A 135,903-nucleotide genomic window follows, 5' to 3' on the forward strand; every position below is an offset into this window, starting at 1 on the left:
CCCCCCCTTTGGTCGGCGCTCCTGGCGAGTGCCATCCTAGCCAATGGGTAGATACGCCCCTGATGTTAAATGGAGCTCCAAATATATATATATTTAATAAAAATACTAATAACCGGCGACATATTTTGTTTATATGGAGTAATATGAGGAGAAAGTGTATATGGCATATAACCTTTCCCTATATCTCCTCCTATTACTCCATATATTGGTCCCTTAATACTGCACCTCCTTTATAGCTGTTGTAAATGCCTTTTCACTGTGATAGTCCGTATACACCGAAATATCTGCAGTTGTCTTTGCTATAATGCCTCATACACAAAATCCCTATGATCCCGACCCTATAGAACAACTATGAAAACCATTTTACTGCGGTCACTGTCCACTCCAGCAGACACACAACAATTCATCCCTAATAATCCCTGCTAGGTGCTGGCCTGTGTGAGGCGCGCACATTGCGGGTGTACAGTCAGTAGTAGGAGGCAGAGAGGTGACTCACAGCTCACACTGCTGCTGCTGCTGCTATACCTGGACTTGGGATAGGGGGAGGGGACAGTGACAGCAGCCGTAGTACAGATGCCAGTGAGGGGGAGCGATAGCGGCAAGCAGGGGGACGCGAGAGGGTACACCTATGATAGAGGTGAGGTGGGCCAGGTATTGGGCGGTGATAGAGAAGACAGATTAGGGGGAGGGTGGCAAAATAAAAACAGGCAAGTGGAATAGGAATTATAGGGGGGCTAGGTAAATATCTCGCATTCCAAGATGGTGGCAAGGAGGTAAAAGGACTGGACACAATACATACAAATTGGGAAAAGGGTCTAGATGAATTCTAGGTAAATTAAAAAGAGTAAGCCTAGACAAATGGGGTAATGGGCGGCAAAGGGAAAGAGAGGGAGGCGGGGATGTGAATTACGTGTGAGGGGTGAAAGACTGCCAGGTGTGAGGCCGGTGTGCCCGGGGAGAGGGGCACCAGAGAGACAGGTAAATATTAGGGAAGGGGAGGGAGAGCTGAGGGCACAGGGAGAGGGGAGGGACAGACGCACATTGTACGCAGCAGCAGCCACTGTCCCTGCTGCTGCCTCCCCCACACATCGCTGCTGCTGCGCCGGGACCCTCCTCCCCTGTACAGGGAGACCCTCCTCACTCAGGAGCCTGCTGGCTACAGCACACACGCCCCCCGCACTGCTACACACACACACACGTACATTACATACATACTGTACACACATACATTCAACCACCTATTGCACATAGAAGGGGTGGATTACACAGACCGGCTTCTGTGCTGTCACTTTCACAGCTTTTAATTAAGCATCCCCCCTAACACCCCTCCCTCTGCCTCCCCTCCCTCCTCTGGGAAGCTAGAGAAGAGGCAAAGAAAAGCATTGGGGGAACAAAGGAGGAGGGGGGCAAGGGAATAGGGGCAGCGGCAGTAGAGAGGGAGAGTGAGGCTGTGGGAGAAGAGCTGACCCCTGGCAGGTTACACTGAGACAGACGGCAAAAAAGACCAAGCATCACCAGAGCAGGCTGCAGTGAGACAGCAGTAGCCAAATTAAGAGCGCTGTGTGTGCATGGACCTTGCGAACTGAGACAGCTGGACATACGGAAGAGACTGCAGCGGTGAAAGACAGGTGCTGTCTATCTTCTAGGGAGGAGAGCGTCTGGCACCTGCTCCCTCCGCCGTGACTGCAGACATGGGCAGCGTGTGAGGGGGCACTCACCATCTCCTGGTTACAGCGTGGCAGCCCGAGTCTCCCCCAGGGAGTAACACTGCTCCACATAACATAACAAATCTTTTTATATTTGTAATTATACATTTACTGTATTTTTACTGGTCTCATATATATTTTACTCTTTCTCATGGGCCCATTGCCTTGAGATTTGAAGGGTCCTGACCTTGCTCTGTTTTTGGAGAGAGGAGCTGGTATCTCCATCCTCACCATTTCTGTCAGATAAACATCTTCCAATAGTATCCCCCTTTTTTTCTATATATTTGATCATCTGATTATTTTGGTTTGACAGATTTTTTTTAAAACATTTTTGTGGGGTCTCAGGTTTTCAGTCATTTTTATTGAAATACATTCTCTAAAGACAGCATCTTATTTTTGAGCTACCTCATTGCATTTTTAAAAATACCACATTTTTATTTGTACTGTTTAAAATCTGTTAATGTTTTGTTTCATGGTTCCCTGTAAACGTTCTATCAACTAGTGTCTTACTCTTTGGGGGGGCTCAGCCCCCTTTTTCTTACCATTTTATTGCTCTCTCAAACCATGAAGCCCTTGGAGAAATTCTTAAAGAAACAGAGCTCCCATCTCTCCGGTCCCCGGCACCTACATCGGAGGCAAAGCGTTTCCAAAATTTTGCCCTCTTTTCTGAGGGATACCCCTGGAGACTCCTCTGGTGGGGAAAGATGTGAGGAAGACCCTTCTGGAGATCCCCAACCTTCTCATGACTGCTTGGAGCTACCAGATGGACTGCGCTCCCCTCTCTCCTTTTCATCTGATGAACTCTCCCCTTCAGAACCTCTCACACCACCACCAGGGTCTGGTGGATGGACGCTTACCCCTCCTGGGCCTCTGTTTGCACCTGATACGTCGGATGCCCTCCTGGGAAGGGTACTGGATCAGTTATTGACTGCCCCTAGACTGAGTGATGCAGCTGGTAAGTAAAGGGTTAAGGCTGGTGAAGTAGTATAATTATATTGCTGAAGGTGCCACTGCTGATGCCAAGGAATCAAAGGCTGCTATTGTTAAGGTTGGCAACAGCAATGATGCCTGTGCCATGAAAAATGTATTTTTCAGTATTGTAGCCTTAAACTTTCTTGACTCAAAATCTAGTGAGCAGGTAATCCAGAGGTGGAGTGATTGACATGTCCTGTACTTGTGATGTGACTAACTCTAATATGGTCGGTGCTATATGGACTTTTTTTAATTTAACCACAAGCTAACATGTAACTTGCGCCATGTAAAAAAATTGATGGGGCATGCATAAATGTGGTATTTGGCTGTGTTTTGCAACCATTATTGTTCATTTATTTTGGTAACATTTAGTATAAAGGGATGGTTCAAAAAATGCATAAGATATGTCTTCTACACACTTTACATACAAAATATAATGCATAAGGAAAACTGGGGATAAAGCATAATACTTTAAAAAAACTCAACAAAGGAACATTAGTTCATTTAATAAAATGTATAATAAATTGATCTGTTTCTGTTTTAACAGTTTTTAATTAAATCGTAGAAAAAACGACTGTACATAACCATACCTGTTTTTATTACCGACAAAGTAACTTAATGTGTTATGAGACTCAAGACAAGCAGATATATGAACAGTGAAAGGAAGTTTTGTTTCCATGATTGCTTATGTCAGTGATAGTCTGCATAGCATGTATATAACATGTGGACAGTTACATAATTAGCGGTGGGTGTTTGGTGAAACATTAATCATAGATAATCTTCTGAGCTGTAGATGGTAAAGATCCAGAGGATGGCATAGTGATGGAATTACAACTGGTTGCATTAGGTATTTTAGCCATGGTAAATACAAAAAGGTGCTGGAATAGTAACCAATGTACCAGTCCGTGGGGTAGGCTTGGTATGCATTAAATGCCAAGATGGGTACCGTCATGCCTGCTTGTGATAGGAATAGGGACTCACTATTCGCTAAGGATTGTGATGCTGATTCTGTTCCTATCATCTATAAATCCAATTTTACTAGGCCTAAGGTGTTTGTCATAGCTCAATCACAAACTACAGCGTGATATATGGTACAAACTGCTTGTAGCCATAGTTAGATTAGAACTGTCACACTTGACAGCCATACTACGCTGAGTCTGATACATGTATGACATGACTGGCTTAGTCAGAGATGCTGAGTCTGATAGATAATGTGATTGGCTAATCTAGGAATGCTGAGGCTGGTAAATATAATCGGCATGTCCTGAAACGGACATTTGCAGTTGGGGCCTCTTACTGTGGGGTGACATTGAGAAGGGAGTTGGGACCACGGAAAAATGTGGCCGTGGTAAGGGTAGTGGTGCGGTTTTGAGGGAGGGGAGACCCCTGGACCCAGCATTTGTCGGGAACAATATAGTAGTATATATATTTCACTGTCTAAGTATCTAAGGGGGTGAATCTTAGCAGCGATGGCCATGATGTGCTGTTCTGGAACAGCACATCGCAACCAGTAACATTGTTAGTTTTTTATCGCGACCCATAGAGATGCATAGGAAAACCAATGTAGCAATGTTATAGGTACCATATATTTCAGTCGATTATCATTGGTACATTTATGACTGAAGACAGGGATGCTGAATATGATACATGTATGACTGTCTAAATGACCTAAACGGAATCATCGTACATTTATTAAGGAGGCACCACAAGTTATGTGTGTAGAGAAGCGAGAGCTTACATTCTCGATTGCTGATATGTGCAATTATGACACAGTGAATGCTGAAGTAGGGGAAGTGGATATCAGGATCTAGAAGATGACAAGGTATGCAAGCATGAAGAGTTGAGTTACGGGGCAGCATCTGAAGCATTGTAACTTGGGGAGAGTCTGGTAGGGCGGGGCAAGTAGTTCCATAGGTGGGGCGCTGCACGGGAAACATCTCGGAAATGGTACCGGGAGGAGGTTATAAGAGGAGAATAGAGTTGAAGGTCAGAAAACAGTTCTTGAGCTGAGGTGTATCTTGTGACAAGGTTAGACATATATGGAGGGTAAACATGTTTAACAGACTAGTGGGGGGACTTAAATTAGACACAATAATTTACCGCGGGCTAATAGATGCACAGGGACTATTCAAATAGCCCCAAAGGCAGCATGCAGGCTGCAGTGAACGGGGATTTTTTATTTTTGAGCACGAGCTTGTTTTCGGGTGCCGTGACCATGTTAACACATAGGTCCAGGAATTAGCTTGGATTCTGTGTGTTAAGGCCCATTAACAGTTAACTTATCAGGCAAGGAAAAGGGGCTCTAATTTAATAGCCCTGGGCGTTAAAGCCCGAGGCTACCACTCTTTTTCGCACCCGGTAAATTATCGAGGCTAATTGAATTCTGACCTAGGGCTGCAGACAAGGAGGGCCTCATTCTGAGTTAGGAGTCTTCTGTCTGTGCAGGCTTCTGTCAAACAGGCTGGTGCTACTGGTTACATTGACTAACTCACACCTTGTAATGAAACTCGCAATTTACAATTTGTGAGTTTTCCCGCAGTAATAATAGCATTAAACTCGAAATTCAGATAAACTCGCAGGCTATTACATACTGCTAGTTTCGGAGCAAACTCCCATCATACGCCTTGCGTGACGACGCAAGTCCAATCATTACATAAAAACTCGTAACCTATTACATTTCCCCCACTGAGTCTGATACATTTATATGACTGGATTTGCCAGTGATGCCGAGTCTGATTACATATATGACTTACTTTGCATGGAATCCTGAGTCTGATACATATATGACTGTCTAAGCCTAGGTATGCTAAAGTTTATACATCAAAAAAAATGTCTACGTGAGGAATGCAAAGTCTGATACATGTGTGACTTGAAATTCAGGTATACTCAGTCTGATACACACAGGTATGTGTATATCTACCATATATTATAATATATTACACACACATTTCTGGTAAAAAGCTTTAGAACTTTTTCCCAGTTTTTATTGAAACTTGTGCTGTTTAATTTCAGAGTACATTGAGACATTAAAGTATAGAACAAATAAACAAAGTAATTCTACAATATCTTTTTTAACAAAATCTTATCAACCTTGTCTCATTAAAGTAGCCACATTTTGCACACATAACCGTTGAACATTTTTTCTACAATGGAAATCCAAATATTGTTCGTGAAGTTCTTCCCAATAGTGTTGGAGTAGTTCGCACGAATGTGTTGCACTTGTAGGTTACTTTGCTTTTACCTTTCTGTCCAGTTCATCCCAAACCAGTTCAAAGGGGTTAAAGTGTTGAGACTGTGCTGGTCATTCCAAGCCTACTGTCATTTCCTGTAGTTCTGACGTTTTCTGGAGGTATCTTTTGGGTCAATATTTTGACCAATTAGATGTAGACCTGAGGGTACTGATGGCGCTGCAAAATGCTGTGGTAGCTCTTTTGGTTCAGGTGCAAAGCATTGAATCGGGATCCAGCAAAAGAGCATCAGACCATCATGGTTCCTCCTCCATGTTTGCAGTTGGTGTCACAGGTTTATTTAATAAGTTGCAGATTGGAAAAATCCTCGTGCTTAACCCTGAAATTTAAAAGGGCAATGCTTTAAATAGCCAAACCTGGGGTGTTTCGCTATTAAAAGCATTATACTTTTCAATTTTGGGCTTAAACACGCCATCACTTAGGAAATAAAGCCCACACACTAAGGGGTCTATTCAGCAACGATTGTTTTTACATAAAAAACACAGAAACTTTGATTTCCGTATTTTTTATGTAAATCCAGCAATGGGATAATGGAGAAGATAACGCAATTATATTCTCCATTAATTCCCTGCTCACAGAGTACCGCACTGTAGGGATCAGCCATTGATCTCTACAGTGTTTTAACGCTTTTTGCTATTCAGCAAAGCAAAAAGTTAAATCACTGGAAAAATATTTACTTTATATAACGCCATCTCAGTATGGCATTATATGAGGAAAATACTTAAATATCCCAAAAACTGCAGGGACAGAGGATAATTTTCCCATAAGTCCCTGCAGCATCTTGTAAGTCCGTCCAGTCTCCGTCCCTAGTTTCCGGTGGTCGCCGATAGGAAAGTCCAACTAGAGCATGTTAAACCTGCCGAAAGTGATTGACATGTGTATACAGGCTTTACAATAGCCTGTATACATGTATATTTAACATTTATATATAAATATTAAATATAAAAGCACATAAATATACATGTATACAGGCTAGTATAAAGCCTGTATACACCTGTCAATCAATTTGGACAGGATGGAGATGCACTTACCACGTCGGCAGTCACGGCAAGCAGGGGCGGAGACTATTCCCGAGCGCATGACTGAGCATGTGCAGAGGAACAAACAAGGTATTGTTTTCGGAAACCCGAAAACAATGCCTTCTGTGACATCGCAGGGACAGCGTGTTACCGCAACCGCTGTCCCTGCACAAAATATTGCGGAATAGCAGCAATAAATCATAATTGACGATGTTGCCCGATAATATTCTGGGCAACATCGTCACTCTTGCTAAATAGACCCCTCAGTAACTATCCATTCGCCTACTCTATGACATACAAAAACCCTGCATGATACACCAAAGATTTAAAATTTTGATTCATTGGTTCATAAAACCTTATTCCAACCTTCAGTCATCCACTGGTGGTGCTTCATGTCCCAGTTAAGCCTCTTTTTCATGTTACAGAACAGCTATAAGTTGTTAACCCATTACTTGTCCCCTGAAATAGGCCTTTTTTATAGCTCTGAAATTAACATCAGTTTTTGCTAACCTAAACCTTTCTTTTTAACCTCTCGCAATTGATCACTTACTTTTGTATCTTTTCAAGTTATTCAATGGTCTTGAATTCCTTAAATTTCAATAAAAACTGGAAAAATGGGGGTGTTCTAAGGGGCCTATATATCAAAGCTGGGAGAGAGATAAAATTGTGAGAGATAAAGTACTAACCAATCAGCTTCCAATTTACATTTTGCAGGCTGTGTTTAAAAAAATGATAGGAGCTAATTGGTTGCTAATTTATGTGTTACAATTTTATCTATCTCCCAGCTTTGATACATAGGCCCCCAAATCTTTTAACTGTGTGTGTGCACTCCTCTATAGGTGCGTACACACTGGGCGATTAGGAAACACTGCATGATTACAACATCGTAATCGTACCGTCGTTCCTGATCACCAGTAGTGGCTGCACTGAACGATCAGTCGTTCAGTGCAGGCACTGTCCATCATTCCTGAACATGCCAATCTGTTGTTATCGGCAGATTGTGCTGCATGTTCAGGCGATGGACAATGTCGGAAACGACCAACGGGAGCGCGCATCGCTGGTCGTTCCGACATAAAAGTGCACGATTTGTGCACGATTACTGAACGGTTGCAATGTCGTAATCGTGCAATCGCTCCATAATATCGCCCAGTTGTACGCACCTTATGGCATTCCACTTATACCCATCTTTCCTCTTGTGCGAGTACCATGGTAATGTTTAGCTTTTTTTGCCATGCAGCCGGCTGGTCTGCCGATAAGGAAGCCTTTTGTGTTGCCCACTTGCCTTCCCGTATGACAACAATGGTTTAATAAATCACCTAGGCAAATTGAGCATGAAAGATGCACCTTAGTATGTATATAAACTTACACAATAATGGCTAAAATTCAAACAAATAATACACTTCTAAGTCTCAGCAGCATCTTTGTCCCAGTCAATCTTGGCCTCTGAACCACAAAGTTTACTTTCTACCCATGTAGTAGGAACTGCACTCAATATTTTCCCACTACTAGTGGATACACACATTAGTAAAGTCTATGAAGGCGTGACGATCCACTTGCAGTCTAACCTCATCCGGCCTTTCACCAGTCCCGTTATAATCATAATCCCATGTCAGCACTGTCCAAGAGAGATATCCCTTCGGTCTTCCGTCTGCATTTCTTTAAACCACACTAATGCTGCGTACACACGGTACGATTAAACAGGACGATATGAACGATAACGATATTACAATACATAATCAAAAGCATGTTTACACAATAGTAGCAGTGTGTGTGCATCCCCAAATGGCAACATTTTAGAATTATACAAGGGTCATAAGAGAATACATACATTTGTGAACACAGTATAATAAAGCAATGTTAAACAGGAAAAAAAACTATTTTCAAGGTTCTGACACTACACACTTCTACAATCCATCCTTAATGCAGCATGGACAGTGATGTTTTTCTCCCGCCACTCCTCATTCACCGCACTATTCTGTAAATACCTACACTTGCTCCCCACTTCCTCCAGGATTCAATTCTATCTGTACATCCTCACCTCCAAAGCGGCTCCCCAGTTATGATGGAACTCCCTGCCCCACCTGACCAGATTCTCTCCCAACCTCCAATCTTTCAAGTGTTCTCTCAAAACCCACCTTTGCGCTATAGCAGTGGTTCTCAAACTCAGCCCTCAGGACCCCCAAACAGTGCATGTTTTCCAGGTCACCCAGCAGGTGCACAGGTGCATTCATTTATCACTGACACATTTTAAAAGATGCACAGGTGGAGCTAATTATTTCATTTGTGATTCTGTGAGGCAACCTGGAAAACATGAACTGTTTGGGGTCTGAGGACCAAGTTTGAGAACCTGTTCACTATAACTTGTCCGACAAGCATATGAGACTACTCTCTCTACACCAGTGGATCTCAAACTCTGTATTCAGGACCACAAACAGTTGATGTTTTCCAGGTCTCCTAGCATATGCACAGGTGTATTCATTACTCACTGAACCATTTTAAAAGATCCAATGGTGGAACTAATTATGTCACTTGCGATTCTGTGAGGAGACCTGGAAAACATGCAATATTTGGGGTCCTGAGAACCGAGTTTGAGAACGTGCTCTACACAATCTATCTCTTTCATCTACTATTCACTGTTCTCTTATTGGGGGAGATGTACGAAGCACAGCAACGGTATCAGCGCACGTTATGTGCGCTGATACCGCTTCTCCCCGATGTATGATCGGGGGTCTGGGCGGTAAATGACAGGGGCGCTGTGCGAACGGTCATAACGCATGACCGTTCGGCCGGCTGTAGCTGTCGTTATCGACAGTTACAGCCTGGCGTTAGCCTATCCCCACAGCAGGGACAGCGCTGTCCCTGCTGTGGCGGCTGCCGGCTCCATGCGGGGATCTCGCGATACTTGCGAGATCCCGCGCATGCTCAGTGGAGCCGGCCGGGAGAGAGACACAGCGCATCAGCACTAGGCTGATGCGCTGCTGTCTCTAGCGGGTAGCGCCGGAGGGGGTTTATTACATGTTTATACATCTCATCGGTAGTGCTTCCTGCTTCGCCTCGGTAAAGAGGCGAAGCGTGAAGCGTTATAGTGCCGCTATAATACATCTACCCCATTATCTCTTCTATTTGGCTCACAGTTGGGAGCAAAGTAAAAAAAAAAAAAAAAAAAAGCAAGTAAGTCTGAACCTCGGTAAAACCATGCTGCACTGCAGGTGGGGGAGATGTAAAATGTGCAGAGAGATTTAGATTTGGGAGGGGTGTGTCCAAACTCAGATCTAAATTGCAGTGTACAAATTAAGGTGCCCACCATTTGTGGGTGTCATACAAAAACAGCCATTTTCCCTACGTGCAAAAAACAATTAATGTATTTACACCCCTTGTATTGCAACAGTTTGTCCAGATGCAAAGTTAATTGCCATTTTTGCTTTGCTCTCTAGAATCAGCTTCTCTATCTCTAGAATATTAGCTATCTCTAGAATATTAGCTCCCACATGGTGAGACCTCTCTTCACACTGTTTCATGTCCCTCATCTCCTTTGTCAATCTCATGTGTTTTTATTATGTTTGTTTATTACGTATTTAGATGAGTTGTAATGCAACTGTATTAGCTACTGGTTAGGTACTTGTTATGTTATGTTTTTATATGTACTATTTATGACGTGTAATGCTGACTGTCTGGCTCTCTCCATATCACCTTGTGTATAAACAATAATGATGATGGGACTGTATATGATGAAAATAACCTGAATATAGTGGTCTTGAAATAGTTCTGCTTGCATGAGCTATATATAATGGGCAATGGGATTGTGGGCCTGATTCAGAGGTGGACGCAAAGGCCACCAGTGTTGCGACTCCTTACACAGAGGATCTGAGAAGTTATGCAAATGGCGCTGTCTCCATCTTTTGGAAAGAGACGCCCACTGACAGCTTCTCCAATCCTCCGCAGCATTGGATGAACATTGGAAACATTGGTCGCACCATTAGACCTCTAAGTAACCCCAAGGTTGCTCTGAATGCCCGTCTCAAGTAAGATGCCAGGGCCAGTGACATTGCGTCGGAAAGCGCAGTTGCTCGCTGCGACATGCCCCTGAAACAGTTGCGACACGCCTGTGTTTTTCTTGCCACTCATCTATTACCTCCCCCTAGTGGTCGCTATCTGTACATCACCCTGCGTCCTAATCCACACTGCGACCTCTATCGCAATACTAACTAGATAAGACCAAATGTAAACTGGGCTTTGTGCAGCCGCACCGCTTGCACACCCCTAGTTACGACCCTGAACTGCAGCATTTTTCATAGCATTGTATTACAGGCCCCTGGCAGTACGCCAGGTTATATAGGCAGGCAGGCTGGTGGTGTGTGTTCCCCTATCTGCCCTTACAGGACGTGTCCAAACTTTGAGGCACCTCTGGAGTAAGGTGCCCTCTACCCCTGGTAATCCAACTCCTGTAGTGTCTGCAAACACGTGTGCACAAGTTGAGACTCTTGTTGTTAGTGCAGCTGGAGTCAGCCTTATGGGCGCTCACTGCTGAGGGGGTACCTACACTGCGGATAGCACCCTGGGCATTCACTGCTGAGGGGGCAGCCTACACTGGGGGCAGCATCCTGAGCACTCACTGCTGAGGGGGTAACTTGGTGTTAAGCCCCTGTACACATGAGGGCATGGACGGATTGGCGATAGCTTCACCAGTAATTCTCAGTGTGCTGCTTTGTGTTTATATTTTGCATATATTGTAAATAATAATTTTACGCTGCCTGGTTTTGTAACTCCCCTGTGTGTAGCCATGCACTGTCTGCACTTCCTGTGTACTGTGTAAATGTCTCTTCGCCCTCCAGGCACACCAGCTGAAGTTCTACCACTTGCCCTGCCCCCTTTGAAGAATTAAGCTGCCGAAACAGCCTTGCTTCTACTAACCATGGCTGACAGGCAGGGCTGCATTAAGGGCTACATGGTCCAATTGGCTGTATTGGGAAGGGTAGAATCTGTGACCAGTGCTGTGTGGGTGTGGCCACCCCCTACACTCTCAGCCCCACTTTCTACCTACATTAATAAATAGAAAAAGTGCAGAATTTTGTGGGGGGGAAAAAATAGAAACACCATTTTAATAGTTAAGATTTATGGGCAACTATTTGATGCAGCTGGTCACCATCATGCTACCATGATGATGTGCCTATTTATGTGGAGGGCTGGAGCTGTAGTTCCACACACTTCATTGTTAATCTGGCCCTGTTGACAAGAGGAGAACAACCGTCCCAAGCCCAGCAGCCGGGAAACTCCTTCACAGAGGGAAAGTCCTATCTACTCTGTTACCAGCCAGCTTGAGGATTCACCTCTGGGGATTATGATGATGATGATGTCCTCCACAACGTGTCCGTCGACGGCAACTCCCTGACATCATCTTCTAGTGTGCACTCTTATGTGACTAGCGAGGCCAAATTCGATCTTGAAATTTCGGTTGCAGGCAGCACAGTATAACTGTCCCCTAGGTTTGACTGTGTAGTTATAGGAGGGTTTTGAGCAGGTTTTCCAGATTTGGCGCTTGGTGTCAAGATCTTCTAAGCAGAAACTTTCAAAGTTGTCAGTTCCATTTTTGACAGCATTTCGCCACTCCGTTTTACCAAGTGCGAGTTATTCCCAGGTGTCCTGAGACAGGCCGATTGAAACCAGGTGACGCTTCAAGACATCTTTGTACCGCAGCTATTGACCACCAGTCTTACGTTTTCCACTCGAAACCTCAGAGTATAAAACCGACTTTGGCAACCTCGAGTCATTCATCCGGACTAAGGGCCTGATTCAGACCCACTCGCGAGCGGCTGTCCGCTCGCAAGTGGGTCGATGGTCTGCACTGAGCATGCGCACGACGGAGGGAGCTCCGTCGTGCGCATGCGCCTGACGCGACGAGCGAAGGACTTTCCTTCGCTCGTTGTGTCTGATCAAAGGGGGCGTGCTGTCGATGTTGATTGACAGCACGCCCCCTTTGGTGGGCGTGCCTCCCTGACCGGGGCGTTCCCAAGGGAACGCCTACCGTCAGAAGCCGGCCCACTGACATCACTAGTGATGCCAGTGGGAGTGATTTTGGCTCTAATAGAGCCAAAATCACTCCGGGTCTTGCGGTTGAAAAACTGAACCGCAGGCTCCGGCTTGCAGTGGCGATGGTCGCGATGGTCATGACCATCGCGGCCATCAAACTGCACGCTCGTATAGGCTGTGGGTGGTGACCCACAGCTATACGAGCGTCCAGGAGGACGCTCCATAATTATGGAGGGCGGCCCTCATTCAGAGCGTGCGCTCTGCTCAGAGCGTACGGCTCTGAATGAGGGCCTAAGTGTCCACACCATCTCAACTGACCCCCATCAGAAAACACTCCATGCCGTTCATCTTGGTCCGACGAAGAATCTCGGAGTTTGGGACACGATCCTGCAGATACATACGCAGAATTTCCCGGAAGCATTTTAGGTGGAGGCTGTCCAGTCTTCTAATGTCTTCCCCGTAAAGGCACCAGGGGGTATATTTACTAAAGTGAAAGTTTTTAGAAGTGGAGATGTTGTCCATAGCAACCAATCAGATTCTTGCTATTATCTTCTAGAAGTTGCTAGTTAAATGCTAAGTTGAATCTGATTGATTTGCTATGGGCAATCTCCACTTCTAAAAACTCTCAATTTAGTAACTATACACCCAGGTCTCAGAGGTGTACAGCAATAAGGGTAGCACGATTTCTTTATATGCAGCGAGTTTAGTCTGCAGCTGGAAATCGTGAGACTTCCATACTCTCTGATTTGAGTATGCCGAAAGCAGCAGCAGTTTTGCCAATATGTGTAGCAATTTCGTATTCTAGCCGGTTGTCATCGCATAGTATGCTTCCCAGGTACCGAAATGAGCGTACTACTTCCAGCTGTTTTCCACCTAGGTTGACAACAGCCTCATTCGCGGGTGTACCATTTACAGGCTGTTACAGTATCTGGGTTTTTGACACAAATTTGCGGCACGAAGCATCCATATGGCCCACGTATTGCGTTTTCCATGCTGTCAGCCATAAGGCAAACATCATCGGCATACTGAACTTCTAACACAGAGACTTGTCTGACCACTTCTGCCCTGAAGCAAGATGGGTCGAAGATGCTCTTATCAGTCCTTACATTTATTTGTATTTGTCCACTGCAGTTCTTCAGAGCATCATTTATCACATCAGAGAAGTAAATGGCGAAGAGTGTGGGAGCCAATACACAGCCTTGCTTGACACCGCTGGTGACTGGGAATCTGTCAGTAAAGTCATTTTCATGTTGTACTCTGGCCACCATGCCGTCATGTAATTGGCTTACTAAGTTAACCAACCTCGCAGGACATCCAATCTTCTCAAGCATAATCCAAAGAGCAGTCCTCAGTACCCTGTCAAAAGCTTTCCCATGGTCGACAAAGCACATATAGAGAGCCCAATGTTGTTCCAGACTTTTTTCTTGAAGTTGCTTAGCAACAAAGATTGTGTCAACCATGCCTCTATTAAGACGAAACCTGCATTGACTCTCCGGAAGAAGTCGCTTTGCCAGTGTGTTCAGGCGTTTGGTAATGATATGACTCAGAACTTTGTCAGCTGCACTAAGAAGAGCTATGCCCCTATACGATCCGCAATCCGACAAATCGCCCTTGCCTTTCTACAGTTTACATATGGAAGCGTCTTTCCAGTCTTGAGGTATGGCTACTGCCTCCCAGATATTCAGTATCAACTCTTATAGTCTGTTTTTTATATTTGTACCGCCATACTTATACTTAATGTACATCATACTTATACTTATGTACATTAATTTATAAGATTAAATCTGTATTTATATATGTTATTAGAGTTTTGTATATTACTTTGGAGCGCTGTATCTTTCTCTATCTTTTTTGCATACATTTGTGTGAGGGCCATCGTGCAAGAATGTCCTCAGGATCAGTAAGTTGCTTGGTTTTATCATGTGAGTAGACTGGAGCTGTCTGTTTACATCTGGTTTTGAAGACACTTTTTTTGAGCCCTTCAAAGAACTTTGCAGTCTGGTTGGTATCTGCAAAATGCTGTAGTTCCTCGCCCTTTGCAAGCCACCACTGATTTTTCAGTTCTCGCACCTTCAATTTGAGTTCCTGCTGGATGATTCTGCATTGCTTATTACATGTTGAATTCTTTAGGGCGCACCTTGATTCCTTAACGAGCTTTTGTATATCAGCATCAGATTCATCAAACCAAACCTGGTTTTTCTTTTGAGGTCTACCAATTACTCGCTGGCAAACTGTATGTAGGGATTTTGCATAACTGCGCCAGCCTTCATCAATTGATGCGCCATCTTCAGGTTTGAGTGTCGTCATATTGCCAAATTCAGTGTCCAGTTTATGCCGTGTCTCCTCGTAATGGACAAGTTTACCAAATGCCATTCCAGATGGAATTATGTTCTGCTCTGTGCAGTGGCTTTTCGTTCAGCCTCATTTTATATCATATAAGACAGTGGTCTGTCCAACCTTGTGCACCACGCATGGCTCTGGTTATCATCACACCCATGAGATCTTTTCATCAGACAATTACAAAATCAAGGAGGTGCCAGTGTTTACAGCGAGGGTGCATCCATGACATCTTGTATTTGTCAAGTCCCCGGAAATATGTGTTGGTGATACTAAGGTTGAATTCCGAGCACAAGGATAGCAATGCCATTCGAATTGCAGTTCCTAACGCCGCGCTGTCCTATAACATCAGTCCAGACATCATGCTTAGGGCCTGATTCAGAGCCGGACGCTCTGAACGAGCGCTCACTCTGAATCAGGGACGGCCTTCTGGTTTTTTCGAACGCCTCCTGGCCGCTCGCATAGCTGTGGGTGACCACCCACAGCTATAGCGAGCGGCCATGATGATGGTCGCGATGGTCAAGACCATCGTGACCATCGGGCTTGCGACGAGACCCTTGTGGTAGGGTCTCTTTGCCGCAAGCCCCAGAGAGCTTTCGGCTCTAACAGAGCCGAAAGCTCTCCCACTGACATCACTTGTGATGTCAGTGGGGCCGTCTGGGCAGCCACGCCCCCAGCCCGCCCACCAAAGGGGGCGTGCTGTCACTCAACATCGACAGCACGCCCCCTTTGGTACGAGACCCGGAGCGACGGTTTGCCCGTCGCTATCCGGGTCTCGCACATGCGCACGACGGAGCCGGTTCCGTTGTGTGCATGTGCACTGGGCCACCATCGACCCACTCGCGAGCGGGTCTGAATCAAGCCCTCAGTTCCAACACGTGCATTAAAGTCACCAAGCAGAGTCATTTTGTCACTGGAAGGGATGCTTTGCAAAACTTCACGTAGGTCATCATACAATTGGAGCTTATCTTCTGAAGAGGTCAGAGTGGGAGCCTAAACACTTATTAAGTGAAGGTATTTTTTTTAGGTTGTATGAAGATGCAATGTCTTGAGCCTGTCGTTGACTCCCTTGGGGAGCTCTGACAAAGATCCAGCGTTATTGTTCCTGATCACAAAACCAACACCGCTGGATGATCTCCCAGTTGCAGGTTTTCCAACCCAGTAGTAGGTATATCCACCCAGAACCTCACAGTGCTCCCCACTATCCGCAAGGTGTGTCTCACTAATTGCAGCAATGTCGATGTTATATCGGGACAGTTTTCTAGCAATTAAGACTGTTTTCCTTTTAGGACACAAGTTGCTGTCACTATCAAATAAAGGGCCTGATTCAAACTCGGTCGCAAGCGTTGAGCGCTCGCAAACGGGTCGATGGTGGCCCAGAGCGCATGCGCATGACGGAGCCGGCTCCGTCGTGCGCATGCGCGAAACCCGGATAGCGACGGGCAATCCGTAGCTCCGGGTCTCGCACCAAAGGGGGCCTGCTGTCGAAGTTGAGTGACAGCACGCCCTCTTTGGTGGGCGGGCCGGGGGGTGGCTGCCCAGACAGAGGGGTTCCGATGCGTGGCTGCCCAGACGGCCCCACTGACATCACAAGTGATGTCAGTGGGAGAGCTTTCGGCTTTGTTTGAGCCGAAAGCTCTCTGAGGCTTGCGGCCACGAGACCCTACCACAAGCGTCTCGTCGCAAGCCCGATGGTCGCAATGGTCTTGACCATCGTGATCATCATCATGGCCGCTCGCATTAGCTGTGGGTGGCAACCCACAGCAATGCGAGCGGCCAGGAGGCCGCTCCATAAAAAAAAAAAAAAGACGCCCTGATTCAGAGCGAGTGCTCTGTCAGAGCGTCCGGCTCTGAATCAGGGCCAAAGTACTTACGTTCCAGGTCGCTATTATAAAGGATTGAGCTTGTGCCTTCGACTGCGATAGGTTGCTGCCCAGATGACCACAGTTTGCCATCTGGGGAAAGATGGGATGGACTATGTCTAGGCTACCTTTTCTAGGCCCCTCCCCTGATTGGGGAAAGCATAGCGATCCTAAATAGGGCTGCTTTGTCATCAGACGTGCTGCAGAACCTGTCCTCCCACCTCTATCGATTCCTTGAGTGGCCACTCTCGTCTGACCTGTTCTTTGCAAGCCCTCTCTAATGGTTGGCCAAGTCACTCTGTTGTGGCTGGCCACACCCTCTCTGCTGGCTGGCTGCACTCCTTAAGGTTGGGCCCCTATAGCTGCATTCCCTGGTGGGCCCTTCATACCACAGTCCGACACTGACAAGTTATGAGGCAACTTACTCTATATAATAACTTAAACCAAAATACTGGCTAATTTTACTAAACTATAGGAAACATTTACTTAAAATACTGATGTAGACTAGAATAACTGTGCACCTAAACAGCAGGACGGATTGGTCGTAGGCTTTACTGGATAGCTGTATGTAATTTGTTTTGTCCAACATGTAACAGGAATTTCAGTAACGAGGGTCACTCCCATGCTGGTCTTCACACAGTCTGTTGGACATGGGCTATGGCCAAAATGCTGTTCCATGAGCTCATCATCCAGAAGTAGTCAAGCTAGGGATGGCCCTTGACCATCGATGATTAATAATCATCGATGGTTTATGGCTGATGTCGAATGCTTTTGCCACTGATGTGGGAGAACAAGATGGTTTCCCTCCATCGATGTCTAAGCATAACCAAATATTTTTTTTACAAGGTTCTGGAACACGAGCCAGTCAGTCAAATATAGAGATATCCATCAGGTAGTGAAACCATCGAAGGTCTTGCTATGCCCTGACCAATCGGGGACCCCATTTCAAAATTTCCGAAGTTCCCCACTGTGCAAATTATTTAGCATTTTATCCATTTTGATTCTAAATGATTAGTGCAAATATTATATCTGCCTACTTAGATGACATGCATGGTTAATTGAATGGTAATTAGCACATAGTAAGCATTAAAAATTAATATATCTCCCTAATCCTAAAGGTTAATGATACAACATGGTATATAAGAAGGCTATGGTTCACTAATAAATCAGTTAGTGAGGAGAGATGGAGGCAGAGACGGCTAGGCCAGTGACAGCAGATTCCCTGCAGAAACACTCAGAAAGCATCCTGGGCCCCATAGCAGCCCCATTCTCTGCACCTTCTGTCTGAGATCTGCTGCAAAAGTGGACAAGTGTGTAGGCATATATTGGGTGTTGAATCTGTGTCCAGGTCTCCAGTAGAATTGTATCAACAGTCTGGTTTGGAGTTGGATCCTCAGAGGATTGGACACGTGTGTATCCATCTTAAGTCATGCAATGTCATATCAAATGAATAATTTGCTTTATTCATTGTTTCTAAATTAAAAACTGCAGATAATATAGAGGGAGTTACCGTATATACTCGAGTATAAGTCGACCCGAATATAAGCCGAGGTACCTACTTTTACCCCAAAAAACTGGGAAAACTTACTGACTCGAGTATAAGCCTAGTGTGGGAAATGGCAACAGCTGGTAGTGCCCCCAGTAGTAATTCCCCCTGGTTGTGCCCCCAGTAGTAATCCGCCCCTGGTAGTGCCCCCAGTGGTAATCCCCCCTTTCAGTGCCTCCAGTAGTAATCCCCCCTGGTAGTACCCCCAGTAGTAATCCCGCCTTTTAGTGCCCCCTGTAGTAATCCCCCCTTTTAGTGCCCCCTGTAGTAATCCTCCCCTGTAGTAATCCCCCCCTGGTAGTTCCCCCAGTGGTATTCCCCCCTTTTAGTGCCCCCTGTAGTAATCGCCCCCTGATAATGCCCCCTGGTAGTGCCCCCTGTAGTCATCGCCCCCTGGTAGTGCCCCCTGTAGTCATAACCCCCTGGTAGTGCCCCCTGCAGTCATCGCCCCCTGGTAGTGCCCCCTGTAGTCCCCCCCCCCCTAGTAGAGAGAGACGTGATAACAATAAAAAAATAAATAAACACTTACCTGAAACTCCCGCTCCTGGTCCCGACGCTGTCCGCTCATGGTCCCGCCGCTGTCCGCTCCTGGTCCCGCCGCTGTCCGCTCCTCCGGCCGCTTTGCATGTTAGAGACGTCGTCATGACGACGTGTCTCCCATCACCCACTGCGGGAGCCGGAAGATGGCTCCCGCAGTGGGAGCAGCAGCAGCCGCTGAGAGTCTGACAGAGTCTGACAGACTCTCAGCGGCTGCTGATTACAGCAAACACATAGCTGCCGGCTCCGTCCGGTCAGCGCTACACTTGACTCGAGTGTAAGCCGAGGGGGACTTTTTCAGCACATTTTTTGTGCTGAAAAACTCGGCTTATACTCGAGTATATACGGTATCTGAAGGGGTAAGGGTGACAGGCCAGACAGGCCAAAATTTGTTATAAAGTCCTTACCTGAAGATGTTATTCAGATTATTTTTCTGAAGGTGTTGCTGTTCAGGACCTTATTGGAAGATATAATCCAAAGTTCATTATCCAAAGTTGCCTAAATAAAGCAAGAACTATTCAGAGAATATCAATGTAGGACAAAATGACTGCCAGTAGCTTGGCATCCTTTATATAGGGCTGTGACCTGCATTGTGACATCACAATGCATGTATGCAGCAGCTAGAGATGGCTGTAGCTAAGATCAGCTCTGGGCCCAGACGCCCAGCAGCAGCACTCTGGTGAGAATACAAAAGCTGGGGCTCAGGAGATGGCAGTATAACTCAGTGCAGGGAGAGGGTTGGACCCCAGAGGCACCCGCAGCCGCATTCTCCGCACCTACATTAGCTACACCCTTGACTCGGATGCTGTTTGTGCTGTATGGAAGGCACAAAGATGCTCTCTGTATTGTATGACTGTCAAGTTGGCTGTTTGCTAGCACCACTTATGTTTCTGTTGGGGCACGTACAGTTTAAATTTGAGGCTACTCTCAGAATTTTTTCCAGGGCCACTTTACGTTCCCAGTGCGCCCATGGTGATGACTGTGATTTATGTTGTACTATATATGAAGGACACAGAGCAACTAATGTGCCGGGAAATGTGTCGGTTGATCTACTGTGCATGTCATATATTTTCTAGCCCTAGCACAAGTGTTACTTTATTCACTTCATCATTATTATAATTATTTTGCAGTAATTATTTTTCGTTATCATGAAAAATCGTGTGATCATTTAAATAAGTGGGGAGTCCAGCAAAAGCTTGAACCATGATTAAATAATGGTGTTTTGAAAATGTTCATCACCTCTGTTCAAGTTGGGTTTCATGATAAATCACTAGAACCCTCAGCATGATTTCTCTCGATTGCTTAATGGACCCCATACATCTGCGATGGATTGCCATGATGCTGCAACCCGGCATTGTAGGATCGCAGAAATCAAACATGTTGGATTTTGGCGATTTGACGATCGCGATCAAAAAATTATCGCAATTGTCAAATTGGGGACATTTAACATGTCGAATGTCAGCGATCCGGCGACGGATCGCTGAACATCGATGGTTGGTGATCGGAAATTTCCGATGGGCGATCGGAAATTTCCAATCGCATCCCTGCATTGCGATGATCCGTCGCAGATGTATGGCCACCTTATGACACATCCACTCAGAGAGACCTTCTGATTACCATACACAACATTGCAGCACAATATAAACATTTGTACCATTTAGATACAGGTGCCTATATATTTTTTCATCTGTTCAGTAGCTGCTTTTATCTCCGAGAAGCACAAGTGTTAAGATGGGCAGTGTGTGGGAGCAAATGATAATCGATAATTTGCTCCCAAACTCAAAAAAACAACATAATAAACGGATGGCCATACTAGTTGGAAAAATCCAACATGTTTTTTTATCCAACTAGTTGCCCGATAATTGTTCTAAACTCCTGCAAGCTCCTGATGCAAGGGACCTCCACACACCGCTCCAATCGGGGTCTCATTCAGACTCGCTCGCGAGCGCAGGACGCTCGCAAGCGGGTCGATGGTACCCAAATGCACATGCGCATGACGGAGGGAGCTCCGTCGTGCGCATGCGCGAGACCCGGATAGCGACAGCCAAGCTGTCGCTCCGGGTCTCGCATCAAAGGGGGTGTGCTGTCGATGGTGATTGACAGCACGCCCCCTTTGGTGGGCGTGCCGGGGGCGTGGCTGCCAGACGGAGTCGTTCCATGGGAACGCCTACCGTCTGGGGCCGGCCCCACTGACATCACTAGTGACATCACTAGTGATGTCAGTGGGAGTGATTTTGGCTCTGATAGAGCCAAAATCACTCCAGGGCTTGCGGCAGCGAGACCCTACCGTCCATCATCATGGATACTCGCATAAGCTGTGGGTGGTAACCCACAGCTATGCGAGCGTCCAAAAGGCCGCTCCATATTTAAATAGGATGGCCCTGATTCAGAGCGAGCGCTCTGGTCAGAGCGTCCGGCTCTGAATCAGGGCCTCTGGGCCTGATTCAGAGCCGCTTGTAAGCGGCCGCTCGTTCGCTCCGAGCTATGTTCGCACAACTGCGCATGCGTATGGGTCGTAATGCACATGCGCCAACCAGTCATTGCGGTCGGAAATCGAGCGCTCGCAAAATAGCGAGTGCCTGCTAATTTGAGTGACAGAATGTGGCATTTGTGGGTGGTAACAGAGGAAGGTGCTTGAAAACGGGGAGTGGAGATCCGAACGCAGGCGTGCCAAACGGTCAAAACGGGCGTTTTAAGGGTGTGCATAATTAACAAAGCAGCGTCATAGACCACGTCACTTGGTTGTTTCTTAGCCTGAACTGTTCGCATGATTGCGGTACGAAAATCCAACCACAAGCACTGCGAGCAGTTCAGACGCCTTTCGATGTACTCGATTAATCAAATAAATAGCGGAGATGACGTAGGATGCAAGTGGCCAGGGGGCGTCTTTACAAAATAGCAAGCACATTTTTCGTTCGCTCGCTCAGACATAGAGGCGTCAACAGACCGCAAAGAGCGAGCGCTCAATTTAAATAGCCGGCCCCTTTTTCTGAACGAGCTAGCGCAAATAGCGTGCGGCTCTGAATCAGGCCCTCTGTACGGATCACCAGCAGCACTAACTCCCACACATAATTGCTGCTGTTCAAAAAAAAGGGAGGGGGGGTGCGGTGGTGGGAAGCCCTGGCTATTTTGTCAGTCCCTGGCCCCACCATTTCTGATGGCAACCCTGGGGACCTGTAGTTCACTATAAAAAAAAAAAAATTGAAAACCAGTTTTATTGAAATAGAAATGCAAAAGTTTAAAAAAAAAAAATGTATTCAAAACATGCAGAAGTAGGCAGACATCCGTCTATTTCTGTGACATCACAAGTTGGAGAGAGGTTGGCAAGTTGGATGGTTGGGGGAAAGTTGGTTTGGTGTTTGTCCAGCTTATAGCTGGCCATATACCTAAAGATTATCTTTCCATCCAGCTAGTTTCCTGATTGGAATGAAAATCTGGTAATGTATAGGAACAAATGACAATCAACCATTTCCCCTAAAACATTGGAAAATGCAGAAAATGGTCATTCAGACAAATTGGTTAAATCCATTTGAATTAGCCAATTTGACTGAACGTCTGTTTTCATCCATTTTTTCAGTTTTTGGGAGGAAATGGTCCATTGTTATTTGCTCCAATACGTTACCATATTTTCATTCCAGCCAGCCAATAAGTTAGATGGTTGGAAAAAAAATCTTTAGGTGTATGGCTATCTTAACTCTGGGTCCAGGATCCTTTATCCTGTAAGTATGGTTGCCAGATTATCCATTCAATACGAGATACATATGAATTAGGGTCTGTGGCTGATTAAAACCATGTGCAATGGAGACTTGAAGTCAGCCAGCCACGGAATCTGTGTAATTCATGTGTCCCAAATTAAAAGGATCATATGGAAAGTCTGCCCGTAAAGCTAGCTACATTTATTGGGCCAATTTGCGAATAATCGGGTGATTGGCCTGATTTATTGACTAGTGTGTATGTATGAACAATCGTTTCAGTGTTTCACCTATAAACCATTTGGAAATTATCGGCAAACGCATTCCTTCATTTATCTGATCTGTCGGTCAAGAACGAAAACCTCAGCCTCAAATTCCCGATATCGAGCAGTATGTGTGCATTTTCAATAATTTGCCCATATTTCCCTTGTTCTCCTGTCACTATGTCATCATCCTTGTGGGTGGACATATGCAAAATAAGTGTGGTGTGGTAAAAAATTGCTAGCTTCTATGGAAAAATTGCATAATGTGTAGCACAGATATTGGGGCTTTCAAATTTGTCCGAAAAATCGTCCTGTTCATTGTCCCGATCAAAAAAATCTGACAGTGTGTAGCTAGCTTAAGGCTCAGTAGCTGTCACATATCAGCTTTGTTTGAGATTTGCTTGGAATTCTTGATATTTACAGTAATGCATATTATTGTACCCCTAGTATAAACATACCATTGATGCAAAGTTTTAAACATCAATACTATGGGTTCTCAACTAAAGTCCTCGAGTACCACCAACATGTCATGTTTTGTGGATTTCTTTAATCATGCACAGGGGAGTTAATCTATATTGCTGGGTCATTAATAATTATCCCCCACCTGCTTTCATCTTCAAAATATGACCTGTTGAGAAAACTTGAGGTTGAGAACCACTGATCTATACATTTACTGGGTTTCAAAGAACGGATTGCACACCAGGTTGCAATAATACTTGAAGATGGAATGAACATTCCCTCTCCCAAAATCAAATCCCAGCACCTCATCAAACTGATTATTCTCTCAAACTATATCTGAGGGGTCATTGCTTCATGTTACAGTGAAGAGCTGAAACAGGGGGTTCTCAAGTGGCCAATTCCCCTTTAATACCAGTACGAATGAGTTATAGTGCAGGCATTTTTTAGTTTGTTTTCCAGAATAGAACTGTTTTTTTTTTTTTTATTGTACATGGATAATTATATGGTTTATCCCAATTTTCATGTTGACACTTGAAGTACTGAGCTATTATTATGGCCTTTACTGGTGCAGAAATGTAAGGCATAGTATTGTAGGTCTATCCTATTCTCTTACTAATAAGGTGCGTGGGCAGAAAGGACTGTCACTGTTTTCTCTCCCAGCAGCACATGGAAAAGATAGATATTTAACTTGTTCCTGTTAAAAGATCTGCAACATTTTGAAGACGTTCCTGGATCACTGTCTAAAGTACATATATTTTATTATAGTCATTTTTACAGAACAAAAATAACACATTCAATTGGGGGAATTCAAATGATTTTGCTTGCACCCTCCTGAGGTGGCGAGCTGAAATGTGTGAAAAGTCTGTGGTTTGGGCGCCCAAACAAGGACTTTAGATGGGTTTAGCTGCTTCACATGACTAAACCCTGTCTATTTGAGTGCGACATGCACGATAAAGCATGGGTGCCCAAAACAATTGAATACTGTCCCCTATCTTCTGTCACTTTAGACAGGAGATAGGGTGGGATAAATCATATGAATCGCCCCAAATATGTGGAGACCTAGTACAGTGTTCTCCTGACTGTAGCTTATCAGTACAGGATCAGACAGTGCTGGGTTTTTATATAATGTACAGAGGTTTCCTGGCTACAGATTTGCAGAACAGGAGCAGACAGTGCTGGGTATAATATACAGTGATCCCCAGACTGCAGATTATCAGGACAGAATCAGACAGTGCTGGGTATATATATATATATATATTTTTATATAATGTACAGGGTCTCCTGGCTACAGATTATTATGACATGATCAGATAGTGCTGGGTTTCTAGTACTAGGGATGGCCATCAACCATCAATGTTTTCAAAACAATGATGGTGGCCAAACGTGTTAACTAGTTTTGCCATCGATGGAAGAGAACCAATGGTTCTCCGCCATCGATGGATAAGAGGAAGCCGATTGTTTTTTTTTTTTCTTCTTCTCAAGATGGATCTTAGCCCCGCCTCCCAGTGGCCAATAAGCCCTGCTCCCATTTTTGATTGGCCAGCGGTCCGACATGCCACCAGCAGCAGCGGCCATCGAGGGGGTGAAAACCATCGATAGTTCACCATAGATGGTTTTTGTGCAATCAATGGTAATCACCAATGGGCCCATCGATGGACACCCAACCGATGGCCATCCCTAGTTTCTACATAATGTGCAGTGATCTCTTGACTGTAGATTATCAGGAAAGGATCAGACAGTACATGGTTTCTATATGATGTACGGAGGTCTCCTGGCTGCCGATTTTCAGGCATACTTGCCTACCTTCCCGATTTGGTCGGGAGCCTCCGGAAAATCGGGTGCCGCTCCCGACCTCCCGGGATGGCAGGCAAGTCTCCCGGCTGCTGCCGACCCCTCCTGTCCCACCGCAAGTCTCCCGGCAGCTAAGGGGGCGGTGACGCGATTCGCGTCATTTTGGCATCGCCCCCCGCTTCACACTGCCTGTAATATCGGCAGTGTGTAGTGAGGGCATGGCCAAAATGACGCGCTCGCGTGGCTCCGCCCCCGCCCGCAAAAACTTTTCATCTTGCCGGCCCCGCCCCCTTCTGTTGGCCACGCCCCCAAGTAATGCCGATCAGGCTGCTCCCTCCCGGTAGGGGCAGCCAGATAGTCGGCATGTATGTTTTCAGGACATGAGCAGACAGTGCTGGGTTTCTATGTAGTGTACAGTGATCCCCAGACTGCAGATTATCAAGACAGAATCAGACAGTGTTGGATATCTATATTATGTGCTGTGGTCTCCTGCTGCATATAATAAGAACAGGAGCAGACAGTGCTGGCTTTCTATATACTGTACAGTGATCTCCTGGCTGTAGATTATCAGGACAGTGCTGGCTTTCTATATATTGTATGAGGGTGGTTCAATAAGTAAGGTAACAAAACCTCTTACGTGTGTAATGTTCTCTGTTTCATTCTAATTTCCCGCCAAGCCAGAGCAGGTAGTCCACTGCTTCCCATCATGGCGTCTCATATGAGTCATACTGTCCCAACATCAATTGTAAGAACGTGGGGCTGGTGGAAACATTGTCAAACATTGAGATGTGTAGTGCGATCAGATTTCTGTGTCTTAAGGGCACATCAGCTCCTGAAATTCATCGCCAACTTGTTGAAAACAACCTGGGTTGCAGCGATAAGGCGTCGTATTGCTGCACGATAACGCTAGGCCACACTCAGTCACTCACTCTCGTGAGTTGTCACGGCACTACAATTGGGAAGTACTGGACCATGCTCCCTACAGCCCTGACCTGGCACCACTGGCATAACTACCGTAGGTGCAGGGTGCGGCTGCTATGGGGCCCAGACTGACCCGGGGCCTGGCCCTCCCCCTGCAACCATGGAGCCAGGCCAGCTGCTGCCGTGGTTGCGTCGTCCAGCAGTGTGCTGCGCAAGGCAGACCACATCTGCCCTCCCGGTCGGCTCCGCCTCCAGCTCTCCTCATTGACTGATACTGGGAGGAGGCGTGGCTACCTCCTCCCAGCATCAGTCAGTGAGGAGAGATGGAGCTGACCGGGAGCGGAGTGCTTGCCCTGTGCAGCACACTACTGGAGGACGCGACCACTAGAGGTAAGTCTGGGAGGGGGCTGCAGACCGAGGGGGAGGAAACAGGGACCAAGAGGGGCCCGTGAAAATTTTGTTATGGGGCCCTCCTAGGTCCAGTTATGCCCCTGCCTGGCACTGAGAGATTTCCAATCGAAGAAGAATATGGATGGAAGGCTATACGCAACCGACGGTGAAGTTCAGCCGTCATGTCCTGGCTTGACACTGATTTCTTCTATGCTGGGATAGATGCCTTGGTGTACCATTGGAACAAATGCTTAGACAGGTATGGGGACTATATGGAAATATAATCTGTACCAAGGCCATACTTTTGATTATAAGTATATGTACGAGTTGCATACATTTACGCAATGAGGTCTTGTTACCTTATTTACTGAACCATCCTGATCTTCTGACTGCAGACTATCAGGACAGAAGCAGGCAGCAGTGGAATTCTATATAATATACTGAGGTCTCCTGGCTGCAGATCATCAAACTGTGACTGATTTCTATATGATGTACAGAGGTCTCCTGGCTGCAGATTATCAGGACAGTATCAATAGTTATTATTGTCATATTATTTAGAAGACTCTGACCTTCTGCCTACAGGTGTTCATTTCCTATATTACACTGGGCCTGATTCAGAGTTGTACACTAATGCAAACGCATTCGCGAATTTTGACGATTAGCAATTGCTAAAATATGCTAATGCCTCAGCCGCCGGAATTTGTATTGAGATGCGCACAAGAGCCCTCATAGGTGCCTGCAACTGTGTACACAAGCGCAGCGTTGGACACAGATCCTGAAAACATTGATTCCTCCAGTGAGTCTATGGTCACTCAGAATGGATGTGGTAATTGAGACACTGGAACTTTGTTCTCTGCGTGGGCAATCGCAGATGCTGGCTAGTACACGCCCAGGAAATGGCCCCGACATGCCTGCGTTTTGGCCGGAGCTCCCTGTAACCACACACAAAATGGTCTTTTCCTGTCAATCAATTGTAAGTAAATCCTAACAGTGAGCTCGATCGCAATTAATTCGCCATGCTCGCGCAATTCGGCTGTGACGCATACGCAGACGATAATCGCTGAACTGCATGAGGATCGGCATAGCGTTCAACTCTGAATCAGACCCAATACATATACATATAATGTAACGCACAGTGCAGTGGCACCCAAACTGGATGCCGAAGGGCACTTGCAGAGGTGCCACTGGTTGGTGGCAGGGCCGTAACTAGGGTAGTGCGACCTGTGCCATAGCACAGGGCACCGCAGGGCAGGGGGTGCTGTATGGGCCTGTCAATTTTCCTGTTTATTATCATTCTCACTTGTAGCATCCTCTTCTTTTATCCTCAGCATCTCCTGGCCTCCCCTATCTCTTTCCTGACCCTTCCCCATGAGGCTATGGCCCTTTTTCAGGTGCACTATGTTATGTCCCTATTTAAAAAATGGGCGAGGGGGGGCGCCAATGCTCTCTCTGACACAGGGCACCAAAAAGTCTAGTTACGGATCTGGTTGGTGGTACAGTCCCAGAAAAAAATAATCATTTTTGTCAGTGTGATAGGCAATCAACAGGCAGCCAATCATAAAATATGTGGACAAAGTGAAGCGCAGCCCTATTCACCGGCACATAACAAAGCCTAAGAATGACAAGTAAACACAATTTACTTAATTTAATAAATTTTAGGGAGTCTCTCAATAGGAAACGTTTGGCCTAGGGGTGCCACGAAAGAAATGCTGATACTCTAGGGTACCGTATTTCAAAAAAGTTTGGGAACAACTGACATAGTGTATTACAGGTATAGGTAATTGGGTGTGCCCATTACACAGACATGCCAGGGCACACACCACAGATACATATTTTAGTGTTTCATATACGGCGGTTAGGCGTGATATGAGAAGCTGCCAAGGATTTGTACATTGATGTAATAGACTTTACCTTCTCTCTTTCTTCTTCCCTCTCCCTTCAGAGCTAGCGCTGGACAATTTTATACTCACCCACACTTTATTTCTACCTACGGAAGAACTCCTGGTGCAGTTACAACAGTAATATCCTTTCAGTGATCCCTCTATACGCTGCTATCCAGTACTGAAAAACATCATATATTGTCAGAAATATGCATAGCTTCTAGTATTTAAAATGTACATTTCTGCTGCAGAGCTAATAACGTGTATAAAGGGCTTAGATGTACTGTCGCCCAGGACCTTGGAGCACTACTATGCCCGTTGTGTCATGTTTATTGAATGTTATTTTTATGTTATTTTTTTGCATTTTAAATAGTCCTCCATAAATATTAAAATATCCTACTTTTTGGACCTACCCATGGAGATGCATGAGGGAAGATCCAATATAAGAATACATGGAAAAAACTATATCTACTATACAGTAAGAAACAATTAGTGTGAGCAACCTGTATGTACTAAAAATATATGGAAATATTGCTTATTGTTTGAAATACATTGAAATCCACTACATAAAATGTTAAATACTGTCCTCATTCATTGTGTAAAGTTAGCTGCATATGACTCTCCTAGTTTTCCTCTCATGTTTGCCATCATTTTCCTTAACGTGAACACCTTTTGCGGCTGCAGCCGTCATACTTCTCCCACATGGGAAGGAAGCGATGCTCTGCAGAAGAAGCAGGCTGTGCTCTGCGCTCTTCTACATCTACTAGACACGTACAAGGATTCTCTGCAAGAAGAGGAAAGGAGCTTCCAGTTAATCAAGGTTAGAGATGACCAGAATATTGTTGGAGGAGACACAGAGGACCATTGTACAAAGGGGAAACTCACTGCTGTACTTGAATGAAGATGCAAGGTTATATACTACATAATATAATGACACAGGGTCACACATTGCTGTAGTGTACACAAGGACAATGGGTCACACAAGTCAGACACTGGTGAAAGCTTACATATTCCTGTATAGAGGGACTCGCACTCTGCTATAAAATCATATATCCATAAGGTCATAAACTGCAAGCTTATGAGGCATATTTGAATGTCACAGAATGCTGGGTATATTATAGTGCACCTGTTGTCAGCACAGTGGAGACAGTCATTTTTTCAGGCTTAACCTATATTCTGTGATTTGCATGATTATTAGTTTAACCCACACAATGGCTGTCTCCATTGTTAGCTGCATACAGATACAGTTCATGCTCTGGGATCCCTGAGTTTGAGAAGGTGCTACTAATGTTTCGCTGGCTTCCTCAAATTACCTTGTTGCCTTGCAGGATTTCTATGTCTTGGTGATGCGGGACGCTCCAAACCTTCCACAGCTTGAGGGAAATGTCATTAGGTTACATCGCTTGGTGGAGACAGCTGAACTTAGGTAAAATATATACAGTTAAACCTCCATTTTACTTTCCCTGATTTTACATATTTTCCTTTTTTGTAACGGTAGCACATTCTCTTGATTTACACCATAAAATTTACCTAGATGCAGTAATTTGTTCAGTTAATACAGTAGTTGTTTTTAATACTATACAATATACAGGACAAGAACGCATGTGCACTTTTCAGACATTAAATTCATAACAATTATTTGTTATTAGGATAAGTATGTCCTCGGTGTCTAAAGTGTGGTCCTGCATTCGTGTCTTTCATTTTACAAAGTTAGTCACAGCAGTCATACAACTTTTTGTACTCTTGACAAATGTTGGTGCACAGTCTAAATCCCCCTTTATATATAGTACTGCATGCATCCCAATATTTGGGAGTTTGGAATCGAGACAGTAGCCGTGGCCAAATCATAGACGGCATGGTCATATACTGTATTGTTTATGATTTGTGTATTATAGGTTTTCAGATTTCTGCTATTTCTGAGAGGCCACACCTCCTGGCGTAATGCAGATGCATTGACTTCCCATATCTTGTGTATATGGTCAGTTCTGCAAGCCAACATTCACATATGTAGAATTACATAGAAATACCAGGACATAAACCTAATATATAATTTTCTTATCTGATAAAAACTACATCATCCCTCTGGAGTGCATGTGCACAGCACGCACCTACCGTAGTCCGTGTCTGGGTTTAAAAAAACAAAACTGTAAAACATTGTATAGTAATCCATTAATTTGGGAAAACTTCCACACCACACCCGCCATAAGGAACACATACACTCTCATGAATATATATGCCTCTTTCCCACCCCGACCTACCACTCCAGCTCTGGAAACACAGACAGGTAGCTCATGCCTGGTGTTTACTTACGATTTGTAATTTCCATCCAACTCTACACGACCCCTATATATCGTTTCCCCGAAGTGTCCTGAATCCCATTTCACAATGTCAGAATAATGCAGCCCAATACAAAATTGCACAATGACTTTGACATGAAATTCAAAGAATGTTCTTTCTTTTTCATTTTAACAGAAATTTTAAACAATAAAAATGTGATACTCCTAATATCAAACAGCATACAGAAAGATGGTAGTCACTGTTAGGTCTCATCACGACATGTCATCTTCTTCATTCAGACTTACAGATGGCAGTGCAGCTCCTTGCTCTAAACAGGTCAAGCCCCTCTTCCGCCATTTCCGACGGATTGACTCCTGCCTGCAGCCACGGGTAGCCTTCAGGGGTTCAGATGAAAGTAAGTTTCCTATTCTTTACACAATTTTGCCTAATTTTCTAAACAGTGACTGCATAATAGGAAAGCTGTAACTTCAACTCTGAACCATTGCCACTGTCACAGTGTCTGCCTATTGGTGTAAGGTGTTGTCAAATGCCACTTCATGCATATTCTCTGCATCCGTTATAACCATGCCACCCTTCGGTAAAAGCTGGCCTCTATTGCTGTACTTTGTCATTCTATAGTGGATTTTTGTTATTGTACTTCATTCAATTCTGACAGTGTCATCCATTTTATCTTGCTGTCAGTCTTCTGCAGGGTCTACATGCCCGACCATTCCTATGTTACCATTCGGAGTCGCCTCTCTGCATCAGTATCTGATATCCTCACCTCTGTCTCAGAAAAGCTGCAGTATTCGGAAGAGCAGGGACAGAGAGAGGAGCCTCTTATTTTGGTGGCTGTTACCAGTGCTGGTGGTGAGTGGAGTTGGCATTACTCCCCTTGTTATTATGATGAGGAGAAAGAGAGTATCTGTCTTATTTTATATACATGTGATATCCCAAATATATCATATAGAGACTTGCCTCTGTTACTATATAGACTGATTTTGGTACTATGTGATAGACAGGTGCATTGTGTATTTGATCGAGAGACTGTTATTATGTATGGTGAGGAGACTGATTCCTGTGCTATGTCGGGATGACACAATTGCTGTATGTGATGGGAAGCTGATACTGCTAATGTATGGTGAGGAGACTGATTCCTGTGCTATGTCGGGATGGCACAATTACTGTATGTGATGGGAAGCTGATACTGCTAATGTATGGTGAGGAGACTGATTCCTGTGCTATGTCGGGATGGCACAATTACTGTATGTGATGGGAAGCTGACACTGCTAATGTATGGTGAGGAGACTGATTCCTGTGCTATGTCGGGATGGCACAATTACTGTATGTGATGGGAAGCTGACACTGCTAATGTATGGTGAGGAGACTGATTCCTGTGCTATGTCAGGATGACACAATTGCTGTATGTGATGGGAAGCTGATACTGCTAATGTATGGTGAGGAGACTGATTCCTGTGCTATGTCGGGATGACACAATTGTTGTATGTGATGGGAAGCTGATACTGCTAATGTAGGGTGAGGAGACTGATTCTTGTGCTATACTAGGTTGGCACAATTACTGTAAGTGATGGGAAGCTGTTACTGCTAATGTATGGTGAGGAGACTGATTCCTGTGCTATGTCGGGATGGCACAATTACTGTATGTGATGGGAAGATGATACTGCTAATGTATGGTGAGGAGACTGATTCTTGTGCTATCCTAGGTTGGCACAATTACTGTAAGTGATGGGAAGCTGTTACTGCTAATGTATGGTGAGGAGACTGATTCCTGTGCTATGTCGGGATGGCACAATTACTGTATGTGATGGGAAGATGATACTGCTAATGTATGGTGAGGAGACTGATTCTTGTGCTATCCTAGGTTGGCACAATTACTGTAAGTGATGGGAAGCTGTTACTGCTAATGTATGGTGAGGAGACTGATTCCTGTGCTATGTCGGGATGGCACAATTACTGTATGTGATGGGAAGATGATACTGCTAATGTATGGTGAGGAGACTGATTCTTGTGCTATCCTAGGTTGGCACAATTACTGTAAGTGATGGGAAGCTGATACTGCTAATGTAAGGTGAGGAGACTGATTCTTGTGCTATGTCGGGATGGCACAATTACTGTATGTGATGGGAAGCTGATACTGCTAATGTATGGTGAGGAGACTGATTCTTGTGCTATGTCGGTATGGCACAATTACTGTAAGTGATGGGAAGCTGATACTGCTAATGTATGGTGAGGAGACTGATTCCTGTGCTATGTCGGGATGACAATTGTTGTATGTGATGGGAAGCTGATACTGCTAATGTCTGGTGAGGAGACTGATTCCTGTGCTATGTCGGGATGGCACAATTACTGTAAGTGATGGGAAGCTGATACTGCTAATGTAAGGTGAGGAGACTGATTCTTGTCCAATGTCGGGATGGCACAATTACTGTAAGTGATGGGAAGCTGATACTGCTAATGTATGGTGAGGAGACTGATTCCTGTGCTATGTCTGGATGGCACAATTACTGTATGTGATGGGAAGCTGATACTACTAATGTATGGTGAGGAGACTGATTCCTGTGCTATGTCGGGATGACACAATTGTTGTATGTGATGGGAAGCTGATACTGCTAATGTATGGTGTGGAGACTGATTCTTGTGCTATCCAGGGGTGGCACAATTACTGTATGTGATGGGAAGCTGATACTGCTAATGTATGGTGAGGAGACTGATTCTTGTGGCATGTCGGTATGGCACAATTACTGTAAGTGATGGGAAGCTGATACTGCTAATGTAAGGTGAGGAGACTGATTCTTGTGCTATCCTGGGGTGGCACAATTACTGTAAGTGATGGGAAGCTGGTACTGCTAATGTATGGTGAGGAGACTGATTCTTGTGCTATGTCGGTATGGCACAATTACTGTAAGTGATGGGAAGCTGATACTGTTAATGTAAGGTGAGGAGACTGATTCTTGTGCTATACTAGGTTGGCACAATTACTGTAAGTGATGGGAAGCTGTTACTGCTAATGTATGGTGAGGAGACTGATTCATGTGCTATGTCGGGATGGCACAATTACTGTATGTGATGGGAAGATGATACTGCTAATGTATGGTGAGGAGACTGATTCTTGTGCTATCCTAGGTTGGCACAATTACTGTAAGTGATGGGAAGCTGTTACTGCTAATGTATGGTGAGGAGACTGATTCCTGTGCTATGTCGGGATGGCACAATTACTGTATGTGATGGGAAGATGATACTGCTAATGTATGGTGAGGAGACTGATTCTTGTGCTATCCTAGGTTGGCACAATTACTGTAAGTGATGGGAAGCTGTTACTGCTAATGTATGGTGAGGAGACTGATTCCTGTGCTATGTCGGGATGGCACAATTACTGTATGTGATGGGAAGATGATACTGCTAATGTATGGTGAGGAGACTGATTCTTGTGCTATCCTAGGTTGGCACAATTACTGTAAGTGATGGGAAGCTGATACTGCTAATGTAAGGTGAGGAGACTGATTCTTGTGCTATGTCGGGATGGCACAATTACTGTATGTGATGGGAAGCTGATACTGCTAATGTATGGTGAGGAGACTGATTCTTGTGCTATGTCGGTATGGCACAATTACTGTAAGTGATGGGAAGCTGATACTGCTAATGTATGGTGAGGAGACTGATTCCTGTGCTATGTCGGGATGACAATTGTTGTATGTGATGGGAAGCTGATACTGCTAATGTCTGGTGAGGAGACTGATTCCTGTGCTATGTCGGGATGGCACAATTACTGTAAGTGATGGGAAGCTGATACTGCTAATGTAAGGTGAGGAGACTGATTCTTGTCCAATGTCGGGATGGCACAATTACTGTAAGTGATGGGAAGCTGATACTGCTAATGTATGGTGAGGAGACTGATTCCTGTGCTATGTCTGGATGGCACAATTACTGTATGTGATGGGAAGCTGATACTACTAATGTATGGTGAGGAGACTGATTCCTGTGCTATGTCGGGATGACACAATTGTTGTATGTGATGGGAAGCTGATACTGCTAATGTATGGTGTGGAGACTGATTCTTGTGCTATCCAGGGGTGGCACAATTACTGTATGTGATGGGAAGCTGATACTGCTAATGTATGGTGAGGAGACTGATTCTTGTGGCATGTCGGTATGGCACAATTACTGTAAGTGATGGGAAGCTGATACTGCTAATGTAAGGTGAGGAGACTGATTCTTGTGCTATCCTGGGGTGGCACAATTACTGTAAGTGATGGGAAGCTGGTACTGCTAATGTATGGTGAGGAGACTGATTCTTGTGCTATGTCGGTATGGCACAATTACTGTAAGTGATGGGAAGCTGATACTGTTAATGTAAGGTGAGGAGACTGATTCTTGTGCTATGTCGGTATGGCACAATTACTGTAAGTGATGGGAAGCTGATACTGCTAATGTATGGTGAGGAGACTGATTCTTGTGCTATGTCGGTATGGCACAATTACTGTAAGTGATGGAAAGCTGATACTGCTAATGTATGGTGATGAGACTGATTCTTGTGCTATCCAGGGGTGGCACAATTACTGTATGTGATGGGAAGCTGATACTGCTAATGTTTGGTGAGGAGACTGATTCTTGTGCTATGTCGGTATGGCACAATTACTGTAAGTGATGGGAAGCTGATACTGCTAATGTAAGGTGAGGAGACTGATTCTTGTGGTATGTCGGGATGGCACAATTACTGTATATGATGGGAAGCTGATACTGCTAATGTATGGTGAGGAGACTGATTCTTGTGCTATGTCGGTATGGCACAATTACTGTAAGTGATGGGAAGCTGATACTGCTAATGTATGGTGAGGAGACTGATTTTTGTGGTATGTCGGGATGGCACAATTACTGTAAGTGATGGGAAACTGATACTGCTAATGTAAGGTGAGGAGACTGATTCTTGTGGTATGTTGGGATGGCACAATTACTGTATGTGATGGGAAGCTGATACTGCTAATGTAAGGTGAGGAGACTGATTCCTGTGCTATGTCGGGATGGCACAATTACTGTAAGTGATGGGAAGCTGGTACTGCTAATGTATGGTGAGGAGACTGATTTTTGTGGTATGTCGGGATGGCACAATTACTGTAAGTGATGGGAAACTGATACTGCTAATGTAAGGTGAGGAGACTGATTCTTGTGGTATGTTGGGATGGCACAATTACTGTATGTGATGGGAAGCTGATACTGCTAATGTAAGGTGAGGAGACTGATTCCTGTGCTATGTCGGGATGGCACAATTACTGTAAGTGATGGGAAGCTGATACTGCTAATGTGTAGTGAGACTAAGGGTGGTATTAAATTAGTTTCGCACCCGCGATAAAGTTTCGCATGCTGGACTTTTCGCCTACATCGCGTATTTTAGCAGCGGAAACTTAACGTGCGCCTACCCGCGATTCACCCTATTCAATTCCAAAAGAACCGAAAACTGCGACACGCGAAGTCAGAACAGGCGGAAAGTGGTGTAAGAATCGGCGAAATCAGCCTGAACCTCCCAAAAAGATGCTGAAACATTGGGGATCAATGTAGTAGTGCCGATTAGTCCTAATAAAACTGTTTTTGGTACTTAAGTTGATACAATTGCCTCTAATTAGCGTCTGTGCACAAGTGGTGTAGAATGGCATAAAGCAGTATTTTTTGTTGAAAATAAATAGTCCTGGCACAATTGGGGAACCTGAAAATGGTTGCTAGCATATTTTAATGTCTCTAAAGTGAAGTATTAAAAAAAGTGAAATTCCACCCTTATAAAAGCACCTGCAATCCCAAAAACACTTGACCCTTTCTTAGAGCACCCCCAGAACCTTAATTCGATAGTTTGCTAATTTGTCCCCCCACTTTGTATTTTTTTGCCCCTAAATTCAATGTTCTTTTTTGGGGTGTTCTTTGCTTGTTTCCTGGAATTTTTGGAAACAGTTGTCCTTTGGGGGCTGTCCCAAGGGTTCTGAGTGGTTTCACCACCTTTGCACCCAAAATAAAAATGTTGCACTTCTTTTCTCCTGCTATTCAAAGGCAAATCTTTTTCGCCTATTACATTGTATTGACTTTCAGCGTACGCGAAAGGCGGGTTGAATTGACTACGGAAATAAGTTTCTGACAGGCGAAAATTCGCAATCGGCGATACTTTTTCTCGGATCTCTGCTTTTCGCTTCTAATTGAATACGGCCCAAAGTCTTGGTCTATACTGCAGTGGCATGATTACTGTATGTGATGGAGGGGTGTGGTGTTGAGGTAGCTGAGAAGGCTTGTATTAGCACTCTATGTCATGCAGAAGTGAGATGATTACTGTATCCCTAAATGCTCATCAGCCTGGTTTTGCCTCTAAAAAATTCTTCTTATATCTTGCGGCTAAATCACCAAAAATGTGCAGGCTATTACATTTGGCCCTATGTGTGGTAAGATATGCAGACTGATATTGTTGCCATATGTAATAAGGAGGCTGGCTCTTGTTTCTTTATTTGATGGACAATTTCATTTAGATGCCTTCTGACTAAATTGCCTTTCTTTGGCTCAATTCGGTGTCTGTGGCAGGGAACCTAGATTGTGAGCTCCACTGAGTTAAATGAAAAAGCCTTCTTTGATTGTACAGCACTGCACAGTGCACAAATATGTTGGCACAATATAAATAAAGCACACAGTAAATCTGGTGGTCTGACTAATTGAAAGGCTGCATTGGATTTGAATGATAGCAGTACCCATCCAATCAGACACTGTCTTTTATTTGGTATGTCAAATCTAAATTCAATGAAACAAAGGAAAATCAAATCAAGCAAATATGTAATGCAAAATAATGTGTACTGAAGATCAGAACCAGAGCTGCAGCATGATATTGGGGGTGGGTAGCATCTCTGGAGTAGGAGTCTGTCACTGCTAGTGAGGATCCGTCACTCTCTGTGCACGTGATTGAATGTGTGTGGAGTGATAGGAGGGAGGGGCTGTCACAGCATGAGCATACATCTGTGCCTGGATGTGTGCGCTGTGTAGGCGGGGGAGTGCGGATAATGCCTCTGTATCTGAGCGGCACCCTGTCAATGCTTGTGAGTGTCAATATATAGTAAAAGGCACTGGCCTAGTATGCTCTTGTGGGCTTTCTTCATAAAGTAAAGAGAATGCTAACATTATTATTTGTTTAGAAAGGGAGGAGGATGTGGCAGCTTCAGCTTTCCTCCATGGCTATATTACTTGATTGGATAAACCGTCTTCTCCTTGTGTCAGGTCCCCTGCAATTATAATTCAGAAATGCTACAGTTATTGCTAACAAATGACCTAATGTACCTTGTCATAGAACATTTTCCCCATCCCAGCTGGACTGTAGCGGGGGAAAGTGGAGGAAAGACAGCGCTGGTCAGTGGCTAATAAGTATACTGGGCATGGTCCTTACTGGAAGCTCTCTTAGATGTTTAAAGGGCAGCACTTTTTTTAAAACTATTTATTTAGTTAGTTAATTAACCAATGCTCCTCAGATAGCATGTCCTCTGTAATACTAGTAAGTGTCAGGTAAGCATTTTTATAATACCTTTTTGACCCTGGAACTTGGGCACCCTGGTCAGAAGAGGGAATTTCCTTATAGGCCTCTGTTTGTCCTCATGTTGACATGGCTCTGTGGATTAACTGGCATAGCCAATATATAACAGGATTCTGACACCTCTTTATGTGTGTGGTAGCCTGATGTCTCTGTTTCTTATCATGCTCAGTCTCCTACTCTCTCTGCTCTCAGACAAGGTTCTCCTGAAGCCGGATGATGGCTGTATCTTCACCACGCTGGGCATTAACAGTCACTTGTTTGCATGCAGTCGGGATGAGCTGCGTTCTTTGGTGAGAACACATTTTTCACTTTGCACATGCACAGGAGAGTATTTCGCCATTTTTGTGAGAAAATAATAATTATACAGTAAAGAATGGGCCGAATGCAGGGATTATGCCATGACCAGTTTTTATAATTGTACACATATTTTAGAAATAAAGATGTTGGACTAAAGATAGAGTATTGTAATGGTCTACATTTTCCAATGAGTAACTCACATTGGACATAATGATGACTATAAAAAAATATTTGTGTAAAGCTTAGGATAGACAAAAATACTATGTTTTGAAAAATCTGAGCCAGTCATGTTCTTAAAACTTAAATTTTTTTATGTTGATATATTGTATAATATCTTACAAAGATGCCATTTCTGCTCAGGTCCCCTTGCCAGAAGAGGTTCAGTTGCCCCCTGAGGATTCTCATATTCATCGAATTGAGGCAGAGGATCTGGCCAATCACCTGAGTGCTTTTCACTGGGAACTCTTCAGTTGTGTACATGAGGTGAGTCATTCAGGCTACAGTAAGTATCCACTGCTGGTGTCCATCTCCCACTAATAATTTACAACAGGCATGCCAAATGGTAGCTCAGTCCTCGATTGGCTGCTCAGTGGAGACTCGATGTCACTAAATGTACAAGCTGTGGGAGAGCAATGTGCTTATGTTTATTAATAAAAATGTTAACTTTTGGAAATTCGTTAAGTTTTACTATAAGATAAAATACTACAAACCCTTTGGCTTGTTACTCCCCCTGGATCCAGCAAGAGCTCTAAAAGGAAAATGGTCCGGTGATGCACTTCTTTTCTCCTATGGCTGCTTGCCTGTGTTAACAACAGGTAGTGGTGTTTTCCATGCATTCAGAAGGTCAGGTCACAGACAATGGGTGTCATTAATACCGCTATATTTCTGAAGGGAGCTTACCCTAGTAAGAGAGGCTTTTGGGGTTACCAAATTGGTGAAAATGGCTGGCACCAGGTAATTAACTTTCTGTATTATTATGGCTACACGGATGGTATAAAGGTTAGAATTAATTACTCACCGTTATCGAAAACCTCTAGACTAGAGCTAGAGAAGAAATTCCCTTTCTGGGGCACTCTTGGAAAAAATTTATATTGTATGAAATGATTAATGTATTAAAATGTAACCTTTATTTGTATTACTTAAAACAAAAGGGATATAGTATAGACTCCAAACAATTTTTTCAACATAATGGTGGGTCTCCCAGTATTCAAATTAACATATATTGCTTAATAATCTGCAAAGATGTAAAAGTCTGGTGATAATGACTTGGCGAAAATGATTATCAGCACTCACTGTGGTTTACAAATAACAGAAACATTATATAAGGACTAAAAGTGTCCCCCCAAAAGAGTGCTGTGGCAGTTTTTACCTAAGGAATAAGTACTTCCTAATTATTGTATAAATACCTATAATAAGGCACTAGGTCAGATATTCCCAATTATCCGTATTTCAAGGCCAAGTAAATAGTTTTTTAATGAAATAAATATTGCACTTGGCCCGTTGATAGGTATTAAAAAGGAGGTCAAAATATTACATCCATCAAACTAATGAGCCCTGCAGAATAGTGTCTATGCTCTACTTACGTAGTGGTAATGTCATAGATAAAAGTACAGACTGTTGTATACCAGATAATTATTACACTTTGCCCAGCATTGTATTACCAGTTTGTCTTAAGTGAGACAATAAATGCTGTAGTCAGACTATTATTGCACTTGCCCCATTTGTTGCGTATTATACCAATAAATCAAACCAATAATATCAACATCAAACTCGTGAGTACTGTAGTATCTATACACTACGTACATTTGGATAATATCATGGATGGATGTACAAAATGTATTATATACAGGAAACTAATTGCACTTAGCCCAGTATATATGTTAAAAGTAACTACCAATGTAGCCTATACAACCAAGATAAAATGGGTAGAGCCTGAATATCTGGACTGCTGTGCCTGTATCTCTAATTTTTACCCAGCTGCTGGTAGAGAAAATCAGGTTAAAACAATGTACATGAATAATCGCATTTAAATATCATATACCAGCTTAGTCTACAGTCTGATCCCAAGATAAAAAGTAAAAGTGTAGGTGAAGTACAGCACCTATGTCCAAGTCACCTTGGCTGTCTGGGGTCTTCACTGAGCGGACCCCAGATGAGAGAGGGACCCTGGGCAGTGCCGATGGAAAGAACAGTAGGTGGGAGGACACTGTCCCGTGTGTGGTGTTAGGCGATCCTTGGTGTCTGTGCAGCACAAGGATCGGATGCACCACCGGGAGAAGTCGGTACCCACTGGAAAATAAATACCTGTAACAGAGGGATTCAGGGCCTGATTCAGTCCCGCTCGTGAGCGCACAGCGCTCCCAAGCGGGTCGATGGTCCCCTACTGCGCATGCACGAGCCCCAGCGAGCAACGGCAGCTTCGTCGCTCCTGGGCTCACTACGAGACGGGGCAGCTGTCGATATTGATTGACAGCACGCCCGTTTTGTAGGCGGGGAGGGGGGGTGGCTGTGCAAACGGAGGCGTTCCCGAAGGAACGCCTGCCGTTTGGGGGCGGCCCCACTGATATCACGGGTGATGTCAGTGGTGAGCTTCCGGTTCTATTAGAGCCGGAAGCCCACTGGGGCTTGCGGCAGACGAGACCCTACTACAAGGGTCTCGTCACAAGCCCGATGGTCGTGATGGTCGAGACCATCGCGACCATCACCTGGCCGCTCGTAAAAGCTGTCGGTGGTCACCCACAGCTTAGCGAGCGGCCAGGAGGCCGGCTCCAATAAAAATAAAAACGCCCTGATTCAGAGCGAGCACTCTGAAAGAGCGTCTGGCTTTGAATCAGGGCCTCAGACCATTCCTGCTGGTAGAACTGCCATGTGCTGCTCCCCGCAGCATTATCACCAGACATTTACATATTTTCAGATTATTAAGCAATATATGTTAATTTGAATATTGGGAGACTCACCATTATGTTGAAAAACTTTTTTTGAGTCTATACTATATTCCTTTTGTTTTAGGTAATACAAACAAATAAAGGTTAAGTTTTAATACATTAATCATTTCTAACAATATAAATTTTTTCCAAGAGTGCCCCGGAAAGGGAATTTCTTCCCTAGCTCTAGTCTAGAGGTTTTTGATAACGTTGAGTATGTTATATACTTTATCCCAGGGAGCACCACCAACACATATATTAAAACAATATATTATAATAATAGTTGGTTCTATAATTGTTTGCAGTTTTCCTGTGCTGGATCAAATTGTTTTGTTTTTCATAGAATTAATACCTCACAGCACTGAGGGCCTGATTCAGAGCCGGACGCTCTGACCAGAGCGCTCGCTCTGAATCAGGGCCCTCCTACCTCAACTTGGAGCGGCCTCTTGGACGCTCGCATAGCTGTGGGTTACCACCCACAGCTATAGCGAGCGTCCATGATGATGGTCGCGATGGTCAAGACCATCGCGACCATCGGGCTTGCGACGAGACCCTGCGGTAGGGTCTCGCTGCCGCAAGCCCTGGAGTGATTTTGGCTCTATCAGAGCCAAAATCACTCCCACTGACATCACTACTGATGTCAGTGGGGCCGGACCCAGACGGTAGGCGTTATATGTATATACATGTGGTACCGAATATGAGTTTGGTATAAATTATCTACCGTAAACGGAGAGACAGGGTCTAGATAAACACTAAGGGGTAAATTTACTAAAATTCGTGTTGGTCCGAGATTGCTATCTCGGGTGAAAATATAACTTTTTTGCTTATCTGGAATTTACTATCATTAAACTTGTGTGATTTTTTTTCATCTTTTGGGGGTGAAATCGGGTGTGTTAATGCCGCAAATTCAGCCGTTTTTTTCACTAGAAATGATTTCACCATCCGTTCAAATCGGAAGTACTTTTCATTCACTGTAGTCTAAATCGGGAATTTACCATTATTCGTTTTGCTCTATTCGGCCGTTTTTACTGCCAAATCGGGGAGTCAATAGAAGTTTCAAATACACCACCTCCTGAGCTGCGAGATTCCATCAAACATACACAAATCAGTGTGATTTGTGTATGTTTAATAATGAAAAGTGTGTTTTTAGGGTTCATTTTTTGGAAAAAATTTATGTGGAGTCCGCCCCAAAAGCCTAACTAGCCCCGAACTGGTCAGCCAGTCCTGGTTCAGAAAATTACGGGGAACAAAATGTGTAGGATTCCACCGTAATTTAAGAACCATCACCTGGCTGCAGGGCCAGTGCTGGTTTTAAATATAGGGGGAAAAAATGCGTAGGGGTCCCCCTATATTTAAAACCAGCACTGGACCCAAACCGACCAGGGTGTAATGCCATAGCTAGGGGACCCTATTACTGGGTCTCCATGGCCAAAGCATTCTCACCCCAAGCCGGTCAGGCCAAGCCGGGGATCTCAGGGGCGGTAAGGACCCCCCAAAATAGGGGTCCCCTTCTCCCGAAACCCCAGGCTTGGTTTGAAGCCCGGGGCTCTTCCCCGCACCCCTGGAGCGGTGGGTACAGGGGTAATAAAGTGTTAAATAGTATTAAACTATTGTATTTTACAGTGGAACTACAGGTGCCAGCATGCCTGCCCTTTGGCACTTGTGGAACTACAAGTGCCAGCAGGCGGCTGGCACCCATACACCCACTGTAAAATAAATAGTTAAAAAAAGACAGAACACACTCACCATATATAGTACAGCTTTAATACTCACCTACCTATCCCATTCACACATACTTACCTACTACCAGTTGGTCTGTCCCCTTGTCCCATGTAGAATCCGATGGGAGTACCTGGAAAAAAGATGTGATACTCACCTCCATCCTCGCGCTGGTCTCCGTAGCATCCAGGGGTCTTGGCAACAAAACAAACCAAAAAAAACAATCCCATATGGACAAGTATTGCTATGTGCGTTGTCACACACAGTAATACTTCGCGAATGATAGCTGACGGGCCTCCTCGGGAATTCCCTCGGGCCGCCAGCCAATCAGGCCGCTTTATATGTTGCTTCCGCTCATTGGCTGGTTACACGTGGGTGTATATTGCCCGTACTTGCTGATTCCTTATACACATAATATATTCTGTTACTGCAGAGTTTTGTAGTAGTAATGGCACAATCTGTTTAATGCTTCAAAAGTACAATAAAATGTGAACTAAAATGTGAGTTAAAAAACTAGTGTAAAGGAGCTCTGATTATGTGAGACGCTGATCACCGCGTTGGAAGGGCTGCGCCACAGAACAGCTCACAACAAAGTAACCATTTGGGACAGCTGCAGGTGGACCTCAGATCCAGTGGGGTTATTCAGAGAACAGGCCCCTCGGCAGGCGGAGTGTCAGGTAGCAGCACACTTATGAAATAGGGAGTGGCTGAGTTAATGTAGAAAGCTATGAGTTTAAAGAGCTAATGTCTTGGCTATGGCTGGTTTGGTAGATATAGTCTTGTGACAAGGTAAGTCTCCCACTGCCTCAGGACTTACATTTTTACTTGACAAATCCCCCTCTGCCTCTCACATACTGTATTATCTCTCTCTGTCTCCCACTCTCTATCTCTCTCTCTCACTCTCTCTCCACTCTCTCTCATCTGCCTCACTCTCTTTCGCCTCCTTTTCTCTCCTCCTTCTCCCTCTCAGCAATGCGTTAATAAGCCTGTGAAAAAAGCAGTGTGTGTGTGTTGTTGAATTACAAATAGGGATAAAATAAGGTGCTAAAAATAGCCTTCAAGCATAATGATTAGTATCTCCAAAAATAAGGTCTTCAATAGCTGCAAGAGTGTAACAATTTCACAGCTGAGAGTGTAACAACTTAGCTTGTTGAGAACAAAGAAAAACAATTTATACATTACTGAGAAAATTTCTAATATGACAGTGATATAAGCCATAGAACCTATCAGGTCTTTTATTTTATTGGACTGACTTGATCTAGGCTGATGAAAGCTAACCTGCGATTGGCTGCTATGGGTACTAATTTCAACATGCTAGTATAATAAACCTTAATGTGCTGCTTCATATATACCTTTTACATAACATTTGGGTTTATGGATTTTTTTAATGCTTAAAAAAACAAAAACAAACAAAAAACAAAAACAATAAACAATTCAGAACATTGAAGTTTATAGTAATTTGTGCACCATTAGTTTACAAATGCACATAACCAGCAGTGGCTCCTACCCTCTTAAGCTGGCCACACACGGCACGATATAGGTGCTATATCGTGCCGTGTATGGACACGATATCGTACATGATATTGTGCTGCGCGCTTCCGCAGGATCGTACATTGCATTCCCAGATCTTCCCGCAGGCTCTTCAGATCTGAGATGCAATGTACGATCCCATTCAGATGGAGGAGGAGGGATTCGGCATATCATGCGGTCAGTGGGGACTGCCCGACTCGGTGCACCTTTATACTAGAGGGGCTCCCCGTGCTGCATTCTGGAAAATAGACTGTTCCGGCTGGACCCTGGTGTCTGCACAATGGATCTGACAGGTGCCAGGACTGGGGCATGCGCATATGCAGCAGTGGGACTGGCGCATGCACGCACACACCGGCTTCTAGGGAGAGCATTAGACTCTGTGCCTCTGTCCTAGGTGGTACCATCATTCTTGGTTGATACCCTAGAATCCACTACTCATAGTAAAATTGTGATACTGAATTAAAATATCCAGCGTGTCAGGATGCGGCCTGGGATCGGCCGTTACTCACCGCGGCGACGGCGTCCTTGATTTCCCAGGCGGTCTGACGCCAGGTGCCCCCGTCAGGTGGCATGCTGAGTATTCTCCCTGGGGTCTGCTAGGACTTCCACGCGTGCGTCTTGGTTCCCACGGTGGCGGTCATGGGCGCAGCCATGTTGATCTGTATCACCTGACTTGTCCTTCATCCAGTGGTAGCCTTGCCAGCGTTCAGCTGACTCTCTCCTCCTATGGACAGCTACCTAAGGGTATAAAGCAGGACTCCAGGAAACAGGAAGTGGCCTGTATAACTTTGCTTCATTACTCCAGTGACTGTGCCTATTACATCGCTCCAGGCTCCACGCTGAGATATTCTCCAGTGCTATTCCACATCTGGATCTCCAGTGTGCTATTTCAGCTCTCACTCTGATTCCTAGTGTTATGTATTGCAGCTCACACGCTGATTCCTAGGGGTAAATTTACTAAAGTGAGAGTTTTTAGAAGTGAGTTTTAGAAGAGATTTTGCCCATAGCAACCTATCAGATTCTAGCTATTATCTTCTAGAAGGTGCTAGTAAAATGTTAAGTAGAATCTGATTGGTTGCTATGGGCAACATCTCTTCTAAAACTCACTTCTAAAATCTCTCACTTTAGTAAATTTACCCCCAGTTCCCACGTAACTTGTTTTGTTTTTTTGAAAAGTCCCGGGGATGCTATGTAGAGCAGCGCCAGGATGTAGGTGAGTATACGATTTTTTTTGCAGGTCATTCCTCACGGATTACTACTGGAGAAGTGGACAAACTGGCTGGTACAGGTAAGTATGTGTGATTGATGTATGTGTGTAATAAACTTGTACTATCTAAGGTGTGTGTGTTTTGTTTTTATTTAACTATTTAATTTACAGTGGGGGTACGGGTACGTGCCAAAGGGCAGGCATGCTGGCACCTGTAGTTCCACTGTAAAATACAATAGTTTTCTACTATTCTTCTTTTGACCCTGAAATCCCCGGCTTGGGCTGATAATGCTTTGGCCACGGAGCCACGGTAATAGGGTTTCCGGGCTGTGGCATTACACCCTACGCAATTTTTTTCCCCCTATATTTAAAACCAGGACTGGCTCCTGAGGCTGGTCTTGGCTTCTAAATTACGGTGGAACCCTACTCATTTTGTTCCCCGTTATTTCTGGATCCAGGACTGGCTGGCAAGTCCGGGGCTGGTTAACCTTTAGGAGGGGGGGGATCCTATGTTATTTTTTTTCTAACATTTAACCCATTTTTTAACAGCCTAGAACACAAGCAGCCTTCACATATCTCACTGATATGGGCAGGCTGCTTGCTCGGGAGAGTTTTGCGGAGAGAAGACACTGCAATCTCGGGTGAGTAATCTCCTGCAAAACGTGCTACTCGGGGGATATATCTCGTTTTGCTTCACCATCGGCCATCTGACTCTTAGCTAAACTCACTTCTTGGCAAATTTGAGAGTTTCAGGAGCCTCAAATCACCCGAGTTTCGGCGAAGCTAGTCGAGTTAAAAGAAAAAAGCAAACTCAACCAGCCTCAATTCTTAGTAAATTTACCCCCTTCAGTGCTAATCCAGTGCCTGGCTCTCCAGTGTATACCCAGTACTGATTTCAAATATTCTACTACAGTGCTTCACCTGCGTCTGGATCACCAGTGTGTGTACTCAGTACATCATCCGTGTACTGATTTCAAGTATTATCCTTCAATACTTATCCTGCCTCTAGATCACCAGTGACACTCAAGTGCTTTCCCAATCCTGCATCTGGTTCTCCAGTGTATCCTCTATGTGTTATCCTCCAGTGTATCCGCTACGTGTTATCCTCCAGTGTATCCTCTACTGTTATCCAGTGTGTCCTCTACGTGTTATCCTCCAGTGTATCCTCTACGTGTTATCCTCCAGTGTGTCCTCTACGTGTTATCCTCCAGTGTATCCTCTACGTGTTATCCTCCAGTGTATCCTCTACGTGTTATCCTCCAGTTTATCCTCTACGTCTTATCCTCCAGTGTATCCTCTACATGTTATCCTCCAGTGTATCCTCTACGTGTTATCCTCCAGTGTGTTCTCTACGTGTTATCCTCCAGTGTATTCTCTACGTGTTATCCTTCAGTGTATTCTCTACGTGTTATCCTCCAGTTTATCCTCTACGTCTTATCCTTCAGTGTATCCTCTACATGTTATCCTCCAGTGTATCCTCTACGTGTTATCCTCCAGTGTGTTCTCTACGTGTTATCCTCCAGTGTATTCTCTACATGTTATCCTCCAGTGTATTCTCTACGTGTTATCCTCCAGTGTATTCTCTACGTGTTATCCTCCAGTTTATCCTCTACGTCTTATCCTCCAGTGTATCCTCTACATGTTATCCTCCAGTGTATCCTCTACGTGTTATCCTCCAGTGTGTTCTCTATGTGTTATCCTCCAGTGTATTCTCTACATGTTATCCTCCAGTGTATCCTCTACGTGTTATCCTCCAGTGTGTTCTCTACGTGTTATCCTCCAGTGTATTCTCTACGTGTTATCCTCCAGTGTATCCTCTACGTGTTATCCTCCTGTGTATTCTCTACGTGTTATCCTCCAGTGTATCCTCTACGTGTTATCCTCTAGTGTAGAGGTTCCCAAACGCGGTCCTCAAGGCTCCCCAACAGTCCAGGTTTTAGAGTTATCCAGGGTTGAGCACAGGTGACTTGATTAGTATCTGTCAGTTTGATTTAACCACCTGTGCTTAAGCATGGATATATCTAAAACCTGAACTGTTGTGGAGCCTTGAGGACCGCGTTTGGGAACCTCTGCTCTAGTGTATCCTCTACGTGACATTATCCAGTGTATCCTCTATGTGATTCTTCCAGTGTATTCTCTATGTGACCCTACTAGTGTATTCTCCACGTGTCATCCTTCAGTGTATAATTCCCAGTGTATTCTCCAGTGCAAGTTGTTATTATATTCAACCCTGCCACCTTGTCTCATGTTAGTTTCCGGGTACCTGACCAGAGGGCCGCGTCCTGCTCACTAGGTGCCACGAAGCCCAAATCCCAAATGCAGGGGTCACTGGTGAAAACCACCAGTGGGTTAGACTTCCGCGCCTTTGGTCAGGTCTCGCCAACACTCGGATATAGCTAAGGAAGAAGACAGACCTACTTCCTCCTAATCTGCTGTCACTCCACACCCTAGTACCCTGACTTCCAGTCCTCCTATCGAGGTTCCCAGTGCGTGGTCGTGACACAGCGTAGCTAACTTTTTAAAGAGGTTGGGACATCCCACCCCGCCTTTCTAGAGGGCACTAATTTGTGATGCTGCACAGTGCCAGTTGCAGACTTGGGCAGAAAAAAACACTTCCCTGCTGGAGGACTTTGTAAAATTATTCAATTAAATCTACAATGGACATCAGTGTGGCATAAATGTAGTTCCTAATTACATGGCGCCTACTTACAGTATCTCAGGTGCTGTATATTTCCATCCATAGCTGTCTGAATACAAAGGACAGGTCCGGTTCTTCAGCATGAAGTTTGTCGCCTACCCAGCCTTACAGCAGCAAAAGAAATGTGGTAATTGCGGATGAATTGCAACAAGGGGAGGTACTATATAAAATAAAGTTTCTTATTTTAATTAAAATGTTCAAATGCAAATATAATAAAATGGAACATGAAAGCAGTGTAAATCTTGGTCTAGTGGGCCCCGATAAAGCTAGACGGTGACAAATACAATTCATGACTTAGGGCCTGATTCAGACCTGCTCGTGAGAGCACATCACTCGCAAGCGGGTCGATGTTCCCCCACTGTGCATGCGCCGCCTCCGGCGTGCGCATGCACGAGCCCCAGGAACGCCTGGCGTTTGTGGGTGGCCCTACTGACATCACTCGTGATGTAAGTAGTGGACTTCCTGCTCTATTAGAGCAGGAAGTCCACTCGGCCTGGAGGCCGAAACAATTTTTTTTTAAAAAGCCCTGATTCAGAGCGAGCGCTCGCAACCAGCGAGCGCCTCTGAATCAGGCCCTTAGTGAAATAAGCTATACTTCACTATGCTGCACTAAATACAGAATTGCATTCTCATACATGCCTGTGTTAACAGGCTGACAGGTATATATAATAAGGCTGTGTGAAGGGCAATCTGTCTATGGTTGCCTTTTTTTTTCTATGCTAGTCATCTGTGAATAAGACTAAAATGACTTAAGGTGTTAAAACAGACTTTTGCAATCCAAGGGGTTAAATAATACCCCTTTTCCACCAAAATTCCGGGTCTGACCCAGAGTTGGAACAGAGGCCCTGATTCAGAGCCGGATGCTCTGACAGAGCGCTCGCTCTGAATCAGGGCCGTCCTTCTTGATTTTTAGAGCGGCCTCCTGGCCGCTCGTATAGCTGTGGGTGACCACCCACAGCTATAGCGAGCGGCCAGGAAGTTGGTCGCGATGGTCTTGACCATCGCGATCATCGGGCTTGCGACGAGACCCTTGTGGTAGGGTCTCGTTGCCGCAAGCCCTAGAGTGCTTTCGGCTCAAACAGAGCCGAAAGCACTCCCACTAACATCCCTTGTGATGTCAGTGGGGCCGGCCCCAGACGGTAGGCGTTCCCATGGGAACGCCTCCGTCTGGGCAGCCACGCCCCCGGCACGCCCACCAAAGGGGGCGTGCCGTCACTCAACATCGACAGCACGCCCCCTGTGGTGCGAGACCCGGAGCGAAGGTTTGCCCGTCGCTATCCGGGTCTCGCACATGCGCACGGCGGAGCCGGCTCCGTCGTGCGCATGCGCACTGGGCCAACATCGACCCGGTTGCGAGCGGGTCTGAATCAGGCCCAGAGTTCCTATCTGGTTCAGACCCAGAATTTAGCCGGCGCCGACTCGGGATATACCTGAGTCGGCGCAGCTCACACCGGAGTCGGGTCTGCATAGACCCGGCTTTCCCGGCGTGAAAGTGGACGCTTGGAGATGACGTCATCTCCAAGCGCCACTAAAGCCGGTCCAATCGGCCGGCTAGCAGCGCACTCCAGGTCATCGTGACCCGGAGTGCGCTGTTCTCGCAGCAGGGTTTCATGGGCTATGCCCGTGTTAAACCCTGCTATTTAACTGGGTTGGATTGCCGAGTCACTCGACCCGGCGATCCAACCCTCTCTCCTTTTACACCAGGGAGCTGCCCGGGTTAACCCTGCAATAACCCGGGTTTTAGCTCCGGTGTAAAAGGGGTATAAGAGGTGTACATTTTCTCTGGTGCAGAATTTGCAACCGAGTAAACAATGTTGCACTGCAAGCGGTACAGGTGCATACAATCTTTGCTCTTATACAGTATGTTGTACACATGCATTGTATTTCAGAGCTGGGCTAGGCTGTGCCCACCTTACATTTGTAATTGAGGTTCTGCTTTTTACACCCACCCCCCCCCCCTGCATTATATACAGTTATTGTTGTTCCAGGTGCAGAGTTATTGTCAAATTTGTTTGTTGTAGCTTGCATTGCAACACTTGTTTACATTACCTTATGATATACTTTTACAGATATGTCTCTTACATTGATTAAATATATTTAGTTAAGTTTTTATTACCTAGATTAAGGGTAATGTGATAGTTTGAAGGCCGTTCTTGCAGCCCCTAAATTGCATCAGGTTGCGTATCACTACTGTAAGTACTCCCCAACCCCCTTCCTTAGTAATTAGAAGTCACAAAGTATTCACAAGAATGTTGTGAACTGCAATCATTTTAATGTTTTGGTAAATTCCAAAATAAGCACTGAAAACATTAATCGGATGCAAATCTAAAGTCCAAATTTGGTGCAAGCAGGATACTTGGTGCAAGCATTTACAGCTCCTAAACTTGTGGCTGGTGAATTGTTCGCTGCTAAGAGCAAAGATGTTTGTATTCAGTTTTTCTGCTACCTGATTAAACAAGCCTGGTGTATTTTTATTTTCAATCTTCATGGCCTCAAGGTAGATGGGATTATTGATTAAAGTGTCCGCTGTTGTATGTATGCATCTGTAACTGCTCATGAAGAGGGCAGTAATCATAGATGCTGTTCCAAACATGCTGAGACTGCTGCAGTGATCACTTAGGGCCTGATTCTGAGTTGGAAGCAAAGAATAAAAAGCAAGTAACTGGGGACTGTGGTAAAACTACGCTGCACTGCAAGTGGGGCAGATGTAAAATGTACAGAGAGATTTAGATTTCAGAGGGGCGTGCCCAGGGGTGGATTGGGCAACCGGGAAGAAGGGAAATTTCCCGCTGGGCCGGCCTGGGCTGAGCTGATCCTGTCCCCACCCCTCTCTGTCTGTGTCTCTCTCTATCTTCGCCTCCCCCTTGCCTCTCTGTGGGCCGATTGACACTTCCTGCTAGTAGCACACAGCTGCTATCGGGCACCATGTGCAGAAGCTCATTGCAGGCAGAGGCATAGGCAGAATAATCAGCGGTGCAGCTTATCTGCTGACAGCTGTGACGAACTTCCACCTGTAAACTAAAGCAAATCACACTGGCACTGACTGTGCAGCCACAGCACCTTCACATTCACAGTGGCTGGCCTCTCCTCTTCCTGCTCCTCATCTGAGTGACAGTGATTGCCTGTCTTGTGCCTGTGCTGATTCCCCTCACCACAATGTATTGGGCATTAGGTGAAAGCCGGACCGGACTAGATTCCAGAACGCCGGACTGGGACAGTTCCCTGCAGCGACCTCTGCTGCTGAGGAGCTGTCAGCTATATAATGCACGTCCCCGATACCCCGTCCAGGGGGGGTGTCAGTGACAGGCAGGGATCGATCATTACGGTGGCTCCCTGCCGGACCAGATGCCGGGACGCCGGAACAAAACAGCTCTGCTGTAATGTGCTGTCTTGTCCAAGGGAGCCGGCTGTAATCTCTCTCTCCCCCCCCCCCCCCTCCCCCCTTCCGGTGACAGGCTACGCAACCCCCGGACACAGCTTCTTAGCAGCAGAGCTGATCCGTTCCGGCATTGGTCCGGCAGGGAACCTCTATAATGAACTCTCCCTGCCTGTCACTGACACACACCCCGGACGGGGACTCGGGGACACGCATTTTACAGCTGACAGCTCCTCAGCAGCAGAGGTCACTGCAGGGAGCTGTCCCAGTCCGGCATTCCGGAATCTTGTCCGGTCCGGCTTTCACCGATACCCCAATGTCTTTTTACAGTAAGAAATAAGAAATACCATGGGGGTGCTTTGTATACTCAGTGGTAATATGGGAGAATGGATCTGGGAATACTGGACTGTAATATAGGGCTGCTGTGTGTACTGGGGGTGTTATGGGGAAGCTATGTATACTAGACTGTAATATTGGGTACTGGGGGTGATATTGGTGGGGCTGTGTATACTGGACTGTACTATTGGGTGCTGTGTGTACTGTGGGTGATATGGGGGAGGGGGCTGTGTATACTGGACTGTAATATTAGGTTATGTGTGTACTGGGTTGAGATGGGGGGGACTGTGTATACCAGACTGTAATATGTAGGTGCTGTGTGTACTGAGGGGTAATGTGGGAAGGGGGGCTGTGTACACTGGACTGCAGTATTGGGTGCTGTGAGTACTGAGGGGTGATATGGGGGGCTGTGTATACCAGACTGTAATATGTGTGTGCTGTGTGTACTGAGGGGTAGTATTACTGGAATGTAATTTGGGGCGCTGTGTGTACTGGGGTTAATATGGGAGTGGGGAGGGCTGTGTTTCTAGAATGTAATATGGGGGTGCTGTGTGTACTTAGGAATAATATGGGGGAGGGAGGGCTGCTGTGCATACCTAGCAGCAGCAATTCCTCCCATGGGCCTTTGCTCAGCTCCATGAGTCACTCCTCATGGCTCCAGCAGCAACACTGAAGGTAAGGTGCATCTGGCACTGCTGTTCTGACTGCATCACACAGAAGTGACACAGGGCATACGTCACAGTCGTACAGCAGACACGCAGTGATTGGTTAGTGACACCAGTTGTAGTGAGGACATAAGGCCCCCATACACGGTGCAATTCAAAGTTGGTAAGATGTGCTGTACGATTGCCCTTGAAATTCTTCCCTTGAAATTTTTCATAAGATGTGGTCAAATGGTGTAAGATAGATCTTTACGATCATAGGATAAGATGCATGGAAGTGTATCACATTGTACTCAAAAGATCGTAGATCTCTCTGCAAAACCATCTGATCTGCGATCCAACTAGGGGACGGTGGGGATGCGCATCGGGGTCACAGAACACACAAAAAAACACCTATTTTCATAAGATTTGTCTGTACAACCTGTTGAAACTGTCCATATCGGGTAGAAAATCGTACCCTGTATGGGCACCATTAATCGCAAAGTGATTGACAGGCAGAGGCCTTTTGGGGGAGCTAACGAGCAGTGGAACCAAAAACACATGCGTGTCACAGCTGTTTTTGGGGCATGTTTTAGCCTGCGATTCCATACACAATGAACTTGGCACCTGCGTCTTAGATACAGTGGCCATGCTGCTTGACTATAGAGCTATTCAGAACTTTGATCATCGACTGATCTGATGCTGCATCTTCATACACAGCTCCTGGGATTAGCAAAGCCTCTGGTGGACGTCTCAATACAAATCCAGGTGGCAGCACCATATGCACAGTAGCTGCGTACAAATTTGTAACTGCGAATGCATTAGTGTACATCTCTGAAGCAGGCCCACAGGCAGTAAAAAAATCACATAATCTAGTAGATTGTAATAATATTTAGCATATATGTATGTATATATATCTCAAAGACAAAAATAAACGAGGCACAGATAGTGTGGAATGTTAAAAACACAATGTTTTACTTAGAAATCATCAAACGTACATCAGAAAAGTTAAAGACTGGCATATCAGGGGCAAAGAAGCCTGTGAGTAGAAAGTACTGTGGCTCTTTTTGCCTTCCGATATCGTCTGGACGTGCTATTAACAGGTTTGTTTGCTTTTCTAGCAAAGGGCTTGTGCAAGATTCACCGACCGAGGGTGGAATATAAAGATACACAAAGCATGATTGCAGCGTCTGTAGACATTGAAAGTGGGCATCTCAGTCTTCACACATTCAGGTGCACAGCTGTACACCAGGGAAGGGCTTTGTAGCGGCATTAGCTTAACGTCCCAAACTCAACGGCAGCAATAGACACAAGGAAGACCGCGACTTCCTTCAACTCACAATCGAGCTGATGAGGAGTGTCCCGCTCCCTCCACAGACCCCACCTCCTCTACAGATCCGCCCCCAATAGGGCTGCTTTCAGAAATTTCCCGGGCTGGTTTTCCATCCCAATCCGCACCTGGGCGTGCCCAGTCGCAAATCTAAATTACAGTGTAAAAATGTCCCTCCCTTGTGAGCTGGCTACATCATACTTGCCTACCTTTTCAATCTCCTAACCGGGAGAAGCCGGGGAGGAGAAGCAGCTGGGTCGGGACTGGGGCGGGGTGTGACAAATCGCGTCATTAAGCCGCGCCACCTCCGCGGCACATTGCCGCGATTGGAGCACATTTAAACAAGGGGTGGGGCTATATGACGTGAGTCATGTAGAATCGCATCATTAAGCCCCGCCCCCTACACAGGGACCCGCAATCGCCGCAGAAGTTCTCCCCATTCTGCCCACTTCATTAGGAAGTGGGCAGAATGTGAGAGAAGTGCCTACCCTTCCGGGGGTGCGGGGGGTTACCCGAAAAATCAGGAGCCTCCCGCGAAAACCTGGAGGGTAGGCATGTATGGGCTATATGCAATAGTTTTCTGCACAATTGCCACACAGGTAATTACCAAGCAGTCCCCAAATGATTAAAGAGAGATTTTTTTAATTGACACTTCATCTCCATACCTTTGCTGCCTTTCCACAAGTCAAAACCAAACGAAGTCAAGATAAAGCAGAAAATAAAAAACAAAAACAATTTTATTTTATTACCAAAGTGTATATAGAATATTAATAATGTTTCTTTTCTGCCATCAAATTTCTATATGCTCTCTTTTGCCTTTTACTGTTGAGGCTTTTACATAACTTGTGCATGTGCATATATATGTGATACTGGCACTTGGGTCCGGTTGCAACTGGAGAGGCAGTATAGAAGGGGCTATTGTGCCTGATTACAGAGCACAATAGCGCATAGGTGCCTGCTCAGAATGTCTCAAGACTACTGGATTAGGGAGAGACCTTCCGGACTAGGGAGATCAGGCAAGTCATGGAAAGGCACCTATCTGCAAGTGTCAATAAGCCCCACCCACCTCAATGAACACCCTGCAGAGGGCCACAATGACATCATAAAATGCTTTGCTCTGCCCACCTCTGGATCTTCTGTTCAAACATATGTTCAAACATAGATCATGTATATGTTTGTGCAATTGCAAACAGATGGAGACCGGCACAGATAGGCCTATACACCTGTAAAAGCAGTATCGTTTGCGGGTGGTCATGGGCAGGTGCAAATTACCTTATGATGATAACAGCTTGTGATTGGCTGATTGCGAATGCATTGCTGATGCTTATTCATTCTTTCTTCATCACTCGTGAATATATAGTTTTCATTTGCATGTTTTAGAAATGTTATATTCTGCACACGACATACAGTTGTAACATCTGTACTAAAAAGATTTTTACGTTTTATTTAAGTACAGAAGCAAATGCTTATTTCTGCAAGGAAGAAAAAAAGGTTAAAAATATTGCTGTGACTGTGCATGTGTTGTATGCCTGACTTAAGCTGGGTGCATATGCTACTAGTGCCAGCCAGCACGCAAACTTGCTTGCATATGCAACTTTTTTTTAACACATTTTACACCTGCGATTTGGGGTGCAATTACTCCCATCTGTACGCCAGGCCCTCTGTGTCATCCATCTGAGATCGGGCCCTTCATGAAGGGCATCATGAGCCCTTCATGTTGTTAGTAAAGCTCACTAAGCATAGAACTATACAGCAGTTATGTGGATAATGAGTCTTTACTAATAATTTGCTTAACTAACATAACAAATAGGAACATTGTAAGAGGAAAAGGAAATATTACCAGCAAAGTGACTAACCCAAAGCCATGTAGTTTGGTCTTAATAGGATGCTGTGTAAAGTCTGTAGAGTTTAAAAGGGCAGAATAAATATAATTGAAAAATGCTTATTTACTGGCTGCAATTGAGTTAATAAATGGGTTTTATTTTACCGATGGTACGTACATTTAATTTTTGCAGAGGCAAGTTGCAGTGTAATGGCACTTTAAGATGTTTGGCATTGTGTATAGAACCAGGTTATTTAACCTGTTCTCATTGCCTGTCATAGGTTTTGTATGCAGAACTAATTTTCATGAAAATGCGCCCTCATGCTTCAATAGTTCCTTGTAAATTAATAGTTTGAATGTATGAAAATAATATAGAGTGACAATTGATTCTCTGAGTGAGACCTTTATTTTTAATATATTTTTTTTTAATGGCTGCGCGCACAGTAAGTGCAGGTGACAGGTACACTTTTAGCTTGATTGCAACCTATTGGATACTTTCCTACTTTTTGTACCTCTTTTCAGAAGATCCAGAGGTGGGCGGAGCAAAGCATTTTATGATGTCATTATGGCCCTCTGCAGGGTGTTCATTGAGGTGGGTGGGGCTTATTGACACTTGCAGATAGGTGCCCTTCCATGAGAGGTGCATGATCTCCCTAGTCCGGAAGGTCTCTCCCTAATCCAGTAGTCTTGAGACATTTTGAGCAGGCACCTATGCGCTACTGTGCTCTGTAATCAGGCACAATAGCCTCTCTGCAATGATGTTTAGCAAACTAAAGCTATGTACATAACACTGCAATAATCGGGACGATCAGCTGAATTTCTACTGCTCGGTTCCATAATCTCAGTGTATGCAGCACACAGGGCAGATTATCATTCCAAAAGCAGTCGGGTTGGATAATTGGATGTGCTGCACGTGTTGATACCATGCACATTTTCTAGTGTATATGAACTTCAAGTCATCCATCCTACATTTTTGCACATAATTCATTTAAAAACATCAACTGTGTGACACTTCAGGACACATTGTTTGTATGTACACTAGAAATTGTATGTTCCTAAAATAGTTTAAACTCTTAGAAAATAATAAAGTTTGTCGAAACGTGGGTGAAATTGTCTGGGTTTGTACGTAGTATTACAGACAGGAAGTATGATCTGCGTCAGAAAAATTCTACACATACTCACAAACGTTAGATATCTGTTCTGTTAGTAAATTCCTGAAAGCAATCTGTATATATTTGTGAAGTGTTTTAGCATTTTAATGATATACAGTATAATGCATAGAGTCAACGTATGCCTTTGGATGTATGCATCTTTATTTAGGAAGCATACTGATGACTTTAATTGACCAAAACACATGCTCCAATGTTCCCACAGCTGGAGTTTGTGGATTACGTGTTCCATGTAGAGCGAGGACGAAGGGAGACAGCCAATCTGGAGTTGCTTCTGCAGCGGTGTAGTGAGGTACAGCACTGGGTCAGTACGCAAACTCTGCTGTGTGAGGCACCAGCACGACGCACTCAGCTCCTGAAGAAGTTCATCAAAACGGCAGCCATGTGAGTGTGTAGAGGGCAGAGTAGATGGGACAAATGTATGTGTCATTGTGTGTCTTGCTGAGAGCAGAATAAGTCCGTACCTCAGAACCCATTGGAATTATAAGTCCATACTAATTAGATATCTTTCTTCTGGTAGACATTTAGAGAAATGTTGGGGTTCAATGTCCTGCAGTCCATTTTTTGGAGCTATTCACCCCAGCATTGCTAGTAACAATTGCTTCTCTAGGTTTATCAGCTTGTCAAGTACACAAGCTGTACAGCACCTTGAAGAGATTGACATTTAGAGCTACAGTGGGCTAACAATTAAAATGTTTGAATTGGTGATTACATATGTGTTGCCTAATAATGACATAAGAACCCAAGCTCAAACCTCAGATCTTGTGGGAAAAGCAAGTTCCCTACAGTGTACCAATCAACAACAGGTTTAAGCCAACATCTAGCGTTCATAAGACTACTGGGTGTACATAGCAAGACAGACAGCCCTTCATAACACTTTACGGCAAACTAATGTTAGGAAGAGAGAAACCTTATTGAATGACAGTAAGAGATATGAATTGAGATATCGGAGCAAGGAGACGACGGGTGGGGGGCGAATAGGCTATGTAAAGAGGAAGTAGTGTATAAGAAAACCTCATGGAATATATTGATGACAAGAAATACTGAGGAGGTTTAATGTTAATAATACAGTCAAGACCACTGGATCCGGCAGAGTAGCAGAGAAGTTTAAGTCACGTAAGGAGTGTGAAGGAATTTAAGAAGAAGAAAAAAAAGCAGGATAGTGAGATACTTTATGATTAGAAGTTGAGCTAGGAGCAAGAAAAACTATTGAACCAAGTAGAAGTAACTAATGTTCTATCAGTAGAACATGAGAATGAAAAAAAGGAAAGATATGAGGTCATAGCATTAAACTAGGAGAGAGTGAATAGTGACCGGGATAAATAGGTAACAGAAGGCCTGGTGAGTCACAAACATATTTGGGATTTGAAAGAAAGGAACATTAATAAATTGTTAAAAGTTGAATAAACATAGTTTAGTTGTTAGAGATTAGTGAGAATAGTGATAGATTCAGACTAAATTAGGGACAGGAGACTGGTGTCTACAGCTCTACAGGTGTCCTGAGTACTGGATCTCCATGGCTCTAATAATCCTGTGGAGGGGGGTTATTAACTGCATATTTTCCCTCTGGAATTTTCGTAATTTCTTCACATAATTCATTTGATATACCTAGAATAAGAGAATTAGCCATAATTGGAACATCAGGATCAATAGGAGCCAATCGGAGTTATAACTTTGGTGCAACAATTTTGCAACTCTCTACAAATTAGCTAAGCATTACTGGTAGAGAAGCTGACAATTGTATAACTATGACTCAACCTTTACATACATGGACATTTATTTGACACATTTAATATGCATTCTATATTCTATTAAACCTGTAATCTAATATAAGTGAATGGACCTGAGTTCCCAATACATTAACCACGAGTGAACCTACACTCAACTTACTATGCATCTGTTTCGATGCTGACTGCAAACTCTTTGTTAAAAGCAAGGGTAAAGTAGATTTTATCATGATTAGCATTATTTTCCAATGCCTGAGTGTACAAGGTTTATTGCAGCAGTAAAACAAAAATTGTTAGTAAATTATGTTATTGAAGATTAGATATAAAAATGAGTGATCTATCTCCTTTAATGATAATTCTTAGATTGTGTTACAATTGTGGGTGTTCTTAATTACAAAATATTTATTACATAATTTGTATATTAAAAGGTAATATTATTTTTATTCTTTTTTTATAGAATGTGATAGGGTTGGGAGACTTTGCCGTGATTTATTGTAGGGTGTGCAGTGATTTGCTCAGTATGCTGTAGTGTGGATCAGTGTTTGTACTGAAAATTGTGTTATTTATTTGTTACACAAAGCAATAATTAATCTTAATTACATTTTTTTTGTTTCCCTCGCTGTCTCTTTAATTCAATTCAACTCATTGCATCTTTCTCTCCCCTCACATTTTCTTCTTTGTTTTCTCTGCACATGTCACGCTTCCAAACATCCCTCTGCTTTCCCGTACTGTCTTCATCCTACCCTGTACGCACACACCTGTCACCCAACCCCAACCTCCACACATACTCTGCCCTGCCCCCTGCCTCACCTCACTGATCACCATATCTTAATGTTTTCCACTCTTTATGAACATGACCTTCCCTTAATTTTCCCTCCATTCTAATTTCTCTTCACTGGTCACTATATCATCATACTTCTTTGCACCTTTCCTGAACACTACTTCTTCATAATCTCAACTCTCCACAGTTGTAAACAGAACCAGGACCTCTTATCCTTCTTTGCAATAGTGATGGGCTTAGACAATGGTGCTGTAAGCCGTCTTCGTATTACCTGGGAGGTAAGACATGCCATGTACAAATTTTCACTCATTCGCTTAGCCAAATTACTACATTACTAGATACAAATAAATAACACACAGATAGAGACATAATTGTTAAGAAACATATATTAATACAGACATCATAGCATATAAATAATAGTAGCACAGGAAAGGGCTAAATCATGCCCATCCAACAGATGTGATCATACATGACTTTTTATTTGTGGCTCCTAATTGAATCTGTTGCATAATTTAGGGGCCCAGTTACCAATAATCGCATTTGCAATGGAAATCTGGGTACGATATTGGCGCCCTTGATCGCATTGAGGTTGTTATAATAGTTCAGAATTGTATGAAATAGCACCCTTAGGGAGCCCATCCCTACAATGTGCTCAGTGAAAAACCCGCTTTAGCGGATTGGGGAGGGGTTGCTGATGTCAGAAGTGGAATGAAAGTGATATCTGCTGCGATCCCTCCATAATACATCTGGAGGGATACTTAATATACAGCGGGTAAAATAAGTATTGAACACATCAACATTTTTCTCAGTAAATATATTTATAATGGGGCTATTGTAATGAAATTGTCTCCAAATGGCAGCAACAACCCATGCAATCCACACATGCAAAGAAATCAAACCATAGATGAACATAAATTAAGTTATGTGTAATAATGTGAAACGACACATAGAAAAAGTTTTGAACACATGAAGAAAGGGATAAATGATGATAATATTATTATTATTATTATTATTATTATTATTATTATTATTATTATTAAGTGCAAAAAGGCATGGAAAGCCAAGACACCAGCTGAATTCTATCAGTAATTAGAAAGCAATCCTGCCCCTTGCAAATTAATATAAGTTGGTTCAGTCTCAACTGATGTCCTATAAAAAGGTGTCTCATTACCAAGGTGTCACACAAGAAACATTACATGATGGGTAATAGCAAAGAGCTCTCTCAAGACCTTTAGTGCTTCTAAACTTCTGAATGTTCCAGTGAGCACTGTTGGGGCCATAATCCGGAAGTGGAAAGAACATCATTTCACCATAAACCGGCCACGACCAGGTGCTCCTCGCAAGATTTCTGACAGAGGAGTGAAAAGAATTATCAGAAGAGTTGTCCAAGTTAGCCAAGGACCACTTGTGGAGAGCTTCAGAAAGACCTGGAATTAGCAGGTACAATTGTTTCAAAGAAAACAATAAGTAATGCACTCACCTGCCATGGCCTGTATGCACGCTCACCACGCAAGACTCCATTGTTGAAGAAAAAGCATGTTGAAGCTTGTTTAAAGTTTGCTGCACAACATTTGAACAAACCTGTGAAATACTGGGAGAATATAGTCTGGTCAGATGAGAGCAAAATTTAACTTTTTGGATGCCATAATACACACCATGTTTGGAGGAGAAATGGCACTGCACATCACCCCAAAAACACCATACCTACAGTGAAGTATGGAGGTGGGAACATCATGGTGTGGGGCTGTTTTTCAGCATACAGTACTGGCATACTTCATATTATTGAAGGAAGGGTGAATGGAAAAATGTACCTAGACATTCTTCATAAAAATCTGCTGCCATCTACCAGGATGCTGAAGATGAAAGGTGGACATTTCAGCAAGACAAAGATCCCAAACACACAGCCAAGGACACTCTCAATTGTTTTCAGAGAAAGAATTAAAAAATAAAATGTAGAAAATAAAGCTGCTAGAATTGCCCAGCCAATCACCTGACTTGAATCCAATTGTCAATCTATGAAAAGAACTAAAGATCAGAGTTCATAGAAGAGGCCCATGGAACCTTCAAGATTTGAAGACTGTCTGTGTGGAAGTATGGGCCAAAATTACACCTGAGCAATGCATGCGACTAGTTTCTCCATACAGGAGGCGTCTTGAAGCTGTCATTACCAACAAAGGCTTTTGAATAAAGTATTAAATAAATTCCAGTAAGCGTGTTCAATACTTTTTCCCTGTGTCATTTCACATTATTACACATAACTTAATTTATGGACATATATGGTTTGATTTCTTTGCATGTGTAGATTGCATGGGTTGTTGCTGACATTTGGTGAAAATTTCATTACAATAGCCCCATTACAAATATATTTACTGAGAAAAATGCTGATGTGTTCAATACTTATTTTACCCGCTGTATATTGAGTATCCCTCCAGATCGCAGCAGATATCACTTTCATTCCACTTCTGACAACATCAGCAACCCCTCCCCAATCCACTCTTCACTGAGCACATTGCAGGGACGGGCTCCCTACTGATAAATAGGTCACTTTATGGGCTTTAGCTAGCAGTCTTGTATTTATTACATATGTCTCCAGTCATATGGGAAAATTGCACACCAGTGGACTAAGGCTTCATCAGTGCCTTGCTGTATACTGAGTTCCCAATACATTAGCCACTAGCAGTCCTTAAAGTATAGATCTGTTGATCACTATGATGAACAAGTACATTTTCCAAATCAGCATGAACAGTGAACACCGTTTGTTAGTTCTCTTTTGGTCTATGACATTTGCACAGTGAGTACTGACTAGGGAAGCTGAATTCCGCAAAAAAATTCCACCACCCCCCCGCCATCCGATTTCCTTCTTCACCCCCCTGGCATCCCTCTGTCTCCTCCCCCCTCCCCTTTCACTTACCTTACTTACCTTACTCACACAGTGGTGGTCAGAGGGGTCTTCTATTGTGGATGGGCGCATTGTCCGGTCCTCTCCCAGGCTCAGCTGCAGAAGAGCTGGAGTACTAAGATAAGGCTGCTCTCAGTCACTGATTTGCTGGGAGTGCGCAGCAGAGTGATGCCACCACACAGTGCGCTCCGAGCCTATTAGTGACTCGGAGCAACTACATCATGGGACTAAATCTATTCTACGGGCAACTGGGAGAGCCTGAGAGGATAAGATAATGCGAATGAAACCAAGAAGGTAAGTATTATCCCACTGCCCCCAGCCCACTCCACCTTGTTTTGAATCTTTTAATACCTGGGATTTAATTATTATAATCCTGGATATTTATAGGTCTCAAAAAAAAACGGGATCTTGGGATTGGCTTCCGCAGTACTCATAGTGATCAATAGCAATATATAATGAATATAATAGTGCATGCAATGTATGAACCCTAATGGTTTGCCATGCTAAAAACTGATCACAAATGTCTCCTGTTAATATTTTCCTCTGGTTTCTTTTATAGAAATTACCTGGAAAGTTTAAGAATCTGTTTAGAAAATTTGAAAATTTAACGGTGAGTTTCTGACCACATTGGAACTTATTATCTGTAATTAATTGTGGGTACTTTAACCATATTTTGCCAAACGTAAAACACTCATTAGGTGTACAAATGATCCGTCTCTAGGCATGACTATTAGACCAATAGTTCTGCCCACTTGCAGTGTTGCTGCGCTCCTTCTGTACACGTTCCTCCCCATACTGCTTAAACAGAAAATCTGTAAATGATTATTACTTATTTTGTGTTTTATTTGGCATATACAATGCTAGGCGAAGCAACTGAGAACTGTAATGTTAAATTTTAGCCACACATAGGATGAATTTGCTTTGTTGGATTACAATAATGTCCTTATCCTCTATCCTTAGGATCCATGTAGGAATCACAAGTCATATCGTGAAATGGTGACCCGCATGCGCCCCCCAGTAATCCCATTTATCCCTCTCATCTTGAAAGGTAAGAATGCACAAGTGGCACAGATTAGTCATACCCTTACCTTGTACTTTCAGTTCCTGAGAAAACTATTTTTAGATATTTGTTAGGATTCTTTCTTGTATGTTCTCCTAGCCTTCTGATCTCTCAGTGCTCTATGGCCCTGATTCAGAGCCGGACGCTCTGACAGAGCGCTCGCTCTGAATCAGGGCCGTCCTTCTTAATTTTTAGAGCGGCCTCCTGGCCGCTCGTATAGTTGTGAGTGACCACCCACAGCTATAGCGAGCGGCCAGGAAGATGGTCGCGATGGTCAAGACCATCGGGCTTACGACGAGACCCTTGTGGTAGGGTCTTGTTGCCGCAAACCCTGGAGTGCTTTCGGCTCTATCAGAGCCGAGAGCACTCCCACTGACATCACTTGTGATGTCAGTGGGGCCGGCCCCAGACGGTAGGCGTTCCCTCCGTCTGGGCAGCCACGCCCCTGTCACGCCCACCAAAGGGGGCATGCTGTCACTCACCATCGACAGCACGCCCCCTTTGGTACGAGACCCGGAGCGACGGCTTGCCCGCCGCTATCCGGGTCTCGCGCAAGCATCGACCCGGGTCTGAATGAGGTCCTATGTCTCTTCAATATGTATTCCATTCTACCATGTCTTCCTCTTCTAATCATTATTGTCTATGGTTCCCAGAGACTCCTCTTCATCACTCCCCTTTCTCTTCTTCTCAGATCTCACATTTTTACACGAAGGCAGCAAAACATTTATCGATGGACTTGTGAATGTGGAGAAAATGGTGAGCCTTGAGCCTAATAATCCGAATTTCAATCCTGTTTTATTAACTGAGCAATATTGTGACAACAATCATCATGAGTGTAGGCCTGGTCCTAGGTCTTCTGTGGTCAGTGTTATGTCTGGCTGAGGTAAATGAGGAATGTAGGAATGAAGCAGAGAAATTTTACATATTTAAACAGAGGGGCTAATTCACCAGTGCACGCAAGTGCACTACTGAACGCAGATTCCCGCTTATCGGGAATCTGCGCATGCGCAGGACCCATTCTGCAAGTGTGCAGAATGGGTCCTGCTAACACACACGCTAGCCCTTGAATGCCTCTGCCTGAATGCCTCAGCTGGCCGGCCGGCCGCCCGGTGCTGTCCACCATCACGACCATCGACACCGATGGTCGCGATGGTGATCTCAGCACTGCGACCTCTTGCTGCATTTGCATGATTGCAAGGATCACATTGCAAAGCTGCCTGCGTGCATACATCATATATCTGTAGCCTGCGTGCAGCTTTGCAATTGTGATCCTTGCTGAATCAGGCCCAGAGTCATATTATACAATGCAAAATCGGAGAACTGTAGAGCAAAAGCAAATTGAGTTTGGCTTTAAATGGAATCCTACGGATTTGTAGGACTAAGGGGTCGATTCAGACCCGGACGCTAAGCTGCGCTCTCTCGCTGCCAAAAGGGCCGGGGTATGCAAATTCCGCGATCGCACTGTCTGGTGTAAGGACGTCCTCAATGTTTTAGAGTGCGACGGCAGAATGAGCGCACACGCCGGTATAAAGATGCCCACTTTTATTTCTTAACAACACACGTCATCTCCAGGAACTGTATGATTAATCATAACCATCGAGAGCCATCGGAGCAGCACGCAGCGCTGGAGGTAGACCTTACCCCGCCGCAAGCACTGCGATCACTGCAGGCTGAAATGTAACCAAGTGACGTGTACAATGACGCCTCCATACTAATTATGCAAACCCATAAAACGCAGTTTTGATGACCAGACATGCCTGCATTCGCAACAACACTTCCCCGTTCACATGCACCTTCCCCTGTTACCACCCACAAACTGCACTATCTGTCACTCAAAGTAGCGCTCAGTCTTTGTGTTAAGAGCGCACGATTCCCGATCACAATGACTGGTTCGCACACTGCGATGCATACGCATGTGCAGACGGGCGACAATCGCCCATAGCGTGCGTCCGCGGCTTAGCGTCTGAGTCTGAATGGGGCCCTAAATTTGGAGGAGATGGGCAAATTAGGGTTTTTGCCCATGCATTTGTGTTTTGTGGGAATGGATTATTTAAAGCAGATAGAGGGGTGGATTTCGCTCATTTCCTGTTCCTTGTTTTAGTATTTAATTACCTTAATGTTAAATTAGTGTTTTACTGTGCGACAGGGGCGGGTGTCCTGGGGTCCCCGCACACAGAACTTTCCCCACCACTAGCGCACGCAGGGGAGGGATTCTGAATACTGAGAAACCCTCCCGACGGACAAATACCCCCCAACAGCGGCCAATGTGGGGGTGGAGCCAATACGGCTAGCCCCCGCCTCCATAGTACCTACGAATCGCGCCATTAAGGCTCGAGGGGGCAGGACATAATGATGTGAGCTGCTCGCCAGCAACCTGCAGCATAAAAATTTAAGTATATGTGTACTGTTTTATTGTGTATATTTGTGTGTGTATATATACTGTATGTGTTATTGTATATACAGTAAGTGTTATGGTGCATACACATGGTCAGATTTAGCAGGACGATACAAATGATATAGTTTATCGTTAGATCGTTTATGTCGTCCATTTTTTAGCCCCTTCCAACCCCCATCAAAGGACGATGCGCGTGAACGGATGGTCGATAACGACCATCGTCCGTGCATGCAGTCCAACCTGATCGATATTGACCAGGTTACTATAGGGACCCGCGATCGTTGAGCGCGAGTCGTTTGGGGGTTGGTGCTGTGCTGGATGTTTGATAACAATCATCCAGCACATTCAGGAAGATCAGACGGATATCTTTATCATTGTCTGATCTGACAGTGTGTATGCACCATTATTGTGTGTATACTGTGGATGTGTATGTACAGTCAGGTGCATAAATATTGGGACATTGACAGAATTTTCATATTTTGGCCTCTATTCACCACCACAATGGCTTTGAAATGAAACAAACAAGATGTGCTTTAACTGGAGACTTTCAGATTTAATTTGAGGGTAATTACATCCAAATCAGGTGAACGGTGTAGGAATTACAACGGTTTCTATATGTGCCTCCCACTTTTTAAGGGGCCAAAAGTAATGGGACAAACTAAACAATCCTAAATCTAACTTTCACTTTTTAATACTTTGTTGCAAATCCTTTGCAGGCAATTACAGCCTGAAGTCTGGAACGCATAGACATCACCAGACGCTGGGCTTCATCCCTGGTGATGCTCTGCCAGGCCTCTACTGCAAATGTCTTCAGTTCCTGCTTGTTCTTGGGGCATTTTCCCTTCAGTTTTGTCTTCATAAGTGAAATGCATGCTCAATCGGATTCAGGTCAGGGGATTGACTTGGCCATTGCATAGCATTCCACTTTTTAGCCTTAAAAAACTCTTTGGTTGCTTTTGCAGTATGCTTCGGGTCATTGTCCATCTGCACTGTGCAGCGCCGTCCAATGAGTTCTGAAGCATTTGACTGAATATGAGCATATAATATTGCCCGAAACACTTCAGAATTCATTCTGCTGCTTTTGTCAGCAGTCACATCATCAATAAATACAAGGGAACCAGTTCCATTGGCAGCCATACATGCCCACGCCATGACACTACCACCACCATGCTTCACTGATGAGGTGGTATGTTTTGGATCATGAGCAGTTCCTTTCCTTCACCATACTCTTCTCTTCCCATCACTCTGATACAAGTTGATCTTTGTCTCATCTGTCCATAGGATGTTGTTCCAGAACTGTAATGGCTTTTTTAGATGTTGTTTGGCAAACTCTAATCTGGTCTTCCTGTTTTTGAGGCTCACCAATGGTTTACATCTTGTGGTGAACCCTCTATATTCACTCTTGTGAAGTCTTCTCTAGATTGTTGACTTTGACACATATACACCTTCCTCCTGGAGAGTGTTCTTGATTGGGCCAACTGTTGTGAAGGGGTTTTTCTTCACCAGGGAAGTAATTCTTCTGTCACCCACCACAGTTGTTTTCCGTGGTCTTCCGGGTCTTTTGGTGTTGCTGAGCTCTCCGGTGCGTTCTTTCTTTCCACACTTAGGCCCTCATTCAGAGCCGCTTGCTAGCGGCAGTACGCTCGTTCCGAGCGATGTTCGCACATCTGCGCATGCGTACGGTTTTTAGTACGCATGCGCGAACCAGTCAGTGCGGCCGAAAATCGTTTGTACGCTATATAGCGAGTGCCTGCTATTTTGAGTGACAGAATGAGGCGTATGTGGGTGGTAACAGGGGAAGGTGCTTGAAAACGGGGGAGTGGAATTCGAACGCAGGCGTGCTTAAAGGTCAAAACGGGCGTTTTAAGGGAGTGCATAATTAATACAGCAGCGTCATTGACCACGTCACTTGGTTTTTCTTAACTCAGAACTGCTCGCAAAATAGCGGTTGAAAAAACCAACCACAAGAATAGCGAGCAGTTCAGACACTGTTCGATGTACTCGATTAATCTAATAAATAGCGGACATGACGTATGGTGCGAGCGGCCAGGGGGCGTTTTTATCAAATAAACGAGTGTATGTTTTGCTCGCTCATTCAGACTTAGAGGTGTGAACAGACTGCAATGTGCGAACGGATCATTTGAATAGCCACCCCTTGTTTTTGAACGAACAACCGCAAATAGCGAACGGCTCTGAATGAGGGCCTTAATGTTTTTGCTATCTCTCTGATGGGTTTGTTTTGATTTTTCAGCCTAATGATGGCTCGCTTCACTGATAGTGACAGCTCTTTGGATCTCATTTTGAGAGTCGACAGCAACTGATTCCAAATGCAAATATCACACCTAGAATCAACTCCAGACCTTTTACCTGCTTAATTGATAATGAAATAACGAGGGAATAGCCCACACCTGTCCATGAAATAGCTTTTGAGTTGATAATCCCATTACTTTTGGCCCCTTAAAAAGTGGGAGGCACATATAGAAACCGATGTAATTCCTACACTGTTCACCTGATTTGGATGTAATTATCCTCAAATTAAATCTGAAAGTCTGCAGTTAAAGCACATCTTGTTTGTTTCATTTCAAAGCCATTGTGGTGGTGAATAGAGGCCAAAATATGAAAATTCTGTCAATGTCCCAATATTTATGCACCTGACTGTATGTGTTTGTGTGTACACTGTATATGTGTGTTAGTGTGTATGTAAAATCAACATGTTTGCTATATATATATGTGTGTGTTTATGCATGTTTAACACACACATATACATATATATATATAATGTAATGTATATCCTGATGAAAAGACCGTGTAGGTCTTGAAACGTCGATCTATGGATTAAAATCTGTTTGTCACTTTGGAAGTCCGCTGGGTGCCGCCTGGTCCCTGGGGTACAGGGGTCTTCTCATATATAATATATATATATAGAACCCGAAAATCCTGCGTTTGCCCCTGCCCACATAGGGTTGGTGTGACCCTGCCGAGGCTCCGAGTGGCTTGGTGTGGGCCCCCACAACTTAGTTGTCCCAGTGCCCCCACAAGCCTTAATCCGGCCCTGGCCAATGTGCAATGCTGATTCAGTGTAGATTAGGGAATACATAGGATTTACCGCCGGCCGCATATCCCTAATCCAGACGGCGGCATACCGGCAGAGGAGGAAATCCCGATCGTCCTCAGGTACGTATAAACTAACCTAATTCTACCCCCTAACCCTAACCTCCCCCCCAAGTGCCTAACCCTAATCCCCCCTCTTAGTGCCTAAACCTAACCCCCCCTTCCCTGCTGCCTAAACCTAAGTCCCCCGGGGGGGTGCCTAACCCTAAACTCCCCCCCGGGGATGCCTTAGCCTAACCCCCCCTTCCCCTAGCCTAAACCTAACCTTCCGGGGGGGTGCCTAACCCTAAGTCGCCCCCGGGAACCCTAAACCTAACCCTTCCTCTCCCCCCGTGGCTGTCCGCGCCCGACACCCGGCTTACCTTCGATCAGTTGGTGACATTACTTACAGAGTTTGGATTTGGTGCATGATGCGTCAACATGCAATAAAAGATTTCATTTAGCGGAATGAGATTATTTAAATGAGAGAAGGCAGAAGAATTTACAGGACTGTTTGCAGCTTTGCAGGAGGATGCATAGCCTACTTCTCCCCACAGAATGTGTGTTGCATCTTTTATGTGCACTTTTATAGTAAGGCACATTTCCAGGCATACATTGACCAGACATCATGATCATTGTTTTTTAGTAAGATGCTACAAAACCTGCAGCACAGGGAATGATAAAGTAAACATAGCATATATAACAACACAACATGAGTACATACAAGGGTGACAAAAGAGCTATTCACACTGCACTGGCACTGCTGCATGTGTGCCTGGTGTTTACTCTCTTGTCCGGTCCCGTGGTGGCGGAGCATGGATGCAGCCATCTTGGATTTTCCCACATGACTACATCTGCTAACCAGATTCCAGAAGCCACGCTCACATGACCTGCTCGGCCAATAGGCATATCCTATGTACAACCCATTGCTAGAACAACCCTGAGAACAGTCTCCTAGCTCCTGGTTGCAGTGGCTGTTCCAGTTTCTGCATCTGACTCAGGGCCTGATTCAGCAAGGATCGCTATTCTGCTTATACGCACTCAACGCAGTTTCTAATATCAGCGGTGATATGTAAATATTTGCATTCGTATTGTGAACGCAGCCTGATATAACGACGCCCATTTCCCCTTACTCACATCCGTATACTTGGGCAACATAGCGAAACAAATCGGTAACATCGAGTAACATCGGACCCATATGCACAGTTAAGGCAGATCAGACCTCTCTCTCATTGGCAGCTTGTGTGCGGATAAGCAAGTGCAATCCTTGCTGAATCAGGCCCTCAGTCTTTAGTGATCTGTGCTTACACAATGCATCTGACTCAGGCTTTATTGATTTGCATTCAAAATTTCAAATGCATACTGTATCAGACTCAATCTCCAGCTACCTGCATATAAGCGTATCCATTCAGTCCACATTCCTCTCAAGCATCTACCATATGGGCTGTTGTGCACTTCACACCCATTCCAGCAGGTGTCCCACTACACGCTGGTACATTCATCTACAATTCTACATCCTACTCTCAGTACTGTACAGCACTCCAGTATCATCGTCTCCTAAAGGCACTTCACTGTGGTCACATCTACTGCCTGTCTGTTTATTACAGTTCTGAGTACAGTATCATCAAAAGACTATACCTGTCGTGCTTCCTGTACTATATGCGTTATTCTCCTAAAAAACTGTAATATATCTTTTCATTCACAAGCACCCATACATATCCTTCTAGTAGTGGTCTAGATGAGTAGGAGCTCTAACAAGGCCTCAAAGCTTCAACTACTCTTCCGCATACATACTGTATATACAAAACCCCAGGGACTTGTTTCTTTGCTTCCACCCCAGCCTCCTGTTCATTTAATTTAGGCCTGTAGTCCAATTTTACCTAGATCACTAGACGCATTGCTAGTAGGGGTGTGCACCTGCCACTTTTCGTGTTTTGGTTTTGGATCTGGATCTTTCTTCGTGTTTTGGATCTGGATTGGTTTTGCCAAAACCACCCTTCCGTGTTTTGGGTTCTGGGTTTTGTGTTTTCGATCTGTATTTTTTTGAAAAAAAGCATAAAAACAGCTAAAATCACAGAATTTGTAGTTTTTTCTGCTCCTATGCTATTATTAACCTTAATAACCTTAATTTCCACTCATTTCCAGTCTATTCTGAACACCTCACACCTCACAATAGTGTTTTTATGTCCAAAAGGTTGCACCGAGGTAGCTGGATGACTATGCTAAGCGACACGAGTGGGCGGCACAAACATGTGACCCATCTAGGCGTGATACTGCAGTGGCAGACAGGATGGCAGTTTGAAAAACTAGGCCCCAAACTGTACATAATGCAAAGAAAAAAAGAGGTGCAAGATGGAATTGTCCTTGGGCCATCCCACCCACCCTTATGTTGTATAAACAGGACATGCACACTTTAACAAACCAATCATTTCAGCGCCAGGGTCTGCCACACAACTGTGGCTGAAATGATTGGTTCGTTTGGGCCCCCACAAAACAAGCTGGCAATTAATCTGTCCCTGCACAAACTGGCTCTACGGAGGCAAGATGTCATCCTCATCCTCCTCATTAACTGATTCCTCACCCTCTTCAGTGTGTACATCCTCATCCTCACAGAGTATTAACTCGTCCCCGCTGGAATCCACCACCACAGATCCCTCTGTATGTTCTGGAGGCTGGTCTCCCTGGAAGAGCTGATAATTCATTTTGATGAACATCATCTTCTCCACATTCTGTGGAAGCAACCTCCTACGCCTTTCGCTGACAAGGTTCCCGGCTGCACTAAACACTCTTTCGGAGTACACACTGGAGGGGGGGCAACTCAGGTAAAATAGAGCCAGTTTGTACAGGGGCCTCCAAATTGCCTCTTTTTCCTGCCAGTACAGGTATGGACTGTCTGACACGCCTACTTGGATGCTGTCACCGATGTAATCCTCCACCATTCTGTCAATGGTGACAGTATCATATGCAGTGACAGTAGACATGTCAGAAATTGTTGCCAGGTCCTTCAGTCCGGACCAGATGTCCAAACTTGGTCCTGCCTGCCCTGCATCACCGCCAGCGGGTTGCTTAGGATAGCTAAGTTTTTTCCTGGCAGCCCCAGTTGCGAGAGAAAATGAAGAAGCTGTTGACGTGTCACGTTCCGCTTCAGCTGACAGTGTGTTCACCAGCAGGTCTTTGCACCTCTGCAGGCTTGTGTCAGCCGGAAAGAGAGACACCACATAGGCTTTAAACCTAGGATCGAGCACGGTGGCCAAAATGTAGTGGTCTGATTTCAACAGATTGACCACCCTGGAATCCTGGCAAAGCGAATGAAGGGCTTCATCCACAAGTCCCACATGCCGAGCGGAATCGCTCCGTCTTAGCTCCTCCTTCATTTTCTCCAGCTGCTTCTGCAAAAGCCTGATGAGGGGAATGACCTGACTCAAGCTGGCAGTGTCTGAACTGACTTCACGTGTGGCAAGTTCGAAGGGCTGGAGAACCTTGCACAACACGGAAATCATTCTCCACTGCGCTTGAGTCAGGTGCATACCCCCTCCATTGCCTATGTCATAGGTGGATGTATAGGCTTGTATGGCCTTTTGCTGCTCCTCCATCCTCTGAAGCATATAGAGGGTTGAGTTCCACCGCGTCACAACCTCTTGCTTCAGGTGATGGCGGGGCAGGTTCAAGAGTGTTTGCTGGCGCTCCAGTCTTCGGCACGCAGTCGCTGAATGGCGAAAGTGGCCAGAAATTTTTCGGGCCACCCAAAGCGTCTCCTGCACGCCCCTGTCGCTTTTCAGAAAATTCTGCACCACCAAGTTTATTGTGTGAGCAAAACATGGGACGTGCTGGAATTTGCCCAGATGTAATGCCCGCACAATATTGGTGGCGTTGTCAGATATCACAAATCCCCAGGAGAGTCTAAGTGGGGTAAGCCACTGGGCGATGATTTCCCTCAGTTTCTCTAAGAGGTTGTCGGCGGTGTGCCTCTTACTGAAACCGGTGATACACAGCGTAGCCTGCCTTGGAACGAGCTGGCGTTTCTGAGATGCTGCTACTGGTGACGCTGCTGCTGTTGCTGCGTAAGGTGATACATCTACCCAGTGGGCTGTCACAGTCATATAGTCCTTAGTCTGCCCTGTTCCACTTGTCCACATGTCCGTGGTTAAGTGGACATTGGGTACAACGGCATTTTTCAGGACACTGAGGACACTTTTTCTGACGTTTCTGTACAGTCTCGGTATCGCCTGCCTAGTGAAGTGGAATCTAGACGGGATTTGGAACCGGGAACACACTACCTCCATCAATTATTTAAATCCCACTGCACTAATGGCGGATACCGGACGCACGTCTAACACCAACATAGCAGTCAAGGCCTCAGTTATACGTTTTGCTTCAGGATGATTGCTGTCGTACTTCATCCTCCTCGCTAAGGACTGTTGGAGGGTCAATTGTTTAGTAAAAGTAGTGGTGTTCCTACTTCCTCTCTGGGATGATGAACGACTCCCAGCAGCAGCAACAGAAGCAGCGGCAGCAGGAGGCGTAGCAATGCAGGATCCTCCGGAGGAATCCCGGATAGGAGAGTCAGTCATGCCAGTGACATGGCCTGCAGGACTACTTCCGATCCTGACTAAGGAGGAAATTGACAAGGAGGGAGTTGGCGGTGTGGTTTGCAGGCGCTTGGATACAACAGGACAACGGGATTTAGGTGTCCCTGGACTGCTTACGGTCTTAGCCAAAGTTTCTGAACTTGACAGTAACTTATTATGAACACGCTGCAGGTGCCGTATAAGGGAGGATGTTCCTAGGTGGTTAACTTCCCTACCCCTACTTATTCCACCTTTACATATGGTACATATGGCAAGACAGTTGTTGTCCGGATTTGGATAGAAATATTGCCAGACCAAAGAGGTGGAATGTTTGGTCTTCTGCCCAGGCATGACCGTGATGGGCTTTTTTATCCCACGGACAACAACTGGCTCCCCCGGAGCCTGATTTAAACAAACCACATCACCATCAGAATCCTCCTCGCCAACTTCCTCCTCAGCGCCAGCTACACCAGTATCCTCATCCTGTTGTACTTCAACAGTGACATCTTCAATTTGCATATCAGCAAGTGGACTGTGGGTGCTCCTTTCAGCACTTGCAGGGGGTGTGCAAATGGTGGAAAGAGCCACCTCTTCCCGTCCAGTGCTGGGAAGGTCAGGCATCGCAACCACCACCACACTTGGACTCTCCTTGGGGATTTGTGATATCTTCTTAGAAAGCACAGTTCTTCGCTGTGCTTTTGCCAGCTTAACTCTTTTGATTTTTTTAGTGGGAGGAGGGCTTCCATCGTCATGTGAAGCTGAACCACTAGTCATGAACATACTAGGGATCGACCTTAGCCGTTCCTTGCCACTCCGTGTCGTAAATGGCAAATTGGCAAGTTTACGTTTCTCTTCAGATGATTTAAATGTTTTTTTCAAGGTCATTTTCCTGAACTTTGTCATTTGGGATTGTATGTGCCCTCTACTATGACATTGGGCATCGGCCTTGGCAGACGACGTTGATGGCATGTTATCGTCTATGTCATGACTAGTGGCAGCAGCTTCAGCACTAGGAGGAAGTGGTTCTTGATCTTTCTCTATTTTATTTTTATCGGAGAAAGTTTGGTCCTCCATTTATGTTATATCGATTTGATATATACGTGCGGCTAAACACAGAAAATATTTTTTTATTTTTGCTGGAGAGTAGTGCACTTTGTGGGTTACACCACCCTTTAAGAAATGAGCCAGCCGGCTCTTTACTTATGGGACACAGGCGCACGCTTGGCGCTGCTCCTTTGTTGATGCACGTGCGGCTACTGCGCACACAATTCACAAACACAGAAAATATTTTTTTTTTGGTTTGGACTGGAGTGTACTTTGGGGGTTACAGCACCCTTTAACGGTCAAACCAGCCGGCCCTTTACTTATGACACAGGCGCACGCTTGGCACTACTTTGTTGATGCACGTGCGGCTACTGCGCACACAATTCACAAACACAGAAAATATATTTTTTTTTGGTTTGGACTGGAGTGTACTTTGGGGGTTACAGCACCCTTTAACGGTCAAGCCAGCCGGCCCTTTACTTATGACACAGGCGCACGCTTGGCACTACTTTGTTGATGCACGTGCGGCTACTGCGCACACAATTCACAAACACAGAAAATATTTTTTTTTTTTGGTTTGGACTGGAGTGTACTTTGGGGGTTACAGCACCCTTTAACGGTCAAGCCAGCCGGCCCTTTACTTATGACACAGGCGCACGCTTGGCACTACTTTGCTGATGCACGTGCGGCTACTGCGCACACAATTCACAAACACAGAAAAAATATTTTGTTGTTTGGAGTGTACTTTGGGGGTTACAGCACCCTTTGACGGTCATGCCAGCCGGCCCTTTACTTATGACACAGGCGCACGCTTGGCACTACTTTGTTGATGCACGTGCGGCTACTGCACACACAATTCACAAACACAGAAAATATTTTTTTTTTTGGTTTGGACTGGAGTGTACTTTGGGGGTTACAGCACCCTTTAACGGTCAAGCCAGCCGGCCCTTTACTTATGACACAGGCGCACGCTTGGCACTACTTTGTTGATGCACGTGCGGCTACTGCGCACACAATTCACAAACACAGAAAAAAAATTATTTTTTTAGCACTTGGGGGGAGCACCCCTGATGGACAGAGCACCCCCTGGACAACACTACAGCACCCCTTTAGGACTGGGACACTGCACAGGACTTTGGAGTGGACACAGCCCCTATGGAGAACTGACTGCACAACACAGTCCAGCCAGCCCCTATGGACTTTGAAGTAGTGGACACAGCCCCTATTAACAACAGCAGCACAGCACAACACAGCCAGCCCCTAATGGACTTTGAAGTAGTGGACAGCAGCAGCACAGCACAGCACAACACTACTCTACACTACACTACACTACACAGCCCAGCCAGCCCTAACTCCCACCCTCCCTCTTCACTGTCCACAGCTGAGTGAGAACGCGGGTACCTTATATAGGATCCGTTTTGCCTCGATTTCAGATCCGAGTCAGGCGGGAAAAGTCGAGCCTGACTCGGATCTGACTCGGATCGGGGGGGGTTCGGATTTCAGAAATCCGAACCCGCTCACCCCTAATTGCTAGTCTGCAATTCTTGCTGTTTGTAAATGACCCTTATTGTCACCTGTAAACATGGCTTACACAAGAAGTATTAGAACCTCAGTAGTTATTGGATGTGTGCTGTTATTATTACTATTATTTATTTATATAGGCCAGCATACTCACCAGCTTCCCAGTGAAGAACAAATCTAGTAATAAAACCAAGACTGGGTATTATTAAGCTCCAATTTATAGGAAAATATGAGTTTGATATATATGGTTACGCGCCTCATATTACATATTGGTCCAGCTGGATAGTGCAGTGTGAGTGCCAGACATTAGGGAAGAACAGGATATAAATAAAACAGGGAAAACGACATGGTTTACTGAGTATGAGAAGCTTGGCTGAAGAGGTGAGTTTTCAAGGAAGGTTTGTGTGAGGATACCGGGATTATGTTTAGCTTCTTTACCCACTCAGCACTAGTTGGTAAGCCTGAACGCAGCTTGTGCTGGCTGAATGTACACGGTACCTCTTCCAGATCGAAATCACTTAGGATATTAACTGGAATAGTACAAGTGGGCTTTATTTTTATGTAAAAAAATAGATATGAAAACACACAGGGGTGTATGTATCAAGCAGTGAAAAGCATGAGGAAGTTGCCCATAGCAACCAATCAACATTATTTTAGTGACTGTTCTTGATAAATGCTACATCAAAGCTGATTGGTTGCTATGGGCAGCTTCTCCACTGGTCCACTTATCCACGCTTTTCACATAAACTCCTCTGTATACTAGTAATACATGACATAAAAAGCAAGGGCTTTCACTGCCCAGAGAACCTACTAAACAACTCTCCCCTAAAGTGGCTATAGACTAGATTCCCTTTCTGATCACTGAGCAGCACCATTTACTTTTATACCAGCGTGTTTGGGATGAGTTCTCCTACATTTTGGCCAGCCTGCAGGGCTTATAAACCAGTAACCCCTCGTTGGTACTGTCCCAAAGTAAAGCATGCACAAGGATGTAGTTAACAAGTCGACCATTAATTACCGTTATGCCGTCTGCAGCCAAAATGTCAACAGTGTAATGTCGGAAGAATGCCAACGTGGTACTAATGTTATTTAAAGCATGTTAACTGTTGGCATTATTACTTTAAACATGGTGCTTTACTGTAATGTTTAAAGTTATAATGCAGACACAGTTAACATGCTTTAAATAACAGCATTCTCCTGTTAACTTTACACTGTCCACATGTTGATGGTTGACAAATTGTATGTATGTACCCCATGCACAATACAGCAGCAACATTATATAGAGCTAAAACCAGAATCCACCTCAGTAAAATAATTAAATAAACACATGAAATACTGCAACAATCTTAGAGGATGATTGAGTAGGGTGGCCAGTCTAGGGCACTGGGGTAGACAGCACTGAACCAATCAGTACTAGCTTTGACTGGGCCAATGGACGGTATACGTTTAGGATGCCGGTGGCCGCAATACCGACCGCCAGCTTCCCGACTCCTAGGCTTAAATGACAGGCATCTAAAATCTAGACGCCTGTCATTACCCCTACGCCGAGAGACCGGCACACGGCATCCCAATCGAAGGGATGCCGGGCGCCGCGAGCGGACAGCCGCCGGGGGGGAGGTTAGGATTAGGGCTCTCGGGGGGGACTAGGGTTAGGCACCCCCCCGGGAGGGTTAGGGTTAGGCTAGGGGAAGGGGGGGTTAGGGTTAGCACCCCCAGGGGGAGGTTAGGGTTAGGCACCCCCCCGGGGGATTTAGGATTAGGCAGCGGGGAAGGGGGGGTTAGGTTTAGGCACTTAGAGGGGGGATTAGGGTTAGGCACTTGGGGGGGAGGTTAGGGTTAGGCACCCCTAAGGGAGGGTTAGGGGGGTAGGTTAGGTTAGTTAGTACTTACTTGGGGACGATCTGGATTTCCAGCGCTGTCGGGCTGCCGCTGCCGGGATCTCTTCCTCTGTTGGCCTGATGCTGCCGGGATTCGAACTGCCGGGCATGCGGACGGCGGTATTACATACTGATTCCCAATGGACAGGGCCTTTATGAGCATGTGTGGTACATTTCTTCCCTGGTGTGCAAATAGACAGACCTCTTTTACTTACATACTGCCTATCACAGCTTCACCATAGATTATTTCATATTATTGTGTAGTGTCCGAGGGAAGTTCTAGTGATAGGGAGCAATGAGATCTAAGGGGTCAATTCAATTACGTACAAGTTATTCGCGCCCCGGCATATACAAACCTAGCACCCAGTTCCAGTATAATCTGCAGTCTGTTTCAGATATCCAAGCATACAGCTCCAGTGTGTGCCTGTAAACCTGCACTTGCCTATTCGCCAGCTATTGGCAGATCCTGCTAACGTGCTAGAGCCACGGGCTAGCCTGCATCTGATCTCAGTATCTGTTCTTATTTCCACTACAGCATCATTCTCCCACTGCTAGTACGGTACCAGTGGCCTGCACGAAGAGTAGCATTATTAGGCCCCTTCAGCTTTACTCACACTCCAGCACATATAGCTTGCCCAAGAGGTCCCAACCCGAATCCCCAACCTCATAGTGCTGTGATTTACAAAGGTATACTCCATTTAGCACACTGTATAAATATAGTAATAAATGTATAACTATGGAAACCACCTGGTAACTCTTTTAAACATTGTAATTGTAACATAAAGGAGTAATACATTTTTACCATAATATGTTTACGAGTGGCTGGCAGGTTTAACCTTTCATTTTAATGGACTTGCCAAATGCCTTGCCACAGTTTTTTAGTTACGGCAAAGTCTTGTTGTACAAGGGAGGATATTCCACAAAGCTGGTGTAGCTCGAAAAGGTATTGGTCTTGCAGTTAGAAGCAGAAGGATAGAGAGTTAGAAGTAAAAAAGTTTATGTATGGTAATTAGAAGTTTGAGTGGAGTAGTGAGAAGGCAATATGGATAAAGGGGTGTGATGTGGTAGTTGTGTGTATGTGTGTGTAGGGGGGTATAAAGGAGGTCATAGATTGGACGATAGTAAAAGTAACCTCTTTCTGTTCACAGCATGCTATAGCAGAGAAAGTGAGGACTGTGCGGAAATACCGGAGCAGCCAAATGAGTAAGTACATAGTTATGGTTATGTTCAATGTGCAGGTGCCGTGCAATTCTTTTGTGTTTAGTTGTGTGCACATAAACTTCTGCTGTGATGGAAGTGTGAGCACTATGTGTGTTTTACCTGAGTGCTACTCTACAATAGTTTTTCACAACACCACAGCCACTGTCTTGGCAAGTAGAAATGGTCATAATGATGTAGTAGATGGGCGAATGGAGCCCTTGCACTGCACTAACATGTCATTGTGACTCCTAGGGGTAGATTTACTAAAACTTTTAAACAGACAAGTGGTGGTGTTGCCAATAACAACCAATCAGATTCTGTCTATCATTGTGTAGGATGCAATAGAGAAATTATAGACAGAATCTGGTTGGTGTTTATGGAGGACAATATCATGTTTAATTTTTAGAAGCTTTAGTAAATCTACCCCCTAGTGCAGGTACTTATTAATTAGATTTTAATATTAGTTGCATAAATACTTAATTTTCTAAGTTATATTTGAATAGAAATAATTTACTAAATTTGTATCTAACATTATAGTATAGGTGCCCTGCCGAGCGTCTTTTTCGCCAGAAAATGCCTTTTATTCGCAATGCGAAGTGACTAAGATGCACTACGAGACTGCACTGATTAATTTGTTATGCAACACTTGTATATCTGTGTGTGACTGAGGGCCTGATTCAGCAAGGAACGCAAGTGAGAGAACGCACGTACTCGGCCGATGTTATCGCACTGCACATGCATCGCACTGCGCGTGCGCGAACTAGCCAGTGCGATCGGGTAAGGGTACGCAGACTACGCGCAGTGTGTACGCAGACTTTTCCGATATTGATTGACAGGAAGTGCCGTTTGTGGATGGTTGGGCGAACGCAGGCGTGCCTGTGCATTGGGACGCCGTTAGAAGGGCAGGCATAATTAAGGCAGTGCGGCGGCATACGCAACCCGACGACTCGATGCATGCAGGAAGTGGCCAAAATCCTGCACGACATCAGGTCAGCCTCTATTGTGCGTATGGTTTTGATGGTTCTCGGTGTTACCGATGTTTCCACTGTCTTGCGGACTACTCAGGCTTTGAGAAAAGGGAAGTCGGCGGCATTGTGTAGTGCTGGGCGTCTGCATCTTATGCTGCGGTTGCCGTGCGTATGCATTGATTAGCAGCGGCCGAGTGCATGCGTTCTCTCACCTTGCGGAATTAGGCCCTGAGTCTGATACGAGGCGCTACAATGCAATAACCGTGGCTTTTTCCCGTCCAAAGTTCCGTTGTGCTTCGTATACAGACTCAGTCACACACAGATATACAAGTGTCACATACGAAATTAATCAGTCTCCTGTTGCGTCTCTGTCGCATTGCATTGTGACTAAGATGCATTTTCGTTCGAAAAAGACACCTAGTGCATGCAGAGTCGACAGGACTTGGAGGCTCTCTCACGTCAGGCATCTTGCACTGCATGGCTTATTGAGGCTAGGTGTATGAGGACACATCTAGACTAGAGAGCAGGCAACACCTTGATATTCATTGTGTGTGCCACCTATACCCCTTTCAAACTGAAAATGAAATTACCGGGTAATTTACTAAACAACCCAGGATTTTTCCCTGTGTGAAAGGGTCATCCCGGGACTAAATTCCAGGGTCTCCGACCCTGTTTTTTTGCAGGGTCGGAGACCCGGGAATTAGTCCCGGGATGACCCTTTCACACAGGAAAAAATCCCGGGTTGTTTAGCTTTGCATGCCGGTTAAAAGTCGAGTTTTTTGCCATTTTCTGTCTGAATGTGGTATAAGTCACACAAGTCCAAATCCAAGGCTGCATATTCATGCACAGAAAATAATTTACTAAGTGCAACTTTAGTTGTGGCTCCATCATGTGGTAGAAACTGATTTTGCACTTAAATGCATTCATTTTCCTACTTGTCTCATGGGGATGCGGTGAGCATCCTGACAAGCGGGATGCCGTCTGAAAGAACCCCGGCATCGGAATCCCGAACGCCGAGACAACATCGGCGCCAAAATCCCGACATGACTTAGGATGCTGACGTCGGGATCTCAGCAGACGGCATCCCGATCGTAAGGACACCTCGGAAAGGTGAGTATCAGCCGTTGAAGGGGGGGGACTTAGGTTTACGCACCCCGGGGGGGTGTTAGCATTAGACTGCGGGAGGGTGGAGATTAGTGTTAGGCTCCAGGCAGGGGACGTTAGGTTCAGGCACCACCTGGGGTGTTTAGGTTTAGGCACTAAGGGGGGAGGGTTAGGTTTAGGCACTTACCGAGGGGGGGTTAGGGTGCAGGGTAGGGAGGGTTAGTATTAGGGTACAGGAAAGGAGGGTTAGTGTTGGGAGGTAAATAGGACAGGGGAACAGTACTCACCGCTCCCCTGTCGGGATCTGAACCTTCGGGATGCCTCTGTCAGTGTACTGACAGTCGGCATCCCGTCCTTCGGTATTTCATACCGATTCCGTCTCATGATCGCAACACAGTACAGAGCAAGAGAATGGCTTAGAGGGGTTAATTTCCTCTGACTTCTCTCACTCTGTAGTCTACTTTTTTTTCTTGTGTGTGTCTTTAAATACATTATATATACTGACAATATAGGCACCAATCAGTGGATTCACATTGTTCAAGCCTGTACAGTGCTGCGGAAACTAAAATATACTATAGCAATATATATATATAGTGTGTGTGTGTGTATGTATGTATGTATGTATATATATATACACACACACAAATACTAGTCACATACTAAAGGTGCCCACACACATACCGGTGTCCTCACGATACGATTTTATGGCCAATTTCCTCATGAACTTTCACGGGAGTTCCCTTGCCGTCGTGATCACGATTTGGAGTTAAAAATGTCCAATCTGACTAAAGATCCATCTTGCAGCCAATGCATTGTATCCCAGATTGGCTAATCTGCCCTACAGCACGGCAGATCAGAAGATGCGATGTACGACGAGCGGGGACGCGCATTGGCATCGTGCTCGTGAGTATAAACTCACGATTTGTACTTTTTTTACCCGATTCGTCGTCACGATTCGTCGAAATCGGCCAAATCGTGTAAAATGTCGCTATGTGTGTGGGCACCTTAAGATCTATAAAGACAACACTAAGAATGAATCGCTCTGTGCGTTAACAAATGGAAGTATAACAGACAAATCAAGACATTCATTTATCATAGTATAATAAATTGATAAAGGAGTAACACAGGTAAATTCTACAAATCAAATTAAATTTCATATTCAATAAATTATAAAGTGTGCAATAATGATAAATATCAGATGAATTTGACAATATTCAAACAATTGTTCTCAATGCTGACATAACGCAGCCCACCCCAACATCAGCTCCAAGACAGAAGACCAACCTCTCCCACAGACTCCACAGAAATACCATAGAATTGAACGATACAACAGCATCAAGATAACTATCAACAATCAGTAGTTTCATATTATTTGAGTGTGTGGTTCTTTGTATGAAATCCAGAGATTCTATCTAAATAAACCCCATTTCAATTAAAAGTAACTACACCTTTTTCAATATTCGGCAGAATGGACCTATCAAAATATAAAGTATAAAATGTTTTGACTTAATTTATATAATTTTATTTGTATTTTAAAAAATGGAACAGTAATGTGAGAATGGGAGGGTAGCAGTACAAGTCTTGAATGCACATGCAAGTCTTACATCAAACACAAAGTAGCAGACTAGTGTCAAGCAAATACAATAAATGATCAGAACATCAAAACATATTGGCTTAAATAGGGACTAAGAGGAGGTTAGGTGTTAGCATTGGCAAAGATAAAAGATTAGTAGGGATGGACTGGAAACCTATAGTTTTCATTTTTTTTACTTTACTACTAATCCTTGACCTGTGTTCTGATCTCTCCCTGTAGGGCTGGAGTCAGATGTCTCCCCTACTCATCTGCAGAATAAAGCTTATGTGCGCCAGTTCCAGGTCATTGACAACCAGAACCTGCTTTTTGAGTTGTCTTACAAGCTGGAACCCAGTGCACAGTGACCAGTGAGCAGAAAATGTTACTCAGACATAAAGATTGTGCAGTATAAAGTGTGCTCTGTGAATGGACAAGGAACTCACATCAGAGATAGTGAAATCCTTAAAGATTAGTATGTACTTTGAACATTATAATGTTATTGAAGACATTGCACAAGCTGTGCTTTAAAGGATGCATGGTCTTCTCAATAATGAATCCAGGTATCTGCCCCTTCTGTAATATGGCAGGAGAGATCTCTTGTACTAAAACCCCAATATAGTGCCACCTGCTGCACAGAGAGAGACTGCAGAGCTTATCGGCCTGGACTGAAGAGTGGGTGGCACCGAATGGGTTATGAACATTTAAATATTTTTGTAATAAGATAACATGTACAATACACTTTGTGCTATTTTCTTATCAGGGGGAATCAGAAGGTAATTCCTGCATATGAAGGTTTGCAGGCTACAAATTTGTATATATAAGTATTCTTTGGAACTCAAACTTATTGCTGTATATGGTATGTGTTGTATTTTGGGAGGTGGGTGTAAAGTGGGTTTATTTAAATGACTAATAGAGTTTTTGCTCTCCTGTGCAGCAAAAAAGAAAACACACTTACTATTGTGTGTTATATAAATGTGTGTGTTTAAGAATATGAGACGCAGAAAATTATATAAAGGGAGCATTTTGCCAGTGGTGAACTGCTGCAGAGGGGAGTGATAAAATTGGGCCACAGCTAGTTAGGGAACCTAGGGTTTCTATGAACAGTCCCTCTTTTACAACTAACAAAGGAAAGGTTAGCTGATCAAGGCATAGCCTAATGACCAAACTCTCCTTCCTGCAGCAGACCTAATGTTTGAATATAACTCTAAGGGGTCTTTCCTATTAGGTGCTAATTGCGAGTAGCGAGTTTGTTTCTTGAAACTCGCACACTACACGGCGAAGCACGCGCCTGAGAATTCTCCAATCCAATAAAAAATGCCTATTCGCACTACTCGCAGCGGAGGGGTGCTAATTGACTGCCAAATGAGATTTGCGTGAAATGCATGAAAATGTGGGGAGACCATCCTGGACTCCCCAAAATGGATAATTTCGTTAGCAGGACTGTATAAATGGCTGTTTGTGGGCATTAGGAAGGTACTGTAGGTTTTTAAATGGTGTCAAATGGCTGATTTGTGGGGTTTTCTTTTAAATTCAAGAAAATAATTAAAATAAAACTTTTTTCGTTTAATCTCAAACTAATTAAATTAAAAATGCAAATAAAAGTAGGAAAAGGGGCGATTTAGGGTTACTTTGAGGGCACCTTGAAAAAAAAAAAATTATAAAAACAATTATTTTTAAACTAAAAAAGTATAGTAATTGACTTTACGGTGCCTAAACTAACGGAAAAAGTTGATTTTGGGGTAATTTGAGGATTTTTTTTTTAACCCCAAAAAATTACACGTAATTAATTTTTGGACTAATTAAGCTAATTGGAAACTTCCACATGCCTAATTAGTCATTTGGGGGGGGTCCAAGGGGTTCAGCACGGTGTTCCCAAATTTTAACCTTAAAATAAATATTTTCCTTTCCATCAGGGAGGTGTGAGTGGAAAGTTGCAAATTCAGGGCCTGATTCAGACCCGCTCGCGAGCGCTATGCGCTCGCAAGCGGGTTGATGGTGGCCCAGTGCGCATGCGCACGACGGAGCCGGCTCCGTCGTGCGCATTCGCGAGACCCGGATAGCGCTGGGCAATCCATCGCTCTGGGTCTCGTACCAAAGGGGGCGTGCTGTCAATGTTGAGTGACAGCATGCCCCCTTTGGTGGGCGGGCCGGGGGCATGGCTGCCCAGATGGAGGCGTTCCCATGGGAACGCCTACCATCTGGGGCCGGCCCCACTGACATCACAAGTGATGTCAGTGGGAGTGCTTTCAGCTCTGTTAGAGCTGAAAGCACTCTGGGGCTTGCGGCAACGAGACCTTACCACCAGGGTCTCGTCGCAAGCCCGATGGTCGCGATGGTCTTGACCATCGCGACCACCTTCCTGGCTGCTCGCTATAGCTGTGGGTGGTAACCCACAGCTATGCGAGCGGCCAGGAGGCCGCTCTGAAAAACAAGAAGGTCGGCCCTGATTCAGAGCGAGCGCTCTGTCAGACCGTCCGGCTCTGAATCAGGGCCTCAGTCTGACTGATTCAGTGCGAGTTGCTAAATGGATTGCAAAATGAATTCGCTATGCGAATTCAAAGTGAAAATAGCAACCTGCCATTCGCACCTAATGGGATTGACCCCTAAAACATTCTTAAATCATTATATCTGCCAGTACCTAATTTCAGTGCTACCTGGCACATTAACGGTGGAGGTGGCCTTTTTGAGGGCTGAACCAGGTTTAACCCTATCAATTCACTAAGATCTAGTGACATCACTGAGGCATAAGGTGTAGTCTCAACAATATTAGTTCAGCCTAAAAAAATGTCAGCCTTTATGGACAGTATCCTGGCTTATGATGTGCTGCCCACATAATCCTAATTATAACTACATAAGCATCATTCAAAGCACGTATTATTGGAGCTTATTTAATAAAATGGTTCTAAGTACACAAATGTTCTGTAAAGTAGCAGTCAATCAGAGCCTCATTGTCATTTTTGTAGTGCATTTATGAAAATGAAAGTAATTGTCTGATTGCTGCGGGTCTAAGCACCTTTGCACACACAGGACCAATTGATCAAATGAGCCCTACTGTGTGCATGCTTGGTTATGCAGACAGACCTATATTTCTATATGGGTAACTATAAGTACTGATATGTCTTTTTACCCCTGCTCACTTATACAGCCATATGGCACTTATGTACCTTATCAGTTGTATGGGGTGCTCTGGTTAGATCCCGTCTGGACGGGTTTCACTAAGCAGCTGGAATATGAGTAAAGATTTTTGTATTGAAAGAAACTGTATAAATGGTTTTATATCTGTTTATTTTAAGGTTGTTATGGTAAGGTGCAGAAATTTGGCACTTAAATGGGCAATCAGACCCTAGGGAGAAACACTGGAAATCAGTATAGAGAAAGCACTCAGCCAATAAACATCGTTTACAACTTGCATTGTGGTTAATTTATGTAACTATGGGCCTGGTTCAGAGTCACACGCAAAGATATCCCATTTGTGATTTTTCACAGCGTGCATCTGAGGAGGATGTGCAGGCTCGGTTCTACTCGGTTCCGTTCGTTTTTTTTTACCGAATCTTATTGGCTATCCAAAACTCGTGACAGCTGATACCCAATAAGATTCGGTAAAAAAAAACGAACGGAACCGAGTAGAACCGAGCCTGCACATCCCTAGAACATACACATATCAGCTGATCTGTGAGCTATTTAGCTTAGCATACAACCGAGCTACTCTTCCACTTGTGGCTAAATAGAAGTAGCTGGTTGGTTACATGGCATTCAGATGTAGGGTAAGTGTCCTGTAGGCATGGATAAGGAATTGAGGGTTACTCAGAGTTGAGCATACGCAGAAATCCGCCTGGTTTCAGATGGATCTTTTGCATCAAATATAGGGCCGGTGCAAATGCATCCTGTTATAATGATGGCCGCTGCTTTCACAAGTGGACGTATATGGGTGATGAAGCCCACTCTGAATACAGGCAGAGTCACGTCCAATTTTTAAGCACACATGATTTTATTGCATGTGTCTCTCCAGTGGCATCCCTCCCCGCGGTGTCACCCGGTGCGGGGAGGGACGTTGTGTGCGCGGCGAAGCCCAAAAAGGGGCGTGGCCTCGTGATAAGGGACGTGGCCCGATCCCCCGGGTCCCGTTCCTAATATTTCTGTGGGGGGTGCAGGGGGTGCTTACTGCCTTGTGTTGCAGTGCCAGCTCCCTCACAGTGTCAGGAACCGGGTGCTGCACTTAATAATACAGTGCAGCACCTGGCTCCTGTCATTGTGGGGGAGTGTCAGTCTGCACCTTGGTGTCACCCCCCTTGTGACGCCACTGTGTCTCTCAATAGTATGAAGTCTGTCTACCCAATGGTAGTCTATGCTCCTATTATGGAGAAGAGCTATCTGAGCAGGCCCAGCGATGAGGTACCCCTGTCCCCGAGGTTCAGGTTGCCCCGAATTAGCCACGACATCTATTTGATCACCAGCACATATAGACTGCGCTGTCTGTCCACCGCAATTGGATAGAAAAAGTAACAAATATCAATGAAGCCACCAGGATAATCTCCCTGGTGACCTGGCTCTTCCCCGACTGGAGTGTGCTGGGCATGCGCCATAGTAATGAATGCCGCCGATGCCGCGTCATTACGTATGACGTTGCGCCCGCGCTGGCCCTTCCATCTCTTGCCGCTGCGGCCTCCTAGGAAGAGCAGGAGGAGGCAAGCACAAGCTGACATCTGCTGCACTAGCAGAACCACTCTCCACTCTGATATTGACTGAAGACACCCTCCCCAGCCCAGGGGCTGCTGCAGTACTCTCACAACAGTTTTGTATTAAGTGAATTTTTACTTTATTTTTATTTAATTCCTGTTCTAATTAAATGTGTGTGTGTGTGTGTATATATATATATATATATATGTAAATACATATGTGTACATATATATAGATATAGATGTGTGTGTGTATATATATATATATATATATGTAAATACATATGTGTACATATATATAGATGTGTGTGTGTGTATATATAGACCTATATGTGTGTATGTATGTGTGTGTGTTATATATATATATACATACACACACATACAGACGGGATGTAGTCAGCATCCTGGCTTACGGGATGCCGACGGTCTCATTACCGACGTCGGAATCCTGGCTCCAGAATAATGGCCGCCGGCATCCCAAAGGTAAGTAGGGGGAGGGTTAGGCACTAAGGGGGGAGGGTAAGGGTTAGGCACCAGGGAGGGGGAGGTTAGGGTTAGGCACCAGGGAGGGAGGATTAGGGAGAGGGGGAGGGTTAACATACCGAAAAACAAGAGTCTGTATGCTAGCCCTTTCGGGATGCAGGCATCGGGATTCTGACAGCCGAGATCCCGAGCGCTGGCATTCCTTACCCAACCCTATATATACAATTTGTATCAGACTGCGCTAATATAAAAAAATCTATTGCGAGGTAGCAGAATTCACATGCATACAAGAACCAGTCATGGCTCCAAACTGGGAAATATCAACTAATTTATTTATTAAATTTTTAGTCTTTTATTATTAATAAATAATAATAAAATATACACATTAATATAAAAACAGAGATATCTCACAATAAATAAAATGTAAAGAACATTGAAACACTAACACTGATCAATAGAGGTTTAGTGTTTCAATGTATTTTACATTTTATTTATTGTGAGATAAATGCACACTGTTGTTTGTTAAAATGCTAGCCAACCTCTGTCCCAATCTCTCTTGTAGAAAACAGACATGAATTCTGGTGGCTATTGTAGAGAGAAGCAATTTCCAGTCAGGACACAATTACTGTTTCACTTACCACTGTTCACCTATTCTGGAACAGTAGTAATAATTGGTATGGAACTGACTATCCATAATGACTTGTGCTGCATCCATTCACATATAGGGGGGAGATGTACTAAGCCTTGGAGAGTGATTAAGTACCAACCAATCAGCTCCTGTCATTTTTCAAACACAGCCTGTAAAGTGACAGTTAGGAGTAGATTGATTGGTACTTTATCACTCTCCAAGGCTTAGTACATCCATGTAAGCATGATTTCCATACCTTTTTGCTCAAATTGCGGCTGTGGTCCTTTAAAAAAGTGTTGAGTCATCCAGTTGAGGATTTTATGTTTAGAGTTCTATGCTTAGAATATACTAAACTATGTTAGAATGTTTCCTGTGCCATTCCTACACACTGTCTCTTTCATTTCTCTCTGCATTACATGTTTTAAAGTGCTTCTCGCAGTGACTGTAGGAGGAAGCAATTGGTGATCACTTCTTTTAGTATGACCTAATCACCAAGATGCAGTATTTTTCCATTTCTGTTTTCAGAACTATCTGTATAAAAAGGTTTCTACAGAATATATGCTCTATATAAAGCAGTCAGGATAGTTAATATCAGTATTTCAACCTCACTATTAAAACTTGGCTACCTCAGAGAGATTATATAAAAGATCACCCTAATCCTGAAAACTATCCTATACATGGGGGTTATGGCTAGATCTATAAGAGTTGTCCCAAAGATATCTGGGTTTAGATTGGGAATGGATAAATGCAAAAATGTTTTTTTTTTTTTTTGTTTACACTCAATTAGCAATCACTATAAATCCAGGGGTCTCCACCCCCAGCCTAATGGCCAAATTTGGAAATGAATACTCTGAATCTTACCCATACTTGTCTACACTCCCGGAAGTCGCGGGAGACTTTGGGTTGCCTCCCGCACCCCTGGAAGTCTAGGCAGATCTCCCGAATCCCACCCACTTCCTAGTGAAGCGGGCAGGATGTGGAGAGATTTAATAGGGAATTTGTGGGTATGCGAGGAGGGGGAGGGGCTAATCGGCACAATTTGCATCATCTACCCCCTGTCCCATCAGCACAGACTTTGCAGAGAAAGAGGTGGGGCCTAATTACATCACCAGTCGGACCCTGCCCCACGAACCGGCCTGCAGGAGGGCTGCTCCCGGAATACATTTATAGGAAATCGGTAAGTACGATCTTATCACACCCACCTTGGTAATGGGTGGCTTTCAGCAAACTTTCTCTTGTCTATTACAAAGAACCTCTCTCAGCTCTATAAGTCCAACCTCAGTTGCTCCTAACTCATTTTTCTCCAGAGATAATAATATTAAATTTTATTTTCATAACCCTTTTCTCTAGAAAAACTCAAGAAGCTTTACAGAATCATGAACATAGGACCTGATTCAGGTTGGATCCCAAGCTGCGTTCGTATGCAGCCAGCCGATGTTTGCATTCTGTGCATGCGTATTAGACGCAGTGCACGTGCGCAAACTGGCCACTGCGATCGCAGCGAGCACACAGAGTTTTCACACAGTGATTGACAAGAAGTGACCATTTGAGGGTGGTGACGGTGGGTGCTCTGAGAAACACAAGCATGTCTGGGCATTTAAACGCCGTTACAGGGGCGTACATAATTAAGCCCCTGCGATAGCATACAGTGGCAGAGGTCTAGATGGCTACAGAAAATTTAGCAGTTTGTGCGGTAGGGTCGGGTAAACCACAGCTGTGTGGATGGTTCCGATGTCACTTGATGTTACCGATTTTTTCGCTGACTTGCGGATGCATGTCATGAGGAGTGGGCGGCTTTATACAGTGGTGGGCGTCTTGGTATAGAGCTGTGGTTGCCGTGTGATTGCATTCATTAGCATATTTTCGCAGCGAGCGGGGTGAGTGTGAACCCAGCCTTGCAAACCAACCTGAATCAGGCCCATAAATGCAGAAAATACAAAATTCATGAACATAATACAGGGCTGAAACAGCTATTTTGGATCATAAATGCCAAGGATTATTTATCCTACTCACAAAAAACTAAATAAGTCAACCAGCTTGGGTGCATTGCATAGGTCACACTGGGGAGAATAGGCAATGCCTGGAAAAGATGACACACAATAGGGGAAGCTCCAAAATACTAAAGTGAGATACAGGATCCTTAAAAAATCATCAGATCCATGCATTCTTCATCCTACCCACGAGCGTACCAGGTGGGGCAGCAACCTTCCGCGCACTACATATGTTACAGTGTGTGGGATAAGCAATACATGAAAGTAAGACATGTGGCTAAATGAATAGTGTCTTAACACGATACTCACTGCATGAATAGTTCCATAGTTTCCTGCCCATGAAGATACCAGACGAGGTAGCCATCTGAGGTGCACTACATACTGTAGGGCACAGATTCACCTTCTGGTATTCAAACTACAGTCTCAAATGTGAGTACTCCGGATTGGACATCTAATTTGCTCTGAATGCTGGCCTTACCTCCAAATTAGCCGTCTACTTGATAAAAACCTGACAACCTCTGAATTGGGTAGGGATTTGAACTCTTTGAGAATTTTTTGAGAACCTTTATGGTGATTTAACCAGATATGTGGCACCCTGGGAGTGGGACTTCATTAATAAGAGAAAATCACTGATGCAAAATTTAGCATGTTACATACTCCAGCTTCTCTAGTTTTTATATTCATGAGAAGCAGTTCAAGACTTTTTCTAGGTCAGTGGTGGGCATTTAGCAGCCCTCCAGCTGCTGTAGAACCACACATCCCAGCTTGCCTTGCAACAGTTTTGCTATTTGGGCATGCCAAAACTTGCAGAGCATGCTGGGATGTTCAAGGGAAATCGTTCAGCGATGTCGTTGGTTGTGCAGATCGTACCGTGTACCCAGCTTTATTTCCTAAAATACTGGTTGGCTTGAATACGTAATGCTCTTTCATAATACCACCATCATCCGGAAGTGGAGAGGTAAGTATTAAACATATGGGTGCGGTGTGGGCCCCCCTGGACCCAGGGGCCCGTGTGCCCGGCGCACACTCTGCACCCATTATAGATACGCCCCTGTGTGTGTCTGTTTCTTCAGCTGACTTTTTCAGATCTCCTGCTATACTACTGTACAAGAGCTCACTACTTGTTATCTGGCCAGAGACTCCTTATTCTGAAAGGAACTTAATGGTCAGTAATATGTGTGAAACCACAGTACAAACACACAGCAGTTGTATTTATATATTTCTCCTGGTGGGCTATCCTCTCTCTCCTGATAGGCCACCTCTCTCTGTGCCTGCCTCCTGGTGGACTGCCTCTCTCTCTCCTGATAGGCCACCTCTCTCTGTGCCTGCCTCCTGGTGGACTGCCTCTCTCTCTCTCCTGATAGGCCACCTCTCTCTATGCCTGCCTCCTGGTGGACTGCCTCTCTCTCTCTCCTGATAGGCCACCTCTCTATATGCCTGCCTCCTGGTGGACTGCCTCTCTCTCTCCTGATAGGCCACCTCTCTCTGTGCCTGCCTCTTGGTGGACTGCCTCTCTCTCCTGATAGGCCACCTCTCTCTGTGCCTGCCTCCTGGTGGACTGCCCCCCTCTCTCTCTCTCTCCTGATAGGCCACCTCTCTCTATACCTGCCTCCTGGTGGACTGCCTCTCTCTCCTGATAGGCCACCTCTCTCTGTGCCTGCCTCTTGGTGGACTGCCTCTCTCTCCTGGTGGGCCGCATCACTCTTTTACTCATCAATGTGACAGGCTCTGATGAATTGACCCAAAATAACATTCCTAATAGCACTGATATGCATTGGCCACATCCCCAGTGCTCACAATAGGTCCTTGATACATTTTAGCCACATGCCCATTAATCTGGCCCTGTAGGCAGGTAATAAATGCATAATTGATACAGAACAATAGTGTCTCTATATTAGTCAAAACAGTGGGATCTACTATAAACAAATTGCAACAAAGTCATCTAATTGTTATATCACCAGAGAAGTTTGTTGCAGAGAGAGGGCAGGTAGCTACAACAACAAATTATGTAAAAGTAACTGTCTGCCTACCACTAAAACTAATAATTATCCAGTCTTCACTGGTTTATTTTATTTTGCCATAATACCATCCCCATTATTAGTAGTGATCCCTCCCATCTGTCTGCTGGTAGAGATTCCATAAGATGGGTACACATTACTGTACCTGACCCAGCTGCCAACTGTCCGTCGTGCCGACCAGTGGGCGATTTGGTTAGCTATACATGCTCACCATTTGGCAGCTCAGTATATCTGGCCAGACATCACAACTTGGTGGGAATTTAAATTTGCTGCCCACTTGTGATGTCAGTGTCAGCGGTCCCTGCAGCCAGTGTACGTGCAGGCAGTGGGTCGTCCGTACACACATGCAGATGTACCAATATGAATGCAAGATATATCGGCATTGGCTGTGCTCCAGGGCTGACCTGATATGTCTGTGAACGACGTTGTTCACAAACATATCGGGTGTACACACCTGCCGATGCACTAGTGATATGTGTGTACCCAGCATAAAGCTGCTTTCAATCTCTATCATTTATTCAAAACAATAAATATTGTCTCTGTAATCAATACTAGATTTATCTACAAGCTAGAAGGCATTAATTTAAGCTGTTACAGCAACCACTTTTCACATACAGTGCCTCTTGGTAAATGGAATGTTATATGGGCCTCACATACTGTACATTGTGAATGGAGCTGCATGATTAGAGTACAATGCAGCCTTATAATAACCAGTGTATAATACAGCCACAGGACCAGTATATAATGCTGACCATATAATAGAACCAGCCTCAAGAACCATATATAATAATTTATACTACATCTATCTGGGGACACTGCAATACATTGGGGTGTAGAGGTAGAGGGTATTGTGTCCATGAGTAGGCACCTCTGCAAATCTAACATTTGTTTCTGCTGTCTCCTCCCTCTTTATAACCATCCACCAATCAGTTAGGGATGGCTATCGATTAGTGGCAGAGTTGCCGCTATCGCAACATGCCTTGCAATGGCATGTAGCCATTGCATGTAAACCATTTGATGGTTTAACCATCGATAGTTTGCTAGTGCTCATGCGCAGTGGGAAGCTGAAGCACCTCAGGAGCCCAGGACCACAATTCAGGAGACATGGGGCTGCTGTGTTCTGGAGTGCAGGATCACTAGTGGTCAAAGGAAGCCCATACATGATGGGGACTTTTTTAGTGAGACAGGCTTCCTTGCTCCTTTAGTTCTTGAAAGTGTCTGACTCCTGTTGTGTTCTGCAGCCTTTTTTTCTTATTTTCCTTTCTATTTATGTCTGACAAAGCCACTATCTCTGGGTGTGGTATAATTTGTCAACATTCATAATGTCGACATGTTCATTGTCAACATGATTTGAATGTCAACAAAACGTCCCTGGTGGTCTAGCGGGGACTTACCTGGTATGGCAGCTTTAGCAGTGTCTGTCGGCTCTGGTGGTGACGTTCTGATCACCGCTGGTGGATCCAGCAACACTTCCGGCTGTGAGGATTGCTAACCCTAGTTCCTAACCGTAGCCTCTCTTCTCATAGTCTAACCCCAACCCTCCCCCTCGTACCTGACCCTCCCCTCCCGTAGCCTAACCCCAACCCTCCGCTGCTGAGCCTAACCCTAACCAGGGGTACCTGCAGAATGTCGACATTTCACGTCGATATTGTGAACATGTTGACATTCTGCAAATGCTGACATGTTCAATCTTGTTAGTTCAACAATGTCAACATCATAACTGTCAACATTGTAAATGTTGACATTATGACTACATCCCCTACCTCCAGTTCAAAGGCGGTCGTATAAGGTTCCAAATGCGTCACAGCCACATTGCGTGCACACGGTGAATGAATTGCGATTGAGCTCACTGTCAGGATTCACTTGCAATTAACTCACAATTGATGGATAGGAAGAGACCGATTCATGGGTGGTTACAGAGAGTTCTGGCCAAAATGCGGGTGTGTTGGGGGCTGTTTCCTGGGCGTGTACTAGCCAGCGCCTGTGAGATAAAGCACCAGTATCTCAGTTACCGCGGCCATTCTGAGTGACCATAGACTCACTCGAGGAGTTGATGTTTTTAGAATCTGTGTCCAATGCTGCGTTTGTGTACACAGTTGCAGGCAGCTACAAGGGCTCCGGTGCGCGTCTCAATACAAATTCCGGCAGCTGATGTATTAGCATATTTTAGCAATTGCTAAGCGGCAAAATTCGCAAATGCGTTTGCATTAGCGTATGACTCTGCATCAGGCCCAATTTCCGCAAATGTCTTGAGGTGACACACCCGATATGGAGTAGCCTACCTGGCAAAAGGTACTCGCACTCCAACATGATGAGATGAGAGGTCAGAGTGCCCTTGGGAGGTGAATGAACAAACCCATCCTTCCCTTCTCTTAGGTAAGTCACTTGCCTCTGCTCCAATTTCTGGAGCAATTTCGGTGGGTCTCCTTTCCAGTGCCCAATAACCCTCAGGCTGTAATTCCCGGAACGTCCGTGGATTAGATGCACCATTGTTTAGAAGGGTTTTGCCTTAATGGCTTATTTGCTGGACAGACTATGTGAGGCATTATTATCCAGCTGGCTATGTAATTGTCTTCCCCCGAGGATATTGATTCGGAACTCTGAGGTGGAGGAAGTTGAGATTCCTGGTTACTCAGACTATAAGGACCTTACAAAATGATTATTATTATCCTTTATTTATATGATGCCATCAAGTATCCATAGCACTGTATAGAGAAATAGTTACAATGAAAACTATTTAAATATTAAAAGTGAAAAATGTATAAGGGGAAACACTACACATTGAAGTAAGACATCTTTAAGAATGACAATAAAACAGACTTAATAACCTAGTGCCTTTGGTTGGTCAGACACAGTGCCAGATTAAGGTCCACATGGGCCTGGAGCTGAAATTTCTAAATGGCCTATTGTGTGCCGCCGCAGGGGGTGTGAGTAGTGATGTCGGGTGCATGATCAGTGCCATGGGGCTTAGGACTGTATAGGTTGCAGATCAGTGGATAAATCGACCTTCTGAGTAACTCTATGGTTGCGCAGAATGGCTGAGCTGCCAGAGCCATTTTTGCTGCATATGGGATCAGTCGCAGGCGAAGAAAAGCCCTTAAGACGGTCCCAACACACGTGCATTTGAGCCACCACTCAAACAGTCCCTGCCTTTCAATAACTTTGTGAATATATGCCCACTGCCAGCAAAAATGAAACTTAATGAATGCGCAGTGGAACTCAAGACGCACGTGCAGATTACCGATAACTGGTCAACTAAACATCAGCATTGCATCAGTCTCTAAATCAGGTCCATAATACGGTCTCAGACAAGTACACATGACAAATGCATAAATGGGCTTTGGATAAAAGTGTCAATTTAACTTTTACACAATATTTCTTTGTTAGATGGGGGTGGGGGGTGGGTGTTAACTTACTAGAAATCCAATTTTAACCTGTAACACATGTGATGAGGACAAAATCTTTCACTGAGACTATCCTTGCCATACAGAGCACCAGATGGCCATTGTCTATAAAATGTCCTGTGCCCCATTCAATAAATATGTACAGTGTGTGATTTCTGCTTTTGCAGTACACAGACTCTTATGCTCAGGCTGAAGCCTGCGGGACACTGCTGGCTGACAAATTTAAGTCTGGGGGGCAAGCCAACAGCACTGTCCACAAGCAGCGGCCCATCCAAAAATGGATTAACATATAGAGAACATGGGCTTTCTCTGCTGATAAGCACACAGGCCCCACACACACACACACACAGCGGATTTACTATGGAATAAATATCCTGCAAACCTCACATGTCTCCCATCACCCTCCAAATCAATAAATGTGCCTTATAGAATTCACACGTGATCACAACTTATCATTATTTTACATCTGAACATCTCTTTACAATAACTACTTTCACCAATTTCTACATTTACCTGAGACTGCTGGTTCACACGTTAACCAAACTCTCTAAATAGCCCTTCATGAAGTGGCTTCAGCTACCCGTCAGACTTCATGGAAACTGACATAACAGCCATGGCTTTCCACAGACACCTACAAAAACTGCCTCTTAGTAGAATGTCAGTGGCTTAAATCTTAATTCTAATGACTTCCACACATACTGTAAAATAGGAATCCACCCATCTGTCATCCAAACCCTCTGTCCCATGTTCACTGTCTACCCCATCTGTGTCACCCCTGTCTGTCTGCCCATCCCCTCTAGAATGTAAGCTCTCACGAGCAGGGCCCTCTTTCCTCTTGTGCTTATCCTTTCTTTACTTATATTATTTGCTATATACTCAAAAGTACCTAACCCGTGACTTTTGCCATCCTGCTACTGTTGCAGTAATGTTTATATACCATGTACTTGTCTTGCATTGTCTTAAACTGTATGACACTGTTTTCTTGTTCTGCTCAACTGTTTATGTACTGTGTTAATGGACTTTGTGAGGTGCTGCGGAACCCTTGTGGCGCCATATAAATAAAGGATAATAATAATAATAATAATAATAGAAAAAATGCTTTATATGACAATAAATGTGATTACCATCCAGATATGTAGTAATAATAGTAGTAGGGACATATGACAGGTGTGTGGGGGTAGTCATATGGACACATGACAGGTGGGTAGGATTGGAGTAGGGTCTGGAGTAGCAGTAGTAGGAACACATGTCAGGTGGATGGAGGCAGTAGTAGAAAAGACACAGATGACAGCAGGGCATATTAGTAATAGCGACACAGATGCTGGGGGTAGTAGTAGCAGGGACACAGATGACAGCTGGGGTGGAAGTAGTACAGACTGGATGGGAATGGGAATACACATAAGTGGGGAGGTGGAAGTAGTAGTGGGGACTGGGTGAGGATAATAGTTGGGACACAGATGACAGCTTAGTAAAAATAGTTGAGACACTGGATGACGGGAGTATACTGGGGTCAGTCAGTACCTGCATTTGTCCTATAAACTGGGATATTATTATTATTATTATCATCGTTTATTTATATGGCGCCACAAGTGTTCCACAGCGCCTTACAAGGTACATAACCAAAGAGTGACTTACAGTAAAATACAATACAATGAAGGACAAGGACATGGATAATATACATTGATACATAGGTGGCCATAACACCCAATTAAGCAACAGAGCATAGGCACCAAGGGCCCATTTATCAAAGTGCATTTGAGGTAAATTCCCCGAAAACACCTGTTTTCGGGGGTTTACCTCAAATACTTATTATCCCCCGAATATATGAAGGAGGGACCGCAGCAGGTATTTCCGATACCTGCTGCGATCCCTCCATTGCCGCCGGCAGCCGCCTCCCCCATAGGTTTCTATGGGGGATGCGATGCTGCCAAATGTATCAATATCAGGAATGCGAAGCATTCCCGATATTGGCCCCAGCAGCTAACGCTATCTAAAGATAGCGTTAGCCGCTGTTTCCTATGGGCACTTACCGCATATCAGCCGGCGGAGGGATCTGCCAGATCCCTCCGCCGGCAATGGGCGCCGCTCATGTGCAGTCCGCGGGACTGCGCATGCGCAGAAGCCCCGACTGCCCTCCGGAGACATCGCAGGGACGGGCTCTTTTCGGAGCCCGTCTCCCTGCATGTCCCGAATAATACATCCGGCAGATAGGATCGCATTTTGCAATGCGATCAGGGGCGGTACTGCATGCCCTGATCGCATTGCAAAATGCGATCATTAATAAATGGGCCCCCAAGTGTTAGGTGTCCTAGTAGTGAGTAAGAAGTAGATAAACATAAAGTAAGGAGAAGCACAAGAGGGTAGAGGGCCCTGCTCGCAAGAGCTTACATTCTCAAGAGGAGGGGCAGACAGATGGACATGATACAGATGGGGAAGACAGGGAGGAGGGAAAGTGTAGTAGCAAGTTAGGGTGAGAGCTGGAAAGCACTGATGAAGTAGTGGGTCTTGAGAGCCCGTTTGAAGGATTGTAGAGAGGTGGAGAGTCTGATGGGTAGAGGGAGAGAGTTCAAAAGGTGGGAAGCAGCACGGGCAAAGTCTTGGAGGCGGGAGTGGGAGGAAGTAATCAGTTGGCATGAGATATGCTGTGCTATTAGGCTAAATAAGCTCACTGCAGGTGGCTATGTGGAGGATGTGAGCCAGCTCCTACAGACTGTAACTCAGCTTTCCAGGATCCCTCCACAGCTTCTCTCACCTTAAATGCACAGCTGGGTTCCAGTGCATGCAGTCCCACCCACCGTGTCCTGCTGCCTGTCTCTATCTCGAGAGGACAGAACTCTGAGTCCCCGCCCCTTGACATAAAAGGCTCCACCTCCTGCAGGCTACGGAGCCATATAGAACCACCTGCAGGTAGCTGTTTTGTGTTGTTCATATAGTAAATAATGTGCAGCTAGGGCTGACCATCCTGATGTGTGGGCTTGTATTGCAGCGGCTGCGGCTTATATTAGCTGCAGCCGTCAGTGTGCAAATCAGCCTGTTTGAGAGAGAAATCAGGTAGGAGGAGAGGAATACCCAGGGGACGGGACCACCTGTGTGCGCTGCCGCTGTATTAGTGGAAGCTTAATGAGTGCATGCTACCTCCCGGTCTCTGTATCGCTGTTTGTTGGTGGTGGCAGCCGGCCAAAGACATTAAAAATGCACCCACCCCCTCAGCCCAGTCGGACCAGTCGCAGAAACTGCAAGTCTTGTCGCACGCAGTGAGTACTCAAGCCACTGAAGCCGGACAATCGGCAGGCATGCGGCATGATCCAGGTGATCGTGACCTGGATCGACCGTTTATACTGCAGGGTTTCACGGGTTATTCCAGTGTAAAACCCTGCAAGTTACCTGGGTTGGATTGCTGGGTCACTCCACCCGGGAATCCAACCCAGTCCCCTTTTACACCAAGGAGCTACCCGGGTTAACCCTGCAATAACCCGGGTTTCAGCTCTGGTGTAAAATGGGTATAAGTTGCATTGCGTTGCAACTAAGAAGCTAGAGTAAAACGTGTAATTCCACCATGATTGACAGCTGGTGTTCATACAGGGTGCAGTTTACCTTGCAATACAGCTTCAGAGAATGACACAGAGGGCCTGATTCAGAACCGCTCGCGAGCGGGTCTAAATCAGGCCCTCTGTTTCTGAAGCAGGCCCTCTGTGTCTGAAGCAGGCTCCGTCGTGCGCATGCGCGAGACCCGGATAGCGATGGGCAAACCGTCACTCCGGGTCTCGTACCAAAGGGGGCGTGTTGTCGACGTTGAGTAACAGCACGCCCCCTTTGGTGGGCGTGCCGGGGGCGTGGCTGCCCAGACGGAGGCGTTCTCATGGGAACGCCTACCGTCTGGGGCCGGCCCCACTGACATCACGAGTGATGTCAGTGGGAGCGCTTTCGGCTCTGTTTGAGCCGAAAGCACTCCAGGACTTGCGGCAACGAGACCCTACCACAAGGGTCTCGTCGCAAGCCCGATGGTCGCGATGGTCAAGACCATCGCGACCATCTTCCTGGCCGCTCGCTATAGCTGTGGGTGGTCTCCCACAGCTATACAAGCGGCCAGGAGGCCGCTCTAAAAATCAAGGAGAACGGCCCTGATTCAGAGCGAGCGCTCTGTCAGAGCGTCCGGCTCTAAATCAGGGCCTGAGTTCATCAAGAGACATCCAGTTCTGGCTGGATCATCCAATTTAGGTCAACTCCATAAATGCATTCACCTGGACCAAATTTAGCAAAATAGGTTGACCCTCAGAGGGGACAAAGTTTAACAAAGGTGTGTAACTGGCCATAAAGTTGACTCTTATACCAAGGTAAACCATTCTATGAGGTATATGTAATAGGCTGCGGACATTAAGCATTGGAGAGTCCTGTGCAAGACTGCTTGATGTTTTAAAGTAGCAGTCATTTAAAAGGCAAAATAAACCAGGCCCCTATAACTCTGAAGGGTAAATAACGAGAAAGTAAAATGGCTACTCCAAGTGCCTTACCCGCACTACTGTTACTGAAAATAGCAGTAGGAAAGTTACAATTAAGCAGAGGAGGGGCCACAATATGCTTGAAATGGGTTTCCTGCAGGAAGGCAACATACACAGCATATAAGTCACATAAGGCTCAAGAACATTTTCCTGGGACATTCAGGCCTTTTGCATTAATGGAAACAATCTTAATGGTCATTGGCCTAGAATCTGCCGCCGTCGCAGTCTTGGATGGAGAAAAAGGAGGAAGTAGGAAGCATAAGGAGTGCAAAAAGGGATGGAGAGCAGAACAAGTAATCATCTGTGCTGAAACAAACAAGTATAAAAAACAAAAAGATGACAAATATATTTTAAACGCCCCTTGCTGGTGTGGACCTGAGGAGCACGGCCACACCCAAGAGAAAACATATGTGGTGTAGGGGCAATGGGGGTCAGTGACAGCAACAATCAAAGAAAACATCAGCAATTGTGACATAGTAATATAATATAGACTAATGCACATCATGCAAACCAAAGTGAACATTCGACATAACCATTCAATATAGTCTAGCTAAGTAAGAATATAGATATAGTAGGAAAACAAAGCTTAAAAGGCAGGGGGAGGAAGGTACCATTGCAGGTAATAGAGGACACATATTTGGGAGAAGCCTACAACTTAAGGGAATTAATACAATGTGGTTAGCATCTCACAATATGGTAGGGGGAAGGGGGCGGAAACAGGTAATTTATAGGCCCCTATGTAATAGTATATGACATGGAATAATGAGAACAGTTACGTAAACTAACAGGCCCTAGAATGGCAGAAGGCAACCGAGGCAGTGAGCTGGAACAGGAGGTGACCCCACCCATGGAGTGGGGCTGTGTCGTGGCAGGAGACACCAGCAGACCTCACACAGAGTGCCTCCACTCCATTGCCTTGTATGGCAGTGGGAGAGGGGGCGCGCCATGTAGAAAGCTCCAGAGGCGGGCACAGCTCCTGACCATTGCGGTAGGCAGGCCATGAAGGCGAGCGCAGTGGTCTAAGGATCCAAGCATCTTCCAGCATCCCAAGGCAATACACAGGCCCTGATAAGGGGGGGCACCTGTAAGGGGAAGAGGCAGACTCTCTGGCACCCCCCTCTTACCTTGCGCTACCCAATAACTGAGTTCACAATGTGTGTTGGGGCAAAATCTATCACAGCTTAATTTACATAAAGCACCAGAGAACTCTGGGCAAGGAAAGAATTAGTGGGCAAGGCCTGAGTATTATTTTGTTAACCATGTTCGCAGTGTATCAGCCCAACCTCGCAGACACGCAACAACCACCCCAGATTAATATGGGTGAGGGTGTGCTTGGCTCAACCTTGTAGGCACACAACAACCCTCCTCCTCATACCATGTCAGTGGGGGTGTGCTCAGCTCAACCCAGTAGGCATGCCACACCCCCCTCTCACCCTGCAAACCAGCTACCATGCACATACCACCCTTACTTGGCATGCAGGATGTATGGCTCAACCATCACAAGCTGGAGCCAGACAGGTGGCCAATTTTCTGGTGAATATGTCTGGCCCTCTGAAATCCCCCTACAAACCATGCATTGCTCACCACTTTCCCTTCACTACGTGAGATCTCAAGAGTGCTGGGGACCGAAGCCTCACTCTGCGACCTCTAACACCAAACTCGTTCCAAGGCCTCCTGAATGGCATTGTTGAATAAGCCAAAACCCCACGTCCACCAGGTGCACTGCGTCACTCCTGTATAACCACCTGCATTGCACCATAATGTCCTTGTGCTGAATGATGCTCCCACCATTGGCAGAGACTAATTTTCATATGGCTGCATTAAATTTGTTCCTAGATCTCTCAATTCCAGACACATCTCTAGGCCCTCGCCATGACAACTTTGGGATTATACTGAACCATACAAGGTGAGTGTGGCTCCACCGCCTTTTTATCCAATCTATATTCTCACGCATGCATCTAATCAGGTCCAGAGATTTTATCTTACTCAGGTCATTGCCTCCAAGGAGCAAGAGAACCACATCTGGACCCTGACCTGTTACCTTTTCTGCTGGAAGCAAAGCTTTCCTTGCTGTAGCCCACCACATCTAGCAAATATACTAACGTTCCCGCTAGGCTGTTTCACCGGGGCCCCGCTGGAACAGCCTGCGGGTTCTGTCCCCTCCCACGGACTGCAGTGTCCCGTGGGTGGGGAAAACAGCGATGCAGTGGTCACCACCGATGAATGGATGCCGGGGAACATGTGCCCGGTATACATTCACAGTGACTGCAGCACTTGGGGGCTACCCGGCATGTGCCGGACACGCCCCTAAGAGTGAGACGAATAGGGTACGCGTCATAAAGACACCCCCCTTTCCTTGACCACACCCCCTTTTCTGGCGCACGCAGAAGTGCCCTTTCTCTAGGTCCGGCACTGGGCATAGGTCTGTAGACCGCCCATACACACACAGCGGCAGCTGCGGGGAGGGGGGCAGGATGCGCCCCCGCCAGCCGGGAGGCTCCTCCAACACGCCCCCTGGCCGCCGGGACCCGCAGCAAGACACAGATGATGGCCGTTCAGTGTGTATGAACGACCATCATCTGCAGATATATCTGTATAGTCATTCGATCTGCAGATATATCTGTATAGTGTGTACCCACCTTAAGGATATTTAGGTGGCCAAACATTAATCCCAACATACATGCAGCAAATATAAATTGTCTGTTTTACTTTAAATACATACTGGTAAGGGGCCATGCAGTGACACATTTTCATGCAGCTGTCACAGCAGAAAAAAATTTATATTATGAAAAGCGAATATATCATACCAACTAGCCAGCTCTCCGGCATGTCTCCACCTTGAAACTTCTCCCATAGGAATGACTGGCGCAGGATATAGCTGAAATCACACTGAGAATCACAGACCATCTGCACATTCAAGGAGTGGTAGTGATGCCTATTCACATACAGTTCCCACTACAGGTAGGATGCTCTGAGCCCAATATGGGTACAATCTATGGCTCCAAGGACAGTTTGGGAATCCTGTGAACCTATAGAAGTTGATCTTCCACTCTGATTCAGAACTGAAGAAGATATGTGGACGCCTGAATATTTTCTTCAAGGAACATAATATTCGAGTTAAATGACTGGAAAAGGTGGCCCGTGTAATACCTAACACCCTACCACTCAGAGACTGAAAGGAGCCTGTTGCAAAAAAGTGCAGAACACACAATAATTTATGAAGGCCAAACACTGCATAGTTACTGCCAGACAAAGGTTCTAAATCATCTCTCACCTGCTCATATAAGTTCAGGAGGTTTGTGCTGTGCAAACTGAAGAGCTGCACAACCTCCAGATCTGAGAGGGAGTCCAGGGCCCTACGAAGTCTATAAGTTTGTCTGGCACATACCCTAATGGGGCACTGGTTCTGACGATGCTCCTGCACCCTCCTCCTGCATTTCTCAATAGTCAGGAGCCCAGACAGTTACAGCTCATAGGCATTCAGTAAATGTGCCATTTCTACACCCACACAAGTGAAATGGAGGTAGGTGTAATTTTTATAGGGGTTCGATTAGTGTTAATGGCCATCTTCTGTGTTAATAGGCTTCAGATGTCAAGTTACAGCAAAGTCACATTAAACTCACCGTCCTGAGATTAGTCTATTATTTCACAAGTTTATTTCTGTGAGTTTACGACTCGCAACCTATTACATCTGGAGAGTTGTATGTTTATGAAAAACATCAGAATGGCATGTTTTGCTGGTGCGAGAATGGTTGTTGCGAGTTTACATGTTCTCGTAGCCTATTACATACAATGAATGCAAACTTGCATGTGTTTTGCAGAAAAATCGCATGTTTTAAGAAATCGCAACCTATTACATTTACACCAATGTCTGCCTACCTCTGCATGTTTTCAATGTATTCATTTTTGTTTGTTAAAAATGTGAACATCTGTATGTGTGGTTATTTATTACTTTTAGCCTGAATTATTGGAACCATAGAAGGGGTCCCCCATCGTGATTCCAGATAAGCCCAGGCTGGTTGGCACCAGGGCTAGCTTTACCAGGGGAGTGTGGTCTGCAAAAATGCATGCAGGATCCCACCCCACCTGGGTATAACCAGGCATGGTTCCAATTGTACCAGGGCGGTATACAATCAGGAAGCCAGCTGCTGGAATGCCGGCAGACGGCTTCCCGACTGCTTTATCCTGCCGTGGGATAAATGACCGACGTCTATATCTAGACGACGCTCATTTCCCCGACGCCGGGAGACAGGTGCCCGGCATCCCGATCGAGCGGATGTCGGGCGCCGCGAGCAGACAGCCGCGGGGGGTGAGGGTTATGTTTAGGGCACCCGGGGGGGACTTAGGGTTAGGCACCCCCCCGGGAGGGTTAGGCTAGGGGGAGGGAGGGTTAGGCACCCCTGGGGGGGACTTAGGGTTAGGCACCCCCCCCGGGGGACTTAGGTTTAGGCAGCGGGGAAGGGGGGGGTTAGGCACAGGAGGGGAGGTTAGGCACCCCTAAGGAGGGTTAGGGTGGTTAAGTTAGTTCATACTTACCTCACCACGATCGGTATTTCCAGCGCTGTCTGGCTTCCGCTGCCGGGCTCTGCTGTTTTGTCGGGCTGCCGCTGCCGGCATATCATACCGATTCCTACCAGGGCTCTTCCCCGTAAACCATGTTGGTGGGTACAGAACCTCAAGTGCCAGCTTGCCCTGGCGCCAGGGCCTGCTGTCACCTGTAGTTCAAAATGCAAATAAAACCAGTTTAATAAAAACATTTTAATAAACACAAAGTTTACTTTCAGCCATGTTTTTATTTAAACTTACCTGGCCTAGCTGTCCTAAAGGAGTGCATTTACCTGCTGATTGCTACTCTGGTCACTGCTGTGGTCTGTTCCCCGCATCTCAGCCAACTCCAGGATAGAGACAGCCACATTTTGATCCAAGATGGATTATATGAAACTGCTTTATCCATACAGAGCAGTTTCACAGAGGCCATCTTAGATTCAGTCCTGGAGCCTGCAGAGAGGAGAAGTGACTGGGAACCCACAGGGAAGGTAAGTACCGCTCTCCCTCCAGACTTCCACCCAAATTGTAATGTCATAGAAGCAAGCAGTGTATGTCTCCTGCAATTTGAAAAAAAAAATAGTATAGATCAGTGGCAAAAGCAAGTGTGTGTGTATATATATATATATATATATATATATATATTGTGATAGGATCACTGGTAAAGTGGTCTGTGGCAGGTACATTTGTCCCAGATTCCTGTCTTTTGTGTTTTAAACCCCCAGGAGAAAGTCTGCAGTGTAGCAGGCTTGAGTTTCGGCTTTTTGTAAAGCCGGTTTGGGACCTGGGGGTTGTAGGTGAGAGGAGAGGGAGGGCTCCACCCACGGCCACTCCAGGTTTTGGTTCTCGCAGCCTGGTAACAGGCTTGTTAGGGTTTCCACCTGAGAGTGGCCAATATAAGCCTAGTGTGTTTAGGGCTGATTGTCTCACCTGGGAGAGCAGACAGGGAGTTTGACTGGGGCGGTACACCTGTCAAACCGTAACGCAGGTGTCCTAAGGCGAGCTCAGGGAGGACAGAAACCTCCCGTGGAGCAGAAGGGCTCTTGGAAAACCTATCTGTGAGTACTGTGCTGTGCTTTGTTGCTGGCGAGGACATTAGGCCCTGCCAGGTTCTGGTAGTGAGGGAACTACCTGTGAAGTTAGTGCCCCGACAGGGCTAGGATTTATGTTTATGTTTTCTTTATGTTATTTCTGACATTGTACAATAAAGACTGGCGCCGACCAGCTTGTACTCGCTTCCAGACTGGTGTGCTGCTTCCCTGCTGCTGTGTGTGTATGTAAGGAAGGAGTCCCCTACCCAGGAGAGGGACCTCCTAATCTGACTGTGTCACAATATGGTGGAGAATGCGGGCAGCCACACACACTGAAGTTGCAGCAAGAGGAAAACTTTCCATTTAAAAATTAAAGGGACAGACACCCAATTTGTGAGTGTGGAAATAACACTGTGTCCTTGGAGTCCCATAGAGGAGGCGTCAGCCAATGCTCAGAGAGGCAAGGTTCAGCTTCCAACCTACACCCCAGGACAAAATGGAGGAAATTATTAAGGCCTTGCTCCAAGCTACAGGAGCTCAGCAGGAGACGAACCAACTTCAGCTGGAATCTACCAGGGCTCAGCAGGAATCCACCAGGGTGCAACTGTTGGCCTTGGAGACAGCCCAGAGGCAACAACAGGTCGCCATCGAGGAAACCCGCCAGGCCTTAGCGGAAAACAGCCAGGCCATAAGAGAGGTGGTACAGCACCTGGTCGCCCGGCCCAGAGATGTTACTACTGGTCCTCCCACCACCACTCACTCCGTACGAGCCAGTCACTTCCTCCAAAAGATGACTTCGGGCGATGATGTGGAGGCCTATCTCGCCGCATTTGAAAGAACAGCCGAAAGGGAGAGTTGGCCCCAGGAGCAGTGGGCAAGTCTGGTGGCACCTTTTTTGTCTGGGGAGCCACAAAAGGCCTATTTCGACTTATGCCTGGCTGATGCCAAGGACTATAAAAAACTAAAACAGGAGATCCTAACTCGCTTGGGAGTCACCACCTTTGTTCGTGCCCAACGGGTCCACCGCTGGGAGTTCCATAAGGACAAGCCTCCACGTTCACAGATGCATGACCTCGTCCATCTGTCCTCAAAATGGCTGCAGCCCGAGACGCTGACGGGACCACAGATCGTGGAAAGGGTCGTGATGGACCGGTACCTGCGATCATTACCTGTGACTCTGCGCAAGTGGGTGAGCCATGCAGACCCTAAGTCCGTGGACCAATTGGTCGAGCTGGTGGAGAGGTACGTGGCGGCTGAGGAGCTGATGAGTATGCCCCACCGAGCCCCGATGGCGCACCGGCGAACTCCCACAGACACTGGTAAGACTGTTCCAGGGGAGAAGGGTGCTGGGCGGTGGAATGTACCTAAGACTGAGGGTGTAGAACCTGGAGACAGGCCTGCCAGGCCAGGAAGGTTCTTGCCTCGTAAACGACTAGACATTAATATGACTCAGTGTTTCCGATGTGGTGGCTTCGGCCATATTGCCGCTAATTGTGCACTTACAACTAAACCTATGCAATGTGATACTGCTCATGTCTACCGCAGGGGGTCTTTCTTTGCACAGATAGCCTGTACGGCTGACCGGCAGGCTGTGACTGATAAGCACATGTGTGTACTCACTGTAGATGGCAACTGAGTAGAGGCACTGTTAGACTCTGGTAGCTTGGTGACACTTATAAAAGCTGAGCTGGTGAACCCCTTGCGGCGTGAGGGGAAAACTGTTGGTGTGACCTGCATACATGGGGATACTCGATATTATGTTACTGCCGAGGTGAACATCGAGACACCATGTGGTTCTGCTATAGTTTCTGTAGGTTTGGTACATGGTCTGATGTACGATGCAATATTGGGGAGAGACTTTGCTCACTTCTGGAAGTTGTGGGAAAGCCGTTTTGTTCCAGAGGTGAACAACCCCGATCCATTTGAGAAGGTTGTCGATGTAGTGGAGGAGGGAGTTTCTTCTGAGTCAGAGTTATTCCCTTTTTCTACTATGATTGGTGAACTAGAGAATGCGGAGCGTGACGGTGGCCCGCCAACTGATGTGCCTCCCATTGAGGTGGGAAGTGTTGTTGGGCCGGGTGATCGTCTGCCTGATTTAGAGGTCAGAAGAGAGGTCTTTGCCGTGGAGCAGTTGAATGACCCTACTTTGGTAAAAGCCAGGGAGAATGTAAAAGTAGTTGATGGTAAACCCGTAGACCCTGATAGTCCTTTGTCCTATCCCCACATGGCAATGTGGCAGGATTTGTTATATCAGGTGACTAAGAAGGGGGAAGATGTTGTGGAACAACTAATAGTTCCCAAAGCCTACAGAAGAACAGTGTTGGATCTGGCCCATGGTCATATAACGGCAGGCCATCTAGGGGTAGAGAAAACCACTGAGCGAATAATGCAGAGGTTTTTCTGGCCCGGGCTTCATAAAGAGGTATCTGACTTTGCGCATCCTGCCCTGAGTGTCAGTATCATGCTCCCAGGCCACATTTTAGGGTCCACTAGTTCCATTGCCTATTATAGAGGTGCTGTTTGAAAGAATAGCGATGGATTTGGTTGGACCCTTAATGAAGTCTGCCAGGGGACACCAGTATATTCTGGTCATAATGGATTACGCTACCAGGTACCCGGAAGCAATCCCGTTGCGCAATACGTCAACCAAGACCATTGCCAGAGAGCTAGTTCATGTCTTTAGCAGGCTGGGTATACCTAAGGAGATACTAACTGACCAGGGTACACCGTTTATGTCCAAAGTCATGAAAGAGTTATGCCGCCTGTTCAAAATCGAACAGTTAAGAACTTCGGTTTATCACCCCCAAACCGATGGGCTGGTCGAGAGGTTTAACAAGACGTTAAAACACATGCTTAGGAAAGTGGTCGACAAGGATGGTAGGGATTGGGATTACTTATTGCCGTATTTATTGTTGGCCATAAGAGAAGTTCCCCAGTCCTCCACCGGGTTTTCACCCTTCGACTTGTTGTATGGGAGACACCCAAGGGGGTTACTAGACATTGCTAAAGAGACATGGGAGGGGCAGCCTAGTCCTTACAAAACGGTGATTGAGTATGTTTCTCAAATGCAGGAGAGAATTGCTGCGGTAGTGCCGATAGTGAGAGAGCACCTGGAACAGGCTCAACAGGCACAGCAGAGGGTATACAACCGCAATGCTCGGTTACGCAGCTTTGCTCCTGGGGACAGAGTGTTAGTATTGGTTCCCACTGTGGAAAATAAACTTTTGGCTAAATGGCAAGGGCCCTTTGAACTCTTAGAAAGAGTGGGGCAGGTCAATTCCAAAGTTTACCAGCCGGGGAAAAGAAAGCCGAAACAGATATACCATATAAATCTGTTAAAGCCCTGGAAAGATTGAACGGTACTGTCGGCCGTCCGAGACCCTCCAGTAAGTCCAGGGCCCTTAGTTCCCGAAGTGACAGTGGCAAAAACCCTGTCGGCAATTCAACAACAAGAGGTCAAGGAGTTTCTGATTAGAAATAGGGTGCTATTCTCTGACGTACCTGGGAAAACCTCGGTCATTAAACATGACATCATAACTGACCCAGGGGTTAAAGTTAATCTAAAGCCCTATAGGTTACCAGAAGCACAAAGAGAATCGGTATCGAAAGAAATTAAAAATATGCTAGAGTTAGGGGTTATTGAAGAATCACATAGTGAATGGTCAAGTCCCATTGTGTTGATCCCAAAGCCCGACGGGAGTGTGCGTTTCTGCAATGACTTCCGAAAGTTGAACAGTGTTTCAAAATTCGATGCCTACCCGATGCCAAGAGTGGATGAACTGATTGAGAGACTAGGGACGGCAAGGTATTTAACCACTCTTGACCTAACCAAAGGGTATTGGCAAGTACCGTTAACCGAGAGCGCCAAACAAAAGACAGCTTTTTCAGGGCCAGAGGGCTTGTTTCAGTACAAGATGTTGCCCTTTGGGCTACATGGGGCACCTGCTACCTTCCTAAGAATGATGGACAGGATTCTAAGGCCCCATAGACGGTATGCGGCTGCTTATCTGGATGACGTGGTCGTTCATAGTCCTGATTGGCAGTCTCACTTACCCAGGGTACAAGCAGTGTTGGACTCCATCTATAAGGCAGATTTGATAGCCAACCCAAAAAAGTGTTGTCTAGGCATGGAGGAAGTAAAATATCTGGGATACACCATTGGCAGAGGCCTGATAAAGCCTCAGCTCAATAAAGTTGATGCCATACAAAACTGGCCACGGCCTCTGAATAAGAAGCAGGTGAGAGCCTTCTTGGGAATTACGGGTACTACAGGAGGTTTATACCCAACTTTGCCACCATGGCAGTCCCACTGACTGACCTGACCAAAGGCAAACAAAAAGTCATGGTAGAATGGAGTCCTGAGGCAGAGAAAGCTTTTCTGGAGTTGAAAGTAGCGTTGTGTTCCCAACCAGTCCTGATGACTCCTAATTTTGAAAGGGAATTCATAGTACAAACCGATGCATCAGAAGTAGGTATAGGAGCGGTCCTGTCCCAGAACAAGGAGGGTGAGGAACACCCTATTTTCTATCTTAGCAGAAAGTTGAATGTACATGAGAGAAACTATGCCACAGTGGAGAAGGAGGCGTTGGCCATAAAGTGGGCGTTAGAGGCTCTCAGGTACTACTTGGTCGGAAGAAAGTTCAAATTGATCACTGACCATGCCCCTCTGAAGTGGATGTCTGAAAATAAGGACAGTAATGCGAGAATCACAAGATGGTTCTTGGCATTACAAACTTTTAAATTTTCAGTGGAGCACAGCCCAGGAAGCCAGCTGGCCAATGCTGACGCGTTGTCACGCGTTCATTGTTTGGGGGCTTCAGTTGTTCCGCCCCACAGGTCGAAACAAAGGGGGGGATATGTGATAGGATCACTGGTAAAGTGGTCTGTGGCAGGTACATTTGTCCCAGATTCCTGTCTTTTGTGTTTTAAACCCCCAGGAGAAAGTCTGCAGTGTAGCAGGCTTGAGTTTCGGCTTTTTGAAAAGCCGGTTTGGGACCTGGGGGTTGTGGGTGAGAGGAGAGGGAGGGCTCCACCCACGGCCACTCCAGGTTTTGGTTCTCGCAGCCTGGTAACAGGCTTGTTAGGGTTTCCACCTGAGAGTGGCCAATATAAGCCTAGTGTGTTTAGGGCTGATTGTCTCACCTGGGAGAGCAGACAGGGAGTTTGCTCAGAGACACTTGGAAAACCTATCTGTGAGTACTGTGCTGTGCTTTGTTGCTTGCGAGGGCATTAGGCCCTGCCAGGTTCTGGTAGTGAGGGAACTACCTGTGAAGTTAGTGCCCCGACAGGGCTAGGATTTATGTTTATGTTTTCTTTATGTTATTTCTGACATTGTACAATAAAGACTGGCGCCGACCAGCTTGTACTCGCTTCCAGACTGGTGTGCTGCTTCCCTGCTGCTGTGTGTGTGTGTAAGGAAGGAGTCCCCTACCCAGGAGAGGGACCTCCTAATCTGACTGTGTCACAATATATATATATATATACATATACACACACACACACATATACAGCCATGCTTGCCGACATTTTAAATCTCTTCTTTGGGAGAAGCCTGGAGAAGAGATGCAGCCGACCATTTAGGGAGGTTAGGGCCGGGCTAATTTTGTCATTAGGCCCCACCCCTGTTGCAGCAAAATGCAGCGATTTGTGGGCCTGTGAAGAGGGGCTATGGCTGAAAATTAAGCGTTGCAACATTTTAGACCCACCCCCTCCGTACGGACTCACATTTCCCTAATTATCTACCACCTTCACTAGGAAGTGGGCTAGATGCAGGAGATCCTGCATCCAGCCCAGGTGTGGGGGGACTACCCGAAAAATCAGGCCTCTTCTGCAACTTCTGGGAGAGAAGGTATGTACATAGCCAGGGGCGGATTGGGTATTCAAAGTGGCACTGGAAAAAATCCTGAAAGAGGCCCTATGTGCCCGCACTTTTTGCGTGTGCCTGAAAAAGTGGGTGTGGCCGCGTGTGAAATACTATGCCCCGCCAGCTATTCCCTTTGTCTTCATCATGCCGGGGGTATGCCCACTGCCCTGGGAGCTGATGGATATGCCCCCAGTCCCTCTTTCCAGTGAATAAACACAGAATGTAAATAAGTATTTTCTTACCTTATGATTTATTTGCAACACGGAACCTCTGAAGAAATTGATCCTCCCTGAAAGGCAGTTCACAGCACAGTCCCCCTCATATGCCATCCCCCCTTAGAGCACAACCCCTCAGCACAGTCCCTCACAGCACAGGCCCCCTCATCACAGCCCTCTCACAGCACAGTCCCCCTCATATGACATCCCCCCTTAGAGCACAACCCCTCAGCACAGCCCCATCATCACAGTCCCTCACAGCACAGGCCCCCTCATCACAGCCCCTCAAAACAGTCCCCCACATAGCACAACCCTTCACAGCACAGGCCCCCTCATCACAGCCCCTAACAGCACAGTCCCCCACATAGTACAACACCTCACCTCACAGGCCCCCTCAGCACAGCCTCTCACTGTACACCCTTCCTCATCACAGCCCCCTTTTAGCACAGCCCCTCTTCCGTCAGCCATCACCTGCTGCCGGTTCCTGCACAGCGGGGGACTAACAGCAGCAGTAAGGGACTAGCGGCAGCAGCGGGGGATTGGCGTTACTGCCAGACACGAACCCACTCTTCCACCTCCGAGGTGCATGGCATCACTTGTGCGCAGCTTAACTTCCTTCCCAGACTTGGAGCCACTGCCTCAGCCTCTTTTTTGCAATATAAGCGGGCTGCTCTATTAGGTGTGACATGCAGCCGGCGGGCTTCCTGTCATGCAAGAAAGCAGTGCCAGATTAGGGGGCGGGGCCACAGATGACAAGCAGCCCCACGGACCAATCGGGCGACCGGGAATCTTCCCGCTGAAGGTAATGGCCAATCTGCCCCTGTACATAGCATACACACAAACATGCATACTTACAGTATACACATACCCTCGGCTGAGAGTAGACTGGGGGCCACTGTGTGCGCAGCAGCTCCCCTGGACATTCTGTATGTTGCGGTTTGTGCTAAGATGGAGACACAGCTGTCTCCGTATATGAAAAAAAAATTGTCCCATCAGGAGCAGGGCCGGATTTCCCACGATGGGTTCCAAGGGCCCTCTGCCCCAAAAATTCCGGCTGGTAAAAACCCTCACAGAGGAGCACTGTACTCCCAGAGTCCCACTGCAGCACCGCTGTCTGTCACAGACTGTGCATAGGTGGGAAGGAGGGTTACCGTCAGCAGCCTGCCACCCAGCCCACCCCAGCATAGCAGCCTCTGACACTGCCAGGCTTGCCAGTGCCACCAGCAGCAGGCAACACCCAGCGAGGAGCAGAGGCAGAGCTGCAGAGGCAGACTGGAAGCCAGTCAGTCACTGGCTGAGTCTCAGTGAGGATCCAGCTCACAATGAAGCACAGCAGCCAGGCAGGTAGGGTATTGTGTAATTATTACTCTATAATGCAATATTTTCATTTACTCTTTAATATAGATTGAATTATGTAGTTTTACATTATGCAATCTAGTTTAAATTGAAGGGTTAATAATTATGGACTGCAAGTCAATGTTGGTCTTTAACCTTCGGATGCCCAAAATATTTTCTTATGTACAGTACTTAAGCCCAAAATGTGGTTTCCAGGTTAAAAATTAGTTATTCTGCATTGAAATGTATGGTGAGGCTGTCTCATACCTGCTATATTCAATAATACGCAACATCTGCAATCTAATTAACAAAATTGAATGAAAATTAAATACAATTCATACATTGCACAGACAATTAAATCAAAATGTACTTAGTTTGTCGGTGAGTGTGGTTTACAATACACTAAATTCACTTGTTGCAGTCACGACATCGCTTATGAATCTCTAGTTTGATATGGTCCTTACAGAAAAAGGAGTCGCATTCCTCACATCTGCCGGAATATTTTCTGTCGTTTTCCCTTGGCCACAATTTACAATATCCTCGTTTCGCATCTTGTCTAGGTTGAGATACTTCACTGACTTCTTCGATGTTGATGACCGTTTTTATAACAAGTTGAATACTTTTCTGGACTCCGGTGAATACTTTCTCTACACCCAGTTCTTTGAGGAATAATCGTCTTGAGCATGTTCTCTTCTGCTGATAATCGGGATTCTTGATGCAATATAAAATATAAACAGTTATTGCTCCAATGTCAATGCAATTCAAGAAAATCACGAAAGGCCATCTTTCACATTTTCTGCTTCTTCATTCAACTCTTTTTGGGTCAAAAATCTTGACATTATGCAAGGAACTTTGAAATAAACATGTGAAATCAATGATTTGTTAGACACACAAGTTTATGTGATGCAATGGCACATGTCACCACTGACCATTATAATGTGGTACAAAAAAGGGAAGGAGGTAACTAACCCTTCCTGCTATATGCTGTGCTAACTGAAAAACCTAGAGAAATAACTAAATATTCACACCGATGCAAGTCATGACACAGCATCCCAAAATGGGCTCAAATTTGAACAAACTACACAAATTAATTTTTACAATTAATTGGGTTATTTTTTTTAGATCTAAATTCACAAAAGCATTAATAATTGACTAAAAGTAAAATACAAAAATTATCAATGCTTATCTATAAATATTATTCAGCATGCATATAAAAATCTATGTTTGGGGTAATTTTTTACCCCATTTTGGGTATCTGAAGGTGGAGACCAGAGTGAGGTAATATGAGCAAGCACTAAGTGCGAGCAAATGTAATTTAGGCATAAGCACCATTAAGCTCTTAATTTTGTTGATTGGTACAGTAGGGTTGTTTTGTAGCAAAGAGTGACAGGTGTTGTAATTTTGTTCTACCAATGAGGGTTGGGCAAGGGAGTGGTTTAGTGTAAAGTAAACTTAAGGGGAGCTCACAGGAATTACATCCTCTTTTCCAATTGATTTTGCAAAGAATAATTTAGTACATTGGGGTCTGGGGGGTTGACAGGACTGCCTTATATTACAAGTATATTGTAATATACATTTTCTGATGATCATGATATGATTAGCATCAATTCAGGATGCTGGTATTTTTTATGTTAGGTACTTGTTATTTACTTGTACTATAAGGCAGTCCTGTCAACTCCACACATACCATAAAAAAAATAAATCCTATAGTGTACTTTAAAAAAAAAGAAAAAAAGTGATGTTGATGGTGGGGGCCCATCATTGTCTGGTGCTGGATCTTCACCATCGTTTCATTAAGCTGAGCACAGTCACACACATTGTCCACACCACAGCCTACCACCTTACAGTGACCTTCTAATCCTTAGCACTCTTTCAGATCAGGTTTATGTGTTGTATGTAATGAGTAGTGGGGAGAGGGCCCTCCGCCTTTATAGTACAAAGAGGGAAAATCTTAGGGTTAGGATATTAGGGTTAGTTTAGAGGTTTGCATATTAGAGATAGGATATGAGTTAGGAGATTATGGATAGAGAATTAGGGTTATTGCAGGGTTTTGGGTTAGGGTATTAGGATTAGTTTAGGTGTTTGGGTTAAGGTATTAGGGACAATATATTGCTATGGATTATTTGAGGGAGGGGAACCCCAAACTGGTATCTTGCCTAAATTCCGGCTCTGATCAGGAAATCCACCCTGCATGTACTAGTGTATATATATTTAAAAAACAAAAAACCTACGCCCATATTTTTAATACTCACCTCTCCGGAGTCTCATGTCGGCACTATTAGCGCTGTAAAAATCGCCTGGAAAATGGCCGCAGCGGCCATTTTTCCAGCATTTTGTGCTTGCGCAGTAGGGAAATCGCCGTGAAAATGGCTGGCATGCCATTTTCCCTGCAACCTGCACATGTGCAGTAGACTCTGGGCACAGACTAGCGTTTGGACATGGGGCCCCCTGAGCTGTTCTGGCTGGACCTCTTCAGGGCATCACCATTTAATACATATAATCACTTTGTATATCACCTTCATGTTTGTTTATTATTTATGTATTTTTTCACACATATTCTACTTTTATTATTATCTTAACACTCATTAGTTACCTTTACACACTTGATACTTTATAACACTTCACTGTCACCCTTCTTTTCGTGTGATGCCCTGGGGAGGTCTATGGCTAGACTGTCTTTTGGGGTGCCTTGCGTCCCAGATGTGAATCCCACAGTGTTAGGGACCTGCTCAATGAGGTGACCTTGACGCTGGTGGGCAAGCCCGTATCATTGCCCATTGATATGCAAACTACCTCTGAAATTCTATTTAATAAATTTAAATGTAAACAGTAATGATCGCATAGTGCATCTGTAACTCTGTTTTTGTGTATGTTACTTTAAAATCTCAGCATGATGGCACCTTTCATTACCAGTAGGGTGTGCAGTCTAGAGCCCCTCCCTATACTCATGTTGGAAGACAAAATATCTACACAAGAGGGCCTCCAAGTCTGGCCAACAAAAAGGACACCTTCCAGGTGAAATACTTTCACTGTTCACTGAATCAAATGGCTCAAAAGGAGGCTTTTGTAATGCTAAAAGGATCAGATTTAGCATCCCAGATACAACCAGTGGAATATAAGGCGGTTTTACATGCAACGCACCCTGACGTAACGTCTGAGCTTCCAGAATGGTAACCAATTTTCTTTAGAAAAATATAGATAAAACTGAAGCCAGCACCTTTATTGAAGCCAATTTCAATTCACTGTCCACAACATCCTGCAATAAGAAATGAGACAACTAGGAAGAAAGTTTTTCTGGTCTTGATCATTGTGTGCATGACTGCCAGAAACCACTTTACCCAGAGAATCATGGCTTTAACAGCCATGCTGTTAAAGTTTAATGAAGTTAAGTCTGGATGGAAGAAGGGACCTTGGCCCTCATTCAGAGCCGTACGCTCTGAGCAGAGCGCACGCTCTGAATGAGGGCCGGGCTCCATTTTCATGGAGCGTCCTCCTGGACGCTCGTATAGCTGTGGGTCACCACCCACAGGCTATACGAGCGTGCTTTGTGATGGCCGCGATGGTCGAGACCATCGCGACCATCGAAATTGCTAGCCGGAGCCTGCGGTTGAGGTTTTCAACCGCAAGCTCCGGAGTGATTTTGGCTCTATCAGAGCCAAAATCACTCCCACTGACATCACTAGTGATGTCAGTGGGCCGGCTTCAGACGGTAGGCGTTCCCGTGGGAACGCCCCCGTCAGGGAGGCACGCCCCCGGCACGCCCACCAAAGGGGGCGTGCTGTCAATCAACATTGACAGCACGCCCCCTTTGATCGGACACAACGAGCGAAGGACTTTCCTTCGCTCGTCGCGTCTGGCGCATGCGCACGACGGAGCTCCCTCCGTCGTGCGCATGCTCAGTGCATAACATCGACCCACTTGCGAGCGGACAGCCGCTCGCGAGTGGGTCTGAATCAGGCCCCTTGACTGAAGATCTGCTTGGCCTGCTAGTTTCCATAGAGGTTCTGGGCCTCATTCAGAGGCGGTCGTAGGATGCAAGTGGTCGTTCAGAAACAGGGCGGCTGCTTGCATCCTGAACGACCGCCTCCATGACGGTCGTTAGGCTGTGGGTTAACACCCACAGCTCTAACGACCGACAAGGGTGATGGTCGCGATGGTCAAGACCATCGCGACCATCGGGGCTTACGACGAGACCCTAGGGTAGGGTCTCACTTGTCGTAAGCCCTGAAGAGCATCTGGCTCTGTCCCATGGGAACGCCTCCGTTTGGGCTGCCACCCCCCCGGCCCGCCTTCCAAACGGGGCGAGCTGTCAATCAACATCGACAGCTCGCCCCTTTGGAAAGAGACCCGCTACGACCGGCTCCCTCGTGCGCATGCGCACTGGACAAACATCGAGGTGGCCGTGCGGTCGTAGACCGTACGGCCGCCTCTGAATGAAGCCCTCTGTCTCTAGAAGTAGAATGTCAACATACCAATATGGCTTTGAACCATCCAGAACCACTAGAACGACTGGTACCACCTGTCACGATTAGGTCTCATCTGAGTGTGAAAAAGACCATGGTCAACATGGTCATATATAAAAATTATTAAAGCCGACCTTTCTTATCACACAATTACTAATATTAACTTCACCTCCACTAAGACTTTTTGTCTCAGGAAGGTCTTTAGTTCTCCCTCTGCTTCTCAATAAGTTTCCACAAGTTATTTAAGTCAAAGATAATATTACCCAAACACTCTCCACATACATTATATATGTAGCATTAAAACAAAATACCAAGCTAGGAATCAACATATTAGAATATAGAACAAGAACTCAGAACATTATTAAAAGGTATGATTTAATATGGAAAATATCCACAATGCTTAAGTACAAAAATATGAGATATGGTAAGAACTTACCTTTGTTATCTCTATTTCTACGAAGTCCATAGGGTTCCACAGGATACCTTGGGGTATAGGTGTGACGTCAGTCATCGGGCACCATAGAGTTAAGCTTTCAGCCTCCCAGAATGCACTAGGGTCCCCCTCCTATACCCCGCCCCCGAGCCAAGGCACCTCAGTTAGTTATCAAGCCATAGGCCGGAGGAGAAGGAAGAGAGAGAAAGAAGATCTGGATACACACAAGAATCACACTCTCACCAGAGGGAGACGGGAAAACTGGTGACCGGACCAAAGCCCATCTGCAGCACAGGTGCGACAGGGCGGGAGTCCTGTGGAACCCTATGGACTTTGTAGAAATAGAGATAACAAAGGTAAGTTCTTACCATATCTCATATTTTCTACTTCAGGGTCCATAGGGTATCCACAGGATACCTTGGGGATGTCCCAAAGCAGTATCCTTTAAGGGTGGGGACGCTCCTGTGCTGAAAGGAGAATCCGCCGCCCGAAGGAAGCATCCTGAGAGGCGAAGGTGTCAAACCTGTAATACCTCACGTAGGTATGGACAGAGGACCACGTAGCAGCCTTGCAGATCTGGACTGCAGAGGCACCACGTCGAGCTGCCCACGAAGGACCCACAGACCTAGTGGAATGAGCCTTCAAAGAAGGAGGAACCGGCAGACCTTCATGAAGATAAGCTTCAGAAATAGCCATACGGATCCAGGCTGCCAAAGTTTGGTTTGAAGCAGGCCAACCCTTTTTAGGGAAGCCATAGAGGACAAACAAGGCGTCCGACTTCCTAAACGAAGAAGTGCGGTCAAAATAAGTCCTTAAGGCCCGCACAACATCCAAAGTGGCCTCACCCACTGAAAGACCAGGTGAGTTAAAGGCCGGAACAACTATTTCCTCGTTAACATGAAACTGGGAAACAACTTTGGGAAGAAATTCAGGCTGAGTGCGGAGCACTGCCCTGTTCCCATGAAAAATCAAGAAAGGGGGTCTACAAGAAAGAGCCCCTAAGTCAGAAACACGTCTGGCCAAAGCTATGGCCAGAAGGAAAACAGTCTTAGCTGTTAGCCATTTAAGATCCACTGAGCCCAGTGGCTCAAACGGCGGTCCCTGGAGAGCCCTCAGGACCACAGCCAAATCCCAAGGCGCCACAGGTGGAACAAAGGGCGGCTGAATGCGGAGAACACCTTGCATAAAGGTGCGCAAATCCGGGATTGTAGCAATCCTACGGTGAAACCAGACAGATAGGGCCGAAACCTGTACCTTCAAAGAAGCAAGGCGAAGCCCATGATCTAGTCCCACTTGTAGGAAGGCGAGTATCCTAGACAGACGAAACTCCCGCGGTGCATAGCCTCTAGGTCGACACAACTGGAAGAACGTATGCCACACGCGATGGTATATTCTCGCGGAAGACGGTTTCCGAGCTCGTAACATGGTACGCACAACAGAGCTGGAAAACCCCCTGGACCTCAACATGGCTGTCTCAACAGCCACGCCGTCAAAGACAGCCGAGTCAGGTCCGGGTGAAGACAAGGACCCTGCGACAGAAGGTCCGGTCGTAGCGGCAACCGCAGAGGACTGTCCACGGACAGACCGTGAAGGTCTGAGAACCAGTGCCGTCTGGGCCACGCGGGAGCTATCAACAGGAGCGTCCCTCCTTCCTGTTTGAATTTTCGGATTACCCGTGGAAGGAAAACCGGAGGAAACAGGTATGCGAACCGGAACGTCCACCGGACGGACAGAGCATCCACCAGAGACGCCTCTTCATCTCTTGTGCGAGACCCGTACACCGGCAACTTGTTGTCGTGCCGGGACGCCATGAGGTCGATCTCTGGAAGACCCCACCTGTCCACCAGCAGTTGAAAAACGTCCGGGTGCAGGGACCATTCCCCTGGATGAACGTCCTGGCGACTTAGAAAGTCCGCCTCCCAATTTAGCACTCCCGGGATGAAGACCGCTGATATGGCCGGAAGATTGCGCTCCGCCCATAGAAGGATCTGAGACACCTCTACGAGAGCCGCCCGACTTCGGGTTCCTCCTTGCCTGTTTATGTAGGCCACGGTCTGCACCCTGCCTGGGGACTCTGGACCATGTAACAGCGGGGACCCACCGCGGGACCCCGCTGCTTACCTTGCTGTTCCCCTTGATTCCGGCCATGGTCCGGAACATCTGGGGTCACCGCTAGCTGTGACTCCAGATGCTCAGCAGTATCCCCGGATCGGTACCGGCGTTCTGGTACCGGCGGGGGTGTAGGGAAGACAGCATGGACGTCAGGACTGACTGTCCATGCTGTACATCCAGATGTGCAGCCACAGCTGCATGCAGGAAAACTTCAGGGGCTCTTCTTAGCCCCCACTCTAACAGGTGCACCCGACTCCGGCCGGGCACCAAACTAAACTGAGGTGCCTTGGCTCGGGGGCGGGGTATAGGAGGGGGACCCTAGTGCATCCTGTGAGGCTGAAAGCTTAACTCTATGGTGCCCGATGACTGACGTCACACCTATACCCCAAGGTATCCTGTGGATACCCTATGGACCCTGAAGTAGAAACAATGATAAACATTACATATTATACAATAAATATAATTTTAAGATAATTCTGTGCCACTTATAAGGATAAAGGAGCTGATTCAGAGCCGCTCGCACAATGTGTATGCAAATTGCGTAGGCACAGCAATGCATTAGCACGCCCAGTATTTCTTAGAGAGCGATCACAGTGTATGCAGACACCCACCAGCCTGTCTTAAAAGACGCCCACTAGTGCATGTCATGTTCAGAAAGTGTATGCAACCATCGGTACATCGGATGCGATTGCAGCGCTTGAGGTTGACCATACCCTGCCGCAAGCACTTCAGTGTAAAAACAATCCAGGTGACGTGTACTATGATGCTGTCTTATAATTATGCACACCTCTAAAACGCCAATGAGATGCTTAGGCACGCCTGCTTTTGCACCTCCACTCCCCCATTTTTAATGTCCAGCCCCTGTTACCACTTACAAATGGCTTCCCCTGTCACTCACTCTGCTGGGCTGTCTATGTGCAGCGAGCGAACACATTGTGTACTTTCGCTAAGGTATGCACATGCGCACAATGCATACACACTGCATACCATCGGCAGCAGCGAGCGTTTGCATCTTAGCGAGTGGGTCTGAATGAGCTCCAAAATACAGAAGATAGCACATATACTTGTGTCTGGTGTCTGTTGGTGAAGAGACATCTGAAAATTAGTATCACGCCTCAATCATATGGCACCCCTTCTCTTAGTAAATGTAAACTGTACTTTCAGTGTAGATGCAAATTAAGTTTTTAGGCCTCTTTTCAGAAAGCATGTGAAGTAATCAGTATACATGGAATTTAGCTATTTCTGAGGTGGGGAGAGGAGCAGCCCGTCAGTCAAATGTAGAGGCTACGTGACAATCTATAGACACCAGTAACTCAATGTTTACACGGCTGAGTGATATGACCTTTAAGTTTTTCTACTCCTAATGGTATTTACAACTAACTATTTTAGCCATTATCCATCTTTTCGATCAACAACTGCAGTCACAAGGGACAATACATAAATCTGCCAGCCTCCCCCTCATAGAACATCTTTCTACAACAAATAATTACACCAGCAGATGGACATCATACACACAGGTCCATTTGCAGGTCACAATAGTATATTTAAAAAAAATCTAATATACATTAAATAGCACACATGGTTTAATATTGCCCAAAATCTCATGATCACTAACATAATCACAACATCCCCTCCGCCTTGATCTTCTTGATGACATGTGGATTCATTGGAATCAGAGGAAAGAGATATCCCAGACTTAACCACCAAGTAGCTACATTGGCATCCATCAGAAGTGCTGTTTGAGCTCAGTAAAACCAAACTTTATGACTGAACTAAGAGGCCAACAGGTCCACCTCTGGCAGGCCTCCCTTCAGCGTAGTTCTATCAGAACTGCCATAGTGAAAAAGAAATAAAACAAAATCAAAAACTCACAAAGCTGCTCCAGCGGCTAAAGATGATAGTGCCCGCTCCTTGTGCACATAAGAAAAATGTAACCCTATTGGCTCCTTAAAGGCTGATGTAGTACGGAGGAGAGGGTCTACTGACAAGTTTATTTGCCAGTTACTTACAGCACCCTATACATCCCATGGTTAGCAGTCCCCCCACCCACAATGGATGACCGAGAAATAAAATCATATAATAAAGATCAATTAGGTGAATTCGCACCTGTAAGGGATGATTATTGGTGTGACTCCATGCAAGATGTATGGAGATGATCTTCATTTAACAGCATGGAGTCATATGAACAACAGCTGTGATGAAAGGACAGGTTTGATTTAAAAAAAATCCTGTTGTTGTTGGTCATGTCATATGCAACATACTGTAACCATTACAACCCCAAGTATAAACAAGCATTTTAACATATATTGTGATGTGCTAAATACGATCTGCAGTATTTACATAAAAAGCCTCCCTTTTTGTACAATTTGAAATAGGATTAACAAGTGACATATAAAATTGTCATACTTACTAAATAAGCAAATGATAATATCATCTGCAAAACTGCAACATTTTCGGGGACCTTAAGTGATAATTTACTTATCCAAGGATAACTCCTAGGTCCAGTTACCTGTGTGCCTCAAACGTATAACCATTAACTAGTTGTGTGTGATGGCTTTCAGACATACAGTAAGTCATTGTGACAGCTGTTTCGTGCTGAGTTTTTGAATATGTCTTGGTTGTACAGTGCAAGGTCCAGGAAATAGATTTCTCCACTTCTGTGTTCTTCTGTGAGTTTCAGGTTAAGCAGGTTGTTGTTGAAGTAATTTACAAATTATTTTAGGAGTGGTTCTCTGACATTCCAAGTGTTGATAATATCATCAATGTGACTTTTCCATACCTTCTGGAGATGAAACTACACAAAATATTGTATATACTGTATGTTGGCACTTGGCTGGATCACTCTCATGGTCAGGGGAATGGCAAAGGATAATAAATAACACACAAGAGCGCATGTGTGGTGTATCATGTAGGGCATGGGTGGGGAACCTTTTTTCTGCTGAGGGCCATTTTGATTTATAAAATATTATTTGCGGGACCGATGCAGGCCACGACCCATGTGATGTCACACGGGGGCGGGGCCACAATCACCGGTGATTACAGCAATGCCCGGAGCATTCTCAGGATGCTCCGGGAAGCTGTAGGGTCAGCGGTGTGACCATCTGAAGCTTCCTAAGGATGCTCCAAGCAGCACTGCTGCATAGATTCTGGCTGCAAGATGCCATTCTAGGCATCCTGTTAGCCAGCTGAGGCTATCAGAATAAAGCTCAGAGGACCTGACCAAATGATTCCGGGGGCCTTATACGGTCCCCGGGCCTGAGGTTCCCCATCCCTGATGTAGGGGTATAGCTGGTGTAGTATACTAACCATCTATTTTTTTTATAAAACCCTGCAATATAAATACGTAAGTGATCAAATAAGGGTGCCACCACCAAAATCTCCATTTTGATTGGTGTCATGTCATGTGCAACATACTGTAACCATTACAACCCCAAGTATAAACAAGCATGTTAACATATATTGTGATGTACTAAATACAATCTGCAGTATTTAAGAAAAAAAAGCCTCCCTTTTTTTACAATTTTAAATAGGATTGAAAAGTGACATATAAAATTGTCATACTTACCAAATAAGCAAATGATAATATCATCTGCAAAACTGCAACATTTTCGGGGACCTTAAGTGATAATTTTCTGCCGCTGTTTTCCTACTTCATTTGCAATTGTAATAATGTGGGTTAAGGCAAGACATGAAGTCCAGGTTATTGGAAATGGAAAAGCAGGGGCAGAAAATTGTCACAATGGAATTTCTCACATCGGCAGATATGAAATTAATTTATCTGTCATTTTTAAACATTGCTTAAAGCAAGGTGCAAATTTAGTATTTAGCTATTCTGCCTTTTGAGAAAGTCGCTGATCACGGTGAAACACGTTAAGGATAAGCTGTTTTACTTCCATTTTCACATACCTGCACTCCCGAATTTATCACCAGCCACATCATGGAGACTACGCACATCAGTCACTATCTGTTCGCCATGCCGCTTCACCTAGTGTGCCAGTTATGCGGCTATTACACTGCTGGATTTCCCCCCGGACTTAACAAACACCCAGCTGCCGGGCCGCAGCTTTAACACAGGGCCTGATACAGACTTGGGAATAGAGAGATATCTCTCTCAACTGATCATCTTGGTGAAACCATGCTGCACTGGATTTAAAATGTGCAGAGAGATTTAGATTTGGGAGGGAGGTGTCCAAACTGACATCTAAATTGTAGAGTAATAATAAAGCTGTGCAGTATTTGTGGGCTACATGTAAAAGCAGCCAGTATTTACCCTGCATGCAAAAAAAATTATGTATTTACATTTACACACCTTGCATTGCAACATGGTTTGTCAAGGTACACAGTTAAGTGCTATCTCTCTCTCTATTCCCAACTCTGAATCAGGCCCCCAGTGCGGCTTCTTACATTGGAGGCAGATGGATCATGCAGCTGACCGATAAGGTTACCATCCAGCTGGTAGGAACAGCGATCCCACTGTGCTGCTGGAGGGCTTATTGCTTACAGCACTTATAGATCCGTTTATCCGAGGAGGTCATATCTTTTGGTATGTGAGCTACTGTACATGTGGACACTTGTTTCAGGCTACAACATAGCCACGCTACTTCTTGCCACACTCAGTAGCGCAGTAGAACAGGACATTTTTTCCCACAAACATTGTCCATTCCATGTATTTTCCAGTTATATGGACATATTCCTCTAGTCTCACAAGTGACCAGATTATTGTATATTATTGTTGTCTTTTTTACCTACTTTAGGTGATGCTACTATTTAGTACAGTGCTTAGATCTATATAAATGCTTTATTCTGCTATTTTTGCTAAGAGAGATATATAAATAGGTTTAGGATATACCCATGAATATGGATTACAGCATTTTTTACACCTATATTAAAATTCTTTATTATAATGGAAAATATCTGATTGAGGTTTGTGTGTGCAGCGCTCTTCCACCTTTTTTTTAGCGAATTTAGTATTTAACCTGTGCAGTTTCTTAAAAAATTCATGTAGATTTCTCAAGTCTAATAGCAATCTAAAATAAATGTAATATCCTAATGTAGCAGGAACTATGGTGAAGGTTTTTTTTTTTTATGTTGAGTAACTTTTATTGGAATTTTACATAATACCAACACCCGATAATAACAGTAACAATAACGTAATGCAGATAAATCGTCATAGCAAATCTAGACACAAAATAATGTGGTACACATTTAGACAATACATATATACCCCTAGATTAACATTATACTACTAAATAACTACCCATCTGTATAGAGATATCACACACAACATAAAACTTAATTATTTTGGTACAGCTCAGTCCTAAGCAAAGAAATATGCTAGCAATATAACTCAATTAGGACCTCTATTCCACAATAATATAATACATACCACACAATACTGAAATCCACCTTATATTATTAATAACCATACAATACACTAGTGGAATTAATTCTGGACACTTTTAGGAAATTTTTAAAATTTTGCGTTTAGGCATTATTTTTACATTATAATCACTTATAATTTATATTCCAATCGAAGTATATGCGAGTATAATCATTACTATTTATTTTTAAGTTTTCATTTGCCAAATTTCCAGTGAAAAATTCAGTAATACCACAGTTTTACAGGTATGCTTTTATTATGGAAAAAAAATATGCAATTTCAGCAATACACAAAATTAATATTTCATTGGATATCCTCTGTTTTTAAGAACAGCTTTGATTAGTCGAGGCATCGAGTGAACAGGACGTCCCAGATCTTCAGGTGAAATCACGTGGTACCAGGCCTGGATTATGGCTTCGATCAGCTCTTTCTTGTTACTTGGATTTTTTTGTGATACCATCACTTTAAGCGTTGACCAAAGATTTTCTATCAGATTTAAATCTGGACTATTTCCAGACCAAGGCAAGACAGTGATTTGGTGATCACCAAACCACTTCATGGAACTGTTGGCGGTGTGGCATGGCGCTCCATCCTACTGAAAGATACACTTCCATGGGTCAATTTCGGACAAATACTCGATTGTGGGCAACAGTTTCGCCTCCAGCACTGCTTCTTGATACTTTTGGCATTGATCTTGCCATTAATGACAGCCAAACGTCCCACACCATGGCTGGCCATGCTGCCCCACACCATCACACTCACTGGGCGATTCATAGTTGCCGTGGTGCACTCGGGCAAAAGATCTTCTCCAGGCTGACGCTGAACAAATTTCACTCCATCACTCCCGAAGATGCTGATTTTGGTCTCGTTGCTCCAAATAATCTTGTCCCACTTCTTCTGTCCACTCATTGTGTGCCAGAGCCCAATCTATACGTTTCTGCCTCTGGTTTAGATATGGCTTCTTTCTCGGGGTCCTAGCTCGCAAACCATTGTCACAAAGTTTTTTTCGTATGGTTCGGTCACAAAGTTTTCATTATGTTGTTGATGGCTTTTGCAGACCTTTGACGGTCCTGCAGGGCCAGGCGACAAGTTCTGCGCTCATCTTGTGTTGTAAGTGTGGGATTTCTCCCAGTTCTTGCGGCTTATTTCGACAATCCACTGCTCGCAACCCTTATGCAGAGTTTCCTTACACCTGACTTCATTGCCCCACCACCCAACCTCTTTGCAATTTCTTCATACGTATACCCTTCCTCACGAAGCGTCATGGCTTTGCCTCTCTTCCCAGGTGATCAGTCAACACATTTCGAGGTATTCAGAGCCATTTTAGTAGCTATTCACACTTTGACCAGAGCTGCAACTAGTTTTGAGGATTGATTGTAAAGGCTGCCGCAGTCTGGATGAATTGAGTGCTGAACAAAGCACATGAGCCTGCATGGATGCTGTGTGGGACCTGCTCCCAGATACTGTGAGCATGCTGCCTGCTGTGACTGGTGACAGCCTGCATCTTCACCACTGACAGTGGCTGGTAAGTGTATTTCAAAACCTTCTCTCTCTCTCTCTTTTCTTACTCCCACTCTATCTCTCCATCCCCTTCTCTCTGTTTCCTCTCTCTCTCTGACAAATCATGTTGAAATATTAAGTAGAAACATCATAAATTAAAATAAAAACATTAAAGTATTGATTTGGTATAGCAGAATATGAATTTTCTGCATGAATATCAAATAAAACATTTTTTTATTAAAAGTGTTCAGAATTAATTCCACTACTTCCAAAACAGAAAAAGAAAAAAAAATTTTTAATGAAAGAGAAGAGAAGCTTCTCCCATGCCTGCACCTATACCATACAGCAATAAACAACAGTTTAGCATTATAGATCAGGGAGGGTGTATATCTGGACCCACTCCATCTACTCCAAATACGGTCAAATTTGAACTCTGCCTTTCGAGTTAAATAGTGGTATTTCTCCTGCCGAACAGTAGTACTGACCAATGCAAGCCATGCACAGAAGTCTGGAACCTGAGAGGCCAACCAGGTGCGAGCAATACTGACTAACAAATTAATGATAAACTGCCTATCATACTTGTCTAGAATGGTATCCTCCAAAACACCCAAACAGCATACTAACGGGGTAAGAATGGGGGCATGATTCCCCATGGTGGAAAAAACATATAGAACCTTACCTCAAAATGTTTGAACTGTGGGGCATTCCCAGAGTAAATGCCAAAAAGTACCAACAGCCGTCTGACATTTTGGGCAAACATTAGAGGCAAGGCCACCAAATTTCACCAACCTAATGGGGGTTAAATAAACTCTATGTAAAATATATAGCTGAATCTGTTGATATCTCACAGAGGCAGTGGAGATGCAGGGAATACTCAAGGCCATATCCCAGTCACTATCAGCTATTGGACCCACATCCGCCTCCCATTTTCCTTTAAGATTAGGTAACTTGGATTCGTGGAGAAAGGACAAAAGGTATGAGTAAATAAAAGACAAAGACATGCGGGGACCCAATGAAATGTCTTAATAGGAAAGGACTGAATATCAGGGGGACCAGCACTGAACTGAACAATGAGGGCATGCCTAAGTTGCAGAAATCTGTAGAAATATGCTCTTGGTAAGGAAAACTCCTCCTGGATTTGAGAAAACTATTTAGGTGTAGAACCGACATACAACTGACCTAGATAATGAATACCCTTGGTACCCCACACTTGTCTAATTTGAAGTGATCTCAGTTCAGACAATGCCCTAGAGTTTCACAAAGGAATATCAGGATCCAGACCAGTAGATTGCGTGATATCAATGGCTGCCCGCCAAATCTTAACAGCCTGTATTAGTATCTGTGGAAGGGATCTATTAACCCTATCACTCAACAGGGCCTGTAGGGGCGTATGACCAGGGGAGGCTTGAGACACAAGCAATGAGTGTAGAGCAGTATGAGAATTGTCCTGGAGCCATTCCCTCACATGTGTAAGTTATGCCACGTAATAATATAATCGAAAGTTAGGGAGCGCCAAGCCTCCAGCAAATTTAGGTCTCGTCAATATTTTTAATCTAACGCAAGGGTGTCTATTCGCCCATATTAGGGAAGAGAGCATACTGTCCAATTGACGAAATACTGAAGCAGGAATAAACACTGGGGACTGCTGAAATATATAGAGTCAGGTCCATAAATATTGGGACATTGACAGAATTTTCATATTTTGGCCTCTAATCACCACCACAATGGCTTTGAAATGAAACAAGATGTGCTTTAACTGCAGACTTTCAGATTTAATTTGAGGGTAATTACATCCAAATCATGTGAACGGTGTAGGAATTACAACTGTTTCTATATGTGCCTCCCACTTTTTAAGGAGCCAAAAGTAATGGGACAAACTAAACAATCCTAAATCTAACTTTCACTTTTTAATACTTTGTTGCAAATCCTTTGCAGGCAATTACAGCCTGAAGTCTGGAACGCATAGACATCACCAGACGCTGGGTTTCATCCCTGGTGATGCTCTGCCAGGCCTCTACTGCAAATGTCTTCAGTTCCTGCTTGTTCTTGGGGCATTTTCCCTTCAGTTTTGTCTTCATCAAGTGAAATGCATGCTCAGTCGGATTCAGGTCAGGGTATTGACTTGGCCATTGCATAACATTCCACTTTTTAGCCTTAAAAAACTCTTTAGTTGCTTTTGCAGTATGCTTCGGGTCATTGTCCATCTGCACTGTGAAGCGCCGTCCAATGAGTTCTGAAGCATTTGACTGAATATGAGCATATAATATTGCCCAAAACACTTCAGAATTCATTCTGCTGCTTTTGTCAGCAGTCACATCATCAATAAATACAAGGGAACCAGTTCCATTGGCAGCCATACATGCCCATGCCATGACACTACCACCACCATGCTTCACTGATGAGGTGGTATGTTTTGGATCATGAGCAGTTCCTTTCCTTCTCCATACTCTTCTCTTCCCATCACTCTGGTACAAGTTGATCTTTGTCTCATCTGTCCATAGGATGTTGTTCCAGAATTGTAATGGATTTTTTAGATGTTGTTTTTCAAACTCTAATCTGGTCTTCCTGTTTTTGTGGCTCACCAATGGTTTACATCTTGTGGTGAACCCTCTATATTCACTCTTGTGAAGTCTTCTCTTGATTGTTGACTTTGACACATATACACCTACCTCCTGGAGAGTGTTCTTGATTTGGCCAACTGTTGTGAAGGGGTTTTTCTTCACCAGGGAAATAATTCTTCTGTCATCCACCACAGTTGTTTTCCGTGGTCTTCCGGGTCTTTTGGTGTTGCTGAGCTCTCCGGTGCGTTCTTTCTTTTTAAGAATGTTCCAAACAGTTAATTTGGCCACACCTAATGTTTTTGCTATCTCTCTGATGGGTTTGTTTGATTTTTCAGCCTAATGATGGCTTGCTTCACTGATAGTGACAGCTCTTTGGATCTCATATTGAGAGTCGACAGCAACTGATTCCAAATGCAAATGTCACACCTAGAATCAACTCCAGACCTTTTATCTGCTTAATTGATAATGAAATAACGAGGGAATAGCCCACACCCACACCTGTCCATGAAATAGCTTTGGAGTTGATAGTCCCATTACTTTTGGCCCCTTAAAAAGTGGGAGGCACATATAGAAAACCATTGTAATTCCTACACCGTTCACCTGATTTGGATGTAATTACCCTCAAAGTAAATCTGAAAGTCTGCAGTTAAAGCACATCTTGTTTGTTTAATTTCAAAGCCATTGTGGTGGTGAATAGAGGCCAAAATATGAAAATTCTGTCAATGTCCCAATATTTATGCACCTGACTGTGTGTATATATATATATATATATATATATATATAGTCTACCATAAGGATGGCACTCCCATTCAATCAAGGTAGATAGGGCCAGGGTGCTCAGCTACTGTATTATCCACAGCACAAATATCCTCCTGTGAGCGGCACTTCTCTGGACTGGAAAACAAACTACAGGAGACTATGGTAATGTTCCAACGTTTCGGATATCACTCCTTGTTCACGGAACAGACAAATGTCTGTTCCGTGAACAAGGAGTGATATCCGAAACGTTGGAACATTACCATCGTCTCCTGTAGTTTGTTTTCCAGTCCAGAGGGATGCCGCTCATAGGAGGATATATATATATATATATATATATATATATGTCATTCAAGGTTTAGTCAAGTGTGTGAGAAGCAGGAGTATGTCTGTGACAAGTAATTAAAAATACACAAAGATACTGTGAGTGTTTGCATATATATTGAGAAGCTCCGCATAAAGATATAGTATGTCTGTGGCAATTGAAGTGTAACACAGACACTGATATGCTCAGAAGTGTTCTGAATGTAGAGTTAGAAACAATTGTCAGAAGTTTGATTAACATTAGCAATTGTATACCTTGTGTCCAATGCTGATGTGGTTAAGAAGTACTGACAATTGTATTCTAAATAAGCATAAGAAAGCCTTTGTTAAAGTTATCAGACTTCTTGACTATGGCCAAGGCTTGCCCCACCTGTGAGCAGGACAAACCTTTTGTAATTAGATTCAGACGGATATAATATCAAAAATACCAGTTACTGGATAAAGCTATATATATATATATATATATATATATATATATATATATATCTATATATATATATATATATATATATATTTTTTATATAATTCCAAATAGGTCCACACTCATGTCTACACGGTCATATCGCTGGGGTAGCTTACCCAAAAAGGGAGTCCCGAGGACACCCTTAAAAGACAAAAATATGCAAAAAATGGGGTGCACTCACCAGTCTTCCAGTAAAATCCTTTATTAGAATATTAAGTCATAACAGGTATCACAGCATGTCAACGCTTTGGTCCTAAATTAGGACCTTTGTCAAGACAAAGGTCCTAATTTAGGACCGAAACGTCGACTGGTCCTGGAAGACTGGTGAGTGCACCCCATTTTTTGCATATTTTTATATATTAATATATATATATATAATTTTAATCCATGACACAAACACTAATGCACATTTGCACACACATGCATACACATAGACAATCGCATGTGTATCCACAATGCGAACACATAGACGCTCTTATGCTTACGCACATACCCACGAACATATCCTGTAACTATTTTAATATGAAGCCGCACGACGCACATTAGCGTATGTAAGATAAAATGCACAAACACACAGGGTATAATTGTGTTGTGCACAATACTTACACGCTCCGCAACATTTGCGCTGTGCTCAGACTCACAACGCATACTTATGTATTTCTGTAAATATCTCACTATTACTTATGCAAGCACATATAGAAAAGGTTTTATTAGACAATCATTATGGTATAAAGTGTGCATATATGATATTTAAGGTATACAACATGGTAGACATGGCATGTTTGGTACTATACTGACACCCTGTCTATTTCCAGATATTCAAATCTATCAGCGAGGGAGCCGCATCTTCAATGGTTATGGATTAAAGGAAATTATTGGTTAGAATGTATACTCTGGATGTAGTGTCTTAAACCAGTTAAAGAAAGACATTGCTGGAGAATTGGGACATACCCCTAGTGACAACATATGAACTGTCCTATGAACTACAGCGTACTACAAAGACCAAGAACCAATGGAATTATGTTTGTCTGTCTACATTGTTGTTATCATGATCTGTAGGGTATATAACCTGCGCAACGGTCCCAGTCAGTAGCCATTCTCTTGGATGACCACAGACCTCAGGATTGACGACTGTATACTGGGACCGATGCACATGCGTATGTATCAAGCTGTACCTTTTGTATTTAATTGTCTTTGCGCTAATTGTGATAGATCAATGCGTGTAACTTACTTTTTGTCGCAAAAATAACTTTTTGTGCTTTGGAAACACAATTAAAGTCTGGAAAGCAATTATTTCTCTCTAGCGATCTAGGGGTACTTACCTACCCTCACGGAAGAGAGGGCAAGTCTCCCGGCCGGCACAACCCACCCGCACCCCCCCCCCCTCGCCTGCGTCCACTCCCCCCTGCCGGCGTCCGCTCTTACCTGGTCAAAGTGGCTGGGTCGAGGGAACTGATGACGCGATTTGTGCTGAATCGAGTCATCGTGGCCCCGCCCCCGGCTGCACAATGCCGGTGATCTTCGCGTTGTGTAGTGGGGGCGGGGCCGCGATCACACGCCCACGCCCTGTGCCGCCCTCAAAATAGAGCCACGCCCCCTTCTCCCGCCACCACTGTGCCAAGCTGGCTGCCTCCTCCCGGAAGAGACAGCCAGATTGTCGGCAAGCCTGCCCCATCCTCTACACAGTCTTATATATCCCCTCTTAGGCCTACAATATTTTCTTGCATTTACTAATATATCAAACCATTGTATTTATCATTCCACTACTTCACTGACTTCTCCTGCCCCTGTCCCCATTGCCAAAGGCCTTCCAACGTCATTTCTTTACTCATGTTTTCTCTCCCACCAGAGAGGCAAAGGGCTGGATTCAATTAGCCACAAAAAGGCGCGGTTTTGTGAAAAGTTTTCGCAGGTGCAAACTTTTCGCATACAAATGTGTATCGTGCAATCTTATTGCTGAAGTTTTCACACGTGCGAATTCTCCATAGACAAAAAACAGTGAAAAGTTCAGAGCAGGTGAAAAGTTGTGCAAAATCCCTATTTTGGGGTAACAGATGTCAGGCCTTAGTTCAGAACCCTTTGGACACCCCCTAATTACAAATTATGCCAAAAAAATTGTAATTAGCTTAATTTGGCCAATAATTACGTCATTTTTGGGGTGAAAAAATGAAGAATGCTTTTTTATAATTTTTCCACTGTTAAAATAAAATACATATAACAGCCATTTGACACAAATTAAGAACCCCAAATACTTTTATTAGGGCTACTAATACACTTTTATATTGACTTCCTATGGTAGTTAGCCTTTTTATGGGGTATAGACAGATTTCCCCAAATCAGATGTACTTTTCGCAGGTTACTCCATGAACAGTTTCCTGGCAAATGCTGTATTGCGTCTAATTAAATTCCCCCATAGGGGCAAATTCAATTAGAGGCGAAAAGTCGCAGACGACGAAATGCCACTGCAATCTTTTCGCCTCATTCACCTGTGTGGACGCAAAGTTTTCACATACTTTCACAATGACCGTACTCGCTTTTTCATCCTATTCAATTCCAAAACAGGCAAAACCGCAAAAGTGCAAATGCAGCGAATGGCGAAACTAGAAAAAAAGACAGCTTATTTTGGGGTAATCAGTCTGTACCCCATGAAAAGCCTAACTGACCCTGGAAATCAATATAGAAGTGCATTAATAGCCCTAATAAAGGTATTTAGGGTACTTAAATTGAGTCAAAGGGCAGTCATATGCATATTTGCATAAGTGTTGAAAAATATTCTACAGCAATTTCTTTTGTGTAAAATAATTTCTGTAGTTAAATTGGGAGTACATTTAAATGGGTAGTAGTATATTTTTGGATCTCTAAAGTGCCTTTTAAAAAACTTTAAAAAAAACACCTGCTGCAGCCTCCTGCAATCCTAAAAACACCTGTCCCATCCATACATCACCCCAAAATACCTGTCCCAGTACTTTATACGCATTTTCAAACACTTTTTACATGTTCACCCCAAAAATTACATGTTTTTTTTGCCTAATTAGTCATTGGGAGGGGAGAAGGGTGTCCAAAGGGTCGTGAACCAAAGGGTGTCCAAAGGGTCAATCACCATCGACAGCTCGCCCAGTTTGGTGCGAGACCCGGAGCGACGGAGAACCCATCGCTAGCCGGGTCTCGCGCATGCGCACGACGGAGCCGGCTCAGTCGTGCGCATGCCCAGTGGGCAAACATCGATCCGGTTGCGAGCGCTCAGCGCTTGCGATCGGGTCTGAATCAGGCCCCAAATCCCCAAATTTTTAGTTCAAAAATAGGGATTTTGCACATCTTTTCTCCTGCCTTTGGGTGGTGAAACTTTTTCGCCTATTTTTGCTTATGGCGTTTTCACACATGCGAAAACGTCCTGGAATTGAATAGGGCGATACGCGGAAATGTGGCGAAAACCGCGCATCGAGAACAATTTTCGCCTCTAAATGAATGCGCCCCATAGTGTGCATGTGTAAGAGAGTAATGGTTATATTTACTAATGTGAGAGTTTTTAGAAGTTGAGATGTTGCCCATAACAACCAATCAGATTCTACTGAACATTTATCTAGCACCTTCTAGAAGATAATAGCAAGAATCTGATTGGTTACTATGGGCAACATCTCCACTTCTAAAAACTCTCACTTTAGTAAATTCACCCCTAAGAGCGAGGCACTGTGAGGTACAGTGTATGTGTGAGAGAGACAGTGGAGCTCTTCAGAGTCGGTCGTGAGCGCTGTGCGCTCACAACCGACTCGATATTGCCCCACAGCGCATGCGCACGACGGAGCCGGCTCCGTCGTGCGCATGCGCGATACCCAGCTAACGACGGGCGCCCCGTCGTTAGGGGTCTCGTAGCAG

The 135,903-nt window shown here is 45.0% G+C and overlaps 1 protein-coding gene across 1 annotated transcript; it reads left to right on the forward strand.

Annotated features, from left to right (window-relative positions):
- The first annotated feature begins 584 nt into the window (after positions 1-584).
- Positions 585-86,759, forward strand: RAPGEFL1 (Rap guanine nucleotide exchange factor like 1). The gene is made up of 15 exons (XM_088474641.1): positions 585-2,661; positions 28,713-28,791; positions 29,320-29,470; positions 29,979-30,076; positions 31,227-31,342; positions 31,630-31,797; positions 38,687-38,784; positions 39,152-39,274; positions 57,749-57,927; positions 60,239-60,329; positions 63,510-63,560; positions 63,911-63,998; positions 64,702-64,766; positions 79,654-79,708; positions 83,591-86,759. The coding sequence occupies exons 1-15, from the start codon at positions 2,271-2,273 to the stop codon at positions 83,713-83,715; spliced, it is 1,878 nt and encodes a 625-aa protein (XP_088330767.1). The 5' UTR covers positions 585-2,270; the 3' UTR covers positions 83,716-86,759.
- Positions 86,760-135,903: the final 49,144 nt, after the last annotated feature.

The sequence above is a fragment of the Taudactylus pleione genome, unplaced genomic scaffold, assembly GCF_031769625.1.
Source record: "Taudactylus pleione unplaced genomic scaffold, aTauple2 ptg000155l, whole genome shotgun sequence".
Classification (NCBI taxonomy): domain Eukaryota; kingdom Metazoa; phylum Chordata; class Amphibia; order Anura; family Myobatrachidae; genus Taudactylus; species Taudactylus pleione.

Excerpts from the sequence above, each read along its gene's own strand:
- RAPGEFL1 (XM_088474641.1), top strand. The coding sequence starts at position 2,271 with ATGAAGCCCTTGGAGAAATTCTTAAAGAAACAGAGCTCCCATCTCTCC. Across the intron at positions 28,792-29,319 it reads CTGGTGCAGTTACAACAGTA|CTTTTGCGGCTGCAGCCGTC; the intron begins ATATCCTTTCAG and ends TAACGTGAACAC. Across the intron at positions 63,999-64,701 it reads TATCCCTCTCATCTTGAAAG|ATCTCACATTTTTACACGAA; the intron begins GTAAGAATGCAC and ends TCTTCTTCTCAG.